This window comes from Oryctolagus cuniculus, chromosome 1 (genome assembly GCF_051225735.1).
Source record: "Oryctolagus cuniculus isolate XC-2025 breed Fujian yellow rabbit chromosome 1, ASM5122573v1, whole genome shotgun sequence".
NCBI lineage: Eukaryota > Metazoa > Chordata > Mammalia > Lagomorpha > Leporidae > Oryctolagus > Oryctolagus cuniculus.
The window spans coordinates 143,465,242-143,609,420 of NC_142867.1; the positions used below are offsets into that span (position 1 = coordinate 143,465,242).

A 144,179-nucleotide genomic window follows, 5' to 3' on the forward strand; every position below is an offset into this window, starting at 1 on the left:
TCCCTGCTGCCTTAGCAGGGAGCTGGAGTCAGGAGCCAGGCACGGATCTTGTGGGAGGTGGGCATGCTACCGGGTGCCTTCATGCCCACGCCAATGTCTTCCTCTTACACAGAGGAAGGTGAGGGCCAGAACAGTAAGGGCTTTCCCCTTGAACACTCGGTGAGGGAGAAGGGCAGCCTGGGAGGGACTTCCTCCAGGGGCTTCTGCCCAAGGTCGTTCCCCACACCGCCACTCTGCCTCTCCCCATGCCTTGCAACAGTGAGGCATCTTGGTTTGTCTTTCCCGCTGCAAGGCGTGGTGGCTTGCTGCTCAGAGTGCCCTGGACGAAGCTTTTGCTGTCACCCTTACTTCTTCTTGCAAAGGGTTGGGTGGAGGGACAAGGCCCCAGCCAGTGAGCTTGCTGCTCCAGTTGCTGGCCCCAGCTCCTTTACCTTGCAGCTTTGTGGTGTGGGGAAGTTGGCTCCTCATCTGGAAGCCGGTGATACTCACGCCTGGGATACTCACGTTGTATTACCTTCCCACGGCTGCTGCGACAAGCGATCAGAGACGCGGTGGCTTCGAACGACAGAAACATAGCATCTCACAGTTCCGGAGGGCAGCTGTCCATCACTGGGGCAACGAGGTGTCTGCAGGGTCACATTCCTTCCCGACCTTATCTGTAGTGGACTCTCTGGAAGCTTCCGGAAGCTTCTGGAAGCCGCTGGCCTTCCTGGGCTTGGGGCTGCCTCCCTCCCCACTCTGTCTCCAGATCACAGTGTCTTCTCTTCGCTCTGTGTGTCTGGGATCCACCCCGGCTCCCTTTTATAGGGACACTTGTAAAGCCTCTGGGGCCTACATGATAAATCCAGAATAATCTCCCCCATCAAGATCCTTAACTTAGTCACATTTGCAAAGTTTGCCACAGGATAAGCATTTCAAAAATTTTGAAATCCATGCATAGATTTTTTTTCATAATATGCATTTTCTATGGACTTTTTGAAGACTTCTACTATATAGAATTTTGAACCAAAACAAACTTACTTTGTAATCTTATTTTCCACATGCTTGTACAAATGTATTTGTTTGAAAGGGGTGTGTATGTGTGTGTGAATGTGTATGGGAGAGAGAGAGAGAAAGAGAGAGAGAGAGAGAGAAAGAGAGAGAGAGATGTCATCCATTGCTTTGCTCCCGAAATACTGGCAACAACCAGTACTGGGCCAGGCTGAAGTGAGGCCTGGGACCCGGAGCTCAGTGCAGGTCTCCCTTGTGCATGGCAGGGGCCCAAGCCCTTGGGCTGTATCCTCTGTGCCTTCCAGGGTATACCGTGGCAGGAAGCTAGAAGTGGAAGTGGAGCTGGGGCTGGAACCTAGACACTCAGCTGCAGAATATAAGGATTCCAAACGCTGTCTTAACCATAGTGCCAAATGCTCTCCCCACCAAGAACTTATTCGAAGTATCCTCCCAGGTACCCTAACCCGAGGTTAGGACCTGGTCGGTTTGGAGGATGTTATTCAGCCAATCAAATCACTCGGCCACAGGCATTCACTGTGACGCTTATGGGCCATGATGCACCAGAAGTTCTATATGCAATAATGCTCTCCTTATGGCAAGGTGCTAGCAAACATATCAAGGTGTTTTTGTTTTAACAGCGATAATATCTATCTCAATAGAAGACTGTACATTAAAATATATAGCAGAGAAATACCTTAACAAGAATAAAACTAGCTGCAATTTTATTTATGTAAAGTAAATCAAAGACACTCATTCTTTCTCCAAGATTGAGCATCTACTGTATACCAGGATTCTTTTAAGCTCTAATAGTATATAAAGCAGATACGGATTTCTGGACTCGGACAGTATTTTCCAACAGTGGGACAGAGAATGCACAATAAATATAATCATAATAGTATTAATAATAATAAACTTATAGATTCAAGGTAGGTGGTTGGAGACAGCAGGCAGGAGGCCTCTCTGATTGGAGATAATCAGAGCTTGGGGCAGTAACACACAGGTCCTGCAGGTGTCTGGAGGAGTGGCTCCGGGTGACTGTGGCTGGGCGGGGCTTGGGGGACCCTGGGCTAAAGTCTTAATGGAAAGGAGACAGTCAAGGCTCAAGTAAAAATCTTTTTGCCACACAGTCCCATTGTTTGCTTGCTTCAGGGACTGGGAACTCACAACCCTGGAGGCGAGGCGTTGGGGGTGCTCAGGCACAGGACCAAGGCTGGTGGGAAGGGAGGTGCCTGGAGGGACCCCCTGCAGGGTGGCCCCCCCACAGAGCTCCAGCTGTCAGTGTTCTACAGGATAGGACCCCAGCGTGGTGGTGTCTGCCGGCTTTGTAAAGGAGAAGCAGAAAATCCAGTATTCTCACATGGATTTTCCTAGTTTTAAGATGCTGGCGGTGGATGATTTGTTGATTAAACGTGTGGGCCAACTTCAGTGTGCACATGAGTCAGGTTCCCTTCCCACTCCCACTTATGAACTGGGGGTCCCACACTTCAGGGGTCTGCCCTGCTGCTGTGGTTCAGAGGTGTCCCCCAATATTCCTATGTTGGAATGTGGTCCCCAGTGCAGCCGGGATGGGAGATGGGGGGTCACTGGGAGGTGACTGGGTGAGCCATGGATGTGCCCATGGCTGGATTTTGCATGGATTACTATGCTCTAGAGGGAGTTCTTTGTTACAGAAGTCAGCTCCCCTGGCACACCGGCCCTGCCTCACGTGGAATGCCCTCACCCACCCCTTACACTGCGGCGTGAGAAATCTTCAGATGCAGAGCAGGTGTCGGCTCCACACTCTTGGACTTCCCAGCTCCCACAATGGTAAGAAATAAACTTCTTTTCCTAATAAACTACTTGCTCTCAGGAAAATGGGCTCAGGCACTGGCCAATGGCGGGCCAGCGTTTCGCTCAGGGTCAGCGTGCAGAGGACAGAGGGGAGGCGACTGATGATCCTAGGGGTGACACGGGGCTCACTCTGCAGCGTGGGTCCGTGCTGCCCCCGCCCCAGGCCCCCTGTGACGTCAGGCCCTGCCGGCCTCCCTCCCCCACCCAAATCCTTTTGCTCTGGGCCCAGCACTCAGTCCACCGCGATGGACAGGTCTCACCGTCCTGTGAGCCTGACTTTATCTCACGGCGTGCTGTGAGAGGAACATTCTGGAGGCCCGACAGAGCAAACCTGCGTGCAGCGTGGCGTACACTGGAGAGTGCGCCGTCAATATTCGCTGAGCTTGTGGTTGCCAGGAGCTGTGTTGCTATTATTGGCAGTGTTAGTGGTTAAGCCCACTGACCAGTGGTCACCTTTCTGGGTGCTGTCTTAGGTTAGAGGACAGCTGTCCAGGGGAGTGGCCCTGGCCTCTCAGAGGTACTTCCTGACCCAAACTTCAAGGAGTTAACTTGTTTCGATGCTGTAGCTCGTTCTGGCTGATACAACTCTCTATAGGCAACACACGTGTGTGCTCATGTTAGGCTGTTCCGAGCTGCAAATCACTCCGTGGGGAAGAAGGAGCTGATGTTTTGGAGGGAGACTGGGGGTTCTGTCTGGCCCTCTTGCCGAAAGAACTCCAAGTATCCTTCCTTGTTTGCAAGGCGGAGGAACAGCTTTTTCGATTGAAATTGGGTTTTCCAGTGGGTGCACGTAACAAGGCAAGCAGGAGCCCGGAGTAGCACCAGCAGCTTGTCCTGGGACTCACGGGGGGAAGTGCTGCGCTCTCCCAGGTGGTGGTGCTCAGGCTGGGCCCTGGGGGGGTGGGGGTGGGAAGGGGACTGTTGGGGAGGGACTGGCTGATGTTTCCAGGGGCGGGTCCAATCGGGAGGAGCAGAGGCTTGAATGACGTGAGGGAAGGCGGGAGGTCGGGGCTGCTGAGTGTCTGAGATGGAGGCCGAGTGTCAGGTGCAGCGCGGGAAGGCGAGGCCTCTCCAACAGAAACAAGCAAGGTTCCCAGGGGGCAAAGCGGCCAGGGTTATTGAAGGAGAGGCAGCAAGCCCGGACAGCTGAGAGCAAGACTTAAGGTGGGCGGGGCTGGAGAGGGGCCATGGGGGGGGGCAGGCAAGGATGGTGGAGAGTAGCAGAGCATGATGGGAGCTACTGAGTTAGGAAGAAGTAAGATTGGCATGACAATAGCACTTTTTTAATATTTAAAATTTTAAAATCGTTTTTCTGAAAGTCATATCTCTATCCCTATCTATCATCTATCTATCTATCTATCTATCTATCTATCTATCTATCTATCTATCTATCGAATCTATCGAGGGAGCTTGCGCCTACTGGTTCTCTCCTGCAAGAGAAAACAGCTGAGGCTGGGCTGGAGCCAAAGCTGGGAGCTGAGAACTCCATCCGGGTTACCCATGTAGAGGGCAGGGGTCTGATGACTCAAGTCATGTCTGCTGTCTCCCCGGGTCTGCATTGGCAGGAAGCTGGAGTCGGGAGTTAGAGTTGGAAATTGAACCCAGGCTCTCCAGTGTGGATGTTGGCAATCTTTATCACTAGGCTAAATGCCTATGTGTTATTTTTTAGTAGTTTTCTTATTTTTTTGGTAAAGTTATATTGGCCAGGAAGAGTCACAGAGGGAGAAGATGGAGGAGACAGAGAGAGACACACACACACACACAGAAAGAGAGAGAGGGAAAGGGAGAGGGAGAGATCTTCTATCCTCTGGCTTACTCCCCAAATGACTACAACGACTGGGTCTGGGCCAGCCGAGGCCAGGAGCCTGGAGCTCCATCTGGGTCCCCCTCATAGGCTGCAGGGGCCCAAGCAATTGAGCCATCTTTCTCTGCTTTCCCAGGTGCATTAGCAGGGAGCTGGCTTGGAAGTGGAGCAGTCAGGACTTGAATCCAGCACTCTACTATGGGACGGCAGCGTAGCAAGTGGCAGCTTCGCCCACTGCGTCACAACACTGGCCCCTATATGAAGTGAATTTGCACGGTGCTCAGCTCTCGAAGACTGATATCAGCATATTTTCAGGTATCTCAATGTTGCCTTGCAGCACTGACATTCTGGAGTGTGAGCAGGCTGTCGCCAGTGACTTCCACTCCTAGGGGCTCGAGGAGGAAGACAGCAGAGAAGTAAGTCTGTAGGCAGAGCCTGGCCGGGGGAAGCGTGTGCCCGTGAGACACTGCTCCTAGCAGCAAACGTTACCTCCTTGAGCCTGAGGGATGCACCTGCCCGCACGGAGAGAGGCGAACCGGCCGATAGCTCAGCAATTCTTCGGGCCCGGTGATTTTGCTTTATAGAAAGGCAGATCAGCCCTCCTCTCCCAGAGTCAGAGCGAGCGCTGAGACCTGCAGGAAACTTCCACCATCAGCCCTGGACGGCCAACCGCACAGACACAGCCCTGGCTGCTCCCTTTCAGTTTATGTTCCTGTAACACTTTGTCAAATGCAAGGGAAAAGGGGGCTTGGGGACCAGGGGTGAGCGGAGGCTCTCGGGGGAGGGGGGTGCCTGGTGCTGCCCTTTCAGTTCAGGTTCACGGTTATTGGCAAATGCCCTGTCCACTCTGGACTACTGGTAATGAAGGAACCACAGGCCCTGTTTACCCCACTGGGCAGAATTCCAGATCACTGGCTAACCTCGACCAGACCAGGACGTACGGGAAAAGCAGTGTCTCAGTAGCTGGGTCGGTTTCGAGGTTTGGAGGCAAAGTTGTCCGTGTTGTGGATGTTGTCCTTAGGAAAATTCCGGAATCTTCAGGATGACTTGCGATGTGGTTGGTTTTGCTCGGTCTCTGTCCTTTCTTCCCCAGCACTTTCCTAATTCTGTTGGTAGAAAAAAAAAGGGGAGCATTACGTTTATTTTTGTTTTTCCTCTTTCACTTGTCTTAAATGCGCTCCATGAAGCAAACTGGGGAAAGGACAATTAATTGGCTTATTTTATCAATGTAGAGGCTTAAAGTGTTGGGAGAGATAATTCAACCTGTGCCGTTGATCTCTGTATCAAGAAGAGTTGGCAGGGCCAGTGCTTTGGCATAGTTGGCTAAGCCTCCGCCTGTGGTGCATCTCATATGGGCACCAGTTCGAGTCCTGGCTGCTCCACTTCTGATCCAGCTCTCTGCCATGGCCTGGGAAAGCAGTGAAAGATGACCCAAGTCCTTGGGTGCCTGCACCCACGTGGGAGACCTGGAAGAAGCTCCTGGCTCCTGGTTTCAGATCAGTGCAGCCCTGGCCATTGGCCATTTGAAGGAGTGAACCAGCGAATAGAAGACCTTTCTCTCTGTCTCTCCCTCTCTCTGTCTGTAACTCTACCTCTCAAATAAATAAATAAAATCTTAAAAAAAAAAAAAGAACAGTTGGCAACCTAGGTAAACAAGCCATTGATCATGTCCCCCCACAGTCACGGATGGGCCTTCTAAAACAGTCTTGAGTCCTGCCTAATTGAGTAATGAAGATAACAGGGCTGATATTTTAGTTTGACACCCTTGCAGCTAGATCAAACAAACATTTATTTATTTATTTTTAAAGGTTTATTTTCATTTAGTTGAAAGAGCAACAGATGTGGCCGTGACAGAGAGAGAAAGAGAGTTTCCATCTATTGGTTTATTCCCCAAATGGCTATAATAATCAAGGCTGGGCCAGACCTAAGCCAGGAGCCCGGAACTCCAACCAGGTCTCCCACATGAATGTCAGGAGCCCAAGCACTTGGCCATCTTCCACTGCCTTCCCAGGCACGTAAGCAGGGAGTTGGATTGGAAGTGGAGCAGCCGGGACTTGAACAAGCACTCAGATATGGGATGCTGGTGTCACAAGCTGTGACTTACTCCCACTGTGCCATCATGTTGACCCCAAAACATTTTAAAAGAGTGAGTAAATTTCTTAAAAGAAATAAAGAAGTACTGCTAAAGTATAAGACTTGCCCTTTAAAATGATGATAATAGCTTGGTTAAAGGGAATGTAAATGGTTTGATGAGTTTTGGGGGCAGGGGAGGCTGGGGAGAACTGGGCCAGGTGCTCTGGTCTTGCTGTTCCATCCTGCTAGCCTACTTGGTGTTCAGTTGTGTTCAACTTGAAGACACAGGGACAAATCTCAAATGGATCCCTCTAACTCCTGGGTTGTTCTTCAATGGTTCTGTGATGCGTTCATTGCCTACCAAACAGTCTGTGCTGTATAGACATTTGCCTTGGGGCAGAACGGAGTGGACTGTGTTTCTGTGCAGGCATAGGTTGTCTAGAATTGAGGCGGAGAGAATTTGCAGACTGAGGATCGACAAAGGGTGTTCGTATGGGCTTTAATTTTCTTCACTTGATTTTTTTCTTCTCTACCCCAGAGGAGGAGCTGAAGCCATTTTTTGTTTGGCCCCATACTTAGGATTATTTCACAAGAGAAGTGTCTCTTTTCTTAAAGCATTGCGTGGAGAAGCCCACATTTAGAGTAAGTGAAAAGCTAAGTAGTAAATGGATCCAGACTTGGAGGAGGGCAGGATGTTTGGCTTCCCAGTTTCTCTTATGTTAGTCCCCACTGGCAGGGGAAATTGGGATTCTGAAGGCGTCTAGAATATTTTAGGGAAAACACAGCCTTATGCCATTTTTTTTATTTGTTGTTGTTATTGAAAACTATTTTGAGGCCTGGCAACATCCCAAACATGTTTGCTGTTTTGGGTTTAGTTTTTGCTGAGTACTTTGTCTACTAACTTGAAAATGTAGGCGGACACCAGGAGACGCTTAATTTGCACAATATGTTTCTGATTATTTGTACATAACTCAGCGAAATGGTGTTTGGTAAGAATTATTATTTTTTTTTTTTTCATCTCTCTTTAATTTTCATGGAACCTCATGAATTTTTCTCCCATTTCCTTTCTTGGGCTTGCATTTAATGAATGTCCTGTTCATGGCCAATAAAATATTTGCATTCTGCGAGAGTCTAATGGTACAGGAACATTGATATTCCCACAGAGGGACTCTGTGAATGTCCCCCGAGGAATGCCGGGGTTGTTTGCATGGAAGCTGGAGTTGGCCTTGGAAATCGTCTATGAATCCTCATAGCTCTTGACTTGCCTTTTTCTTGGTAGTTCTTAGTGATAACAGAGTCGCGTTGGCATTGTGACTAAGGGGAAGATCCAAGAACAAGGGCAGACAACAACCTTCCTGTTCTGATCAGCCCCAGCCCCCTTCACAATCACAGAACCTCCATCCGGACTTTTCAAAAGAGTAGATCCAAAACAACAAGCAGAAAGAACCTGAAATCGGTGTCAGGGGCTAAGAACGTAACAGGCGTATTTATTTACGAGCTGTCGGCTCTGAGGCAGCATTGAAGAAGTCTCCCGGGCTGCTGAGGTTTTTTCCCCCCTCCCTCATCCTTCCAAATGTCTTCTTTTATCTGTCTCCCTCCACTCTGCCTTCCTAAGGGATCTCGCTCAGTTCCTCCAGGGAGAGCTCGGGGCCCCCAGACTGCCAGGCGGGAGTGGGGTCCGCAGCAGGAGCCCGTGGCGGGGACAGATGCTTGCCGAGGACTTGCAGCTGGGCTGGGCTGGGCTGGGCCAGGTTCCCTGCGGTGGGACCCGGCTGACCGCCACCCTCTGCAAACGGCAGGATTCTGGGGCTCGCTTCAGCCGTCCACAGCATCCTCTCCGTAGATGGAGGGTTCAGGTGGGAACTGGGGGCGGGGGCGGGGCAAGAAAACAGATCAGATAGCAAAACGTGGGGACACGGCCTTGGTCCTTGACTTAAAAGGGTCCAAACCTTGCTATGAAAGACAGGCTGAATGCATTTCCTCTGGGTGATGGCCACACACACAGGCTGAAATCTTGAATCCTGGTGGATTGGACTTAACACACACTTTCCAGCCTTCATTTATGATATGGGTTTGCCTGGGTTCAAACCGTATTTTCTTCAGCCCTCAACAATGCACATTACTTCAGCTACATAAAATTAAGAACTTGTTTGCCTTCTGGCTTCACCAGCTGGGGTGGGTTGGAAGGGAGGGGCAGAAGAAATGGGAGGAACGCACTTACGGACAACCCGATTCGAGAATGGAATCAGATTTGCTAAAAACACCAGCTTTATTTCATGTGTTTCACAGACGGTGAGCTTTCTCAGTATTTACACAAAGTTGGGCAACCGTCTCTGCTCTCAAATCCCAGGGCATCTCATCACGCCAGAAGACACCCAGTCCTCTTCAGCATCACCCTCCATCCTCTGCTCCCCCAGCCCTGTCAATCTCTGGTCTATTTTTGTCTCTACGGATTTGTCTATTATACATGGTTCATGTAAATGGAATCATAGAATATGTGGCCTTTAGTGTCTGGATTTTCCCCTTACCATGGTTTCCAAGGTTCATCTATGTTGAAGCATAGATGAAAAAAAAATCAGCATTTTATTATGTTTTTATTGTCAAGCCATATTCCCTTACACTGATGTACCCTCTATTATTTATTTATCAGTCAATGGACAGGCAAAATGAATGATATTACTCTGAATGTTTGTGTGTAAGCTATTTCTTTTTAAATATTTATTTTATTTATTTGAAAGGCAGAGTTACAGAGAGAGGTAGAGACACAGAGAGAGAGAGAGAGAGAGAGAGAGAGAAAGAGAGGTCTTCCATCACTGGTTCACTCCCCAAATGGCCACACTGGCTGGAGCTGAGAAGGAGAGGCAGAAAGACAAGAGACATCTGTTGGTTCATTCCCCATTTCACCACAATGACCAGAGCTGGGCCAGGCCAAAGCTGGAAGCCAGGAGCTTCTTCCGGGTCTTCCATATGGGTGACAGGAGTCCAGGGACACGGGCCATATTCCACTGCTTTCCTAGGTGCATTAGCAGGGAGCTGGATTGGAAGTGGAGCAGCCAGGACTTGAACTGTGGCCCACATGGGATGCTAGTGCCGCACGCAAAAGCTTAACCCACTGTGCTGCAGTATTGGCCCATACATGCCTATTCTTGTGCCAGTTCTAGGCTGGTTTTTTTTTTTTTTTTTTTTTTTTTTTTTTTTTTTTTTTGACAGGCAGAGTGGACAGTGAGAGAGAGAGACGTCTTCCTTTGCCGTTGGTTCACCCTCCAACGGCCGCCGCAGCCGGCGCACTGATCTGATGGCAAGAGCCAGGTACTTATCCTGGTCTCCCATGGGGTGCAGGGCCCAAGCACTTGGGCCATCCTCCATTGTACTCCCTGGCCACAGCAGAGAGCTGGCCTGGAAGAGGGGCAACCGGGACAGAATCCAGCGTCTAGGCTGTTTTTTATTATAACTGCCCTATAATGTGTCTTGAAATCTGGTATTGTGATGCCTCTGGCTTTGTTTTAATTGTTTAAGATTGCTCTAGCTATTGAGGGTCTCTTTGTTTCCATATTAATTTTAGGGTCCTTTTTTCTGTATTTGAAAAGAATGTCATTGATATTTTGATTAGAATCACGTAGAATCTGCTTTGAGTAGTACGGATATTTGGATGATTTTAATTATTCCAGTTCACCAACACATATGCTTTTCCCTTTCTTTTTCTATCTTCTTCTCTTTCTTTCCTTAATGTCTTACAACTTTCATTATAGAGATCGTCTATATTCTTGGTTAAATTTACCCCAAGGATGGGGGCTGGGACTGTGGTGTAGAGTGTAAAGCCACTGCCTGCAGTGCCGGCATCTCACAGGGGGATCAGTTCGAGTCCCGGCTGCTCCACTTCCAATCCAGCTCTCTGCTATGGCCTGGAAAAACAGCAGAAGATGGCCCAAGTCCCTGCACCCGCGTGGGACACCCGGAAGAAGCTCCTGGCTCCTGGGCTTCGGATTGGCCCAGCTCCTGACATTGCAGCCTTCTGGGGAGTGAACCAGTGGATGGAAGATCTCTCTCTTTCTCTCTCTCTCTCTCTGCCTCTCCTTTTCTCTCTGTGTAACTCTGACTTTCAAATAAGGAAATGAATCTTAAAAGAAAATTTACCCCAAGGTATTCAATTTTTTATAGCTATGGTGAATGGTACTGATCTTACAAGTTCTTTCTCAGCCATGACATTGCTTGTGTATACAAATGCTGTTGATTTTTATATGTTGATTTTAGGATATTCCAAACTTCCATTAAGAATGAGAAGAAATAAGATGACACAGATCATAACAGCAAGGAGCATTCTTGACACCGAAGCATGGGGTGGATTCTAAATGTACAGAATAGGGTGCAGGGCAGAGTATTCCAAAGTCCACCTCCACTCACAAGGAGAATGCTTTAAGTCGTGGCTTCCAGCGTGTGATCTGAGGTCTTTGAGGTCAAAGTTACCATACTAAGCCGTTGTTGGCTTTTTCTACTTATGTGCTGCTGGAACATACGTGGTAGTTTTACAGTGGCTGAATGACAGGGGATATGTCAGCGTCATTGAGGTGGGGTTCCTGGCTTTGGCCTTGTCCATCCCTGGCTATTGCTGGCATTTGGAGAGTGAACCAGTGGATAGATCTCTCTGTTGCTATGCTTTTCAAGGAAATAAGACATCTTTAACAATATCGAGGGGCGCTGGCGTTATGGTGCAGTAGGTTAAGTTGCCACTTGCGATGCCTGCATCCAATATGAGCACTGGTTTGAGTCCTGGCTGCTCCACTTCCAATCCAGCACCCTGCTAATGTGCCCGAGAAAGCATCAGAAGATGGCCCAAGTGCTTGGGCTCCTACTCTCACACGGGAGACCCAGGTGAAGTTCTAGGCCTCTGGCTTCAGTCTGGCCCAGCCATTTGGGGAGTGAACCAGTGGATGGAAGTTCTCTCTCTGTCTCTGTCTCTTCCTCTCTCTCTCTCTGTAACTTTGCCTTTCAAATCAATCTTTAAAAAAAAAAAATCAATAGACAGAATCCTTATGAGTCAGTTTTTGGGATTCTCAAGGCTTCTGAGACCAAAAAGTTTGAGAAAGGCTTTGACAGACAAACCCTTGGGTAGCAACAAGGACAGTGTGTTTCGTGAGTGGTGTTTGTGACACTGCTGTACACCGTGCCAGGTCCTGTCCTTGCAGGCTCTCCCGGGAGCCTGGTGGGGAATGGTGCTCCATCTCACCGTGGTATAAGAGTCGTATCCTGTCAAGGTGACAAGGCTGAGAGGCCCCCGATAGTCCACTCAGGGCTGGGATGGGAGCCCACCACACCTCGTTTCCTGGGCTGTGTCATAGGATTCTGCAGCCCTGGAGCCCAAACTGGTGTGAACCTTCACAGCGAGCCCCCCTCGTGTCCGTGTCCGAAGTGCAGAGAATGTGAGGACTGCAGCGAAACACACTTTTAGAAGCCAAGTTTGGATTACGAACCTCTCACCGGCTGATTGAAACCAAAGCCGAGGCCCAGAGGGAGAGTGCACGATATTCCCAGAGATCTTGCCCCCACACTCCCGGCTTGTTCACGGAAGGGGCTGTGGGCTGCCCTCTGTCTTTCACCCTGTTAGATTTATGACTGCAGTGGAGGGAACTGGCCGGCACGTGGCTGGGCTGCATTAATCACCCCCTCCAGAGTGAGAGGCGCGGAGGGTGAGTCGGCCGGGGGCCGCTCGGGTTAGCGCAGGGCTGCGCCTGCGACCCAGGCTCCTTTCCACTTGGAAGAAACAAAAGAGGGTGAGGCAGAGCCAAACGGGGTGGAGGCGGAGGGAGGACGGAGTCACTGTTTCAAAGAAAGAAAACCAATCCCAGAGTTCCTATATTATGAAAATTCCTGATCTAGACTTGTAGAATATTGCACACGTCTGAAATCCACCTAAGGTGTCTCCCCCAGTTAAATCGCCTTTCTTCTGTTACCATTTGTCAAGTGTGCAGCACAGGAGACTCCTGGTTGGACTTGACCCCTGCCAGCAAGCCAGAGCACCTTCCATCTGCCCCCCTCCCACCCCAGTTTCCCGATGCAGAAACTAAAAGCGAAGAGTCTGAGTGAGACCCCACAGCTGCTCCCTCCCATGGATGTCCTGCTGTTTTCCTTTCTCTAGGTGTTCTAGATCTCTCGATTTTAAGGACTTGCAGAAGGGGGCGAGAGGAGGAGGAACATAAGCTAATATGGACAACTGTTTGTTTCAGCAGAAGTCAAGATATTGTGAAGCCACAACCACTGGTTGATGGCAGCCTGTCACACAAAAGAAGAAAGGCAGAGTTATAGAGAGTAGAGGTAGAGAGAGAGAGGGAGAGAGGGAGAGAGGGAGAGAGATGGCTCTAGCTGCTGGAGCTGTGCCTATTGGAATCCAGGAGCTTCTTCCAGGTGCAGGTGCAGGGGCCCAAGGACTTGGGCCATCTTCTAGTGCTTTCCCAGACTGTAGCAGAGAGCTGGACAGGAAGTGGAGCAGCTGGGACTCGAACTGGCATCCCTATGGGATGCTGGCTCTGCAGGCTGCGGCTTTACCCGTTACGTCACAGCGCCGATCCTCTTCTTCCAATATTTCTGCTCTGCAGATGTTTGCATCTGTGGCTGTGGCACTCGCAGACACGGAGGGCCGGCTGCACTTCTAATTCAAGGAGAAGGAGGAGCATGCTCCTCTGTGGTCTCTACTTTGAGGGCTAAGCTGAGCCTCGCTCTGTGGCCATTTGAACAAAAAGTGTGAATTTTAATGTTGCAAGTGGACTGAACCATGAGAACCTCGTGAAACTATTCCCACCAGGGCAGCATTCACATTGCCAGTGTTTGTCATGGTCACCCAGTGGAACCACTTAGAACTTGGGTAGCTTTCTATTTCTATTTTGTTGTTGTTTTTTAAAAGACTTACTTTATGTATTTGAAAGGCAGACTGATAGGAGAGACATCTTCCATGGACTGGTTCACTCCCCAAATGGCTACAATGGCTTGGAATGGACAAGGTTGGGTCTCCCAGGTGGATGGCAGGGGCCCAAGTACTTGGACCATCTTCACCTACCTTCCCAGGCACATTAGCAGGGAGTTAGATTGGAAGTGGAGAGCTGGATTGGAAACAGAGCAGCTGGGACTTGAACCTACACTCTGATAGGGGACGCTGGCATTGCAAGCACTAGCCTAACCTGCTGCTTCTGCGTTTGGTTTTCACAAACCTACACCTTTCATGTCCAGACCTGCTCTGTGATCTCATCGGGCAGCCTGCAAGGTGGGTGCTGCCTTTTCTATTGCCCCGAAGCCCAGGGAGGTGAGGGGTCTGCCCCAGGTCACACAGCTGGAAGGTGGCAGAACAGGAGAGTAGGAGAGTTTGACTTCAAAGCCGGTTATAGTAGGGCAAGTGTCCTTTTTCTGAAATGCTTGGGATTGGGATGTACTTCAGACTTCTGAGTTTTTTGGATTTGGGGATATTTGCATAGTTTTTTTTTTTTAAATCAGTTGAGCATCCCTAAGTGGACAGAGCATCTGAAATGTGAACATTTTTTGAGTGGCATGTTGGTCCTGGAAAAGTTGCAGAGTGTGGAGCGCTTGGGACTTCAGGTCTGGGGGTTAGGAAAGCCCAGCCTGTTCAGTGGTTCACAGCCCTCTCTTCAGACTCTGGGAAATCGACTACGAAGCTACACCTGGAATCTGCAGCTCATCCCAAACTCAGCGGCTCTGGATGTTTTCCTGCTGTTTTGGAGCCTGTCTGCGCCCAGGCAGAGTGCGCCAGCCTCGCCTCTGCTATGTGACGGATTGCAATGCTTTGTGAAGAATGTCTCGCCTTGCATCCCTGCGTGCAGGCTCACCCGACCCAAGCACAGCTCCGGGACAGGAGGGCTGGGGCAACCGCCTTGCAGTCCCTGGTCCAGCCCTCCCGGAAGCCAGCTGGGAGCTGGCTAATCTTCCCTTCTTGCAGCTTAAAAAAGGGCCCATTGGATTTGGGGCCTGCCTTTCTGAACCAGGAACGACAGAGGCACTTTGGAAAAGTCCTCTGCCTCTTGGGAGTGCCTTGGTCCACCGCGGTCCAACTGAAAGTCAGCCTGGGCAATGCTGGCCATCTCCGACTTCTCGGAAATGAGCTTTGCCACATTCCAGGCCTTGGCTGTCCAAACGCCTGGAGTTTTAACAACTTCTGTGTATCCATGAAGCAATCTGATCGACATGCAGTTTTATAAGGCAAGGACCAAAAGACGGATCAGGTTTGCAGTGCCAAAATTCCATTAGGCCTGCAATAACGGATGCAGGCAATCTATTTAGCAGATCTATTTGGAGGTGAAACCAAGTGAAATAATAAGACCTTTTAAATTTAATGCTTATTCCAGGGACTGAGCGTGCGAGAGGGAAATTGCCTGACTGGGATGGGGGAATATGTCTGCTCTGCTTTTCTTTAGAGGCCTGATGCTTTTCTCCTCTCCCTGGGGGCGATGGTGCACTTTTTGCTATTATTTCACGCTGGCTCCTAGGGGAAACAGAGATGGGGCCCCAGCAGGTTCTTTTTCTGGACTGACTTCTGTTTGGTTCTGTGACCCCAAGGCTTCAAGGGGTGAAAGAAGCCCCTCGGTCAGCCCTCACTAGTTGGTCATGGGGCTCAGCCTTGTCAAGCACGTTTGGTTTGTGCTGAATGTGCTATTAGCACTCACAGGACTTGGCTAGAGAATCGGACTGAGGGAATGAGCTGAATATACAGATCTATCAACTTTCTTTTTTAAATTTTTTTAATTTTTGACAGGCAGAGTGGACAGTGAGAGAGAGAGACAGAGAGAAAGGTCTTCCTTTTATCTGTTGGTTCACCCTCCAATGGCCACCGCGGCCGGCGCACTGATCCGAAGGCAGGAGCCAGGTGCTTCTCCTGGTCTCCCATGGGGTGCAGGGCCCAAGGACCTGGGCCATCCTCCACTGCACTCCCTGGCCACAGCAGAGAGCTGGCCTGGAAGAGGGGCAACCGGGACAGAATCCGGCGCCCTGACCGGGACTAGAACCCGGTGTGCCGGCGCCGCAGGTGAAGGATTAGCCTAGTGAGCCGCGGCGTCGGCCGATCTATCAACTTGCTAGTCCTTGAGCTGACAGGTTGCTACAAAGACTCAACATCAGTGCTACAGGGAAAGACCCTAGCAGGGAGTGGGGGTCCAGGTGGGTGGCGACTGAGCTGGTGGGGAATTGCTGGTTGAGATGCTTGGGTTCCACGTTGGAGTGCCGAGTTCAAGTGCTGCTCGGCTTCTGAGCCCACTTTCCTGCCACCGTGCACCCTGAGAGGCAGCAGCGATGGCTCAAGTAGTTGGGTCTCTACCACCCATGCAGGAGACCTGGATGGAGTTCCTGGTTCCTAGCATTGGCCTGACCCAGTCCTGGCTACTGAGGGCACTGGGGGAGTGAACCAACAGACGGAAGATCTTTCTCTCTTTGCCTGTCTGCCTGTCTCTCTAGTAAAACCAACAAACATGTTCTTTCCAAAAGGAAACCGAGGCCAACAATATGCATTGCTGCTAAAAATAATGCTTAAGAAAACATGTTGGGCCAGTGCCCTGGCTCAACAGGCTAATCCTCCGCCTAGTGGCGCCGGCACACCAGGTTCTAGTCCCGGTCGGGGCGCCGGATTCTGTCCCGGTTGCCCCTCTTCCAGTCCAGCTCTCTGCTGTGGCCCGGGAGTGCAGTGGAGGATGGCCCAAGGGCTTGGGCCCTGCACCCCATGGGAGACCAGGAGAAGCACCTGGCTCCTGCCTTCGGATCAGCGCGGTGCGCCGACAGCAGCGCACCAGCCGTGGCGGCCATTAGAGGGTGAACCAACGGCAAAGGAAGACCTTTCTCTCTGTCTCTCTCTCTCGCTGTCCACTCTGCCTGTCAAAAAAAAGTAAGAAAACATGTTGGGTGAGAGTGATTGGTGTCATGATGTATCTTTATGTTTCCAAACATCACAGGCTTGACATATGCAGACAGTCAAAACATTAAGAGAAACTCATAAATTCAGGACAACAGTGGCAAACATTAGCAAGGCAGATACCAGAATGACCGGAACTTAGAAAGTATCCTAAGGCACTTCTCATGCATATTTAATTTGCCCTTGTTTTAGAGCCTGCAGCCATTTCTAACATGTGCTATGCAACATGTCAGTTGTGAAAATGGCTGACAAAAGCCCCGTCTACTATGGGAGGACAGTGCCTGGTAACAGCTTGCAGACTGCTTTTCTTACACCAAGCTTAAGTCTTGCAATCTAAGGGTCAAGGAATAAAAATCTGCTCCAGTAATTTAATAGGATTCTGCATCCCACGTTGTTCCAGCTGCTGCTCATGTTGGAGACAAAAGCCTTTAAGAGTCATTCAATTCCCATTTCGCTGGCTGTAAGTTAATACGCAGACCGACTTGGCTTTGCCCCTCCATGCGCATGCACAATACTTTGAATGTTCTGAGGCTCCCTGGGCTTTGATTGCCATTCCATCTCAGAAATCTCATTTCCTCCTCTCCCGAGTTTTGGCCGGCATGATTTTGGGCCTTAAAAAAATATGCATCTTCTGTCTTTTTCTCAGAGCCTTCGTTTACAGGCGGGTCTATTTTAGATGTTTTCTACAATGCCTTCAATGTGATTTATTTCCTGTTTTCATAAGCTTTATATAACTTAAGAGAAATGGGATCCAAGACATATCTGGGTTAGAGGTTAATTTTTTAACTGTAATATGGAATATACTGACCTATGAGTGCACGCTGGGGATGGCTGTTTGCAGAGATGTTTTTAGAGAGCAGTGACTGTGAGTGATTTTCTGCCTTTTGGTGACTTGAGGAGGCGGCTGGAGGCAGACATTAGCATACATGCACTCCTTACCCTCTCACTTCCAAGGCAAAAGGGACAAAACAGCCGTGTTCTTCTTCCACTAGCCCCATCGCCTTATTTTTCATGCCAACGGTATTATATTCAGTAGAATACATACATCTTATGTGTTCACTACAGTGAATTGTAGCAGTCTTTACCCAGACTAAAACATAAAACAATTCTGTTATCCTGGGACGTTAACTCCCAGTCTTCCCATCAATTGATACCCCACAACGTGCAACTTCAGATAATCATGGAACTGCTTTTGAGTCTATAGACTAGTTTTCCAAGTTCAAGAACTTAACATAAATGCAATCATACATATGTGTTCCTTAGTTTATGCTTTATTTCATTCAACTTTTTTTTTTTTTTTGAGATTCAGATGTTTTGTTAGGCAGGCCAATATTTTGTTGACTTTGTATTTTTCAATGTTATTATGCTGTATAGACAGACCACACTTTGCTTATCCACTTCCCTGTTGATGGATACCTGAGCTGTTTCCAATTTTTACTTATTATGAATAAAGCTGCTGTTACCAAACAGCTGTTTTCATGAACATACGCAATTATCCTTTGATATCCATGGGTGATGGGTTCCAGGACCCCCATGGATACCAAAATCCACAGATGTTCAAGTCCCTTACATAAAATGGCATAATATTTGCATACAAGTTGTATAAGTGTACAGAGTACTTAAATCATCTCTAGATTACTTCTAATGCCCACTGCAATGGAAATACTATGGAGAGAGTCATAATACTGTATTCATATCATTCAGGAGTTAGTGATGAGATGCAAAGCCTGCACACACTCAGTACAGACACAGCCATCGCAGGTCCAAACACCTGATTTGTGGCCGATGGTTTGGTAAATCCTCAGGTGCCAAACTTGCAAATATTAACACACATTCACTTCTCTTGGTTTGTCTGAAAATGTTATTGTTGTGCTTGCTTCGGCAGCACATATGCTAAAATTGCAAATATTATTGTCAGGCTAGATGGTAGGTGAACATTGACATTCACCAGGGTTTTCTTTTCAAAGTGATTGAAGTCTTATTTATTTTTATTTTATTTATTTAAAATATTTATTCGAGAGAGAAAGAGGTGGAGGGAGAGAGTTTTCATCTGTTGGTTTCCTCCCTAATGTCAACAACAGGTGGTGTTGGGTCAGGAGCCAGGAACCCAGTCCAGATCTCCCAGATGGGTAGCAGAGACCCAAATACGTGTGTCAATACCTGCTGTCTCCCAGGGTCTGCTTTAGCAGGGAGCTGAGCTGGGACTGGAGTATGGGCACAGTGTCTTAACAGCTGCCAACAAACACCTGCCCCAGTTTTAACAATGTAAACACTCACCAGTGACACATGAGAGTTCCAGTTGCTCCATCTCCTTGCCAACACTTGGTAGAGGCAGTTTTGATTTTTAGCTATTTTGGTAAGCATGTAGCGCCATCTCATCATGGTTTGATTTGCACTTCCCTGAGGACTAATGCCCTTGAACACTTTTTCATATGCCAATTGGCCATTTCAATCTCTTCTTTTGTGATGTGTCTATCCATACCTATAACCAATATTTTATTGGGTTATTTGTGTTTTTAAGTGTAAATGATTAAAATGCTATTATCAGGAGCTAACTAGATGCCTGGGTTCCACAGCTTTCAAATTTCATCTTACTCAATCAATACAGCCAGCTGTGGAGGTCAATGCATTATTTCCATTTTACAGAATAGGAAACTGAGGTTCTCCTGTTGAAATTGAAAATCTCCTTCCAAGCTGAAGCTTTCTGACTTGAAACCCAGGGCCATTTGCATTCATTTTCTCCAGTTTTTATTTGAAGAAACAGTGGAGAGAAGGAAATTGCGGGAGAAAATTCACAATCCTTTTAAATTGGCCCGGGACCTTTTAAAAAGTTATTTTTAAATTCGAACTTTCAATTTTTAAATAGTTAAAGATTTATAGAAAAGTTGTTACGAGAGTATGGACCATGCTCATAGACCAGCTGGTCCTGTTTGTGGCTGTATCTATTTATGGAGATATAATTCACCTGCTATATAATTTCTCCAGTTATGGCTTTTCCACTCACTGTCTCTGAGGCCTTGGGCAAGTCCCATGCCTTCTCTGTACCTCATTCTTTCATCCGTGGACTATAGCAATAGTGCCTTCCTGTACTGGGCACAGAGTATGTACTCCATGTTTGTCTGTAGCTGATAGAGCCTGAAATTGAAGAGTTGTCCACTATGGCAACTTGTTCTACCTTCCTATCCTATTAAGTCACTCACTGAAAGTCCATCATTAGGAATATTTCTCAGATAGCAAGAACTCCCATCATGCACTGTCTTTTTCAGTAGGATGTCTTAGATTGGCCACTCACCCAACACTAAGAATTCAGAAGCCCACTGTCTTTAAGGGAGTACCCCTGCCTGTATTACCAGCATGCGTGTTAGTTATTGCCATACAACCTTTCCTAAGCTTATATATCTTGGCTTGAGGACTTAGGGACTAAGTCACACACATCCCCGAACACGTGTCCACCTGCTCATAGCCGATTCTTCAAGTCTCGTTTTTATTTCATTGTCTTTGCTCCATTAGCTCCCAGTGCATAGACAGCTCCATGGACATCAGAGACACAGAGCTCAGGGCATCCTCGGGCATTCTGTGATTTATAAAATCTGTTTGGTCCTGAAGATCAAAACTGCTCCCCATCTGGGGTAGATAAATCCCGATATGTAGAATTTATGAGGCGGGTTATCTGGAATTATGTGTTGGGTGTTGGCTTTGGCACATAATAAATATAAATGATCCTCACAGGACAGAGATTAACATCCAGGGGCAAAAGCAACAGGCATCTGTGGAATTTAGATGGGAAGATGCCCTTTTCCTCCGGGAGGGGAGAGATTCTAGTCTGCAGGAGGCAGGGCTGGAATTCTTCTCAAAGCCCCCACTCAGCTCCACCCCAGCAGGGAGCAGGAGTGATTTATCTGCTCCGGGAGTCAGAAAGAGCCCTGTGCAAATTCCGTTTGCTCCTAGGGATCTTCTCACGGGCAGATGTCTCTGCCCACAGACGGGTGCATTTGCTGGGGGCTCTGCTGTTAGCTGGCGGCACAGTGGTGCACGGGGACCCATGGATAAGTCTGTCCACTTTCCAGTGGGAGGTGATGGGAGGCCAACTGAAGCTGACCATTGGAGGCATGCCTGGTGAAACTGCTTTGATGAGCAAGAAAGCTCACATTTTCTTCTTTTTTTTAAAAAAGATTTATTTTATTTATTTCAAAGACAGAAGTACAGAGAGGTAAAGACACAGAGAGAGGTCTTCCAGCTGCTGGTTCACTCCCCAGATGGCCACAACGGCAGAGCTGCACCGATCCGAAGCCAGGAGCCAGGAGCTTCTTCCGGGTTTCACATGTGGATGCAGGGGCCCAAGGGCTTGGACCATCTTTTACTGCTTTCCCAGGCCAAAGCAGAGAGCTGGACAGGAAGAGGAGCAGCCGGGACTAGAACTGGCGCATATGGGATGCTGGCGCTTCAGGTCAGGGCATTAACCCGCTGAGCCACAGCACCGGCCCCAGCATTTTCCTCTTCATCTAAATGACCCTGTGTCCGACTACTGGTTTTGAACTTGGGCTGTGTGTGTGTGTGTGTGTGTGTGTGTAGGATAGGGGAGTAGCTGAACAATAGAAATAGGTCTTTTTAAAAATCTTTTTAAAGACTTATTTATTTATTGGAAGTTACACAGAGAGAGAAGATGCAGGGAGAGTCTTCCATCTGATGGTTCACTCCCCAAGTGGCCACAATGGTCGAGCTGCGCCGATCTGAAACCAAGAGCCAGGAGCTTCTTCCGGATAGGTGCAGGGGCCCAAGGACTTGGGCCATCTTCCACTGCTTTCCCAGGCCATAGCAGAGAGCTGGATCAGAAGTGGAGCAGCCAGGACTAGAAACTGTCTGTTTCCATATGGGATGCCAGCACGTCAGGCCAGGGCGTTAACCCACTGCACCATGGTGCTGGCCCCTGGAAATAGGTCTTGATCGCTGGGACTCCACAGGTGCACAGCTAATTGCTGCAGGTGATCATGCTGTACCTATAACCACTGCCGTGTGCCAGACTGTGTGGGAGGCTGCACGCTGGGGTCTTCTCAAGTAGACTGAATTCCTCAAGGAAAGGATAAACCGGCAGGAGAGTTAACAATCAGCCGACGATGGCACGAGAGTATGGGTGATGTGCTGCGGGAAAGCCTTCAAGTCTACCAGTTGTTCCGAGATAGGCACTGCTGTGCTGTAGACTAAATATTCCTGATGATCAAGAGTGACTCTGCAGCCTTCGAAAATACTGGTGTAGGAGTGTGTGTAGGTATTTGTGTGTGTGTAGGTGTGTGTGTAGGTGTGCGTAGGTGTGTGTGTGTAGGTATTTGTGTGTGTAGGTGTATGTGTGTAGGTGTATGTGTGTAGGTGTGTGTAGGTATTTGTGTGTGTAGGTGTGTGTAGGTATTTGTGTGTGTAGGTGTGTGTGTAGCTATTTGTGTGTGTGTGTCTATGTGTAGGTATTTGTGTGTGTGTAGATTGTGTAGGTGTGTGTAGGTATTTGTGTGTGTCTGTGTGTGTAGGGGTGTGTGTGTAGGTATGTGTGTGTGTAGGTGTGTGTGTGTATTTGTGTGTAGGTATAGGTGTGTGTGTAGGGGTGTGTGTAGGGGTGTGTGTAGGTATTTGTGTGTGTCTGTGTGTGTGTAGGTGTGTGTGTAGGGGTGTGTCTGTGGTGTAGGTGTGTGTGTGTCTGTGTGTAGGTGTGTGTGTGTGTGTGTGTAGGGGTGTGTGTGTGTGTGTGTGGGTATGTTAGTGTGTGTGTGTGTGTACACAAGGAGACAAAAAGCATTATCAGGATACCTCACTCTATGTGGCTTTGCTTTCCAGAAGCTATTTCCAATCCCTTTCACCCTTTTCTCTTCTAACTGTGACTGTGTCTACATGGCATATGAGAAATGCTGGCTAGCCAGATGCACAAAGAAAATCCAAGGATTTCATATTGATGCATAATTCCATGTACATAAATAAGGTTCTGTATTGAAAAAAAATTTCATAGCACAGTAAGGCCCAGGAAGTGTTAACAGAACAACAGAAGAGTTACATGAAGGGCTGACGTGTGGCAGAGTTGTAAGACACCACCTGGAGGAGCCGGTGCTGTGGTGCAGTGGGTTTATGCCCTGGCCTGCAGTGCTGGCATCCCATATGGGCACCAGTTTGAGTCCTGGCTGCTCCACTTCCCGAATCCAGCTCTCTGCTGTGGCCTGGGAAACAGCAGAAGATGACCCAAGTCCTTGGGCCCCTGTACCTGCATGGGAGACACAGAAGAAGCTCCTGGCTCCTGGCTTTAGATCAGCGCAGCTCCAGCCATTGTGGCCAATTGGGGAGTGAAGCAGCAGATGGAAGACCTCTACCTCTCTCTCTTTGTAACGCTGACTTTCAAATAACTTAAAAAAAATAAAAAAAGGGGACCACCTGGAACACTCCCAGCCCATATCAGAGTGGCTGGGTTCACGTCCCACTGCACTCCACTCCTAGCTCCCTGCTATAGACCCTTGCAAGCAGCAAGTGGTGGCTCAAGTAGTTGGGGCCCTGCTACCCATGTAGGAGAGCTGAAATGAATTCTTGCTCCTTGCCTTGGCCCAGTATTTGCTGTGGGCATTTGGGGAGGGAACTGGTGAATGGGAGATCTCTGTCCGAGTGTCTCTTTCTCAAATATATAAAATAAATAAGTACAATTTAAACGTAAGAGTTGACATAATCCTTATTTTTGGCTCTGTGTGCCTCATTCTGTGGTTTTTCTGTATACTTCTCCACCTATTCCTGCTCCGGAATGCATAATTTTTTAGAAGAATAGGTCCGTCGACACGTCTCACGACATTCTTGTGAGTCAAAAAGAAAAGGAACACAGCCTAGAATAAAGCCAGTATTATGAGTGGACATGGTTGTGAACAGTGGGCACGGGGCTGATTGGGAGGGACAGTGAAATGCTTGCTTTTCAGATGGAGGGCACCCTTTGCTTGGCCAAGTTTGGAGTGGTTTCATAGATGTGTCCCAACACTCCCTGTTGGAATTAACAAGGATTCTCCAAGAGTTCACTGCCCATCCCACAGGCCATAATATGCTGCAAAGAATCACACTTCAGCAACCTGCAGCTAGCGTTGTTGCAGTACCTCCCTGAAACAGGAGGAGGCGCACCTGCCCTCTGGCCAGTGCTGGAAGTGATCCTCCTGCCAGACCGGAAGGGAGCCTTCTGACGAAAATGGCGCTTGGTGTCAGGCTGTGTCCGCTCACCGGCCTGCGTTTGCTTTCTGTCCAGTCCCTCATTACCTCTTTATCCTGCTCCTTGTGTGTGACCTTGAGTATCTTCAAGACTAATGCCTATGTGGAGAGGCCGGGATTCTTGTCAATCACATAGAGGCTCAGTTCTCTCAGACCTTCTTACCTGGTGGACAGAAATTCCTAGCGGCTTCCTTAAGATGGGGCCTGGAGGAGGCAAAGAGGAAATCTTTGATTTTTCTGGGTGTGGGAGTGTCTTCCTCTAGTTAGAGTGCCTTTCTTTTAGATCCAAAGATCCATTTACAGGTAAATACAGAATGAAATCTGAAACCTCAGGCATCAATGATTCAGGGACTGGCAGCCAAGACTGCCAACGCATGAACAATGGTTCATGCATGTGCTGGGTAGAATCATCCTTTCTCTTTACGTAGACTTGTTTAAAAGGAATGGATCGCTTTTCTCCATTGTACCATTGGCCTGCACCCTAGCCTGGATAAACCTTAAGTTTCTAAGTATTATCCAGTGTTTGAAGCCAAGGGCTATGATATAACTTTGTTATATACGACAGAAGCAAGGATTCTGTTTTCTGCTCATCATGCGATGTGTTATGGAATCTAAAAGACACTAAATAATACTTATGCATCTGTGTCAGCTAGGTAGTTGCTTATCATTTTTTTTTTTTTCTGACAGGCAGAGTGGACAGTGAGAGAGAGAGACGGAGAGAAAGGTCTTCCTTTTTTCCGTTGGTTCACCCCCCCAATGGCCACTGCAGCCAGCGTGCTGTGGCCAGTGCATGCCGATCCAAGGCCAGGAGCCAGGTGCTTCTCCTGGTCTCCCATGTGGGTGCAGGGCCCAAGGACTTGGGCCATCCTCCACTGCACTCTCGGGCCACAGCGGAGAGCTGGACTGGAAGAGGAGCAACTGGGACAGAATCCAACACCCCGACCGGGACTAGAACCTGGTGTGCCGGCGCCTCAGGTGGATGATTAGCCTACTGAGCCGCGGCGCCGGCCTGTTGTTTGTATTTTGCTTGCTTTTTCTTTTGTTATTTTAAATGTTCAGGCATCCTAAATATATCCAACATATCCTCTGTAAAATCTGTCCTTGCCTTTATGACTTTTTTTTTTTTTTTTTGACAGGCAGAGTTAGACAGTGAGGGAGAGAGACACAGAGAAAGGTCTTCTGTCCGCTGGTTCACTCCCCACATGGCCGCTACAGCTGGTGTGTTGCACTGATCCGAAGCCAGGAGCCAGGTGCTTCCTCCAGGTTTCCCATGTGGGTGCAGGGTCCAAGCACTTGGGCCATCCTCCACTGCCTTCCCGGGCCACAGCAGAGAGCTGGCCTGGACGAGGAGCAACTGGGACAGGACCGGCGCCCCAACCAGGACTAGAACCCGGAGTACTGGCGCCGAAGGCAGAGGATTAGCCTAGTGAGTCACAGCGCCAGCCTGCTTATCATTTTTAAAATTAAAACTAGTGGTCACATTTTGTTGGGTTGCCAGTGTGCTTCCCTCGTGTGTCTGCATTTCCTGGCTCCTCTGTGGGCAGCGGTGGTCATGCGATATAGTTACAGCCAAGAAGATGGTCACGGAAGTAGCGCCATGGGGCTCCTGGGAAAGGAATTTTACAGGGTGATTTTCCTCTTGGCTCTTCTATCTTCCTATTGCTTGCCCGTGGCTCACCTATCTTTCTGTTGTTTGGAATTTAATGGCCATTGTAATTGTTGGTGTTCTAGCAGCCATCTTGGCACCATGAAAACGTGAAAGTTGGAACAATTATGCACCAAGGATGGAAGGAGCTACATCCTGATGACTCACAGAAATTACACGCTGGACATTAATGTCTCATCTCTACTTTTTTTTCCCCCCAAGGCGTTGCTATTTGTATTTTCTGTTAACACTGCAACAAAACTGAATCCTTCACTGACAAAATACTCAGTTTCCAGATTGCTTTTCTTAGAGGCAAAACAGAAAAATTCAGTGTCCACCATGTGAATTTTCTTTATTTTGCACAGAGGATGAGGTTTGTCCTGTATTGCTGTAAATCCTGTGTAGCATCGGGAGACTAAGCTTACACAAAGTAGCATCATTGCAAACTTAATTGAGTCCCAGAAAAAGTTCCTTTGCTTTGGCTTGCTTTTCCTTATATACAAGTGATCACTGATGTTAAAGTTTGCTGGTGGGGGTGTGTACTTTAACGCAGAGAGTCATTCTGGTAGGTTCAGACTTGAATGTAATTCTACATCCATGATTCCATGTTCCTTAGCTTCAGTTCTCTGATCCACAAAATGAGGAAGGTCTTGGGTTATAAAGGAAAGAACTACAAAATAGCATTGCAGGGGCCCAGAGAAGAAACCAATACTATATATGATTTCTGTGCCTTTGTGTCTTGTTTCTCAATTCTTTCATCCAACAGATGCTTACTGAGTGCCTATAGGGGTGCTCCAAAAAGTTGCCAGAAAGTGAAATGAAAAGAATATGTTTATTTTGGTGCAGAAATATGAAATTCCTGCATTGGAGCTGTCTTCAAAAAGTTCATGAAAAAATGCATATTTTGAAACAACCGTGCATGGATTGGCCATGGTAGGGTTGGCCTTTGGTTCTTCGACTCTGAATTATGGCTTCTGGGCAGAGTGTCAGAAGACAAATGCTTGACCATAGTTCATTGGCACTGAAGAGGAAGACGTGGGTTTCAAAGCTTCATCACAAGGTTTTGGTGAAGAAATCAAATTGAAATAGTAGTGGCATGGTGAGGTTTGGTGGGTTCCATCCAAAACCAAATGTAAGTGTTAGAGGTGGGTCTGGCTGACACAGTTAGGGTTAGCAAGCTACAGCCAACCTCCAAATTCCATCTGGAAAAAGTTGTGCTTCTCTAGGAAACAGAATGGGCTTGGTATGCAGAGGCCCCAAAACTGGAATGAAATGGGGGGCTCATTTCCCAATGCCTCTGCTTCCCACCACCGGCTCCATATGTCATACAGATGTTACAGTCAACGGTTGTTTGCAATGGGAATTCACATATTTTACCCAAGCCAGACCCTGAGCCTGTTTGGTACATCTTTTCTCAGTTACTTCTCAATGAACTTGGCCAACCATATGGGCCCTCCAACGGGCAGAAAATCTGGAATTTTTCAGTTTATATTATTTGTGCCTCCACAGATGAAACAATTATTTGGAAGGAAGGCTTTGGGTAGAGAGAAGTGGAAAAGTCCAGAGTCTTTTCATCTTGTTATTCGTTCTTTCTGTAGTCATCATGACCTCAGGTTCGTTGCAGTTGTAAAGAGTGATAGTGGTTTTATTGGTCAGCTTTCCATCACTGTAACGAAATGCCCAAGGCAGCCTGGCTTTAGAAAGGAAACGGGTTTACTTGGGCTTAAGGTTCTGGAGGTTTGCAGTCCAAGGTCAGGTGGCTCCGTTGGTGTGGTGATGGTGTTCATGCTGGCAGAGTCCAGGCTGGTACAGGGCATCCCAGGGAAGGAGACAGGAAGTATGTGTGTCTCTATGTGGTCTCCTATGGAGCCATCAGGATTTCACTATAGGGGCTGTATCCCAGGGATCCAACCCAATTCAACTACTTCCCAAAGGCTGCAAGCGTCATAATTGGATCAAGCTCCCACTCTCTGAGTACTATTACTATGAGACTTTGGGAGCTGTCAAACTTGGGCCTTTGGGATACACTCAAACTCTCAACTAATATCCAAGTCACAGTGGTGACAGTGGCTAATATTTTCTCAACATTTAAAAAGGTACTTGAGAGGCAGAGATAGAAGAAGAGAGAGGGGGAGGGAAAGAGAGACGAGAGTGAGTGCTCTCATCTCTCAGCTGAAGCTGGGCTGGGACCAGAGCCAAGAGGGCAGGAATGAAATTTAGGTTTCCCACGTGGATGACAGGGATGCAATTACTTGAACCATCACCTGCTGCCTCTGGGTGTGCATTAGTAGGGAAGTGGGTTCAGGAGTTGGAGCCAGGAACTGAATCCAGGCTCTCTGGTGTGCAAGGTGAGCATGCTGGTCGCATCTGTCTCTGCACTGCTTCTCTCTGTTTTCAGTTTGGTTTCCTCTTCCTGCTCCCAGTCCATCTCAGTTGTACAAGATTCATGGGCGTTTTCTTCCAGTGGGACCCAACGCTGTGGCTCATCTTGAGCTATCATTGTTCTCCTATTTTGGACAGCATCACTCTTGAGGTCCTGGGTCTGCCCAGCCCGGATCAGCTCTGGCATTCTGGCCCTTCCATCGTCTACTCAGGTGTCACCTTCTCTGTACGCAGCAGTTTCCAGACTGACTCTTGGTGGCACAAGTCCTCCTCCCTCTGTTTCCTGGTCAGTATGGAGATGATGTCCTCAGGGGTGTGGACCCTTGACGTTTGGGATGCCATCCCTCCTCGGCTGAAGACCATTCTTCCTGTCTCTCAATCGGGACTGCATGTCTTTGGAAATGCTTTGAGGAGTTGGACAAGCACTTCCTCCCATGAGCATCCGTAACATAGAAGACAGCTTGGCTCCCAGCCCTGGAACCGTATTTTGTGGAATTCGCGTTTCAAAGACAGAACCAAGAGCGGTTCCTCCACCAGTTCCTGGGAACTTGTTGCTTCCTTCCAGCCCCTAAATGGAAACCAGACACAGCCTGAAATTTCATGCCCCCCCCCCACCTGCCCTCCCCTCTTTCCTTTTCCTCTTGAACTTCATTATTTTCTCCAAATTAAAACGTTCTGGGTGGAACGAGTGAGTCTAAGGAGATGGAGCAGCAGGGAGCTCCGGTCGTGGAGAGGGATTAGGTCTTGGGCGGCGGGGGTAGGGGAGGAGCCTGATCCGATGCATTAAGCTAGGGGATCATGGCTTTGCAGCTGAGGTGCCTGGCTTTGGAAGGAAGGGTGCCCTCGCTTACCCACAGCAGTGGCATTGCCAGTGAATGTCTCAGAATATCTTAGAGACCTTGAGGAGGTTTTTGGCTTCATCAGCTACTGGCAGTTGGTGCGTTCATTTGTTCCTTCTGCAAATACTGAAGGCAGGATAACTGTGCATCGGCGCTGTGCTAGGCGCGGAGAGCTCTGGGGCTGAAAAAAGGCAGACTGGCTCGGGCTTGCTCAGCTGCTCTTGGGGTGATTCTATGGAGCACATGTTTGCAGGGGGAAGTGGATGTCACCAGCACCCGGGGGCGGGGCTGTTGGGTGTGCATCAGGGAAGGGTTTCTTCCGATGAGGGGACTCATGAGCCAAGGCAAGAAAGGGTAAAATGAGAGCTCACTGGGCAGCGGCTGGGAGAGGGATTGGGCACTGCTGCCAGTGGATCGTGTTCCTGTTCCTGTTAGAGGGCACGCTGTGTGCAGAGTCCCCGTGGAAAGGCAGGCACGGCGCCTGGGAGGACGTGAACTTGGCCACAGCGCCCGGGCTTCTCAGTGTGGGAAGGAGAGGGAGCAACAGGGACCCAAGAGGTGGCTGAGCCCAGTGGTGAGAGAGCTTTTAGTGTGGACAGTCGTGACAGTCACGGGGGACATGTGCGCTGGGAGATGCCGTGTTCTGGAAAGATCCCGCACGTTTCAGTGCAACCAGAAAGCCAACCAAGAGCCTTTGACAGACGGCAGAGAGGTGCTGCCTGCTCCAGTGCTGCTGAGTTTCCAGGGAAGGCTTCCTGGAGGAGGTGACTTTTTCCTTCTTAGAAGCAGTGTTCACTCCCTGCCCCTGCCACGCTAATTTAAATAATTTATTTGAGGGAGGGAGGGAGAGACAGAGAGAGATATCACATTCCCTGGCTCACTCCTCAAATCCTCAAATGTCTATAATAGCTAGGGCTGGGCCAGACTGGAGCCAGAAGTGGGAACTCAATTCAGGCCTCCCACGTGGGTGTCAGGGACCCAATTATTCGGGCCATCCCTGCTGCCTCTGCAGGTGTCCATTAACAGGAAACTGGAGTCCGAAGCAGAGCTAGGGATGGGACCCAGGCACTCAGATGCAGAATGCAGACATCTTAAGGGTTAAACACCTACTCCTCCCCCTCATTTGAATCTTGCTCTCAAGAGAGCCGGTCAGCTTATTAATTCCCTGTGCAAAGTCCTCAGACATGTGGACCATGTACATGGAGAATTTATCCACCCCCCCCGCCCCCCGCTGCTGCCTCGGCCCCAGTTGCTCTAGGTCTGTGCAGGCAGAGTGTTTGAACTTGGAGGAGCTGTAAGATCTGCTGATATGACTCCCTCATTTAATAGGCAACAGAGCAGAGAGTGTGAGCAGTCAGGCTGTCCAAGCATCCAGGGGCCCAAACGTCCCAGCGTTTGGCTCATCAGGTGAGGACGAGGGCACAGCTGTGCTGAGACCATGGGACACCGTCGTGGAAGACTCCAAATATCTGCAGAAAAGATTAATGGCCGTTTCCCCCTCCTGGCTTCTCTTACTGCAAAAAAAAAAAAAAAAATCTTGGATAGCAACCAATTTAATTTAGACTCCAGAAGTATCACTCCCCACCACCGCCCCCAGCTCCTATTAATGATATTTTTAAACTACCTCGAAGCTCTGAGCCACGTTTCAGACCATGGAGTTGCATTAAAGACCTTCTGCTGTCTACAGATGTGCACGGAGCGCTAGGTTCAAGAGGGGAAAAAAAAGACACGAATTGTCTCTTTGCCCTTGGGTTCCTTAAGGTTTTAAATTAAATTCAACATTTCTTAGTTAAGATTTACAAAAGCAAATATATATGTGTTTTCTGTTTTTTGGCCTTGTTGTCTAAAGTTTAATCTAGAACACAGTTTTCGTGGCTGAGTTAGGAATCCCTTTGGAAGCCAAACTGAAACAACACTTCCTGAGCTGGATGTAATTAAATTTCTGCTGTATTAGATCTCTTAGGGGATTCTTCCATTCTCTCCTATTTTTGGAGATCTTGTTCTGGGACAAAAATTCCTGTGTATTAGAAGCCATCAAGTCCAGGCCACAAGGAACTGAAGAAAGAATAAGGTGGTGATTTGGATTCCCGGTGGAAAATAGTTGTATTGATGAATTTCATACACAGCCTTTTGCTAAAGAAACCATCTTTTCTCTCTTGAACGAGAAAGGCATTTCAGGATCTGTGTTTCCAGATGCAGAAATTGAAGCCCCAGGCCCTGCAACATTAAACAACATGCCCGAATCCCAACAGATAAGCTGACACTGTTGCAACTGCTGGGTGGCTTAGAAGGCATTTGGGGTGACATTTCAGCTCAGAGGACAAGGGGGCACTCCCCGGGAGGCAGGTTCATAGGAGCCTACAGCTGAGCTTGGAAATTCTTGTTTGAGTATCTCCATGGGGTGTTTGTTTCTTCACATTTGCTCTGAAGAATTGAGAGAGACTGGGAGATGCCACATCCCCTGGGTCAGTTGAGGAAAGACAATGTCATCTTTTCCCCCAGAAATGTCCTAGAAGTTCAAGTGCTGAGATGTGTGGCTTCACACTGTGACTGCAGGAAGCTGAGGTGTTAAAGATCAGATCCAGGTAACCAAGTTTGTGAGTGTCCTGTGGCTGCTATGACATCAGGAATGGCCTAAGACGACAGAAATGGATTCTCTCATGGACCAGACCGGAAGTCCAAAATCAGTTTCTCTGTACTGAACTCAAAGTGTTGGGCAGAACCTTGGTCCCTTCAAGACTCCGGATCCCTCCTTGCCCCTTTGAGCTTCTGGTGGCCGCCAGCAGTTGTTGGCTTGTGGCCACATCATTCTGCATTCTCCTTTTCTGTCTGTGTCAAATTTCCCTTTGTAAGGGCCCCTGTGGTCGCACTGAGAGGCTACCATGGTACTCCAGGTGGATCTCTGTATATAGAATCTTTACCTTAATGGCATCTAAAACATTTTTTAAGGTGACATTTACAGGTTCCAGGAATTAGGAACAGATACCTCTGGGGGGCATTACTGGACCTACCACTTACCAAACCTGGTCTGGAAAAACAGAAAGATGCAGGGAGGAAGCTTAAGCCGCAGAAGCTCCAGCGTGGCCACAGAGGCATGGTTCCCACTGCACTTGTTGATGAGAAAGGCAAGCTGCCCTGTTGGCAAACCTCGCCTGGATTTCACATCCTGCAGGTTAGATAGAAGTAGTTGGAGAGGAATGTGCTGCCCAGGCGTGCGAAGTGAGTTCTCGTTCAAACAGACCTCGTGGATGATTGGGTGGTGGAAAAAAAATTCTCCCAGTGTGTGGAAAGCAAGATGCCCTTCGGAAAGTGTTTAACGTGGCCACTGGGGACAGCAGAACATATTGCTCTGAGTGTCTTGGTGAGTCCACTCCGGGGAGACTGCTTGTGGAGGACGCTCAGTGGAGTCGAAGCATTGGCAGTGGTAACCCAATGTTGGGGAAGGGAAGGGTCTTCCTTCCTGGCCTTGTTTGTGTGTCAAGAAGGGAGGGGCTGAAGACGCCTCATTGGTGGCAATGATCCACTCCAGACTTCAGATTCAAGATTGGGCTTGGGGAGGAGCATCAGCCAAAGGTGACCTTGTCCCGTAGACTGCCGCAGTGCTGGGGGGAGGGGGGGAGGCAGCAGGGATGCTCCCAGGGGACCGGCTTCGTGCTTCCTCATGCCTCAAAGGTAGTGCTCAAGTTCTTTATTAAGGTTATGCCAATGCAGGTGCCAGCATTCCTGAGCTTCCCGGCGGTTGCTTTTAGCATAGTAACAGGGTCACCTGTTTTCTCTCTGTGTCCTGGGACATCCTGAAGACCCAGAGGACTCAGTTTTGTTCTTCTTGTCTCCTCTTCCTCCTGTAGCCATCACAAATAATTCCTACTATCAAGTAAGTGCCAGAAGTAGTGTTCAGGGAGAACTTTGGACCGAGCCCTCATTACCCAGCACAGCTCCCACAGTCGTTGATTCTAGAATCGGGGTGTTCACACGTAGGCTGATCATCTATTTAGGAATAACGATATTCACGATGAATGGGTGGACTGGAAGCTGTGTAAATGGCCTCTTCCAGTACTCCCGTTTTAGTCCCTTTTCCATTGCTTACAGCCAAATATCTGAGACTGGGTATTTTATCAAGAAAATAAATTTGTTTAATGTTTTAATGGTAGGCATATAGGGATACATTTATCTCTTACCGTTTTGGAGGCTGGAAAGCCCAACAGTGTGGTTGTAACATCTGAGGAGGGTTTTCCTGCTCCATGACAATGACAGAGGATGTCACATGATGAGACAGAGCAAGTGTCCCCGCCTCATGGCTTCCCCCACTCATCATTGTCTCCCAGCGACTCCACCTCCAAATTCCATTGCATGTGCACTGGGGGGTTCCGTCTCTGATGGGTGAACTTTGTGTGTGTGTGGGAGGGACACACATTTGCATCATAGCAAATCATAGCATGGCCACATCAGTGACTTAGTGCTTCCTGTGTCCCATGGCTCACCAAAACCTGTGGCCTCCTGACTCCTTCCTGTTATGTGAGAAACAATGACTTGGTATTCCTGGTTGGAGAGCTGTGCAGGAAAGCCTGTCTTACTAAACTGAGCAGATTCACACGTAAAGACATGGCTTGCCCTTTGCCAATGGCAACTCCATCCAGGACAGCTACCTTCCAGGCCACAAAACTCAGCAAAACCAAGCAGTCACGTGGCACCATGGCCCTTCAGTGATGGTTCCAAGTAAGACCAGTCTCCCCCAAGGCTGTGTTGCAGATATTAGTCCTGTTTTTTTTTTTTAATATATAAATGTTTTTAAAAAAATTTCTGCTCCTTCAAAGCCCAGTTCCCCCAGATAACCAAGGAATTGAAGCATGCTATATAGGACATGGTTGCCAGCCATCATCGTATCTCTTTTTAAAAAATTTTATTTATTTTTTAATTTTTTTGACAGGCAGAGTGGACAGTGAGAGAGAGAGACAGAGAGAAAGGTCTTCCTTTGCCGTTGGTTCACCCTCCAATGGCTGCCCCAGCCAGTGCGCTGCAGCCGGCGCACCGCGCTGATCCGATGGCAGGAGCCAGGTGCTTCTCCTGGTCTCCCATGGGGTGCAGGGCCCAAGCACTTGGGCCATCCTCCACTGTACTCCCGGGCCACAGCAGAGAGCTGGCTTGGAAGAGGGGCAACCAGGACAGAATCCGGCGCCCCGACCGGGACTAGAACCCGGTGTGCCGGCGCCGCAAGGCGGAGGATTAACCTAGTGAGCCACGGCGCCGGCCATCATCATATCTCCATGAGATGAGGTGGTCGCTGAGTTAGTAGCAAGTCCAGAGCAATGTTGACTGTATTTGTCTCACAGTCAGCCACTAGCGGCAAATTCCTTGGCACCTTCCAAATATTTTCCATTTTTCCAGACCCAGCTCAGACCCTACCTTGAGTGTGAAGCCACTCCTTCAACTCCTTGCCCTAAAGAGACCTTCAACTCTCTGCATGACTCTTGCTCATGGGGACAGAGATCCTGCACCCGCTCCTCCATCATCTACTGAAACTCCCTACCTGCCAAGCCCCAAAGCACTGGCAGATGGCGCCTACTGCTGGGATTTCCACGAGCACTGTCGGGGGCACGCCTTCCCGTGGGAGAAGTGCTGGTGCATTTGGAGGAGTTCGTATCGGGGAGGAAAAGTATATTCAATCATACTATCTTTTTCACAAAATAAACTGCAAGAGTGAGAAGCCCTTCAAGTCCCCTGGATTGGTGAGGAATCAGGGATACAGAGAAAATAGAATAGGAAGATGCCGTAGGAGCAAATGTCCCATCTTAGACCTACTGTTCAGGAAGAGTTAGAAATAGCAGCTCCTTTCGTTATCCAAGCACCAACCTGGTTAAACAGCTCTGGGGAAGCACTCATCTGATGGGGCCTCCAAAGGACAGCCCAAGGCTGTCTTTGCTCTCGGGGTGCAGTGTCAGAGAGGAGACTTTGGGTTAGTAGAATGGCCACCCAGGAACCTGAATCCACATTTTGGTCACATTTTTCATGAAACGTTCAAGTGCTGGGCTGTTTGCTGCTTCCCAACACATTTTCTCCCATCATCTGAAGAGGATCCAGAATTAAGAAGCCAATATGGTTCTTGTAACCAAAACGCTCTCCATCTTTACGAAGAGGGGTGCTGCGTATTTGCAGTGAAGACGAGGTAGGTTCAGGGAAGCTTAAACCATCTACCAACTGCCCTGGAAACCTACAAATCAACAACCCTAGAAATCTACTCTTTGGTAACAGGTTCTTAACTGTCTGTACTTTGTTTTTATGCCTTTTATACCACACAAGGGAGACCAGTTGGTTCTGATTGGATCTGCCTTTCTTCTCCTGCAGAGGGAGGGAGGTACCAGCCAGGGCAGAGCCTGATAAGCCTTTGGCGCCTGCCTTCACTTGAATCCTGGGATTGTTCCTCTCCCTGTCATTCGGAGCACTTGGCTTTGTCTGGGCGGGAGGAAGGTGGGCCAAGTCGCTTAGCTCTGTCCATTGACGTGGGTAGCACTGTGTTGTAACACGAGTCACAGTTAGTTCTTAGTTTTATTTTATTTTTTCAACTCATGTGTGAGAAGTGACAGTTTAAATAACCAAAACAACATAGACGTTGTCTGCAAGTTGGTGAAATGCCTAGTGCGCGTGCATTTGTCTCTTGCTAAGATCTCAGTCTGGATTTTGACCCATGAATTCCCTCTCTCCCCCTGCTGAGCTCGTAAGCAAAGAAACAAGGTGACATCTTATCCCCAGCAGCTGTCCGGAAACCGCCATGGCCCGTGAGAGTCCCTGACGGACGAGAGTTGTCTGGTCATGTGTCTTGCTGGTATGCTCAAAAAACCCTGTACTTTTTTTTGTTTCAATTAGTTTTATTGATGTTTCAGGCCGGGGCCTGCATTTTTTTGTGGTAAGCTCACCCCTCCGTATTTCCCTGGAGGCTTACTAACCTTGGCCACGTTCATATTTTATGAGAGTCGAGCTGTGCAAGTGTGATGCTGCCATTTGTTTTTCCTTGCATAGGAATATTTGCTTTACCTCTTCAACAATCCTGGGGTGCAACCCCTTGAAACCTGCTCTGCCAATGGTGAAAAGTGAACATCGCTGACAGTAGACGGATTCGGTATCTGCAAACAGCAGAGATGAGCGTTTTGTTCGAATCAATGTATCTGCCAAGTGGTCTTCCTCCCATCCACATGGCCCCCAGACCTTGACGGTGAACGGCTTCCAGGAAAGCCAGGGCTCGCTGACCTCATTCTGAGTTAAACATTACTTGTGTTAAAGCCGATGGCCACCTCTGCATGTATTTCTCAGATACTGCATCTGCGTTTCTTCCTTCATTTCTCCTCTGGAGCTCTGCACACAGGCTCTCGCTTTCTGGGGTCTGCCTCCGAACACAGGAAGCATGGGCAACTATTCGAGGAAAAAACTCTTGAAACACTTCTCTCTTGCTTGCTCTCTGCTTGTGTGGTATATGAGCATGTATGGTGGGGTTCAAGGTGACAGACGGAAAAGCTGCCCCAAGGGAACCATCACTGTATTCCTGGCCTTGATGGGACACACACTACGAGTCCCAGTCTCTGGACCACTGCTGTCTTTGCCACGCCTTGTGGTATTCTCGGAGTTGAGTTTTAGCAGTCCCCAGAAGGTGGCTTAACAGTTCCAACTTGTTAAGTGTGTCTTCTCCCTCCTGCAGGCTGAGGACCTTTGGCTAAGAATGGTGACAGCTGGGTTAAGCATCAAGGCTGCTGTGAGAATGGCAATTGTGTTATGAGGCGGGGCAGGGGTGGAGGGGGCGGGGCCAACAGGCAGTCACAGCAGCCCTCCTGGGAACACACTCACAGCTAAGCCTCAGCCCCAGGGAGCAGGGTAGCACCAGGGAGGGGAAAGGGGGTCGTGAGAAGGACCCAGCCCACTTCATCATGTGGTTTACCCTTGTGCTGTCATAGTTTATGAAAACACAGACCTGAAACAATGTAAGTGATCTTGTCTCTGGTGTAACAGTTACTCTAGGGGTGCTTGGAGCAGGGATGAACATGCTGATTGGCATGGCCACATCCCATATCAGAGGTCCTGGGTTCGAGTCCCAGTTCTGCTCCCAGTGCTGGCTTCCAGCTAAGCAGATCCTGGGAGGCAGCAGGGAAGGTTCAAGCACTTGGGTCCCTGGCACACCCACACAGCAGACCTGGATGCAACTCCTGGCTCCTGCCTTTGGCTCCAGCTGTGGGTTGTGGCAGGCACCCAGCTATTGGAGGCTGGCTCCCTCCACGTGGCTACCGGGGACATGGCTGCAGCCACAGTCACCACGCCCAGGCAGGGATGGAGGAGCCCAAGAACGTTCAGCCTGGGACTCAGGACACCTGAGCTCTGACTTCCGGTGTGACCTGGTGCCCTCTCTGAAGCGCTGGGGAATGCGGCCAAAGGCCCGAGGCTGCTGGCAGCTTGGACACCCAGAATTCTCTGATCAGAAGTCTGGGAGCGGGAGCGTTCAGTGTGATGGCTGACTCTGCCCTTGGAAGCTGTGTTTTCTGACTTCCCCCCGCTCTCCATGCCCAGTGCGAGCTCTGGTGTAAGGGTGGGCTTTTCCACTGCCCGGGGGTCTTAGGTTCCCGCCACAGAAAGTGCCTTGGGTGTGCTATTTGAGTTGGAGCTAACCGTGAGCCAAAGCTTTGTCTGAGAGTTTACAAACATACAATTAAGGCTCTTACAGTTATCTAAATCCACTTTCTTGCCTTATAATTTTATGGTTAGAAGCATTACGGTTGTTTTTAGATTTTCGTTATAACTGCAGTAGCCACAGACGGAACCAAATAGTGCTGGTTTATTTGTGTAGCAAATTACGCCTCTCAGCACACTTCACTGTGTAATTTGCATTGGGTGTGCATTTTTGCAGAACAAGTCGGCGCTGCTGTGAGGGGCTTCTTTCCCTTGGCGTCTGTCTTCTTCCCCAAGCAGCCCTGGAGAAGGGAAATTGGGAAATAAATGCACAGGAGAGGGCCCTCTTGATGTGCACACAACACACACGGCTACGGACAGCAATTGAGACTTGAAGTCAGATTACGTCATTGATTTTTTTTTTAACGTATCAATTCTTACATTTTATTCTCTCTTTTTAAGAAATATTTATTTATACACTTGAGAGGCAGAGTTACAGACAGGGAGAGAGAGAAACGTGGAGAGAGAGACAGAGAGAGAGAGAGACAGAGAGGGAGAGAGGGAGAGAGAAAGTCTTCCATTCGCTGGTTCATTCTCCAAATGGCAGCAATGGTCAGAACTGAGCTGATCAGGAGCCAGGAGCCAGGAGCTTCTTCCGGGTCTCCCACGTGGGTGCAGGGGCCCAAGGACTTGGGCCATCTTCTACTGCTTTCCCAGGCCACAGCAGAGAGCTGGATCGGAAGTGGAGCAGCCGGTGCTAGAGTTGGTGCCCATGTGGGATGCTGGCGCCACAGGTGGAGGCTTTACCCAGTTTGCCCCAGTGCCAGCCCCTCTTTTAAAGATGAGTGTCCCAGCATTCACAGATCCTTAGTAGAAGGGAGTAATTTGAAGTATTGGAGACATCAAGCCACTTGAAAATAGGAAGGAAAATCATTTTTAGAGACTGGTGCTTCTTAGCAACGAACATTCTATTATTCAACCTCGTTTCTCTGTTTTAGAAAGTGACTTTTTAAAAATTGTATTAAAATACATGTAACTTAAAGTTTACCCCTTTAAGTATTTTTTTAAGATTATTTATTTATTTATTTGAGAGGTAGAGTTACAGACAGTGAAAAGGAGAGACAGAGAAAGAGGTCTTCCAAATGCTGGTTCACTCCCTAAATGGCCACAATGACTAGAGCTGGGCCGATCCGCAGCCAGGAGCCAGGAGCTTCTTTCTGGTCTCCCACGTGGGTGCAGGGGCCCAACCTCTTGGGCCATCTTCTCCTGCCCTCCCAGGCTACAATAGAGAGCTGGATCGGAAGAGGAGCAGCCGGGACTAGAACCAGCGCCCATATGAGATGCTGGTGCCACAGGTGGAGGATTAACCTACTGTGCCACAGAGCTGGCACCATATCCTTCCAAGTATTTTTAAAAAATTTTAGTTGTTCATTTTTGTGGGATATGGTGTGATATTTGAATATAATGGGTAATGATCAAATCAAGACAGTTAAGATTTTCGTCTCCTTGAATCTGTAATACATTTTTTTTATTAACATAACACATGTTAACTCTAGCTATCCCTAGGGTACAATGTGCTATTTCAAAATTGCCCATAACATGTGCTGGTGGAATCAGGGTGATTAACTTCCATCTCTTCCATTTCCAAGTGTAGAGTTCAGTGGTTTTAACTACATGCGTAACGAGCAACCTCCGTCTCCAGAACCCTTTAAATCTATACCAGGGAAGCTGTAACGCCTCGTTCCTCCCTCCCTCAAGCCCCTGGCAGCATCTACCTTCGCCTTTGTGACCATAGCTGTTCCAGGTGTCTCCTGTAAGTGCAATTCCATCCAGCTCTCCCACGCGGGTGCAGGGACCCAAATATAGCTACCCCTCCAGGTCCACATTCGTAGGAACAGAGGACTGAGGGCAGAGCTGGTTTCGAACCCAGGCTCTCTGATGTGGGTTGTAGGTATCCCAGGTGGCCTCACAGAGCCAAATGCCTGCCCCTCTTTTGTTTTTCAGGCTGAATTATTCCTGGGCATGAGCGTGCCACGTCTTGCTTATCCATTCACCGATAGACGGATACTTGGGTTGCTTTCCTCTTTTCGTTTCTGGAATAACTTGTTGTGGACAGGAGTGCACGGGTACCTTTTTGAGATCCTGCTTTCAATCCCTTTGGGCGTGGACCTGGAAGGGGATGGCTGTCTTATTCAGTAATTGGATTTTTAATCATTTGAGGCCATACTGGGTTTAACAGCAGCTGTGCCATGTTATTCACAAGTATCCACCCACAGTGCACAAGGCTTTCAATTTCTCCATATTTTCACCAGCACTTTTTTCTGTGTTATTTTCCCCCATAACCATCTGAATGGTTTTGAGATGGTCCTGTTAGTGTTGAGTTTCAGTTCTCTATTAATTTGTGATGTTGAACATCTTTTCATTTGCTCACTGCTTATTTTATTCATATACCTTCTTTGGAAAAATATCTAATCAGTTTTTTTTTTTTTTTTTTTTTTTTTTTTTTTTTTTTTTTTGGACAGGCAGAGTAGACAGTGAGAGAGAGAGACAGAGAGAAAGGTCTTCCTTTTGCCATTGGTTCACCCTCCAATGGCTGCTGTGGCTGGCGCGCTGCAGCTGGTGCACCGCGCTGATCTGAAGCCAGGAGCCAGGTGCTTCTCCTGGTCTCCCATGGGGTGCAGGGCCCAAGCACTTGGGCCATCCTCCACTGCACTCCCTGGCCACAGCAGAGAGCTGGCCTGGAAGGGGAGCAACTGGGACAGAATCCGGCGCCCCGACCAGGACTAGAACCCGGTGTGCCGGTGCTGCAGGTGGAGGATTAGCCTAGTGAGCTGCAGCGCTGGCCTAATCAAGTTCTTTGCCCATTTTGAATTGGATTGTTTGTCTTTTGTTGTTGAGTCTCAGGAACTCAATCCCTTATCAGCTTCCAGGGGTCTTTACAATGTTCATGGAAAATGTGTACTGTGAAAAAGAAATCCATGCACAGATTTTTAGTTTCTGTGCTGGGGCAGGCATCGTGGCGCAGTAGGTTAATCCTCTGCCTGTGGCCCCAGCATCTCTTATGGGCGCCGGTTCTAGTCCCAACTGCTCCTCTTCCAGTCCAGCTCTCTTCTGTGGCCTGGGAAAGCAGTAGAAGATGGCCCAAGTGGTTGGACCCTTGCACCCGCGTGGGAGACCCTGAAGAAGCTCCTGGCTCCTGGCTTCCGACAGCGCAGCTCCGACCGTTGTGGCCATTCGGGGAGTGAACCAATGGAAGGAAGACCTTTCTCTCAGTCTTTCCCTCTCCCTGTCTGTAACTCTACCTCTCAAATAAATAAATCTTAAAAAAAAAAAAAGTTTCTGTGTCAAAATAAACTTATCTTTTGATTGTTTCTCACATGAGAAAATTATCATGTATGATTTGCAAATATCTTTCCCATTCTTTCACTGAGATTTTATTTTTGTAAAGAGTTATTTATTTATTTGAACGGAAGAGTGATAATGAGAAAGAGAGGGAGAAAGAGAGGATGTGAGAGAGAGAGAGAGAGAGAGAGAGAGGAAGTGTGTGTGTATGTGTGTGTATGTGAGAGACAGAGAGAGGTCTTCCACTTGGTGGTTCACTCCTCAAATGGCTGCAACAGTCAGGGCTGGGCCAGGCCAAAGCCAGGAGCCAGAAACTCCATCTGGGTCTCCCATGTGGTTGGCAGGGTCCCACATACTTCTTGTACATCTTCTCCTGCCTTCCCAGGTGAATTAGCAGGGAGCAGGACAGCTGGGACATGAACCAGTGTTCCCATGTGGGATGCTGATGTTGCAGGCTGTGGCTTAACCTGCCTCGTACAGCACAGTTCTGGCCCCGGAGATTTCGTTCACATTTAGCTCTGGCCTCAAAGCACACTTTTTTTTTTTTTTTTTTGGACAGGCAGAGTGGACAGTGAGAGAGAGAGAGAGAAAGGTCTTCCTTTTGCCGTTGGTTCACCCTCCAATGGTTGCTGCGGCCAGCGCACCGCGCTGATCCGATGGCAGGAGCCAGGTGCTTTTCCTGGTCTCCCATGGGGTGCAGGGCCCAAGCACCTGGGCCATCCTCCACTGCACTCCTGGGCCACAGCAGAGAGCTGGCCTGGAAGAGGGGCAACCGGGACAGAATCCGGCGCCCCGACCGGGACTAGAACCTGGTGTGCCGGCGCCGCAAGGCGGAGGATTATTAGCCTAGTGAGCCGCAGCGCCGGCCTCAAAGCACACTTTTTATAAATTATAAATGTTTTGTGTACAACCCAAATAATAGTCCTCTGAGTTGCTACTCAGTTAAAACAAGATAATGTCTGAACTCCCACTGAAATTGCAAAACATTACCTAAATGCATACTAGCATAGCATAGAATGCTAAGTTAATAAGTGCTATCCTTCACATCAGCTTAAAATTTCTTCCAAGCTTTTTCTTGTATTTTATCTGCACATATAGATTTGGATCTCAGGACTAATAGTGGTGAATTCTGTCTGTGTATTCTGAGACCCTCCCCACGAACAAGTACAGTGGTCAGTCTGGCTGTCCATCCAGGAGACCGGGCAAGCTTTTGAGACCTCACCGTGGCATCTCAACCTCTGGTGTAGTCTTTTCTGGTTCTTCTCAGCAATCAACAAATGTTTGCTGAGACCCTGAAACCTGTGCCAGCCAGTGACTTGCGCCCAGTGATTTCTGATTTCCAAAAACCATCGTGGACAGACACGTTTTAGAAAACAGGAAAGCTGTATTTCTTTCTTTCTTTCTCTCTTTCTTTCTTTCGTTTTATTTATTTATTTTAAAATATTTATTTATTTTGTTTGAAAATCAGAATTACACAGAGAGAGAAGGAGAGGCAGAAAGAGAGAGAGAGGTCTTTCATCTGCTGTTTGACTCCCTAATTGGCTACAATGGTTGGAGTTATGCCAATCTGAAGCCAGGAGCCAGGAGCTTCTTCCAGGTCTCCCACACGGGTGCAGGGGCCTAAGCACTTGGGCCATCCTCCACTGCTTTCTCAGGCCACAGCAGAGAGCTGGACAGGAAGTGGAGCAGCTGGGACTTAAATCGGCACCCATATGGGATGCCGGCACTGCAGGTGACAGCTTCACCCGCTACACCATAGCACTGGTCCCTCTTTCTTCATTTTAAAAAGGAATTGAGTGGCTGGCGCCGTGGCTCATTTGGTTAATCCTCTGCCTGCAGTGCTGGCATCCCATATGGGTGCCAGGTTCTAGTCCTGGTTGCTCCTCTTCCAGTCCAGCTCTCTGCTTTGGCCTGGGAGGGCAGTGGAGGATGGCCCAAGTGCTTGGGCCCATGCACCCGCACGGGAGACCAGGAAGAAGCACCTGGCTCCTGGCTTTGGATCATCGTAGCTCCAGCCGTAGTGGCCATTTGAGGGGTGAACCAATAGAAGGAAGATCTTTCTCCTTTCTCTCTATCTCTCTCTCTCATTGTCTAACTCTGTCAAATAAAAAAAAAATGGAATTGAAACATCTGTAATATAAGCAATTTGAATTGAGTAGGAACTTGGGTGGAGGTAATTTTTTTTTTTTTTAACAGATAGAGTTAGACAGAGAGAGAGAGACAGAGAGAAAGGTATTCCTTCTGTTGGTTCACCCCCAAAATGGCCTCTACGGCCGGAGCTACGATGATCCGAAGCCAGGAGCCAGGTGCTTCTCCTGGTCTTCCATGGGGTGCAGGGCCCAAGCACTTGGGCCATCCTCCACTGCCCTCCCAGGCCCCAGTAGAGAGCTGGCCTGGAAGAGGGGCAACCGGGACAGAACCGGTGCCCTGACCGGGACTAGAACCCGGGGTGCCGGTGCTGCATGTGGAGGATTAGCCTAGTGAGCCACGGCACCGGCGGAGGTGATGTTTTAGTTTGAAACAGAATGGAGATTCTAAATAAAGCATCTGTTACCTACAATATGGCCCCTCCATGCCGGATTCCTGCTGAGATAACAACACCTCCCATCAAAATATTATTTTATGCCTTATACACATTTTTGAGCAAATCACACAGCCTGCGAGATCTTGCCTCTCTTTCAGTCCAGCTGATGACCTTGGTCATGACCTTTGAACTTGTGGCCCTTCCTTCCCCCACACTGGGGCGTGAGTGGCCTCTTGGTCATCCTTTTCAGCAAAGTTCCTATTAGCTCCAAAAAAACTCTATGATGAGTACCTTCTGTTTTTCTTCTCTTTGCTTGAAGATTGAAAATGAGAGGAATTGTACATTTCTTGTGATTGGATAGACTGTGTTTTTTTTCCCCCATGCATTTGAAAGGCAGGCAGACAGATTTCCCATCTGCTGGTTCACTCCCCAAATGCCTGCAACAGTCAGGTTGGTCCGGGAGACAGCAGGAGCTGAGGCCTTGGTCCAGGTCTCCCACATGGCGGGCAGGAACCCAAGTAGTTGAGCCGCCATTTGCTCTCAGGATGCACTATTAACAGGAAGCTGGGGTCATGAACAAGCTGACGGTTGTACTCAGGCTCCCCCATATGGGAGGTGGCTGTCCCATGCAGGGTCTTAACAGAAATTTCCACTCTGATTGGGGATTTTTTTTCCCCATAAAATATGGATTCCTCCCTGCCATCATTCTGTGTGCTGTAGGGACTCAGGCTGTGGTGAGGGCCTTCCCAGGGTTGAAGATACGGGAGTATCTGCTCTGGCCTTCCAGTGGGCTGTGGGTGACCACTCCCTGGAATGCCCTGAACTGCAGGGCTTCCTAATAGAACTGGGGAAGTTTAAATGGGAGATATGGAGCTAAAAAAAGCAAACAAGGTAGTTTGGGAGGGTGACAGTGCTCTCTGGGGATCCTCGGGACAATGCGACAGAGAATGTTTTGGTGTACGGGTGGCTCTAGGATCCAAGGAGGCCCCTGAGGAGGTCAGGTGTATGGGACAGGGGAGGACAGTGAAGACCCGGCAGGTTAGGGAACAGTAACACTGGGCTCCGGAGAAGCAATAGATCTTGGCCTGTGTGAGAAACAGAGATGGAAGGTTCTGGAAGGAGGGAGGGGGAGTTGGCACCCCGTGGGCCTCAGTAAGGAACATGGACAACAAGAACAGCGACTGTGTTACTTCCCAGCATTGACTTCCAGCCACCTTCACATCGCCCAGATGATGACACTGGGACGTAGACACTTGAGTAAGTCAATTGCCTAAGGCCACGCAGCTTGCGGCTCCAGCCCTGACGGGTGGTGCAGAGTGCACACTTGTCATCAAGGGCGCCCCAGGCCCACGGGAGCTGTTTTCCGTGGTCACTCGGGAATGAGCAGAGTCCCTGTCATTTAAACGGCCCCTTCCCCAAGCAGCCGCAGTTTCTGCTGAGCCAAGAAAGGACACTGCGGGGCTACTGTGGCTTCCGTGGACTTGCTCCAGGCCTGAGTAGGGACAGTTATGGGATAGCTTAGAAACAGCCAGTCTGGGTGTAATCAGGTCACTTCACTGCGAAAACATTTTTGTTTCTGCTTCCTTCCTTCCCTGGGTCTTATCCAGGGAACAGAGTCTCTGCCCCTCCAAGCCACAAAGGCCAGAGATAATGGGGCACAGCAGGTGGACGCTGTCAAAAGTAGAGAATGCCTGCAATTAGGATGCAGAGACATGCACACACACAAAGACTGTTAGGATGCACACACACATGTACAGAGACAGGATGCATGGACACACACACAGACTGTTAGGATACACACACACATGCATGGATTTTTAGTTTCAATTTTTTTTAATTTTTTATTTATTTTTTTAAAATTTTTGACAGGCAGAGTGGACAGTGAGAGAGACAGAGAGAAAGGTCTTCCTTTTGCCGTTGGTTCACCCTCCAATGGCCGCCGCGGCTGGCGCACTGCGGCCGGCGCACCGCGCTGATCCAATGGCAGGAGCCAGGAGCCAGGTGCTTTTCCTGGTCTCCCATGGGGTGCAGGGCCCAAGCACTTGGGCCATCCTCTACTGCACTCCCGGGCCACAGCAGAGAGCTGGCCCGGAAGAGGGGCAACCGGGACAGAATCCGGCGCCCCGACCGGGACTAGAACCCGGGATGCCGGCGCCGCAGGCAGAGGATTAGCCTATTGAGCCGCGGCGCCAGCCTTTTAATTTTTTATTTATTTATTTTTAAAGATTTATTTTTATTTATTTGAAAGACAGAGTCACAGAGAGAGGGAGAGCCAAAGAGAGAGCTTCCGTTCCGCTGGTTCACTCCCCAAATGGCCTCAGTGACTCGAGCTGGGCTGATCTGAAGCCAGGAGCCAGGAGCTTCTTCCAGGCCTCCCACACAGATGCAGGGGTGTCAAAGACTTGGGCCATCTTCTACTGCTCTTCCAGGCCATAGCAGAGAGCTGGACAGGAAGTGGAGCAGCTGGGACGCAAACTAGCACCCATATGGGATGCTGGTGCTTCAGGCTGGGGCTTTAACCCACTGCGCCACAAACTTTTAGATGCATACAGACACATGCACAAAGACTGTTAGGGCACATGCACACACACATGCACAAGGAACAGCTTGGAGCCGCTAGCCAGAGGGCCCAGTGTAAAATGCGCTAAGGCAAATACAGCTGAGAAACAGATGCACTCTGTTCCAGTTGATGACTTTTTTTTAAAATGTTATTTTTAAATTTTTTTGGACTGGCAGAGTGGACAGTGAGAGAGAGAGACAGAGAGAAAGGTCTTCCTTTGCCGTTGGTTCACCCTCCAAAGGCTGCCGCGGCCGGCGCACCGCACTGATCCGATGGCAGGAGCCAGGTGCTTCTCCTGGTCTCCCATGGGGTGCAGGGCCCAAGCACTTGGGCCATCCTCCACTGCACTCCCTGGCCATAGCAGAGAGCTGGCCTGGAAGAGGGGCAACCGGGACAGAATCCGGCGCCCCGATCAGGACTAGAACCTGGGGTGCCGGCGCTGCAAGGTGGAGGATTAGCCTAGTGAGCCGCGGCGCCAGCAGTTGATGATTCTTTTTTTCTGGTCTTGGGTCTCCCTGCTGTGAAGTAGGGGGTACACAGGCTCTGAGCAGCTCCACAGAGCAGCATGCGGTTTTCTGCCCACTTTGTTTTGTTTTCCTCCTGGCTGTTACGGCTGGTGTCCAGGGCCAGCATGGGCCTCTATGGCTTGGATCAACTTGCACTGCCTTGCCAGAAAATGAGTTATTGTGCAATATTTCTGCAAGCCTGCTTAGGAAGGGGACCTGAGACAGGCACTGTGGCAAGGCAGGTAAAGCTACTGCTTGCATCGCTGGCATCCCATATGGGCACCAGTTGAAGGCCTGGCTGCTCCACTTCCGATCCAGCTCTCTGCTAATGCACCTGGGAAAGCAGTAGAAGATGGCCCAAGTACTTGTGTCCCTGCCACCCATATGGGAAACCTGGAAGAAGCTCCTGGCACCTGGCTTCAGTCTGGCTTAGCATTGACCATTGCAATCATCTGGGGGAATGAACCAGCAGATGGGAGATTCTCTCTCTCTCTCTCTCTCTCTCTCTCTGTAACTCTTTCAAATAAAGAAATAAATCTTTTAAAAAACAGAAGGGAACCTTTTTCTATAGGGGAAGCATATGTTGTCTAATTACTTAGAACCAGAGGTGAAAAATAAAAGCATATGAAGGGGCTGCCTACAGTGCCAGCATCCCATATGGGCACTGGTTTCAGTCCCAGCTACTCCACTTCCAAACCAGCTCTCTGCTATGGCCTGGGAAAGCAGTGGAGGATGACCCAAGTCCTTGGGCCCCTGCCGCTATGTGGGAGACCCGGAGGAAACTCCTGGCTCCTGGCTTCGGATCGGCAGAGCTCTGGCCATTGTAGCCAATTAGGGAGTGAACCAGTGGATAGAAGACCTCTCTCTCTGCTTCTCCTTCTCTCTCTGTGTAACTCTGACTTTCAAATAAATAAATAATTTTTTTTTTAAAAAAGGCCTAGCATATGCTGGTGGTCTTGCCAATGGCAGGTGCTCGGTGTTTCCAGTCATCGTTGTAAGTTTAAATCTTGGGTGTTGGCCCACAGGCAGTAATGAAGGAGACGGAGGCAGCAGGGTGCTGAGTTTGGAGCCTGAGAGGCTGGGCGTGATACTGACAGGCAGGAGAGTGGGGATGAGCTAGAGGTTGTGCCCCCTGCAGGGCCCCTGGCACTATTATCCGGGTACCCCGTCATGCACACATAGGGCTTGTGTTGATTTAGCAAAAGGCACATCCATTTCTGGGGTGAGGCTCTCCCGAGGCCAGTCCTGAAGTTTGCCTAAACGTCCCTGGTCCCCGGGCTCAGGGGGAGAAGCCACGGATTCTGGTCCCATTCACAGGGGCACCTGGGAGGTGACGATGGGCCCCTCCAGTACGGAACACACACCCTTGCACACCTGCTGGGGCTTCGGGAATAGTCAGATGCTGTGCTGTAGAAGCACAGGATTATCAACTTAGAGATGAGCCCGCTCTAGGTTTATTGGATTCCGGGCCCCACCTGCAATTGCCTTGGCAGGGCCAGACCAGGTGGTTTTACTTGATGTTTCCCGCCCCTGTCCTAAAGAGCAGCCTGCTCTGATAATAAAGTCAGTAATAAGCATAATAGCAAGTGCACTTCTTTCTTCTGCCCAAGGCCCGCCCTTCTGTTCTCTGCTTGCTGCTTACTCAGAGGTCTCCCCTGGAATTGCTTTGCTTAAGTCTGTTAAATAGTCAAGGGCTTGGAGCTTCCTCCACCCCAGGCTCCATCCCTAATTCATGCACACACACACACACACACATACACACACATACTTGTCATAGAGTCTTTGTTTAAAGATTTATTTGTTTATTTGAAAGTCAGATTTACACAAAGAGAGGTAGAGAGAGAGAGAGAGGTCTTCCCTCCGCTGGTTCACTCCCCCAGTGGCCACAACGGTTGGAGCTGCGCCGATCTGAAGCCAGGAGCCAGGAGCTTCTTCCTGGTCTCCCACATGGGGGCAGGGACCCAAGGACTTGGGCCACCTTCTACTGCTTTCCCAGGCCACAGCAGAGAGCTGGATCGGAAGTGGAGCAGCCAAGACTTGAACCGGCACCCACATGGGATGCCAATGCTGCAGGCTATTCCACAGTGCTGACCTATAGTCTTTTAAAAATGTTTATTTGACATATTTATTTTTTATTTGAGAGAGGAGGGAAGCAAAGAGAGAAAGACATCTACCTATCATCTATCTATCAAGCCCTATCATCTATCCTATCATCTGTCTGTCTATCTATCTATCTATCTATCATCAGAAGAGGAATCTACCACCCGCTGGTTCACTTCCCAGTTGCCCACAGCAGCTGAGGACTGAAGCTTGGAGCAGGGAACTCTATCCAGATCTTCCAGGTCTCCCTTTGGGTGGCAGGAACCCAACGACTTGAGCCGCCCCTTCCTGCTTCCCAGGGTCCACACTCGTAGGAAGCTGTCCTCAGGCCTCAGAGCCAGTGTGGGATGCCCACTCCAGGTGTCCAGAATCTTCAGTGTCTTTCTCCTTATTAGTATCCTCAAGCAGGGGTGGGGAACTTTTTTTTTTTTTTGCAGACAAGGGCCATATAGATATTTATGACATCATTCACGGGCCATCCAAAATGATCAACTTAAAAATTTGATCTGCTGTAGATTTATCAGATTTTTGGGTCCTACCACCAACTGCCTTGGCAGGACCAGGCCACGTGGTTTTAGTGGCCTTCTATGGCCGCCAGGCTAGATGTTCCTCACCCCTTGTCCTAAAGAATACCCTGACAGTCTTCCAGGAGCTGCTGGTAGGTTGACATCACATGGGAACTGCCTTTAGTAGAAAAAATTGTAGCTCAATGGTGGGCCAACTTTCTTGGCTAAAGTCCTGTACTCCAATCCCTATAGGCCCCCGGGGCTCTGTCGCAACTGCTCAGCTTTGCCATTGTACCCCAAGAACAACCAGAGACAATGTGTAAGTGAAGGGGCATGGCGGTGTTCCAATAAAACTTTATTGACAAACAGAGAAGATGGGCTTGATTTAGTGTGTGGGCCCCTAGCTTGCTGAGCTGTGCCACAGACCAAAGAATGACAGAAGAGGTGGCAGGTGACGATCTCTGGGCCAGTGATGGGGGAGAGGACTTTGGAGCAGGCGGATGAGCGTTTTGATGCCTTTTCTATGTGTGAACGCCCCAAGCCGGGGCCGCGGGCCAGGCTGGGCTGGGCTGGGCAGGGGCATTCGCTTTGGCACTGCAGAGTGCTGAGCTGTGTTTGGAGGATGGAAATGTACAAGTCGGCCCAGAGCCTTGCTTTTGCCAAGGGCTGATTCAGAGTTCAGGGATTAAGCCTCTGACGTGGGGATTAAACAGGAATTTCGCATGCACTGGTCCCCCCCCCCCGCCTCCGCCCTGTCCCCTCCTCCCCCGGCACCAGGCTTGGGGCTGGGTCTGGCTCACGTGCTGTTGATTTCCAGCGGGGCCTCAGCCATGTGGTGGGCATAAAACTAAAGCGAGCGTCCAGCGTTTTCTGCCTTGAGCCTTGGTTTTGTGTATTCTTCCTGCGCCTCAGATGAGAACATGCTTTGGCAACAAGGAACATGAAGGAATGTATTCCAGAGGCCAAGAGGGACTGAAGTGCTGAGTGTTCAGTTCTCGGCGGGGCGCAGGAAAGCGTGGGCACCAGCCTCACATTACACCCCGCGGCTCCATGGCGCCGTTTCCTGTGTGCCTGCAAAATGACCCCCACGCTCCGTGGAGCTCAACGGGCCTGTGCCTGCAGACCGGATCTGTTTCAAAGGGAGCTTCTGCTTATCCTGGTCCTTTCGCAACCTCCTGCTGCTGTTGCTTATCTCCTTCATGGGCTCTCCGCCGGGGACCTGGGGACTGGGGACCCGGGAGGCTTTGAAGGGAGCTGGAGAGAGAGGCGAGGGGTTCCCAATCCAACAGCTTATTTGAAGTGAGTGGAGGTCCCAATGCCACGGCTGCTCTGTGATGGCAGGGATGGGGCCCCAGGGTGAGTTGCGCTGTGGCATAGTGGGTTAAAGCAGCCCCCTGCAGTGCCTACTTCCCATATGGGCACCAGTTTGAGTCCTGGCTGCTCCACTTCTGCTCCAGCTCTCTGCTGTGGCCTGGGAAAGCAGGAGAAGATGGCCCAGGTCCTTGGGCCCCTGCACCCACGTGGGAGACCTGGAAGAAGCTTCTGGCTCCTGGCTTCCAATTAGCTCAGCTATGGCTATTGCAGTCATTTGGGAAGTGAACCAGCGGAGGGAAGACCTCTCTCTCTCTGTCTCTACCTCTCTCTATATATCTGTCTTTCAAATAAAAGAAAATAATTCTGAAAAAAAAAAAAACTGTGTTGCAGATGCAAAAGGGATTTGCTTCTGCTCTTTAAAAACATTTATTTCTTTTTATTTAGTTTGAAAGGGAGAGAGATAAGTAGAGAGATACAGATAAAGGGAGAGAGAGAGAGAGAGAGAGAGCGAGAGAGCGAGAGAGAGAGAGCGCACTTCCATCTTCTGGTTCACTCCCCAAATACTGCAACAGCCAGGCCTGGGACAGGCTGAAACCAGGAGCCTGGCACTCTATCTGGGTCTTCCACATGAGTGACAGGGACCCAGGACCTTGAGTTATCACCTGCTGCCTCCCAGAGTGTGAGTGAGGAGGAAGCTGAATTGGAGGCAGAGTGGGGATTCAAACCCAGGCTCTCCAATATGGGGTATGGGTATCCTAAGCAGCACCTTTTTTTTTTTTAAGATTTATTTATTTATTTGAAAGGCAGAGTTACAGAGAGGCAGAGGGAGAGGGAGAGGGAGAGGGAGAGAGAGAGAGAGAGAGAGAGATCTTCCATCTGCTGGTTCACTCCCTAAATGACTACATTGGCTGGAGCTGTGCCTATCCGAAGCCAGGTGCTACGAGCTTATTCGGGGTCTCCCACGTGGGTGCAGGGCCCAAGGACTTGGGCCATCTTCTACTGCTATCCCAGGCCATAGCAGAGAGCTGGATCGGAAGTGGAGCAGCCGGGATTCGAACTGGCACCCATATGGAATGCCACCACTGCAGACAGCGGCTTTACTAAGCAGCATCTTAACGTCTGAACCAATGCCAGCCCCTGCTTTTGCTTTTGGATCTTTACACATAAAGAAGTGTTTGCCTCTGTCTGCAGATCCCATCTCATCAAATCACTTAAAGTCCACTTTGTTTGCATGGACTACACTGTTGTGTCCTTGGGTGTTAGTCGGCATAGGGTGAGCTACATGGCACAACAAATACCCGAGAGCTGAGAGACCTACAGAAACACAGCTTTGCTTCTCATTCGTGCGTCGTTTGTTTCTGCTTCTTGCGTCCTTATCCCATAATGGAGGTGGACAGAGCTGCCTGTTCCTCAGGGTTGGGGAACTGTGGGTTGTGGGCCACATGTCACACATAAAGATTTCTTTGAACATGGTTGTGGCCGTTCACTTACATTCTGTTTATGATGGCTTTTATGCTACAACAGCAGAACCACAATGGAGGGTGGCAACAGGCTGAAAGTGTTTACTTTTCCATTTTGTATAGAATGAGTTGTCTGATCCCTACTCCATGGGAAACCTAGAGGGTTCGTGGCAGAAGGAAAAGAGACGGAGGGAACTACAGGCTGGGCTTCCAATCTTCTGCTGGGCTTGAGCCTTTGGCCTAATGGCTGGCTAAGATCAGCACATGTCTGGTTGGAGTCCTAACTCTGCCACTGGCTCACTGAGGACCTTGAAAGGCCACTGTGATGGCACAAGGGACTGGGTTCCTGCCACTCACACGTGACCTCTAGATGGAATCAGCAGCTCCTAGCCTCAGCCTGATCCAGCCCTGGCCGTTGCAGATATTTGGGGAGTGAATCAGCAAATGAGAGCTCCATCTGTGTCTGTCTGTCTCTCTTCCTCACAAATAAAAAAAAATTAAAAAACAAAACAAAACAAAACAGAAAACCCTACTGCCCAGAAGTGACACAGGACCATTTCTGCTCTCAGATTTTCAACACTGAAGCCGGACACGTGGCTACTCTCGATGCCAACGAAGGAGGCAGGAAGCCGGTCCAGTCCAACATGATCTGTCCTTTCTTGGTATTTGGGTGTGCATTCTTTGGTTTGCAACAACAGAAGCAAACTGTACGTACCTTACACAGAGGGAAGATGTACGTGCAACTTGTCAGGGAACTGCACACGTAACAGGAAGGCTGAGTAACGGGGCTCTGGAGGCCAGAGAAGCCGAGCAGCCACGTTCCCCCTGAAGGAATGGCCGAGCCAGCTCCCGAGCTTGCTGCCTGCGCCCCCCCCCCCCAACCGTGTGCCTACATCTCTGAAGCCTGCGTGTCACTGTCAGGAGCCAATGGGCCACATGGGTACTGCTTGCTGACCACCTTTAAGTGCTGTGGAAGGTTCTGGAAGGACTGGGCCGATGAACAGTGAGACCGTCTCAGTATTGGTGGGAGGAGGACTTACAAAGCGAGGAGCTGCATCCACGCAGGATCGGGGGAAGCCCGCCCGTGTCCACTCCTGTACTCGCTTGTGGTAGGAGGCTGGGTGGAGTCCGGCCCCACCTACTGTTACTTTGGGTTCACCTTCTTGAAGCATTATCAGGGAAGGGTGGGTGAGCCTCCTTGTCCCGGCCATTCGGAAGCCAGAATGACCTTTGTTGCTTGGTTTCTTCTTGCTCCTCCTCCTCACTGTTCCAGGCTCACACAAGGTCTCTGGTACTCTGCAAGAGCTGAGTCTGACACCTGAGTGGGGCCCGTGGGAGAGGGCCGGGGAATGGGTGTGGGCACAGCTTTGGTGACATCTTGGGTTCTTCCACTGCTGTGGCTCTGGGCACTGCGTTGTGTCTGAGCATCTTCAACCCCACAGTGGCGCATGGCAGGGGTGATTAGACCAGGTGAGGGGGGCTTTGGTTTGGAAGGGCTGAGGTTAAAGATAGAGCAGCAGGCTTCAGGACGGGACCAGGAGTCACTCCAATCCCAGCTGACCATCACGAGTGGCCTCCTCCAATGTGCACCATGTGTATCCATCTAAATGAAGAAAGATAATAATATCTAATGTATAATTTAAGACTTTTGCATCCTTTTTTCAGGTAAGACCCTTACAATCAGTGTTGTGGGGACCAGTGCTGTGGTGTAGCAGATAAAGCCACCACTTGCAGTGCCAGCATCCCATATGGGCACCAGTTCAAGTCCTGACTGCTCCATTTCTGATCCAGCACATCGCTAATGCACCTGGGAAGGATACAGAAGATGGCTCAAGTGCTTAGGCCCCTGCAATCCACGTGGGAGACCTAGAGGAAGCTCCTGGCTCCCGGCTTCAGATTGTCCCAGTTCTGGCCATTGCAGCCATTTGGGGAGTGAAGCAGCAGATGAAAGATCTCTCTCTCTCTCTCTCTCTCTCTCTAACTCTGCCATTCAGATAAATAAATAAATCTTAAAAATTTTTAAAAAATCTGTGTTGTGAGTAACACAGTTGTATTCCATCAAGTTTTTACATTAAAAAATTAACTTGCACAATGCAAATACTTTTATCTCCATGAAACTCTTAATTTTTTAAAGATTTATTTTATTTATTTGAAAGACAGTGTTACAGAGAGAGGTAGAGCCAGAGCCAGAGCCAGAGCCAGAGAGAGAGAGAGAGAGAGAGAGAAAGAAAGAAAGCCTTCCATTCCACTGGTTCACTCCCCCAAATAACCGCAACAACCAGAGCTGTGCTGATCCAAAGCCAGGAGCCAGGAGCTTCTTCCAGGTCTCCCACGTGGGTGCAGGGGCCCAAGGACCTGGGCCATCTCCTACTGCTTTCCCAGGCCATAGCAGAGAGCTGGATTGGAAGTGGAGCAGCTGGGACTTGAACCTGTGCCCATATGGGATGCTGGCGCTGCAGGCTGGGGCTTTAACCTGCTGTACCATAGTGCCAGTCCCAAAACTCTTATTTTTGTATATCTTTTTTTGTAGTGAGTGTGGAGTCTGAGAATATGGGTGTGACTTGAAAAATTTACTATTTGAGCAGGGAAAGGGAGAGAGAAAGAAGGGTGGAGGGAGAGAGAGAGAGAGGAGGAGAGGGAGAGAGAGAGGGAGAGTGAGAGGAAGAGGGAGAGCGAGAGGAAGAGGGAGAGAACAGAAGATGGAGAGGACGCTCCCATTTGCTGGTTCACTCTCCAGATGCCCACCATAACACAACAACCTGGGGCAGGGCTGCAGCCACAGACAGGATCCAGGAACTCAACCCAGGTCTCCTGCATGGGGGACAGGGACCCAGGTCCTTGGCCACCACTGTTCTCTCCCAGGGGCTGTATTAAATGGTATCTGGAGTCAGGAACGGAACACAGGCTCTCGGATGTAGGACACAGGATTCAGAACTGCTAGGCTAAGCGCCCAGACCCCTGAGGAATTCTTGGCCTTTCGTGCTGTCCTGTCTGAGTTGAGCAATGCGGAGCGACCTAGCATCCCTGAAGGATGCAGAGCCCCTAGCAGGCAGAGCTGCGGGGATGCCTGAGCTCAGAGTCACTGGTCAAAGGACTTGGAAGTCTATTTTTCAGGACTGAGTGTGTGTGCGCATGTGTGTGTGTGCGTGTGTGTCCTGAACGGCTGCTTTAGAACTGTTGCATGGCCAGAAGCTTCCTAGAAGGGCGAGGTGTGCCCTGGGGCAGGAGAGGGGAGAGAGGAGATTCTTTGTGACACTCAGTTTGCAGTATCTGGCAGACAACATCTACAAAACAGCTGTCAGTCTGCATTGGTGATGTTAAATGTGTGCATCAAATGACCGAAAGGAAATAGTGTGTGTGGCGTTGGGATGTCGCCAGCAAGTGCCCACCTTGTCTGGACCATGTAGGTGTTGGCTGGGGGCTGCCAGCTGGTCTCTCTACATTCCCAGGGTGGACAGGGACATGCCAGCCTTCCTGGGGCTCTAGAAGGCATGATGAGCCCGAGTGAGGGCAAGGCTAAGCCCAGGCAGACGGAACAAGAGCCCAGACAGCAAGCAAGTGTGACGGCCATGTCCTACATGGCATATACTCAAGGGACTAACAGCTGTAGCCAAGAAGGAAATCCTGTCATTTTTAAAACCATAGATGAACCCGAAAACCCTTACGCTCAGTGAGATAAGTCAGGTACAAGAAGACAAATCCCACATAATCTCCCTTACGTGGAATCTTCAAAAGCCAAACCCACAGGAGCCGAGAGTAGAAGGGTGGTGTGTGGGGAAGAGGGAGATGATGGCTAAAGGGCACCATGTTTCCATCAGGAGGAATGAGTTCTGGAAATTTCGGGCAGAGCACGGGGACTACACTTCGCCATATTGCATCCTATTTATCCTTGGATGTTGTAAGACAGTTGATTTTAAATGTTCTCATCCCCCAAACAAGCTAAGGAGTCTGATTGCATTATCCCACAATGTATACATGTGAAATGCCCACATCCCAGAAATCTGTCTTTCTGTCTATCTGGCAGTAAATAATTTGAGAATAATAGAAAGAGTCTAAGAATAAGCTTAAGGAGTTAAGTGTTGTGACATCCAAGATTTGGATATACCAACTTCCATATTGTACACCCTACATATATGCAGTTTCTCATTGGTCAGATAAGAGTAAATGAGACATCAATAAAATGAGAAAAGTCCATGTCACCGGGCCCAGGTGGGGCCTCGCTTTCCCTCTGCCCTTATGTCTGTGCAGAAGGAGCTTGGCCTGGGTGGGGGTGGACTCCCTGAGCACCGACAGGCTCTTTCGAAGTTCCAGGGCCAGGGTGTGGGGCTTGGGGCAGCTGGGCCAGGCCCTTGATGGTTGACAGGGAAGTCTCTCTTCCCCAGTTGGCAAGTCTGCAGCCCGATGGGGCTGGCTTCCAGCACCCGGAGGCAGAGAAAGAGGGGACTAGCAGAGAGCGCACTGGCCTTCTGCAGAAATGCTCTCCTCGCCCTGTTTGAAAGCACAAAGAAGAAACACTGCACGGATGGCCCCCAGCCCACGTCCTGCGGAAAGTTCCTCTCGGGCTCTCTCTGAAGCAGGTTTATTTTCATTGTCGACAGGATGGAGGATTTGGATTTTCACTATCCGCTTCGTAGACAAGACAATGTCATTAGCCAATGGAATGCACAAGCTAATTTCCTCTTTATCAATTTTAATGATATTTATCTGAAAGGCAGAATGAGAGAGGGGAGAGGGGAGAGGGGAGAGGGGAGAGGGGAGAGGATCTTCCATTGGCTGGTTCATTCCCCAAATGGCTACAAGTGCTGGAGTTAGGCCAGGTGAAGCCAGAAGCCAGGAGCATTTTCCAGGTCTTCCATCCAGGTGCAGTGCCCCAAGCACTTGGGCTGCCTTCCACTGCTTTCCCAGGTGCATTAGCAGGGAGCTAGATCGGAAGTAGAGCAGCTGGGACGCCAGTGTTACAGGCTGCAGCTTTAACAGTGCCGGCCCCACAGTCATAGTATTCTAACTATGTGTATCTAACTCCTAATGTTACAAATGGGAAAGCCAAGGCAGATGGAGCCCAGACAACTCTCCCACAGTGTCCCGGGAAGCATTCCTTCACAGCTGCTCTTCCTTTGTCTTGGCCCAGCGCTCTTCCCACAAACCACTTCTCCCTCCTTTAGGATCCTCTCTCCTTTAGGATCAACTGCCTTGACGGAGCCACTCTTAGCTAAAGGCTAATCAAATCAAAGAGTTCTCTAAGAGGCTACGTGAGCATGTTGCAATTGGGCAAGGTGATGCATGAGCTAGCCAGTGGGGTGACAACGTGGACAGCGGGAGAGCTCCGGGCACTGCCCAGGTCTCGCAGGCATCCCGTCATTTTTTGTGCTCGGGAACCACAAAATCCAGGGCAGGGCGGGTGTGTGTAGCAGGGGTTAAGCCACTGCATGGGAGGCCTGACCCCATGCTGGAGTAGTGCCCGGGGTTCGAGTTCCAGCTCTGTTCTCCATTCAGGCTTCTTGCTAATGCCCACCCTGGGAGTCAGCAGGCAAAAGCTCATGTCTTTCTTTGGTCCTCTGCCACTCACCTGAGAGATCTGAATTGAGTTGCTGGTGTCTGGCTTCAGCCTGGCCCAGCCCCAGTGGTTGCCAGCATTTGGGGAGTGTAGCAGTAGATGGAAGATCTCTGTCTGCCTGTCTCTGTCTCTCTGCCTTTCAAATACATAAGGAAAAAAAAAAAAAAGGACACAAGGAGAGAGAAGAAAAAGAAAAAAAAAGGCAGAAAGGAAAGCAGACAGACATGAAAGGCAAGGCTGCAGGGACATGCAGGGTCCCAAGGACCACGATGGGGCCACAGGCGACCTGTTTGAGCATCCCAGAGGCATGGGCTGGAAAACAGCAGGGAGCCTGCATAGGCATCGGGATAGGGGACAGCCCTTGATGCCTTTTAAATCAACAGCGCTTTTCCAACTGGTCGCCGCCACTTCACAGCTGCGGATGTTTCGGGAGGGGGCTCAAGACAATGTTTTCACAGCCCTTGGGGGTGGGGTAATGAGAAGCAGGTGTAAGCTGCGCGCAGAAGGAGCCACGCCTGGCACGCCTTGCGCCCTCCGGAGGCCCCCGCGCGGGGAAGGAACCCGCGCCTTTGAACCTGGAACGCTGGATGCAGAGCTGTGTGTCCACGCGAGCAACGCCCGCGACCACCGAAGCCCCGCGGATTCCAAGATGGAGGTGCAGCTTTTGGAACAAAAGACTCAGCCACACTTTCAGCCAAGGAGGAGGGCGGCAGGGACCCAAGAGAAGAAAATGCCCAGCGCCCACTGGCCCGGCTGGCCCCGGTGCGCGCCCCGCGGGGAGGATCGTGTTACACTGCTAATGAGAAGCAGGCCCGCCCGAATGAAAAACGACTCTGGGTTGAGCTCGGCTGGGCTGTGGCGTGGAGCGTGGGAGCCGGTGGGCAGAGGGCTGTGGATCCGCCCCTCTGCGGGATGGGGGTCCCAGCAGGGTGGAGATAAGGATCGGGTGCAGCTGATTTGAACTCAGGCTCGGGAGTTGTCATTCCCGGCTTGCTTGCAGACAAAGCTTGTGTTGGTACAAAAACCGTTTTTGAAAGCTAGGCAGAGTTTTTAATGACACTCATTTTCCACGAACTTTTTGAAGACCCCCCCCCCCCAAGCATGGTTTTCATGTATATATATGAAAAAAACCATATATAATATATGAAAATATATATATGAAAAAAATATATGACACCAAATTCAGTTTATTTTAAAATTCCATTTGTCCATAGATTTTTCCCCCTTTCTTTTAAACAAAGATTTATTTTGTTTATTTGAAAAGCAGAATGACAGAGAGAGGGACAGACAAAGATCTTCCACCTGCTGGTTCACTCCAATGGTCTGTTTCCAGGAGCCTGGAACTCCATGCTTGGTCTCCCATGGGTGTGTGGCAGGGGTCCGAGGACTTGGGCCATCTCCTGCTGCTTTCCCAGGGTGCACTAGTGGGGGTCAGAAGTGGAGTAGCTGGCACTGGAGCTGCTATTTTCTCGGGCATCCTGTATCCCATTTAACCCCTTACAACAGCTCTGGGATTTGTTTCTGTTTGTCATGCCCACCTTACAGAAGAGGAACACCTGCCCACAATCACCCAGATGTTGACTGATGGAGCCCCGGTCTTCCCAGAGGCCAGTCTGCTTCCGGAGCTGAGGCCAGTTTTCTCCTGGCCTTCACTGGTGCGGACGAAGAGGATGAATGGTTACGCTGAGGCTTTGCGGGGAGCATGGCTATCAGAATGCATTGCCATCTGCCAGCTGACAAAGAGAAAGTCTTGCAGCGACAAATTCTGCTGCCTGCTACTTCTGTACGGTTATACAAGAGGAGAAGAGCGATGGTGACATCTGCCAGAACGTTGGTCAGAGAAAGTTGTCACTGAAAGCAATGGCCGGGGCTGGGCCAGGTTGAAGCCAGGAACCAGGAGCTTCTTTTGGGCCTCCCATGTGGGTGCAGGGCCCAGGTACTTGGGTCATCTGCTGCTGCTTTCCCAGGTGCATTAGCAGGGAGCCAGATTGGAAGTAGAGCAGCAGGAACTTGAACTGATGTTCCAATGGGATTCTCTCTCTCTCTCTCTCTCTCTCTCTCTCTCTCTCTCTCTCTCTCCTGGTTTTTATTTACTTGAAAAGGCAGAGTGACAGAGCGAGAGATAGAGAGAGGAAAAGATCTTCCATCTGCTGGTTTACTGTCCCAAAGGGCCACAAGGGCTGGGGCTGGGCCAAGCAGCGGCTTAACCTGCTGTGCCACAGCCGCGGTGCCTGGAAGGTCCTTCTTGCAGAGCACGAATGTTCGCCAACTCCCCGCCTGGCCATGCCTCATCAAGCAGCTGTGATGGGACCTTGTCACCTCCCCAGGCTGTGCTCTCTGTGCCAACAGCAGCTTGCGCTGACCCTGCACCTCTATCATAGCATTTTCTACACGATCCATGAATAGCCTCTGAGTCTCTGTTGGAATCCTCTGTGGCCGCAGCTGTGCCTTAGGCTTCAGTTGCTTTGAAACCACTGGGGAATGTAGTGGCTTAAAAACCACAACCACGGGATTGCTCACCATTCTGGGGGACAAGAATTTTTGGGCAGCTGGGTGGTATAGCTCTCCCCTGCTCCACCTGATGGTGCCTGGCGTGACTTAACTGGTGCTGTAGTTCTCACATGGGCCATCTCAGTTGGCTGGACCATCTCAGTTCTTCTTCATGTAGCTTCTCTCTCCAGTGCTGTCATCATTCAAAAGTCTACTGGGAGTCTTGTTCCATGCAAGCCGGCTTCCCAGGGGGTGAAAATGGGAGGCACAAAGTCTGTTAAGGTCCAGCCCAGAAGTCACACAAAAACAACAAAACAGGAGACAGGGTCACCAAGTGTCAAGGGAGAGGAGAGACAGCTCCCACTTCTCAGTGGCAGGAAAGATAAAAGTCTCCCTGCAGAAGAGCACGGGGGAGGAGGGTGGCTTTCTGTAGCCACCCTGGTGACTTCCACTCAATCCCAGAACTTCACAGAGCCCTGGGACACCCTGGTAGCTCAGCAGGAAGAAGATCCAGCATTTGCAAAATGCTTCCTTCAGCTAAGCATTTTTCCTTGGGTGTCTTACTCCTCATGATTCTTTGAGGTAGTGCTATCCCCATGTCATGGAACTCAGAGGCTTGGAGGTGTCACATAAACTGCCCCAAGATCATTTAACTAGCAAAACGCGGAGCTGGAGTTCAGACTTGGATAGCATAGCTGACTCCGGAGGTTAAGTGTGCCTCGACTGAGACCCTTTAGGGCCAGGTGTCTTGTTTAGGGCTCCGTGGGGTCACTCACTCACCATTATAACTCTTGTGGCTGCATCTCTTGTCTTGTTCAGAGCGAGGGAGCCAGTGCCCAATAGGCGGAAGGACTCCCGAAAAGATGTGAGCATGCGCAGAAGACTGGGCTCGGGCTGCAAAGCGGGTCTCCACCCCTCTCGCTTCTGGCCGGGGGAAGCTCCCTGGGTGGCGATGCCGCCCCAGCCCCACCCACCCCCTACTGGTTTTCAGATGCCTCTCTGTGATGTGGTGCCAGCTGCTGGTGGAATGGTCCCATTTTGGTGCGAGTTTCCTAGAATTAAATTTTGCTCACTTTTAAAGCTATGAGATTATGTCTACCCTACTCTTTTTGCGAATTAATATTTCATTTTGTGAAATGGTACTATGAATAGATTGCAGATGTTTCTGAGTGCAGATTCTTGGGAGCACAAATGTTACAGCTCTACGTTCGTTAACTAAACAGGCCCGTTTTACATTCTGCTGGTTCTTTGAGACCTCAGCGTCTGGGGATCCGTGTCTCAGCTGGAGAAGGAGGCAGACTGCTGGGCCCCTGAAGAGCGGAGGGTAACAGGGTGATTCTGACATGTTGCGAGGATCCCATTGTGTGTCCTTTTTTACTTTTCTTTGGGCTGCCCACAGCATCTGAAAGTTGAGATTGGTCATTTGATGTCATTTACAGAAAGCACTTTATTAGGTCTTACAAATAGTAATGTGATACTTACTCACAACGCCTCTGAGACTTCTGCACAGTATGAACTTGGGCAATTGTAACCATTTTCCACTCACTGGCCCTAACCAAGCCACGAATGTCCTCAAACCAGTTCCACAAGGACAGCGAGGTGGAGGTGCAGAGAAACAGTGCCTCGCTGAAAGCCCTGGAGATGCCTGAAGCAAAACCAAGTTAGGTAGAGCAAAACTCTCTCATCATCCACTTCTCAAGCCAGCCAAGGAATTATCTCCTGCTTCTCCAGAGTCCTGGGTGCAAGCTTTGAATTGCAGCCAATTGCACTCCTTAAAAGAGAGGCATTAATAATGAAATTTTATCAGGGCAAATGTTGATTCTTTTTATTTAAAGATTTAATTATTTGATAAAGTGACAGAGAATCTTCCAACCACTGGTTCACTCTCCAAACAGCTGCAAGGGCTGGGGCTGAGCCAGGCCAAAGCCAGGAGACAGAAACTGTATCTGGGTTTCCCACACAGGTGGCAGGGGCCATCTTCTTCTGCTTTCCAAGGTGCATTAGCAGGGAGCTGGATTGGAAGTGGAGCAGCCAGGACTCCAACCAGTGCCCATATGGAATGCTGGTGTCGCAGGCCACAAAGCTGGCCCCATACACTTGCAATTCTGGCAGCTTGCAATCAGGAACCTGCTCCTCCAGTGACTCCTGAGGTTGCTGCTGCTCCAGGTTCCCTGTCAGTCTGATTGAAGTCCCAAGGGTGGAGAGACACAGGAGCAGACAAGGAAAATTTACCAGGTCACCCTAGAGAGGAGGTGACTGAAGGAGACAAATCACAGCTTGATCAATAAAAATAATCCAGAGATCTCCCATCCTCTGGTTCACTCCTTAGCTGCCCACAATGAAGCCAGGAGACAGGAGCTTCATCTGAGTCTCCCATGTGGGTGGCAGGGCTCAAGCACTATGGTCATCTTCCACTGCTTCTCCCAGTTGCACCATCAGGGAGCTGGACTGAAAGTGGGGCATCCAGAAACCTAGCTGGCAGCCCTATGGAATCTTACAGGCAGTAGCTTTACTCACTGTGACAAAATGCCAGCCCTACAAAGGACACATTTTTACAAGTGATATTCATTTATGAGAGAGAGCGAGAGAGAGAGAGAGAAGCTCAGATCTGTTGGTTTACTCTCAAATGACCACACTGACTAGGACTGGATCTGGCTGAAGCTGGGAGCCGGGAATTCGGTCCAGGTCTCCCACATGAGTGGCAGGAACCCAGGTACTTGAGTCCTCTCTGCTGTCTCCCAGGGCGTGCATTTGTAGGAAGCCGGAGTCAGGAGCTGGAGCTGGGAATTGAATCCAGGTATAAATGAGACATTGTAGGAGAAGAAAATGAACTTTTTAAGTGAAGAGATCAGTGGAGGAAGGGCAGTGCCATAGATAAAAATAAGTATTGACTTTCAAGAAACGAAGAAAGACTTCGCTACCAAGTCCAAAGGGGACATACAGAAGCTTTAAGACAAAGGAGGTGGTGGATAACTTGGTGCTAAGTATGTCATTGACCATGAAGGTCGACCAGATATTGCCTTATTCAATGTGTGTTGCTTCTGCTCTGATAGGCAGGTGGGAGGATGTAATGTACATCTCTGGAGTGCACCGAAGGGCACGGCGGTGCCGGGTGCAACTCAGCTGTCACTGTGGTTGTCTCAGGGCAAGAATGTGTCAATCACTGCGCACTGGGAGAGGCTGGAGACTGGTATGCTGAGACACTGCTCCTTTAGCGTGTTGGATCTTGCTGTTCTTTTCATCAGCGTGGCAGGCTGTGCCCACAGATGGATGGGAACAAAATGCTTTGGCTTGATGCCAATAAGAGGGAAATGTTGGCTAGGTATTGAAGAACCTTTTAGACAATAAGAGTTGTTGAAACACTAGAATGCATCCTCTCGCTGGCTGGTTGAGATAGCATCCCTTTCGGTGTTCAAAGGAAGAATGGAAAATATTATGAAGTGCAGTCTTGGGCTTCAGATTGTCAGCTGCCAAGGTCATAAGCTCCCTTGCTTGGGAAATAATACACTCCTGGAATGTGACTTTGGCAGTTTTCTCCAGGTTATACTGGGCTCATTGTGAAGCTGATTACTATATCATCTGCCACTCGATCTAGCTGGAAGTTCCCTGAATCTTTGCAACGGTTGCTTTAACACATGAAGCTTGGGGTGGGGGGGGGTGCGGGAGGAGAGTCTTTCTCCAGAAGGGATGGAGTGTGTGATGTGTGTGTGGAAGAAGGGTACATGTGGATATAGAGGTGAGGTTATTCCGTGTCTTCCAAACTGGCTGTGCCCACCTGTGTGCCCAGGTGCTTGGGCTACTGCTACCCACATGGGAGAACCAGATGGAACCTCAGGCTCCTGGGTTTTAGCTGGCCCAGCCCTGGCTGTTGTGACCATTTTGGGAACCAGCAGATGGAAGATCTCTTTCTCTGTCTGTCTGTCTCTCCCTCTCTCTGGGTAACTTTGCTTTTTCAGATAAACAAATAACCTTAGAAATAAAAGGAGTAGAATGGAATGGGATGGAACAAAACAGAATTATTCAGAACGCCATTCTGTAGGTCTGTGTGGTTCACAGTCCATTCAACAATGTTGTCAGGAACTCAGCTACCCTCTGCCCATCTATAGTTTTGACACCTTCCCTCCAGTGTTCCATCGTGCTACAAACCTACGTATTTTATCCCACAGGATAGAAACTTTGCCTCTTGGTTTTCTCTTTAAGACTAAAGCGAGTCTTCTTGGGGGTTATTTTCAAGAACCATGTCAGTCAATGCTAGCCTTGAACTGAGATGAATTCCCTCAACAGAGGGACACAAGAGACCCACACTCCATGTCTTTAACCGTCAGGGTGACTGTGATATGCAGTGTGGATGAGAAAGCCAGAGAGGGGCAAACCTCCTAAGAGACCCCAGGTGTCTCCCTACAAGGCACACTCTCTCCCCTCCACTCCATCTGTCTCTTTCCGTTCTTCAAAGTCTGGGCTATGACCCATGTTCCCAGTAAAATTTTTGCCAGTCTACAGCTTGATGGCGTTTACCTTCTCCGACTTCTTGCTGGTTATTATCTGAGCCTTGACATTTGAGCATGCCTGTGTCCTAGCCCTCTAAGGGTCATGTGCAAATTTTATTATAAAATGGGTAATGGCAGAAATCATTCTGTATGCTTCCCAAGGCCTCATCCCAGACCCAGGCTTCATCGATTGGGCTGATTGATTCTGGAGAATCGTCTTTTCTTTCTTTCTTTTAAATATTTATTTATTCATTTGGAAGGCAGAGTTAGAGAGAGAAGGACAAAGAGAGAGAAAGTAAGAGGACTTCCATCTGCTGGTACATTCTGGAAATGGCTTCAGTGGCTAGTGTTGGACCAGGTGAAAGCCAGAAGCCTGGACCTCCATCCAGGTTTCCCGCATGGGTTCGGGGGCCCAGGCACTTGGGCTGTATTCTGCTGCTTCCCAGATGCACTAGCAGGGGGCAGGATGGGAAGTGGAGCAGCTGGAAACAGCACTCCTAGGAGAAGCTGGCGTTGGAAGTGGTGGCTTAACCCACTGCCCTGTGGTGCTGGTGCTTTGAGGATTATCTTTTCCAAGACTGCAAGAGCTCCAGAGACTTGGCACACTTCAGATGCTCTGACTGAGGACTGGGGGCTGTCGGGGAGGAGATGACAAGCTTCCCTTTTTCAGGCGACTCACTCCAAGGGCGCACATCTTTGTGAACAAGTGGCCTCTGAGTTTACACAACAGAAAATACACCTTCACTTTTTTTTTTTTTTGTCCACAGTTGCTATTGTGTAAAATCTGTTCTTCTCAAAGATGAGGAGTCCATCAGATTCAAACTATTAGTTTGGAATTCACAACTAGGGATACTACCAACTAAGTGTTCATAAGCAATTACAGGAAAAATACAATTTCCCAAGGAAACTTGGGATTCAGGGAATTAATGGCTGTTCCCTGCAAGGAGTTATAGTCGGGAGATCCTGCTGTTGCAGTCGAATGTCAACTCAAGTTCAATGTTTTCTTCTCTCCTAATCCTTTAAGACCTTTGCTTTGATCACGGTAAGCTTGTTGGAGCCCCAAAGATGGGTTCTGCAGAAAGTGAGGAAAAATCTGATCACAAATTATTTACCAGGGACTGTCAATGTATTCAACCAATTTTGAGGAGATTTTATTGCTTGGTTAAATACTGAAGGGGAGATACTTTTTTGTTGTTAAAAGGAAAGTAGTAGACATAGCCCAGACTCTGACTCAATTGCTATATACTTTTTGCCATATGCTGTCATCTGCATTCAATTTCCTTACAAAGTGGAAGATCAAGGAGCTTCACTAACTGGTTAGGGATTGAAGATAACAATTAAAATAGAGCAGAAAATAGATATTGCTGCATCTTGTGTTCCTCATTTCCCTGAGAGCCTTTTTGAGAAAGGGAGAGAGATTGATTGAATCAGTGCTATTTAACCTAAAACCAATCCTACTTCTGTACATCAAAAGATGGGGAAGACACAGAATATCTATTAAAAAAAATCCCAATGGCTGACGTGTACAAACTCAGTCTGGGCTGGGGATTTACATGCACCGTATTCGTTCACACTCGTATGAACTCTTAAGCACTATCTACATCTATGCATTTGGAATATTCCATGATAAATGTGTTCCTTAACTTACTTAGTCTCTCTCACTGTTGATAAACATGTCGGTCTTTCCCATATTTCGTTATTATGAACTCCGCTGTCATGAGTGTCCCGTCACCTGTGTGGGAGTTATTCTGGGAAAGCGCCTGAGAAATGGGGCTGCTGCCTCATAGAACGTGTGGCTTTGGACATTTGCACGATGTCCTGACACACTGCGGCCCTTGCCACATCACTGTCCAGATTTGAGTCCATCACATTTAATGTTTTCATACTTAAATTCCACCCCTCCCCCAAACCGGCACATAAACTGCTGTCTCATCATGGCCATTTGAGAAAGGGTTGATTGGAATTTTTTGGGAAATTCTAGAAAAGCATACTTCAGAATGTTGGTTTGAATATGATAACAAACAAAACCAAAAGCCTCTTTTAATACCATGGCCGAACTGCCAAGAATATCAGGGAATTCCTTGGATAATAGAAACAAAAAGAAAATGTGAACCCACAGAGCAAGTGTACAGAGTGTTTTTTTCTCTGGGTATATTTAGTGATCATTGGTGGTCTCTGAGTTTTTTTTTTTTTTTTTTTTTTTGACAGGCAGAGTGGACAGTGAGAGAGAGAGACAGAGAAAGGTCTTCCTTTTTGCCATTGGTTCACCCTCCAATGACTGCCACCGCCGGCGCACCGCGCTGATCCGAAGGCAGGAGCCAGGTACTTATCCTGGTCTCCCATGTGGTGCAGGGCCCAAGCACTTGGGCCATCCTCCACTGCACTCCCAGGCCACAGCAGAGAGCTGGCCTGGAAGAGGGCCAACCGGGACAGAATCCGGCGCTCCGACCGGGACTAGAACCTGGTGTGCCGGCTCTGCAAGGCGGAGGATTAGCCTAGTGAGCCACGGTGCTGGCCTCTGGGTTGGGTTTTAAAGGGTCAGGAATCAGGCAGAAAAGAACAGGGAGAGATCCTATATGGATCAGAAACCCAAGGGTCATCTTTATATGATAACTAGAGAAAAAATTCCTGGCCCAACCAAGTGAGATGTGAGGGTAAACTCTTATTTTGGTCTTAAACCATGGTAGAGAGAGTGAAAAGGGAAATATCCATATATATTTTTAAAGATTTATTTATTTGTTCAAAAGGCAGAGTTATAGAGAGGTGGAGGCAGAGAGAGAGAGGTCTTCCATCCACTGGTTCACTCCCCAATTGGCAACAACGGCCACAGCTGAGCTGACCTGAAGCCAGGAGCCAGGAACTTGTTCCGGGTCTCTCACGCAGGTGCTGGGCCCCAAGGATCTGGGCCATCTTCTACTGCTTTCCCAGGCCATAGCAGAGAGCTGGATCAGAAGTGGAGCAGCTGGGACTCGAACTGGTGCCCAAATAGGATGCTGGCACTGCAGGCGGTGGCTTTACCCGCTACGCCATAGCACTGGCCCCACTACATTTTCATGGAAGCTGAAAGGGTAGTAAGGGCACAAAACAAATCAGACTACAAGTATCACGAATGGATGAATGGACCATGTCTTCAAAGACAAAAATTACCAACAATCACTTGAGATAAAATACAAAATCTGAGTAAAAAGCTCCAGAACTCTAAATGCAAGTGAATTAATAGTTAAAATCTTCCCTTCAAAAATTGCAGGACCAGATGGCTTCACTGACAGTTTCTTCCAAACATAAAAGAAGTGACACATATGGCCTAATTTCTTCCAGAAAATAGAAGAGGAAATATATTCCAACCTGTTTTATGATTCCACTTACTTTAATATCAAAAGTAGACAAAGACAGTACAGAAAAAGAAAGCCACAAATATCCTTATGGAGCACATATGTAGAAATCCTTAAAAAGTGATTAACAAATCAAATCCAGCAGTCGATGAAAAGAATAAACCATGAGAACCAAGTGGAGTACATTCCAGCCAGGCAAGGCTGGTTCAATACTTGACACAATCCATCGGGTTAACAATTAACCATCGGGTCATATCAATTAATGTAGCAAAGTATTCAACAAATCTCAAGGCCATCTATGATTAAAATCCATCGGTATATTAGGGATGGAAAAGAGGCAGGAGATATAAGAAGGAACGCTGCTGAGCAAAGGAAAATCAATAGCTATGACAAAGACTGTAATGTCTAATTTGCAGTTTAGCATTTGCGGTTGGCACTAAAATGTCTAACAATGACCCTATATAAACTGGGAGAAGGGCACTTGTGAAAAAAGCACACAGTGAGCCCCTTTGTGCACAGAGGATACTTTTCAAGGTCCTCAGTGAATTACCAAGACTGCAGATTATGTTGATTTTCAAGTATTGAACTACATATTTGAAGTATTGAAATATATACTTTTATATATATTGAAGTATATATTTCTTTCTTTCCTTTTTTTTTTTTTTTGACAGGCAGAGTGGACAGTGAGAGAGAGAGACAGAGAGAAAGGTCTTCCTTTGCCGTTGGTTCACCCTCCAATGGCCGCCGCGGCCGGCGCGCTGCGGCCAGTGCACTGCACTGATCCGATGGCAGGAGCCAGGAGCCAGGTGCTTTTCCTGGTCTCCCATGGGGTGCAGGGCCCAAGCACCTGGGCCATCCTCCACTGCACTCCCTGGCCACAGCAGAGAGCTGGCCTGGAAGAGGGGCAACCGGGACAGAATCCGGCGCCCCGACCGGGACTAGAACCCGGTGTGCCGGCGCCGCAAGGCGGAGGATTAGCCTAGTGAGCCGCGGCGCCAGACTGAAGTATATATTTCAAGTATTGAACCATGGGTGCAGGTGGCCAAGCACTTGGGCCATCTTCTACTGCTTTCCCAGGCCACAGCAGAGAGCTGGATTGGAAGTGAGCAGCCGGGATTTGAACTGGCACCCATATGGGATGCCGGCACTGCAGGCAGAGGCTTAGCTCACTACACCACAGTGCCAACCCCCATAGACACCCTCTTAAAACAACTGAAAAGCTATGAGAATTAATAGGATAACTAAGTATATTTTCTCAATAGATAAGACATGCAGAACTCCATTACTTTTCTTTTTTAAAGATTTATTTATTTATTTATTTTTACTTGAAAGTCAGAGTTACACAGAGAGAGGAGAGGCAGAGAGAGAGAGAGAGAGTCTTCCATCTGCTGGTTCACTCCCCAGTTGGCTGCAATGGCCGGAGCTGTGCCGATCTGAAGCCAGGAGCCAGGAGCTTCCTCCGGGTCAGTCTCCCACGTGGGTGCAGGGGCCCAAGGACTTGGGCCATCTTCTTTTTTTATTTTTTATCATTATTTTTATTTAGTAAATATAAATTTCCAAAGTACAGTTTATGGATTACAATGCCCCCCCCCCCAATAATTTCCCTCCCACTCGCACCCCTCCCATCTCCCACTCCCTCTCCCATTCCATTCACATCAAGATTCATTTTCAATTATCTTTATATACAGAAGATCGATTTAGCATATATTAAGTAAAGATTTCATCATTTTGCACCCACACAGAAACACAAAGTGTAAAATACTATTTCAGTACTAGTTATAGCGTTACTTCACATTGGACAACACATTAAGGACAGATCCCACATGAGAAGTAAGTACACAGTGACTCCTGTTGTTGACTTAACAATTTGACACTCTTGTTTATGGTGTCAGTAATCTCCCTAGGCTCTAGTCATGAGTTGGGCCATCTTCTACTGCTTTCTCAGGCCACAGCAGAGAGCTGGATAGGAAGTGGAGCAGCCGGGTCTCGAACTGGCACCCATATGGGATGCTGGCACTTCACGCCAGGGCATTAACCCACTGCGCCACAGCGTTGGCCCCTCCATTACTTTTCTGTTTCTGTTTCTGTTTCTGTTTCTTTTCTTTTCTTTTCTTTTCTTTTCTTTTCTTTTCTTTTCTTTTCTTTTCTTTTCTTAACAGGCAGAGTGGACAGTGAGAGAGATAGAGAGAAAAGTCTTCCTTTTTCTGTTGGTTTACTCCCCAATGGCCACTGCGGCTGGTGTGCTGCAGCTGGTGAACTGCGCTGATCCGAAGCTAAGAGCCAGGTGCTTCTCCTGGCCTCCCATGCAGGTGCAGGGCCCAAGCACCTGGGCCATCCTCCACTTGCACTCCTGGGCCACAGCAGAGAGCTGGACTGGAAGAGGAGCAACTGGGACAGAATCCGGCGCCCCGACCGGGACTAGAACCCGGGGTGCTGGCGCCACAGTTGGAGGATTAGCCTAGTGAGCCTTGGCACCGGCCCATTACTTTTCAATATAGTAGCAATAACTCAAAGTCATGTAGAAGTAAATAACAGAACATGTAAAATCTTACGGCGAAAACTATATGATTCTACTAAAATTGATTAGAGAATGCCTTGTTCAATGGAGAATTGTTTTCATTTTCTGCGCCTTCCTACCCTAACCAAGTGTCACAAGCAGTTGACTCAAGACAGTAGAAATGTATTCTCTTACAGTTCTGGCAGCTACAAATCCTAGAATATAGGGTGCCTGGTGGGGGTGGGGTGGTGGTTTGTATTCCCTTGGAGAATCTGTGCAGAATCTTTCTGTGTCTTATTTCTAGTGGTCATCATCAATCCGTGGAGTCGCCTGCCTAGTACCACATAGCCCCATTCTCTGGCTCCATGTTCACACGCGCTTGTTTTCTCATGTCTTCCTAGCCTCTTCTTCTGCAATGGCCGGGGCTGCACCGATCTGAAGTCAGGAGCCAGGAGCTTCTTCCTGGTCTCCCACGTGGGTGCAGGGCCCAAGCACTTGGGCCATCATCTACTGCTTTCCCAGGCCACAGCAGAGAGCTGGATCAGAAGTGGAGCAGCCAGGACTAGAACCGGTGCCCATATGGGAGGCTGGCACTGCAGGCGGCGGCTTTACCTGGTACACCACAGTGCCGGTCCCTTTATAGACTCTTATATGGACACACATCACACTGCTTTGAGGTCCCACCTGGCTCCAGAATAACCTCATCCTAGCAGTCTAGCCCAGTATGACCTCATCTTAATGAATTCTACCTGAAATGACCCCATTTCCCAATAAGGTCATAGTAGATGTTAATGTTTCAACCTACCTTTTTGTTGAGTACACAACTCAACCCATAGCACAAGTTGTACTATGTTGATATTTGTGGGCATCTATCCTCAATCCATGAATGCAATAATATACTATATATATATATATATATATATATATATAATGCAATTCCAATAAAAACGCAAACCTGAGTTTAGAAATTATATGAAAGAGAAAATAGCCAAAATTAGCCAAGATATGAAGATAAACATGGCAGAACCTGCTTTACAAGAACGTTAACCTTACTCAAGGGTGATGAGGAGCCATTAATAAACCAGTGGAATGGTGTGATCAGGTGGGCAATTTCCATGCAGCATTCCACGTGACAGTTTGGAGAGTAAGGAAGGCATATGTGGGTGTTGAAAGAGCATGGATCGCTTTTGTATTTCTTTTCTATTCTATTCTATTCTATTCCATTCCGTTCCACTCCATTCCTTACCTCTGTGCCCCCGTTTTCATTCCTTTAGATATCTTTTCCAACTGTGTTTCCTGGACTAAGGAAGAAAGAAAGCATTAATAAGAATGATAATATATAATGCTAACACAAAATAATGATGCTAACAATAATACTAATAACAAATATAGTATTTACCAAACACAGCACATGCCAGGAATCATTCCAATCCTTTTAACCCTCTGTCTTGGTGGTGGACAGTGTCGAGATCTGCAGCTTACATAAGGAATTCACTGACTTGCCCAAAGCAGCCTGCAGCTGGGCCTCCTGGGCACTTGGGCTCTAGAACTTTCGCTCTGAATCACTACACTAGGTTAGTCAGGATTAGAAGACATCAGGGAGCAACAGGTTGAACTAGGCTCTATTGAAAACCATTCTCAGACTCAACTAAGCCCCTCGGGTCTACAGTGCTGCTCTGGTTAACCACAGAAGTGAGGTGAGGGGTGACACAGGCCAGGGCTAGCACCACCTGCAGAAATGCCTTAGCGCTGAGAGCCTGACTCGGGCGGAGGGCAATGTTGAGATTGTGTATATAACGTCCACCATGGCTGAGGTCCAGGCATGAACAAGATCACCCAGTGTGAAGGCACTAGCTCGTAGTGTACCCGCGTTTGCTCACGGGAAGGGTGAACAAGTCTCCCTAAGGCTTGGGAAGACTTTGCCCTTTGGGAAGCGTTATCTCAAGTGGGGCCCAGGAAGTTAGGGATCGATTTGTCTTTGCAGCCACTGCCTCGCAGTCTGTGTACCTGCTCACATCTGCATGGGATCTGCCAAGTTTCCTGGAGCTAGGAGCAGTCCCTGTGAGAAAGCTTAGGCTGGCGTGCATGGCTGCAGGAAAGAGAGCGAACTGTCAACATGGAAGTGGGGACGCCCCTTGCCCTGGCTGTTGTTTTAACATGGTCTTTGTTAGTGCAGCTCCTTTTCATTGTCTGTTATTCTTTACTCCTCTCTATCTCTTGTCAGCAGGGTTGCAGTCAGGGGTCCTCTCTATGAACTGCCTCTTATTAGCATTGGCGTCAGTCGTGTTGCCTGCTGCGATTCCAAGCATGCTTGATCGTGGATGGGCTGTGCCTGGCTTAGAAGCGGATGGCCAGGCACAACAATTGCAAAAAACCCCTCAGGTCAGTCTGTTGTCTCGGTGTGGGTCTGTGACAGTACAAGGAGTTTTACCTTTCTCTGAATGTCATGATAACTAGAACTGGGTTTTTAAAAATTTATTTGTTTTTGAGAGAAACACAATTGTACATGAACTTCACCATTCACAAAGCATGTTAATATAGATGATTTCATTTGCTTCTCTCAAAAACTAGAAGAATATTCAAGGAATTGTTAGTGATGATTTTTCACAGGGCTGGCATTGAGGCACCATGAGTTAAGCCACTGCTTGTGATGCTGTGTTGCAGGACTAGTTTGAGTTGATGGTCCAAGGACCACCTATGTGGGAGACCCAGAAGGAGTTCCAGGATCCTGGTGTTTTCTTGGCCTGGCTCTGGCCTTTGTGGTCATTTGGAGAGTGAACCAGCAGATGGAAGATCTCTCTCTCTCTCTCTCTCTCTCTCTGTCTCTCTGTATGTCTTCACCCCTAGTTTGCCATTCTGCCTTACAAATAAATAAATAAATATTAAAAAATAATGATTTTTCACTAGGGAATAAAGGGATGGAAAGTCAATTACTTATCAAAATAACTTTATTTTTCTTGAGCATGCATAGTAATGCTTGTCCTTGAAAAAGAAACAAGGGTCTATAACACATAGGAAGGATGATGACGTAAGCAGTTGTTGAAGCCAGCTGAGGCATAGGGGATGTTTTATACTGCTCTGTAAGCTTGACATTGCACCAGAATAAAAAATTATGATAATGACATGCAAAGACTAAAGGTGTGCAATTCTTGGGTAATGTTTAAAATGGATTATTCCAATAATTCGGGTGGAATTTCCCAAGGAATCTCAAGTGCAGGCTTTGCTTGTATTCCTAGATTTAAAATAGAAGGCAGCCAGCTGTGGGCTGAGGGAGAAGTTGCTGCACGGCGAGAGCATGACACGGTCTTGTGTTCAGACCACAGCTCTTCGCAACGTAGGAAACTAAGCAAAAGCTTTGAGTCTTCTTCGCGCGTAGGTCATGCAGCTGTGTGATCCCAGGGTGACCCTCAGCTTTCTTTCTGAACCTTGCATATTTCATATGCTAGAAAGTGATAATTATATTGTTAGATACCCATCCTATTTTTTTTTTGCATACTGTAACATTCATCTGTTTTAAGGGTATGGTTCAACTACTTTTTACTATATTTTTAGTTGTTCATCCAGCACCACAATCCAGTTGTAAAATATTTCCATGACCCCAGAGGGATCCCTTGGGCCCTTTTGCAGTAAATCCCTGTTTTCTCGCAGATCTGGGCAAACACTCTCTCTGTCTTCATTGGTTTGCCTGTTCTGGACACTTTATATATACATGGAGGCTTATAACACGTGACCTTTTCCGTCTGGCTTCTTTCACTTAGCAGAATGCTTTTGAGGCCCATCATTCCTGATTTTACCTGGGACTTTCTCCTTGGCATATGAAGTTATTCGGAGAGTAAGTGAATGCCTTACGCTTCCTCCTGGACCTGAAGGAAGCAGGCCACCGGTGTGTAGAGACACATCTCACAGCTGACTCTACAGCCGCCAGAGCTCAGCCTGAGGACTGTCTTTGCCCACAAAGTGTGCTCTTCTGAAAACGCAAAACCAAGCCGAAAATTGGCCGCCTGTCTCTAAGACCTGCCAGCATCTGAGAGGTTGCCACCACTCTGATTTCTTAGGGACACAGAAAGATATTAAAAGATGCAATGATGTGGAAACTCATGACTGGAGCATAGGGAGACTACTGATGCCATAGACAGGAGTGTCAATTGGTAAAGTCAACAACAGGAGTCACTGTGCACTTACTCCTCATGTAGGATCTCTGTCCTTAATGTGCTGTGCATTGAGATTTAATGCTATAACGAGTACTCAAACAATATATTTCACTTTGTGTTTCTATGGGGGTGCAAACTGTTGAAATCTTTACTTAATGTATACTAAACTGATCCTCTGTAAAAAAAAAAAAAAAAAAAAAAAAAAAAAAAAGAAATGATCAACTCCCAACTTGACTCTCACTGGGATTAAACATGACAATAGGTCTGATCTGATTTCATCATCATTAAAAAAAAATCATCTATTATTTTTCACTTTATGTTTCTGTGTGGGAGCAAACTGTTGAAATCCTTACTTAATGTATACTAGGCTGATCTTCTGTATATTAAGATAATCGAAAATGAATCTTGATGTGAATGGAAGGCGAGAGGGAGTGGGAAAGGGGAGGGTAGTGGGTGGGAGGGACGGTATGTGGGGGAAGCCATTGTAATCCATAAATCGTACTTTGGAAATTTATATTCATTAAATAAAAGTTAAAAAAAAAAGATGCAATGATGGAGAATCAAGGGATACCAGAGGATCTCTTGGTCTCTGGGAGTTACATTTCTTAGCATAGCAAGCTGTCTTTCAAATGTGGGGCTTTGTGGGCACACTCACATTTGCAATTTCATTCTCATAAGCAAAATAGTGGAACTGATGTCTGTGCAATTAAAAAATGTGATATCCAGGACCTGATCCACACATCTAAAAGTCTCTAAAAACTTTCATTCCAAGAAAAGTAGACTGACCCCAAAGTGACATATATTGTGTGATAATGCCATCCAATACCAAATATGAGATACAAGTAGGATGCAAATCGATTTTTAAAGAATATCAGCTCAAGAAAATATTATATTTAATATAAAAATATTATGCAAATAAATCAAATGTTTGTTAGCATTCTAAAATCATTTATGTATTTGAAAGGCAAAGAGGGGAGGGGAGAGAGAGAGAGAGAGAGAGAGAGAGAGAGAGAGAGAGAAAGAGATTTTCGATCTGGTTGTTCGCTTTTCAAATGCCCACCACAGCTGAGCCTGGGCTGGGAGCCTGGAATTCAATCTGGGTTTCTCCCGTGGGACGCAGGAACCCAGACTTTGAGCTCTCTCTTGCTGCCTCTCCAGGTGTGTGTTATCAGGGAGCCGGATCAGAAGCGAGGCCAGGACTCAAATCTAAGGACTCTGATGTGGAATGTGGGTACCCCACGTGGTGATGTCGTCACTGTGCTTAACACTTGTCCTGTTTGTTAGCATTTGACAGCCAGTTACCAAAAATTGGAAAAAAAATGGTTAGATCAGAAGTCTAATGGGTAAAATTTTCTCATCAATTTAAGTAGGTTGGAAATGAAATCTGTAATCCACATTCTTTTCCTTGAAAATGTCAAAAGGAAACATCTGTACAGATCTTTATACGAACATACTTCAGAAAGTGTGTGGAAGATGAAATCAAAGTGTAAGTTTATTGTGGTAGAAAAAAAATGTGCTGTATTTGCTTTCCTGGGACACTCTAATTGAAGGCAGAGAAAGATTCAGTAATACATTCTCCAGCGGTTTCCTCATTGTTCAGGAACTGTGTGACTTCTGGGATGGGAATATATTAGCTGCATCTCTTGTAGGCTCCTGGGCTGAAGATGAGAAGCTGTCTGGGTAGATACTGCAAGTCAAGGAGAATGGTAAATGGTCAAGTTCAACTCAGCTCTGGCCCTGGCCACTGGGGCATGACCATCGTCCTCAGCTCCCCCCGGTGATAAAATCCCTGCAGATGCGGTGGCTCCCATGGTGCTCCTCGGCTCCACCCTGTGATGATGCCGCAAGAGGGTCATCACCACACAAACTTGCCTCCATTCTTCAAAGAAGTTGTACAGCCAAGGAGCCCAGACATGTGTGAAGTTGGAGTTGATTGCTACAGAAGAGAGAGTGAGACAAGGGATTTTGGAGGTGGGCAAACTACCCTACTTGCTGAAGGCATCACAGGGTGGGAGAAGCAATATTATAAAAGGTTTAGACCCCAGACAGGAATTGGATACCTCACAGAGTCCAGTCTTGAATCTAGACTCTCCGTGTCTAACCAAGTGTCTGGACATCCTTGGTGTCTCCACTCACATCTGATCTTCACCAATGACTTGGAATGAGGCACACAGAACAATCAGGCGTGGCTCCTGGCTCCCATCTTGCAAAGGGGCTTGGCATCTTCTTCCCATCAGAAATCTTGTCGTTTTCAATTTGAGAGCATCCCTGCCTTACTCTGCTTCCCACTTCCTGTGTATAATTTTTCTCTGTCTGCCAGCCATTCTTTTGACTTGTAAATTGTGGCGGACTCTGCAGATGTGATGCGTCTGCTTAGTTAGAGTCCACAGCAGCAGCAGCAACAGCATCAGTGTGGCAGAAGTACCGAAGGCTGCGGAAGAGTAACCTTGCAAGCGCCCTGGATGAACAGATGGCTTCTGGGAGCAGCTGTTTCTACAGGCGCTTCCATGTGCCCTGTACCCTCCCACCTGTTATCCTGGGGAAACACACCTCAGTCAAGTGCTCAGTGTAAATGCAGCACTTCTATCTCTTGTCCACTCCCAGCAGGACCCGGCTTTGCCTTCGGCATGTACCTGTTAGCGTTAGCACAGAAAAGAAGTTAGACACCATGGTGGGTCAGTAGTGAAATGCTTTCTCCAGTTTTTCGGAGGTTGATAAAATCGAATCCCATCCTGAATTGGAGGATTTCTCACATTTATTTATTTATATTTCTTTAAAAAAACCCTGAAAATAATTTTTAACAGACACACAAAATCTGTACATCTTTTTGGGGTACCATATGGTGTTAGAATATGTGTCTGCGTTGTATAAAATCCTCTCAGAGTGAATGTCTGTCTCTCTTCATACACTTAACATTTCTTTATGGTGCATTCAAAAATCCTACCTTCTTGTTTTTGAAAATAAACACACAGTATGCCAACAGTTTTTATAGTCCCTCAACTGTGCAATAGTATCCCCAAACTTCTTCCTATTATCTAACTGTAACTCAGTATCTGTTATTCAACCTTTCCCTATTTCTCCCTCCTCTACACTCTCCCCTGTTTGGCAACCACTATTATACTAATATATCATATAAGTAATATCAAAACAATATGTATATATATGATATAGCTAATATGAAAGCAAGTTTTTTCAGACTATGTGTGAGTGAGATTGTGCAGTACCTGTCTTGCTGTGCTTGGCTTATTTCCCCTAGCATAATGACCCATCCATGTTATTGCAAATGAAAAGAGTTCATCAGTTTTTATTACTAATAAGTATGGCATTGAGTATACGAACCACATTTATTTATCCATTCGTGGGCTGCTGGTCACTTGGGTTGCATCCATCTCTTGGCTACTGTGAGTAGTGCTACAGTAAACAGGGCAGCACAGTTGTTTCTTCGGCAGACTGATTTCATTTCCCTTGGCTGTATGCTCAATAGAGAATTGTTAGATCCCTACTATCCCTATTGCTAGATAGACTTGAGTGTAGTTTCTTGTGGAACCTCCATTCTGTTTTCCACAATGGCTGTATGGTTACACATTCCCAGCCAGAGTGTGCTCATCCTCACCAGCGTGTGTTACCTTCCGTCTCTCTGGTAATAGCCAACCTATCTGCAGTGAGGAGATATCTCACTGTGGTTCTGGTTTGCATTTCCCTGATGGTCATTGGCGGGGAGCCCTTTTCTCACGCATTCGTTGGCTGTTTGTGTGTCTTCCTTTGAGCAATGTCTGTTGAAAACTACCACCCATTTTCAAATTGGATGATTTGTCATTTTGCTCTTGAGTTGAGTTCCTTCTATACGCTGGATATTAACTCTTTATGGGATGTACAACTCACAGGTACTTTCTGCCCTTCTGCAGGTTATTTCTTCACTTGGTTGACTCTCTTCTTTGCTGTACAGAAGCTCTTTAGTTTGATGAAATCTCATTAGTCTATTTTTGCTTTTGCTCCCTGGCCCAAAAAGTCTTTACCCATTCCAATGACTGCAAGGATCTCCTCTCTGCTTTTCTCTAGGCTCAAAGTTTCAGGTCTTACGTTTCAGTCTTTAATCCATTTTGAGTTGGGTTCTGTACATGGGTAAGGCATAAGGGTCTACCTTTGATAGCATTTATTAAGAAACAATGTGTGGGCCGGCGCCGCGGCTCACTAGGCTAATCCTCCGCCTAGCGGCGCCAGCACACCGGGTTCTAGTCCCAGTTGGGGCGCCGGATTCTGTCCCGGTTGCCCCTCTTCCAGGCCAGCTCTCTGCTGTGGCCAGGGAGTGCAGTGGAGGATGGCCCAAGTCCTTGGGCCCTGCACCCCATGGGAGACCAGGATAAGCTCCTGGCTCCTGCCATCGGATCAGCGCGGTGCGCCGGCCATTGGAGGGTGAACCAATGGCAAAGGAAGACCTTTCTCTCTGTCTCTCTCTCTCACCGTCCACTCTGCCTGTCAAAAAAAAAAAAAAAAAAAAAAAAAAAGAAACAATGTGTGGATCACAGAGAAAGAGCTTATGACAGTTCACTCTGGAATCAGCATGGCTATCTTCAGCATGACAGAAAAAACTCTGGCTTGAAAGAATTATGTAAAAAATGAAGAAATGTGGGCAAGTCCACATTTTCCCAGGAAATGGCAACGTGAAGCATGGTACTGAGAAGGATTCTGAGGTCATGTCTGGTGAGGAAGAGTATGGCGATTGATGCATGATGTCTGCTCTGGACACAGGAAGGAAGGAGAATGGTTCACACAAGCATATTCACTGCTCATGGCTCTGTATTATCATCAGTAAAGATAGAATGCGACACAATGCATTGAGAGAGGCATAGGGTCGTGAAGTTTAGAGCAGGGATTCAGGGAAAGCATTATTATGGAGACAGCATTTGAGCTTAGCTCTGATGGAAGGTCAGACTTTGACAGATGAGAGATAACATTTTAAGCAAGGGGTATGATTTCAGCAAGACATTGTGGCAAGAAAAGTAGGGTGTGTTAATGGAATGGATGAGACCTATCTGGTAATTATAAGAAAAGGTGAGAACTTAGCTGGGCAATGGTTTATATACAGAAGATAGTTAGAAATTGAGAGATATTAAGATCGAGAGATATTGATTGGGTTAGAAGATATAATACATGTCTTCGGAGGATTAATTTGAAAAGAGCACATAGAGAGAGAGAGAGATGTGGAGAGAAAGACACACACACACACACAGAGAAAGACAGAGAGAGAGATACAGAGAGAGAGAGATACAGAGGGAGAGCGGGAGAGAGAGAGAGAGAGGGAGTGCATTGAATGAAAACTAATGATAATGCAGTTGCCATGGTTTCAGCCAGATGTTGAGACTGACGGGGGTACAGGAAACAGTCATGGGTGACACGGGGTGACAATGAAGCTGCCTTTATAGTTCACTGGGCCTGTGGGTGAGTAAAGAGAGACATTGTGTCGTAATCTCTGTGAAGTTTATTCAAGAGCAAGAAGGAAGTCAGAAGGTTTTATGATGATGAGCTTTGTTCAGTTCATCCAGATTTTAAGTCGTTGCAAGGAAATCCATGTTTAAATATTCATCAGACTGTTAGAAAGTGTGTTTGGAGATCAGGAGACCAGAAAGATGGCTTTGGGAAAAGTGCTAAAAGATGATGGTTGAGGAGCTGGGGATTCAGAGTCTTGACAGGGGAGAAAGCAAAGACAAAAGAGGGTAAAAACTGACCTTGGCAAATCACCTTGGCACCTGCTGTATTTTGGGGACAGGATGGAGACAAGCTAGCAAAAGTGATAGAAGAGGAAAGACCATTGAGAAGAAAGGATATGAGAGAAGAGGGTGTCCAGGCCAGCATCACTGTAAATTTCCTAAATTTCTCTTGGAGTTCAGATTGTCAACTCATGTCCCCATCGTATTAACTAATTCTCAGATGGTTATTCTTATGCAATGTTTACACATATTTTTAAAGTCCCTGGAAATTTCCTTCATTTAATATTTCATATTTACAATCCAGGTCTTGTTCTTCCACAACAACCATCTCATGAAAGTACAATAGGGTCCCCCAAGAACTACACCAGATCCTTCTAAGGGGGAACACCCCAAGTTCCAACTCTATAGGCAGCACTCTGCCCCCCATTTCTGCCCATTCTTCTTTATACTAAATAATGATTTTACAGCACACATCATGTCCATTGAAAAGTCCATTTATTGGTTCTTCACGACAATATGTGCTGAAATTCTCACATGCCAAGATCCCCAGACATCTTAATGAGAATCAACAAGGCAACTCAACACATTAAGATGAAAAACTCTCTAGAATGCTCTAGAAAGATGATCTTTAGTAACAATATGTATTACCATGTCTAAATATTTGTGTGACTGTGATTTTCTAAGGCTGCTACCTAAAAGCTCTTGGAGATGAAAATTTTCAACCTGTGGTCTAGTGGTGATCTACCCATTCTTCTCCTTTGTCCAGTTTTCACAAATTGAAACAAATACTTTGAAGACATATAACTTTTTATTTTAAAGGCAGGGTAACAGAGAAGAGAGAGAGAGAGAGAGAGAAAGAGATCTTCCAACCACTGGTTCATTCCCCATATGGCCATAACAGCCCAGGGCTGAACCAAACTGAAGGCAGGAGCCAAGAACTCCATCCAGATCTCCTACATGGGTGATGGGGCTCCGACACTTGGGCCATTTTCCACTGCCTTCCCAGACACATTAGCAGGGAGCTGGGTCAGAAGTGCAGTAGAGAGGACTTGAATTGGGATGCCGGTATCCTAAGCTGTGGCTTAACCTGCTGTACTAACATTGGCCTCACTGTCTTTTATTTTAATTCTCATGTATTTCTGGGGAATGCATCTTTAATCGTTGATAATGGAAGAGTATGAAACAACATCGTTAGGAATTATTAGCACTCTCATTTTGTGGGATGCTAGTTGTTAACAGTAAGTCTATTTAAGTTTGAAAGCTATGGTTTTGTACGTGACTAATGTTTGTTGGTAAAAGCATTTGTCAATGAACTCCTGGTCCTTTTCATCTGAAATGCATGCATCCCTTTCTCCCCTGGAGGAGTCTTTGTGCAGAGTCGTCTCCAGAGGATACGCACACCTTCTCTACCACATTCTGGAAGAGGGAAATGTACCAGAGCCACTAGTTGAATGTTCAGCAGTGATTTCTGGGCTTGTGATGTGGGAAGGAAAGAAATAGCAATTGAGCCTTTTTCCACAAGCCACATGAAGATTGGCTCCAAGGGTTCTCACACAGGCCAGCTTCTGTGCATTGCCTCCCCCACTTCCCAGCCAGCCCTGAGACGTAGTTCCACCATCCCATCTGTAGCTGTGGCCATCCCCAAGCACAAGTGTGCCCCTGTGCCAACGGTGGGGCTGCCTTATTTGATGAGAACCACAGCTCTCTGGCAGATGGGCCCTGCTTGGATTTGCCAAACCTCCTGGAGGTGAGCAGAGCTTTGCCGACTGTGGTCGGCGAGGTCCCAATTACAAACGATGCCCAAACCAAGTGTTGAAACCGTGTGCTTTGTAATTAAAATGCAAAATACACATCACCTGCCAAGCCCAGGGAAGAAGGCTTCAGGAATTTTCCTTGAAAGTTTGGTTCCTTACTTTCCTCAAGTTTCTTTTTTTCTGAAAAGACCTTGATTTCCTTTCCTGTAGAACAGATGATCTCTGCTGGTCCTCTTGAGGGGTCTTTCAAGAAAAATGAATGTAATTTATCCCATTGTAAAAACTATTTTTAATCACCTCCTTTTTTTCTCACGTATCTCAAGCCCCATGTTCACACTGCTCCTGCTATGATAATCAACTCTATGGGTCCAAAGATGGGGAAAAAAGTAACTCAGGAGAAAGCTCTTTTTCCATTAAAAATCACAACGTCTCGCTCTATGTATTATAAAGGCTGTGTTATTGGGTGCATACAGGTTTAGAGCATTTATGTGGCGAGTTGCCTCTCTTACAATTATCTGGTAGCCCTTATGCATTTTGTATAAAGACTCTGTTGTCTGACAGTTGCATATTTGTAACAACTTTAATTGATGCTACTTTCCTGGTAGCTTATTCCCATTTAAAATTTTTCAGTCTTTCCATATTCTTTCTTTTACTTGCCATATGGCTGGATCAGAGGGGACAGGGTGGTGAATTAATGTGAATCAGGATCAAGGGAGTGGGGGGTTGGGAGCCTGAGAAAAATCAAAGGTAAGATGAAAATGATTGCATTTAAAAGAATCTCTATTGGACAGTATTGATGTAAATGTGCATCTGGAAATGCATGTAGGGAAAACTTAATGAAGAAGTAAAAACCTCTTTAGCTAAAGACGCCATAGGCAACATCAAATGACCATCGTCAAACTGGGATGCAGTAGTTTTAACATACATAGCATAAAAAGAGTAATATCAGAACATGTGAATGCCTATAATTTGAAAAGAAAATAAAACATCAGGGGCAGGCATTGTGACACTGTGGATTAAGCCACCCCTGCAACGCTGTCATCCCATGTAGGAACATTAATTCAAATCCTGCTGCTCCACTTCTGATCCAGTTTCCTGCTAATGCACCTAGGAAGACAGCAGATGATGCCCAAGACTTGGGCTCCTGCCACTCATGTGGAAGGACCTGATGAAGTTCCTGACTACTGGCTTTGGCCTGGCATAGTCCTGGCCATTGTGGCCATTTGTGGAGTGAACTAGTTGATGGATGCTCGCTCGCTCTCTCTCTCTCTCTCTCTTTCTCTCTCTCTCTCCTCTCCCTCTTCCTCTCTCTTCCACTCTGCCTTTCAAATAAATAAAAATAAATCTTGGAAAAAAGAGAAAATAACACATCAGAAAAGAAAGGGAAAGAATATGAATAGAGAACTCACAGAAGATGAAATGAAATGATCACTAAGTGTATTGTTCGATGTACAGCTTCATTAGTAATTAAGGAAACACAATTAAAATGACTTTTTATTTTTTTATCCATGAGATTGGGAAACACTGCAAAGTTAAGTAACATTACCTATTGGTGAGGGCATGGAAAAAGGGAACTCCTGTCTCTAAATTAAATCTCTGGTCAGGATTTAACTTTATATTGCTTTGTATAAGGGCACTTTGCCAAAACTTTTAAATTAAGCATATCTTGTGAGCCAACAAGCCCGCTTCTTGGTAGTTACCCAAGAGAAACACGGCCACATGTAGACAAGAAGGCATGTCCAAAGCTGGTCTCTGGGGTCTGTTATGGAATAGTGGTTTTTTAAATCTTTCCTTTCATCTCTAAATTTTTACTACAGGGGTAATAGCTTAAACTTTCATAATCTATCCTATGGAATATTATGCAGCATTGTTTTAAATCCAAGTAAATTTGTCTTTACACTGGAGGAAATACCTGAAAACTTCTTGCAATTAAAAACATTCACAAAAGTAAAAGAATTATTTAATTTATGTGAAAAATGCAGATGAAACAGGAGTATTTATTTGTGTGATTTCCGATGGAAATAGAGGAAAGTTTGCATGGATATATCCTAGATTCATGGAGATAGTGCACGTCGTCCAAGAACTGGTCCTTGCGTTGTTTTCAGGGTAATTTACTTGCTATGTTATTTCAATTTTAATTTTAATTTCACACAATCAGAAATGAATTCATATTTGGCTACATAATTAAAATAATTATTAAAAACAGAGATGTTCATACATTTGGGGACTGATTAGTGGTCACTGCTTAATTGAATCACAGTGTTTAATGCAGTGATGAAATCCTTCTCTACAGTTAAAGCCTGGGCTAGCACACAGCAAATCTATGTTTGAGGGGCCACTTGAAGCTGCTGATGTAGGCATCCCACATCGGAGTGCCAGCTCCAGTCCTGGCTGCTCTTCCGTCAATCCGTCTCCTCGCTGAAGCACTGGGGGGAGCAGCAGAAGGCAGCCCAGGCTCAGGTCGGGGACTTGGGTGCAGTTCCAGGCTCTTGGCATCTGCGTAGACTAGCCTTGGCCTTTGAGTGCATGTGGGTAGTGAACCTGCGCATGGAAGATCTCCATCTTTCTCTTTGCCTTTCTCTCATTCTGCCTTTTACATAAAAAAGAAAATAAATCTCTCTCTTGTTTTCTTTTTTTTTTTTTTATTTTTGACAGGCAGAGTGGACAGTGAGAGAGAGACAGAGAGAAAGGTCTTCCTTTTGCTGTTGGTTCACCCTCCAATGGCCGCTGCGGCAGGCGCATCGCGCTGATCCGATGGCAGGAGCCAGGTGCTTCTCCTGGTCTCCCATGGGGTGCAGGGCCCAAGCACTTGAGCCATCCTCCACTGCACTCCCTGGCCACAGCAGAGAGCTGGCCTGGAAGAGGGGCAACCGGGACAGAATCCGGCGCCCCAACCGGGACTAGAATCCGGGGTGCCAGCGCCGCAGGTGGAGGATTAGCCTATTGAGCTGCGGCACCGGCCTCTCTCGCTTTTTTTTTTTTTTTTTAAACAAACAATCTCTCCAGGGATGACAGTATCAAGCAACACTAAAATCAACTTCTGACTTTCAGGAGAAATCTTACATCAGGAATGAAATGAACAGCTGAGCACTGGGAGACAAATCTCTCTTCTTCAAGGGACGGTCACCTTGGTTCCTGTTCAGTTGAGTCCATCGCGAGGGATTCTTCATAGACAGGTGCGGTAGGCAGAAGCAGCCAGAAACCTCCCGAGCAGGTCTTGGCTCCCTGGTTCCTTGACTTTCCGCCTTTCTGAGCACCGTGACACTAAGGTCCCTTGCTGACAGTCTGAGCCGCTCACTTGCTGGGGGGCGGTGGGCGCAGCGTGGCAGTGAGCCTGCGGCTGGGTCTTTCCCCTGTCTGCCTGGAGCTACCTGCCACGGTTGGTGGCAGTGAAGGTGTTTACTGACCACAGGCTCGTGCCCTCCGTGACGGCCCCATGTGCTCCGGCAGGCAGGAGGATGTGTGGGTCCCGAGGTGGTACCTGCACACCAGAACAAAAGCTTAGGGACAGTGAGTGTGGTGTAGCTTCTGCATTGGTTGATAGCCACCCTGCCACACAGACATGATGCTGGTGCCTCTCTGTCAGTGTACACTGACTGCAAAGCCCTGTGGGCTTGGCAAAGCCAGACCTCAAGAGGAACCTTCTCCCATCTTTCTGAATGTTCTGAGATGGAGCAGGGCTGTGGCGTGGGAGTTGACTGGTGCTGCTAGGGGTTTACAAGGTTCCCAACACCGCACTGGGCAGTGTGGAGAATACCACATGGGCTTGTGTTTTGTCATTGGTTTTCTGCTTCCTTTTTTCTCTTTAAAGATTTATTTAAATGGCAGAGTCACAGAGAGCCAGAGGCAGAAAGAAAGAGGTCTTCCATCCACTGGTTTACTCCCTAAATGGCCACAATGGCCAGAGCTGGGCTGATCCGGATCCAGGAGCCAGGAGCTTCTTCCGGGTCTCCCACATGGGTGGAGGGCCCCAAGCACTTGGGCCATCTGCTACTGCTTTCCCAGGTGCATTGGCAGGGAGCTAGATCAGAAGTGGAGCAGCCAGGACTGAACCGTCGCCCATAAGGGATGCAGATGGCAGCTTTACTTGCTATGCCACCTATCTTGCTATCTTAGCTTGATAAGCTTCCAGCAGTCTCCTCCATACCCTGCCGTATGGTGTGCGCCCTCAGGGATGTGTCCTTAGCTTTCACTCTGGGCTTTCTCCCAGTCTTGTTCTCTGCTTTTTCTGATGCCTCTGCCATCACTGGTTGGGCGGTCACTTCCAACTGGGGCACTAACAGCCGTAAATGAGAGTCTTTATCCAGGGCCGGCACCATGGCTCACTTGGTTAATCCTCTGCCTGCGGCACCGCCATCCCATATGGGGGCCGGGTTCTGGTCCCGGTTGCTCCTCTTTCAGTCCAGCTCTCTGCTGTGGCCCGGGAGTGTAGTGGAAGATGGCCCAGGTCCTTGGGCCCTGCACCCCATGGGAGACCAGGAGAAGCACCTGGCTTCGTATTGGCATAGCTCCGGCCGTAGCAGCCATTTGGGGGGTGAACCAATGGAAGGAAGACCTTTCTTTCTGTCTCTCTCTCTCACTGTCTAACTCTGCCTGTCAAAAAAAAAAAAAAAAAAAAAGAGAAAGTCTTTATCCAAAGTTCATGGAAGATGCATATTACAAAAAAAGATGCATGGGTTTCAAAGATTTTGCACCAAGTAAACTTATCTTTGATTCCATTCTCTACAAACTTTTAAAAAATTATTTATTTTATTTACTTGAAAGGCAGAGTTACAGAGATAGAGGGAGAGACATAGAGAGGGAGGGAGAGAGGGAGACATACACACACACACACAGAAAGAGAGAGAGAGAGAGATCTTCCATTTGTTGGTTCACTCCCCTAGATAACCACAGTGGGTGGGGCTGGGCCAGGCTGAAGCCAGGACCCAGGGACTCCATCCAGGTCCCCCACGTGGATGGCAAGGATCTAAGTAGTTGAGCCATCATCTGCTGCCTTCCAGGGAGCACATTAGCAGGAAGCTGGGTGAGGAGGGGAGGCAGGACTTGAACCAGCCACTCCTGTACAGATTACAGGTGTGGGTGCTCCAACAGGCAGCTGAACTCATTGCACCCAGCACCTGCACCCGACAGTTCCTCCGTAGTCACACCCTTTCGATCTTTACTTCTGATGTATCGCGTCTCTTAAATACATTTCCATTTGTCTGTTTCCAAAGCTTAACTTTCTTCCTTGGACCATCAGAGAAGCCTTAGAAGGCTCAGTGCTATGAAAACTCCCTTTACTGCCTTGAAACAAAAATTCATAAGTAATGTCATTTACCTATACATAGATTTTTGCTTTAAAGTTCATGTAGAGCTCTAACTTCAGGCAAACACAAGGGAAGAAATCGGTAATAGAATCATACATGTTTGAGTGCATGAAGGCTTGGCATGGCAGAATAAAGCGGTGGGTTCTGGGAACCACCGTGAAGTGAGGTCTGAGTGCCCCCACTGTGGTTCTGGCCCGTGGATGGTTCAGATGCCGAGGGACATCCTGGTGGTGCCTGCTCTCCTGATGAGGGGGAAACTCATGCTAAGGCTCTGGCTGACATCACTTCTTCCTTTATCCACGCAAAGCTTGCAAGCCTGCAAAATCCACTGTAGCTTAACCTCATGCTTAAAAAAGTCTTTTTGTTTTATATGCAAATGCTTAGCAGAATATTTGAAAGCGGAGCAGAACCAGGGACAGTGGTTGTTTGTGAGAGAGAGAGGCCCAGGCATGGCAGGACACCCGACATCCCAGTACTTGCCCATTCCCTGCCAGCCCTGCACCCCCAGGGGTTTCCACAGTGTGCCATTGCTGCTGCGAATCACCACCCAACCTTAATTAACTTGTAGTGGTGCAACCAATACATGATCGCCTTCTCCTGGTTTAAAAAAAAATAATGAAGTATTTACAGATGCTGTTAAATCCTCTGTGACTTCCACCTTCCCTCTGGTCTCCTACATCCTTACCCCTAGAGTAACCAAGGTCATCTGTAGAGGACAGATCATTCCAGAACTCTCACTATACATCAGCCAGCAGTTTATGTCCCCATAGAGAATGTAGCGTGTGTGATGCTCTTCATTGTGTCTCATGGCTTCTAATTTGTATGGTGAATCTTAGCTGTAAGGCTTCAGAGTGTGTCCTTGTTTGGTAGCAAGGTCATTGCCAATGGAATTAACTAGGCCAAGACAACGTCAGACTTGCCTCCTGAGAGCCTGCCATCTATTATGAGTTACGTCTTCACATACAGGAGAAATTTGGACAGAGAGCCACATGGGGAGAAGGCCGCGTGAAGATGAAGGCAGAGACTGGTTCTTTATGAGGAACCCCAAGGAACCCCAAGGATGACCAGTGAACTGGCAGAAGCTGGGGGAGAGACATGTGATGGGATGCCACCTGCCCACACTCAGGAGGCATGGACTCGGCCAGTGTCTTAACCTTGGATGCCCGGCCTCTGGGACTGTGAGGCAATGAACTTATGCTGCCTGGTTTTTCCATCTGTGGCAGTCACAGCAAACCTGTACGGTGCCCTTCCAGGTATCACAGTGTTTTAGGGAAGAAGCAGACAAGAAACCGTGGGAATTCAGACAGGAGCGCTGAACATCTGGAGGCTCCCGCAGGCGGGGTGGCCCCGAGGCAGGCCCTTCCTGGAGCTGTCTCTCAAGGCAGATCACTGCACAGGGAGACTCCTGCATTCTGACTGTGCCTCTCCCGTGAGCCTCCCCCCACTGCAGAGCTCTTGCCACCAGGTTGCGCCATCAGGGTGTTTGTCTCCAAACAGGAAAGCAAGGAGCCCTGACACTTTTTTTCAAGCACTAGGTTTGCTTTAGGAAAGAAAAAGATTGACTATGCCCAGAGCAAGAGTAAGGTGCTGTGCTCTAGGCATATGATTTGTATTTCAGGGAGCCAAGTATTTGAACCATCTGCTGCCTTCCCAGGACCGTTAGCAGGGAGCTGGATCAGAATCGGAGTAGCCGAGACTCAACCTTTGGCATCACAGGTAGCGGCTTAACCTACTGTGCCACAATAGCAGCTCAAATGGCCGCGTGTCCAGGGGCTGCATTTGCAGCCAGTGTGACTGGGAGAAATGAGAACTTCATCCCAGCTGATGTCCAGCTTCAAATGCATCTCACAACACAAGTGAAATGAATAGCTCCAAATCACGGGCACTAAAAGCAAAAGCAGCCCTTTTCATAGCCAGTGTCCTAAAGCAATGCATTTAAAAATAATTTGCAAACTGGAACGGCAATTACAAGAGTGCTTTTGCTCCCCTATGCCACATACCATAAGCTTCAACTGTTAATGAAGAGTTGCTCATTGGGTCTAGGATTTTGAACAATCCTAGGACAAGTGCTTGTCAAATGACTCTGTGTGATTTACTGTTTTTTTTTTTTTTTTAAGATTTATTCATTTATTTGAAAGTCAGAGTTATACACAGAGAGGAGAGGCAGAGAGAGAGAGAGAGAGGTCTTCCATCTGCTGGTTCACACCCCAGTTGGCCACAATGGGCAGAGCTGCGCTGATCCCAAGCCAGGAGCCAGGAGCCTCCTCCAGGTCTGCCATGTGGGTGCAGGGACCCAAGCACTTGGACGATTTTCTGTTGCTTTCCAGACCACAGCAGAGAGCTGGATCAGAAGTGGAGCAGCCGGGACTCAAACCAGCGCCCATATGGGATGCCGGCATTGCAAGCAGCAGCTTTACCTGCTATGCAACAGCATTGGCCCCTCTGATTTACTTCTTTTAATACTTTCAGTGATGGTGGGTTAATCTGAAAGTAGTGTTTGGAGAAACTGAGTATTTTGGAATATTTCATCAAATGTATGTTCTAAGGGGAAATTTGTGAAGATAGAAAATACTGCCAACTTCCTAGATTTTAAAATAGCTTCACTCATAGCACATTCTACTTGTGTATACACAATACAAAGTATACATTTTATCATATAATTGCACAATTATCCTGTATATGCAGTATAATAGAGGCATAATGTTGTCATTCTTTGAACATATCACTGTGAAATCAACAATTTGTATGTAAGTTTTGACTGATTTAGAAATTATTAAAACCAGAAGCACTCTTTTTTCTTTTTCTGGGAATTTGTTTAATACTCCTTTTGCATGTTTTCATGGAACAGTCAGAACATGAAGAAAGCGAAGGCAGGCATTGTGGCGCAACAGGCTAAGCTGACACTTGGGACACGCGCTTCCCCTATTGGAGAGAAGCGGGGAGTCCCAGCTACTCTGTTTCCAATCCAACTCCTTGCTAATGCACTTGGGAAGGGAGCAGATGATGGCCCAACTAGTTGTGTACCTGCTACCCACGTGGGAGAACCAGATGGAGTTCCTGGCTTCTGGCTTTGGTTTGGCCCAGCTCTGACTGTCATAGGCACTTGGGGAGTGAACCAGCAGATGGAAAACCTCTCTCTCTCTCTCTCTCTCTCTCTCTCTCTCTCTCTCTCTCTCTCTGTGTGTGTGTGTGTCTTTCTCTCCCTGTCACTCTGCTATTCATATATATAGGACAACAGCAACAACAACAATGGTTATGGAGAATGTACACGGTGCTTTCCTTATGCCACATCTGTTTGTCGTCTATGAAATTGTTGGGGAGAAGTAAAGCTGTTTTGCCAACTGGGCAAGATGAGCACACAGTGCCGTATGGGAGCGTTTACTGTTCAGTCCAGCTTAGCTGTCAGAACAGAGCGCTCACTGCTGTCCTTGGGGGACACCCTTGGAGCGCTTAGGGAGGCTGATGGGACAAATCCAACACACTCCACCCGGACCACTGTCTGTGTGCCCTGTCTTTTGCAGAAAGCTGTGTGTGTTGCCTTCTTAAAAGCGATCAGTTCTCATCACAGCTCCCCAGTGTCCTGGGAGGAGCATGTTCAGCCATCCGGGATGAGCTCCCCACTGAAACCCTACACGCTGACACTGAACTTGGCTTGGCTTCTGCTGGCTTGTGAGTCTGGATAACCCTTCTACCTTTTCCATCTTTCTTTCTTTCTCTTCCTCTCTCTCTCTCTCCCTCCATCCCCCCTTCCTTCCTTTTAAAGAGTCAACTCCCTTTTTATTAATTTCATGTATTTAAAAATAATTGGCTGTGGCACATTATAGATTATTCAGGTTTCTATATAAAATAAATGGTAACATCCTGTCCATACATACTGGGATGCTGTGGCCAACGCGCACCTCATTCTGTGGCCTGTAAGCTCCAGGAACATGGGAGCTTTTCTTCCCTCCCTCCCTCCCTTCTTTCTCTCTTTCTTCCTCTCTCTCTCTCTCTCTCCCCCTCCATCCCCCCACTTCTTGACCATTTCACTCCTTTTAGGGAATAGGACTCAGTGACAGCAAACATACTCACAGGCACCACATGCAGCTCCAGAGCCTTTGCATCACCCCAAACTGAAACCCCGCACCCGTCATCCTTAGCCCGCCCATTCTCTCTGCCACCAGTCCCTGGAAACCACCACTGTTTGCTTTCTCAGTGAATTTGACTTCTACAACAGCCCCCACCTCCCTAAAAGTTGAATCACACGAGCTGTGGCCAGGCCTTGCTTTGATTTTTGTCCCCTTCCTATGTACTGGAGTTTGTGGCCCACACTACACAACTAACTACTAAACATGCTTAATAAGTACTGTGCAGAAATAAGTGGGGGACGACTTAGGAAGTGTTTGGGTTGGAAAAGCATCGTGTTAAGGGATTTGCTAATTGGAGAAAGAAGAAGGATGCTTGTGCCACTCACTGTGGGCCCTGTTTTCACTGGATGGACTCGTGGAGCAGACCGCCATGCCTCAGGGGGGCCATGGTGTGTGGAATGCTTAGAAGAATCACAAGTGCTTCCATGGCAAAGTTGCGTATTATTTTGGTACTTATGATCAGGGTTCCATCCAGATGTTGATTGGCATTCATATCTTCTTTATTCTTCTAAATGTGGAGAGTGAGCATTCGAAATAGCAGTTAAGTTCCCACTTGGGATGCCCACTTCCCACAGCAGAGCGTCTGGGTACAAGTTTTGGCCATGCTCCGGATTCTAGTTTCTTACTAATGCATACCCCCATGAGGCAGTGGGTGGCGGCTCAAGTACTTGGACCCCTGCCATTCACGTGGGAGACCTTGACTGAGTCCCTGGTTCCTGGCTGAGGTCTGGACTAGCCATCTCCCTGATGCTGTATGCATTTAGGGGGTGAACCACTCTGTCTTTTTAAAATAAATAAATAAACACATTTATTTCAAATCAAATAAGTCAATGAACAAACATTGACCAGCATACGCACTGGGCAAAGGGCAGGATGGTGACAGAGACAAATGTTTTCTATGTCTTTCTGGAGCTGTCAGTTTGGGGCACTGGTTCTCAGTGTGTGGTTCTCGACCGTCTGACTCAGCATCACCAGGGTGGGTCTGGGCCAGGGTCAACGCTGGTCTTCTGGAGCCAGACTGGAGACATCTTACTCTGTCCTCACTGATGTTGGAGTTAAAATCAGCCCAGGGAGGGGGGGGGGGGCTGCTTTCTGAATGCAGTGCTCCTCACTTCTGCTTCTCCTGGGTCAGCTGCAGCCAAATTTGCCTGACCGTGTAGTGGGGCTTCCCCTGCTTCTGAGATTCCTACTGTTCACGAGGGTTCCACGGTGACTCACAAGAGGCATCCAAAGTGCTTGGTGTGTCTTCTGGTCTCTCTCAACAATTGCTAGAATGAGAGCTCTCTTGAGGTGCCAGATTAAGCCAGAGCTGATCCAAGAAGATCATAATGGCCAGAGGACAGCCTAGACACGGGTCAGCCTCTGGCCGGAAATGTGTGACCTTGAGATTCTCACTTCACTGCTCTTGGCTCTGCTGTAGACTGAGAAGGTCACATGAATTGCTGGAAAGTTCTTAAGCTGTGCTGATGGTTTAATAAGAACTGAAACAATGTTGATCCTTAAGAGTGTGGAGGAGACAAAGGGAAACAGAGAACAACACATTCCCTTTGCACGGATGGTATTCCTTTTCTGAGAGACCTGTCTTAGGACACACATCAAAACACAGAGGGAGATCACAGCAGAGTCACCATCCTTGAATCATTTCTCAAGAAAGACTCGAAAACAGTTCAGAATTGGGAAATCTCAGCAAGTCAAAACTTGCATCAAGCTCACTGAGAATGTGTTTAGTTTTCACTTTATTTAAAAAAAACCTGTCTTTTTTTGGAAAATGCTTAAAGTAGCTTTATGTTATTGTCATTGCTATTCAACTTTCAATTGAGAAGCTTTATCTATTTCCCCACTTTTAATTCCAACTGCCCTTACTGACTCAAAAGTGTTTTTTGGCCGGCACTGCGACTCACTTGGCTAATCCTCCGCCTGCGGCACCGGCACTCCAGGTTCTAGTCCCGGTCGGGGCACTGGTTCTGTCCCGGTTGCTCCTCTTCCAGTCCAGCTCTCTGCTGTGGGCTGGGAGGGCAGTGGAGGATGGCCCAGGTACTTGGGCCCTGCACCCGTATGGGAGACCAGGAGGAAGCACCTGGCTCCTGGCTTTGGATCAATGCAGTGCACCGGCCATAGCAGCCATTTGGAGGGTGAACCAACGGCAAAGGAAGACCTCTCTCTCTCTCTCTCTCTCTGTCTAACTCTGCCTGTAAAAAAAGCATTTTTTGTATAGTTTAGGCAGGAAATGGAAGAAAATGAAAACAGAAACAACACAATGTTTTTAAGGTGGCTCTGATAATCTGGGGTGATTACCTCAAATGCTGATTGGAGGACATCATGAATTGTAAGGTGGAAATGTTTTTAGTATTTTAAAAATAACTCTAAAGGGTGAAAGACACTAGTCTCCTATCCATATAGTCTAGGAAGGCTTTGGCCATTTTTCCAAAGCTGTCTTTATATATCTACTTGATACAGTTGATCTTTAGTTTGCCAACCTCTAGCTAATCCTGAGTTTCTCAGAATGAGATGCGAATTTGATGGCAAATGACTCAGGGGTGGAGAGGCTTCCGTTTTGGGGTTTTGCTCATGTGCAGGGTAAGTTGAGAAGCACGGAGGCCTTCTGGGTCTGGGAGGGAGAAGTGAATGTGGTCAGCAGGTTCTTTTGATGGGAGACTGTCAGGGTTCTCTCTGGGTCAGAGGTGAGGCAATTCGGGGAATCGCAAAACCTGGTTCTGTATGGAAGGGCTTTGAAGGCTCCCCTCCCCAGTAGTCTGCCTTTGGCTGTGTATCCTGTGCAGAGCTGTGTTTTGGGGATGACTATGCTGGGCACTTATTTTTAGGCCATCTGAGCACCAGCTGACTACCTGCATCTGACAATTGTCAAGGTTCCTGTGTTGGGCTGTCGGTGTTGCTGCAGGTTTCCAGCACCTGTCCAGGCTTCCCCGAAAGGGGAGAGAGTGTTTATTTATTTATTTTTTTGACAGGCAGAGTGGACAGTGAGAGAGAGAGACAGAGAGAAAGGTCTTCCTTTGCCGTTGGTTCACTCTCCAATGGCCGCCGCGGCTGGCGCGCTGCGGCCGGCGCACCGTGCTGATCTGATGGCAGGAGCCAGGTGCTTCTCCTGGTCTCCCATGGGGTGCAGGGCCCAAGGACTTGGGCCATCCTCCACTGCACTCCCGGGCCACAGCAGAGAGCTGGCCTGGAAGAGGGGCAACCGGGACAGAATCTGGCGCCCCGACCGGGACTAGAACCCGGTGTGCTGGCACCTCAAGGCGGAGGATTAGCCTAGTGAGCCGCGGCACCAGCCGATGGGGGAGAGAGTTTTTGCTAAACATGCTGCTCTCACACCAGCACAAATGTGCTCCTATTCTATTGAAGCTCCTGACATCTTCTCCCTTTGGAGATACGTTAGCTACCTGCAGGAATTCTGTCCCTTCACACTCATAGTTCAGGAGAGGTGATGATGCAGGCTGAGTGTTTGTCCCAAGTTTCTTCCTTCTTTCCCATTTGATTAGAAGTTTCTTCACATCATGGAGAAGTGGTAGCGGAAAGCACAAGAAAGTGGAGACTCCAGTAACTTGACCAAGCTCACCTGCTGTTAAGTGACCAGAGTCAGATTCAGATTCAGGTCTGTGCAGTGCTCGCTGGTTGCCTCCGTTGCCCAGGCCATGTGGCTTTTCTGGGCAGCTTGCAGCTGTTCTCTGAGGACCATGACAAATCAACAGGAGTTTGTTCACAGATGCACATTGGTAGGCATTCAAACCCCTTCCAACAACTAATCAGAGGCCATTAGTCTCTCTGTAAATGTTGACATCACTACTAGGGTACCTGGATGTAATGTTTGAGAAGGTTTCCTTTTTTTTTTTTTTTTTTTTTTTTTTTTTTAATGAGGTAAAGGAACTGGGATTGCTTTTGCAAAAATTATATAATGGAGAAATGGTTCATTCTGCTCATTTTTAAAGCCACTAATGAGTGGTCGGGGTTTGCTTCAAATGATCCAGGAGTCAGCATTCAGAGAAGCAAATTCCACATTATTTTACGACCAATGCAGTTTTCCTGGAATTTACCTGGCTGTGCGTGATTTCTAAAATGTGACTGTATGGGGGCCTCCTTGGCACCAGCGGCTAGCCCCTCCTTCACCAAGAACTGGAGCGGCTGCGTGAGGCCAGGTGGGCTGCAGCTGCATCTCAGCCAAGCTCTGGGAGGTGGCAGACCCACTCTGCCTGGCAGCCTACTGGAAGCGAGGTATTTCAGGCCCCATCTGGAGGAACAAAACCTGCATTAGGTGGCCCCCAAGCCAGACACGAAGGTCCCAGGTCTCGGGGCTCGGAGATCTCAGCAACCATAGGGGTTAAGGTGTTTGTTCTTTCCAAGCCAACCCAGGTGCTGATGACTCATGGTAGGGTTAATGCATTTCACCTTTCTCCAAAGCTGCAGCCAAAATATTTTTCCACCTTAATGACTCACCCTTTTCCCAGGCCTGTTAAATTAATAGGGGTCTTACAAAAATACACAGGGAGGGCTGGGGCAGTCTCCATAGTCTACCTGGTTGAACAAGAATAAATCCCAACAGTTACCTGGAGCTCCCTCTTTTGTTCTAGATCTAGATTCAGCTTTAAGATCAGAAAATAGGATGGAAAATACACTGTAACTTTCAGAAATTGTTTCAGTTTCATAGTCACAGGTTTTCTCTAGTTACTGTAGAATTGGCATCTACTGGATTTCAAAAGAGATCCATTAGGGACTAACCAGGGAATGCTTTTCAGTCTAAGTCTTTAGAACGCCTTTCAATATCCATTATAATCTAGTGTGACTTTGCCACCCTAAACTTGTCTCCTACAAATTTCCCGCATATACTCTTTGCTTCAACCAGGACATCAGGTACCTGCAGCCTTGACATTATTCATTTTGACTTTTTGAGGTTTGCGTAAGTTTTACTTCCACACTTATGATTATAAAGCCCTTCTCCACAAATCCATCTCTCTAAGCCTTAATTTTTAAAAATATTTTTTTTTTTATTTTTGATAGGCAGAGTGGACAGAGAGAGAGACAGAGAGAGAAAGGTCTTCCTTTGCCGTTGGTTCACCCTCCAATGGCCGCCGCTGCAGCCGGCGCACCGCGCTGATCCAATGGCAGGAGCCAGGATCCAGGTGCTTTTTCCTGGTCTCCCATGGGGTGCAGGGCCCAAGCACCTGGGCCATCCTCCACTGCACTCCCTGGCCATAGCAGAGGGCTGGCCTGGGAGAGGGGCAACCGGGACAGAATCCGGCGCCCCGACCGGGACTAGAACCCAGTGTGCCGGCGCCGCAAGGTGGAGGATTAGCCTATTGAGCCATGGCGCCGGCTAAATATTTTTTATTTTATTTATTTGAGAGGTAGAGTTACAGACAGTGAGAGGGAGAGACAGAAAGAGAGGTCTTCCCTCTGCTGGTTCACTCCCCAAATGGTGGCAATGGCCGGAGATGGGCTGATCCGAAGTTAGGAGCCAAGAGCTTCCTCCAGGTCTCCCATGTGGGTGCAGGGGCCCAAGGACTTGAGCCATCTTCTACTGTCTTCCCAGGCCATAGCAGGGAGCTGGATTGGAAGAGGAGCAGCCGGGACTAGAACCAGCGCCCATATAGGATGTTGGCACCGCTGGTGGAGGATTAACCTCCTGCACCACAGCACAGGACCCCTTAATTTTGTTTTAAGCTCCAGTTTAGTCTACTGTCATTCGTGACAAAACTTGTTTGCTCCTTAGCTTCTATATGGTAAGCACTTTCTCCTGGGCTTTTAAACAATTCTCTTTGCCGTTGATTCTGTAGTTTCACCATGACATATCTATGTGTGGATTTCTATTTAGTTAACCTATGACATTCTTTCATCATTCTAGAAAATTCTCAGCCTTCATTTCTTTGAAGAAAATTTCCACCCCATATCTCTTCTCTCTCTCTCTCTGGGACTCCTGTGAGATGTATATTGGACCTTCTCATACTTCCTCCCAACTCTCCTTAATTTGCATACTTCCCATCTCAGTTTACTCTGCATCATGTAATTTCTTTGGATTTATATTCCATTTCGACAGTGTCTAATCTAATTTACCCATTGAGTTTTTTTTTAAACCCTGTGAGAGATCATTTATACATTCAGCCATTTTCAATATATAGTTTCATGATTTTTAGTAAATTTATCCAATTTCATAACCATTCTCATAATCTAATTTTGAAACATTCTTATCTCCCTCTTGAATGGCTTGTGTTCACTTATAGTTAAATCTCATTTTCTTTTCCTTTTTTTTTTTTTTAAGGCAGAGTTAGACAGTGAGAGAGAGAGAGACAGAGAGAAAGGTCTTCCTTCCGTTGGTTCACCCCCCAAATGGCCGCTACAGCTGGCGCGTTGCGCTGATCTGAAGCCAGGAGCCAGGCACTTTCTCCTGGTTTCCCATGTGGGAACAGGGCCCAAGCACCTGGGCCATCCTCCACTGCCTTCCCGGGCCACAGCAGAGAGCTGGACTGGAAGAGGAGCAACCGGGACAGAACCGGCACCCCAACCGGGACTAGAACCCAGGGTGCCGGTGCCACAGGTGGAGGATTAGCCTAGTGAGCTGTGGCACCAGCCTTCATTTTCACCTCTAGCTGTAGGCAAACACAAATCTATTTCTGTCTCTATAGATGTATCTCTTATGGATATTTTACACAATTGGGATCTGAATGGAATCTTTGTCTCTGCTTTCTTTCACTTAGTATAATGTTTTTGAGGTTTATTCACATTGTTGCCTGCATGGGGGTGCTGCAAAACTTCATGGAAAAGTGAAAGGAAAAGATAATTTAGGAATTCCTTTGGATCTAAATTTTAGGATAAAAAGTGAAAGCAAAAGACAATTTAAGAAAGAGAGAGAGAGCGACAGAGAGAGAGAGAGAGAGAGAGAGAGAGAGAGAGAGAAAGATAACTCCCATATGCAGGTTCTCTCCCCAGATGCCTGCTACAGCCTGGCTGGGACAAATGCTGGAAGGCAGGATCTCAATTCTGGTGTCTCAGTGGATGACAAGAATCCAATTACTTGAGCCATCCCCATTACCCTCTAGGATCTGCATTAGCAAGAAGCTGGAGTCAAGAGTGGGAAGTGATATTGGAATCTAGGCACTTTGAAGTGACGTCACGGTGTCTTAACCAGAGTCTAAACTGCTAGACCAAATGCTTGCTCCTGCTTTATTTTATTATTGTTAATTGTTGAGTAGTATTCCATTATATGGATTTGCCACAATTTGGTCATTGATCCACCAGCTGTCCACTGAGTTATTACTTTTCTTTCAGTAAGTTCTAACTGATTCTATTTCAAGCTGACTTGGGCAACACTATTTGATGTAGTTGTTTTATATTTATCCCATCATTTTGTTTTAATTACTTTAATCATATATTAGTTCATTTTTAACAATTCTATTGCCTGAAATTTTAAAGGACTGAATCAATGTTTTTCGATTATGTGGTTCTTTTTTTTTGTTCTGTCTGTGTTTCTTGTTTATTTAGTCCCTCTTGTGTGCCTGTGTTGAGGGTTTTCTGGTTGGCAACTGGGGCCCATGTTTGATTTGGAATTTCTGATGCAATGCTGGTAGTGTAAGAATGAATATAAAACTTGCCTAAGTGTGGATTTGTGGCTAAACATTTCACAAAATACTTTCTTTCTCTCAAATCAGAATCCAGGAAGGGACAGAAATGTTCCTTGATTCCTTTTTTGTTGGTTTGTTCATGTGTGTTTTTTTTCTCCCTGGTCCACAGTTTCCCTAAGGGTCTGGTTCTTTGAGGGTCCCAGCTGTTTGTCTATTAGATCCAATTCTGACTCGCGTAGGTTCAAGTGCTGGATACCTGGTCTTGGGAGGCATTAACATTAAGACCTTGCTATGGCCTCAGGATAACCAAAGTGACCAACCTCTATTCTCATTTTTATCTAACTCTTCAATTTTGGTCCCTTATTGTGGTTAGGTTTAACATCAACACATATTTAAGGTATATTTCTTCTCAGTGAGCTGGCATTGCTGGGTGTTTGATAGCATGAGGTTTTTCAAGATATTCAGTGTATTTTGGAACACAGGTGAGCCTAAGTAACCCGCGGTTATTTTGCAATGCAGACGTCACTGTTCCCATTTGTGAGTTTGGATGAACAGAGGTGCAGTCATGGGTGCACTGTCTGTCGCTTTGCTAAAGAAATGAACAAGTGTATTCCTAGATCTTGCCTGAGCACCTGAATAGAAGTAATCGGAGTTTTTAGGGCAATAAGCTCTGTTTTAATTGTAAGAAACAGATTGTGAAGCTTACTTGGAAGATATCCATGTGGCCCATGGTTTATTTTGAACTTCTTAACTTGTGGTGTTCTCCAGCAGGGGACTTTAAAAGGTTTACAGAAAAATGACATTGAACGATAAGTTTATCTTCTTGAAATGTTTTTTTGAAATGTTTGCATTTTTTTTCCAGATTATACATTGTCCATGAACTTTTTGAAGGACCATTGTGTCACAGAGTAAATTTATAGGAAATAGTCATAGCAATGTGGGGATTTTGTGAAACGTTTGCCTTTGTTTGAGAGGCAGGGGGGTGGAGGAGGGAGAGGACAGCAGTCTATTGGTTCGCTCTCCAAATGCCCCAAAGAGCATGAGGCTGAAGCCATGAACTGGGAACTCAGTCCAGGTCTCCCATGTTGGTGCCAGGAGACCAACTACTGGAGCCATCAGCGCTGCTTCCCAGAGCCTGCATTGGCAGGAAGCTGGAGTCAGGAGCTTTGGCCCTGGCACTGCCCCGTGGGAAGTGGGTGTCTTAAGGACTAGGACAAATGCTCCCCCACATTTTCCTTTCAAAGGACTTTGTAATAAGATAGCATGCACTGGGACTCATAGGCACTTCGGCATCTGAAGTGTTGTGTGGCATACATAAATGTCTTTTGCAAAGATCTTGATGCTACAGCATGCTGTGACAACAGTCTTGTCTACACCAGGAGACTGAATAGTTATAACCCTCACAATTGCTTCCATCTCAAAGTTTCCACTTTCTTATGAACATAAAATTATCTGATCTTGGCAGGGACCACGGACCTAGTTTTCCTCCCCAGATTGCCACTTCCAAGTGCAAACAATTGGATGTTGAGTGGGGGCTTGAAGACATCTTCTTAAGGGCCTGACTAGAGCCTCAGGAATCTATCTTTGAAGAACCACAAACTCCATAAATTTATTTTTTTAAACAATATGCTGTTCTGCACCAATCTTTTTTTTTTAAAGATTTTTTAAAAAATTTGAGAAACAGAGTTACAGAGAGAGAGAGAGAGAGAGAGATCGTCCATCTGCTGGTTCACTCTCCAAATGGGCCAGAACTGCACTGATCCGAAGCCAGGAGCCAGGCACTTCCTCCTGGTCTCCCATGTGGGTGCAGGGCCCAAGTACCTGGGCCATCCTCCACTGCCCTCCCGGGCCACAGCAGGGAGCTGGACTGGAAGAGGAGCAACCGGGACTAGAACCCAGCACCCATATGGGAAGCTGGCGCCACAGGTGGAGGATTAACCAAGTGAGCCAAGGCGCCAGCCCCACCTTCCTTGAGAATCCTGCTGGGCAATTAGCATTGCAAATGGAGCAAAACTAACTGTGGTCATGAGTCTCCACCTCTTTCTCATTTTCCCCAGATCCCGAAGCTTATAGCCCTGAGGGTATCTACAGATATTTAGTTTCCTTTAAAACACACACTGTACCAGAACTGAAGAACAAGGGCAGGCCTTTCACCTTGCAGCTCAGACTCTGCTCAGGGTGCTCACGTGCCATACCAGAGCACCTGGCGTGGCGACCCAGCTCAGGTCCCTGCCTTCAGCTTTCTGCCAGTGCAGATCCAGGGAGGCAGCATTCATAGCTCCAGGAGCTGGGTGCTTGCCACCCCTGGGGGAGACCTGGATGGAGCCCCTAACCCGAGACTAGAGTGTGGCCCATTCCAGCTGTTCCAGGTATTTGGGAACGATCCAGCAGATGGGAGATGTCTGTTTCTGTCCATCTGCCATTCAAATAAATAGTTAAGCAGCATTGCTAAAAAAGGGTGGAAATACGTGGACGCCTTTAAAAAAGCCTGTGATTACGCACACAGTGCTAATTTCTGAGCTGGACTGATGGGAGGGGTGATGTCTTTTTCACGAAGAAACACGAAATTCCAGATCTCCATTGTCCTTGATCCTATTGTGTCCAGACGACAGCAACAACAAAAAGCATTTTTTTCAAATTATTATTTATAGCCATTGTCTCTATTCCCACTAAACTAGGAACTTCTTGCTTCTTACTTGGTAAACTTCTTATTTGGCAAAATATAAAGCCCTTTTGCTGTAATATAAATTTAAAATACGTTATCTTAAAAACTAAAAAAGTGAAGAAAGGAAGAAGAGAGGAGGGTGGAGGGGGAAGGGGGGAGGGAGAGAGGGGACATTGTTATGTTCTGAGAATTGTATTTACAAATTACATTGCATATGTTAAAAACTCATTAAAAATTGCAATAAGAAAATTGAAAAAAGGTCCTTTTAGCTTCCACTCTATAAATCAACATTAGCTTTTGTCATGCACGTGTGGTTTCCAGTGAGCTGTCAGTGCATGGTGGGGGCGGCTAACATAGCCTGCGCAATGATTCAAATAGGTTTGCCCCCCACCCCCAACTCCAAGTTCATGGGTTGGAGGTTTGTCACCAGTGTGGCAATATTGAGAGGTGCCAGAACCTTTCAGCGGTCTCGTCTGGTGGGAGGGAGGTGGTTACCAGCCCTTTCTGTGTGCCGGCTTCCTCCCTGACCCTGGGCTGGCTTCCTGTCTGACCCTGAGATGTTTGCTGCTTGTTCTCCTACAGTGCCCTCATCCACTGTGCAGTGACACAGCCAGGAGGACTCTCGCCACAGCCACCACCATGTTGGTTAGACCTTCAGCCTCCAGAGCTGTGAGCTGAATACTCTTCTTTTCTCTGTGGTACCCTGTGAGTAGCAGCCCGAAACAGAGTGATACGCTCAGGTACAAAGGGAAAATGCATATGGGCAAGACTGCCTCTTAGGATTCCCAACACTCCTCTCCCTTGCTGACTCTGTTTTGAAAGTAAAGCCTGAATGCCCAAGGGGGATTTTAGAGGACTCATTGATTACTTACAGAAACAAACAAACAAACAAAAAAGTGAATTAAGTCCCTCAAAGATCCCTGTGGTTGCTGTCTATCATAAAGGAAGAATTAGAAGAAGGGAAATATTTCATTTTATTAAGCAAACATCTACTATTCTGCCATTAAGTCTTTGTTTGCCTAGTGTGTTACGGGTAATAGGGTTGTCAAATTGGTTCTTCCTATTAGAAGTTCTGATTTAGAACTGACTTAAGCCAGCTTTAACTTCAGTTGGCTCCATAGCCCCACCCACATGGATTTTAATCTTGCAGAAATAATTGGTCTTGCATTCACAATTTACCTTTTTCTGTGGCTTTAAAAAGTGTTGCTGGTGATGGCATTGGACACAGTCACTTGCGACGCTCACGTCTTATCTGGGAGTCGGGGCTCTGCTTCTGAGTCCAGCTTCCAACCCTAGGAGCCAGGAGATGATGGCTCTAGTAGGTTGGGTCCTTGCCACCTAGATGGGAGAATATGGGTGGAGGTCTAGGCTCCTGGCTCTGGCCTGGCCCAATCTGGCTGTTGCCAGCATCTGGGAGATGAACCAGTGGATCGAAGGTCTCAGTATTTTTCTCTCTGCCTTTCAAATAAATTTTTTTACAGTGTTGTCAGAATCAGTGAGTACAGATAAGGTATCAGCCAGGGAAGAGGGGCTGCAGTAAAAAGGGCGTCTGTCATTTGGATGGTTCCTATTTAAGATTCAGGAATTTTTATATCGATGACTTGAGGCTCTCTTTTTGTGCCTTTGGGTTGGTTGATTGTTTCTTCCTTAAGTCCTGCAAGTTCTCGAAGTCAGAGGTGGGGGTAAGAGGTAGGGATGTGAACACATTACCTGAACTCGTAACGGGAAAAATAGCTATCAGTCACTTCTTATTCCTACAACTGAAGGCCATGCGTGTTTTGGTGTACAATAGGATTTACTGTTTTCTCAAAATGCCAAGTTTCATTTTGTTTGTGGCTGTTAAAATCATATTTTCAGATGGTTGAGGATTCCAACAATGACAGTAAAATATAAAGTTAAATGCACACTAAAGTGAGTGAACTAGAGGTAATCAGGATTAACCCTTTACAACCCATCCTTTTTTTTTTCTATGCAAGACATACATTAGAACACTAACAATATTCTATACTATATATTCTATATACTGAATATAGTCTTCTTTTTTTAAAAAAAGATTTAATTTATTTATTTGAAAGACAGAGTTACAGAGAGAGGTAGAGCCAGAGAGAGAGGTCTTCCATCCGCTGGTTCACTCCCCAGAAGGCCTCAACGGCCGGAGCTGCGCCAATCCGAAGCCAGGAGCCAGGAGCTTCTTCTGGGTCTCTCACGTGGTGCAGGGGCCCAAGCACTTGGGTCATCTTCTACTGCTTTCTCAGGCTACAGCAGAGAGCTGGATTGGAAGAGGAGCAGTCAGGATTAGAACTGGCGCCCATATGGGATGCCGGCGCTTTAGGCCAGGGCTTTAACCTGCTGTGCCACAGTGCCGGCCCCCTGAATATAGTCTTCTTTATTCACTTAGTAATAGCTCCTGCAATCCTCCAATATCTGAACGCAGGCATTCGTCACAGTTGGCAAAGATGCTATAGATTTCTCTTTTTTTTTGGAACAGGAAACTTGAACCACTTTCCTTATGATAAGCTTGCTATTTTGCCCTGTTGCAAACATGGATTTTGGTTAGTTGGAACCAATTATTTGTTGCCATGTCAGTGTGTGTGTGTGTGTGTGTGTGTGTGGTTTCCTTATAAATAGATGTCAGCATCCTTATCCATAAGTCGTGATCTACCACTTCTACAAAACTCTGGCCTTGTCCTTAAGGATCAGCAGGAGAGGCTGTGACTCTGAGATCCACTCCTGCTACACTTCTCAGGGCTTCTTGAATTATTCTGCCATCTCCTTGCTGTAATTCACATGTGTTCCTGCAAGCACACATGGTACGTGCCTACCTACACACCATACACACACAGACGTGCACATCCATGACAATAAGCAATTCAGGAAGATGACCCTGACCAAATGCATCCAAAGCTATGCGGATTTTTAACATTTTGTGAATAAGTCTTCCTTTGGCTATTACCGTTGCAAAGTATATTTCAAATACCAATTGCAAAATAGTTTGCGTGTCCTTAAAAAATTGGAAGTGTCAGTATTATATGCATAAAATATTTTAGCCATCTTTCCAGAAAATAATCTCATCTGGAAAAAAAATCATCTTTCAATAAAGCTAAATGAGTAGGGCTATTGGTAGGAGAGAGTAGGCACGGTGAAACCCTACAGCCCGTAGATTCTGACTCCTGGCACGTCTTCCGTGAACACAGAAATGCAGCAATGCCCATGCATTTTGTTTTCTGTGATTTGCAACAATCTCGTGGGGTGGAGCTGGGCAGCTTTTCCTAAATGAGGACCCTGCCTCCAGCAAGGAAAGTAACTTGTCCTTGGACGCCCTTGAACCCAGGGCCGAGCTGCTGCGGCTCAGACTTCGGCAGCTTTCCGGGCCTGGGTGTCACTGGTTAAGGTAGCATTCACTAAAGTCTCTCCCTGTGCACAGTTTCCCCATTACTTCAGCATCCAGGTCTCTGAGCACCGCTGGGAATGAGATCATTTTCCTGTAAACCTTCTCGCCATAAAACTGTTCCACGAGTGATTGGCTACGTCTCCATCCAGGGGGAATTTTCCTAGCAGATCCCTGGGGTTTGCCAGGGGTGTTCCAGGGGGCCTGTGGAGTGGGGGAGAAAGTGCTGCTTCCGGCCTGCTGTCATTTCCAGTGACGTCATCACTGTGCGACGCCACGCGCATGGGCTGGGCGTCCATTGCTCTTGGTGGTGGCACATGTTCCTTTGCTCACAGCACGATGCCACAGACCCGGCACAGGATCGAAAAATGGGAGAGATTGCTTGTGGCTCGTGGTTCTGTGGGCCTGCAAGCGAGGCCCTGCTCTTTGGCTCCCATTTCTGTCTTCTCTGTGTATCTCCACATCCTATCGCCCCACAGTTTTTATTAGTTTCTGGATTGTATAAACATACAACTTCTGCCCCATAGATAACCCTAAAGCTGATACGTTTCAGTCATAACCACTGCCAATATCGAAACGGGCTTTTCCGTATTGTGTTTCCAATGACAATGTCATATTGCATTAAAATAAGGCTTGTGTCTTGATTTTTTGATGCAAAATTGTATCGTAAGCATTCTTATTAACTAAGTTAGAATACATCTTTACAATGGCTGTTAAGCAAAGATGTGTATAAGAAATATTAAGTCTTCTTCTATATTAGGTCATACTGTTGTTTAAATAAGACGGCAGTGTTGAAGGCAGGCAAACCTGATTCTTTCCTGGAAGTTTCTGGCAACTCACATCTCCATTGACAGAGTATGGGAATGTCTGTTTCATTCATTGCCTTTTCTTCTTCTTCTTTTTTTAATATTTATTTTGAAAGTCAGTTACACAGAGAGAAGGAGACAGGAAGAGAGGGAGAGAGTTTTCATCCATTGGTTCACTCCCCAGATGGCTACAATGTCCAGTAATGGCCCAGATCAAAGGCAGGAGCCAGGAGCTTCATCTGGGTCTCCCATGTGGGTGGCAGGGGCCCAAACACCTGGGCCATCTTTCAGCTGCTTTTCCCAAGCTGTAAGTAGGAAGCTGGACTGGCCGTGGAGCATCCAGGGTATGAACAGGTGCCCATACCGGATGCTGGTGTTGCAGGCTGTGGCTTTACCCACTACACCCCAATTTGAAGACCCCATTCATGGCCTCTTCTTAAAGCCTCATGACCTGTACGATTTCATTAAACTTTTTGCCTACTTGGTAAGTAAACAGTAGTAGCTGATTCTCTTCTGATCATTTCTGTATCTATGTACTGTCTTCCAACTTACTTTCGAAGGAATTTCCAGTTCTTTCCCTTGGAGGTGTTTTGTGTCTCTGTTGGGCCCATATCCTCAGCTTCCAATGAGGCTAGGGACCGTTCTTGGGGGCTGTGACCTGCCTTTGCCTCTGCTCCCTGTCCCCTCACAGCATGGAAGACTCTGTTCTCATCTATAAATCCTACTCCAGCCCGGGTTCCCAGGGTGCACTCTCTAGGGCCACCTTCTGTGGGTTAACACATGGGTGGGAGTTGCCTTTCACCTATAAGAAAGAAAGATACCCACAGACACGGGAGGGAGAAGTCATCTAAAACAAGTCAGCCCTGTGGCAGGGCCAGAATCCTCAAATTGGTGATTGGGGACAGCTAGTCCTGGGTACTGCATAGGGTAGTCTGTTTCAGGTGGGAAAATGCCTGTCACACATGGGTCCGCAGTTCTTTATTTTTTTTCCATTTCTATTTTGCATACACTGGGAACAGATTTCCATCTTCCAGTTGTATGAAGGATGGTTCTTTTTCGTCTTTGCAGTCACACTGGGAAGAGTTCTACCTTAAGTTGCTGAGGGTCTCCTCACTGCACAAATGTTCTCTCTCAGCCTCCCTCTGGGCCAACTTCATGATTTTTTCTAATTACCTGTAACTCTGCAGTGCTGCCCATGGGCTCTTCTTGATCCAGTCCACTTTAACAACTCCCAGTCTGACTTCTGCTCCTATTACTCTTCTATTATCACTGCCTTGATTCCTCAGTCAGTGGGGTAGTCCTGTCTCTAGTCCTATTGGGCTCTTGGGTGGAACCTGGTACTCATGACCAACTTAACTCCTATGGAAGCCATAACCTCCTCTTTTTTTAAAAAGGTTTATTTATTTATTTGAAAGTCAGAGTTATACAGAGAGGAGAGGCAGACACACACACACACACACACACACACACAGAGAGAGAGAGAGAGAGAGCGCACCAGAGAGATGGAGAGAGAGAGGTCTTCCATCCGATGGTTCATTCCCCAATTGGCTGCAATGGCGGGAGCTGTGCCAATCCAAAGCCAGGAGCCAGGAGCTTCTTCCAGGTTTCCCACATGGGTGCAGGGGCCCAAGCACTTGGGCCATCTTCTACTGCTTTCCCTGGCCACAGCAGAGAGCTGGATCAGAAGTGGAGCAGTCAGGACTAGAACCAGTGCCCATATGGGATGCCGGTAATGCAGGTGGCGGCTTTACCCACTATGCCACAGTGCCAGCCCCCATAACCTCCTTTTGTGTCTGTGACCTGGATTCTGCTCCCATCGGGACATGTGGGCATCTGTGATACAGTAGACATACGACACAGCCAACAACTTTCTACATGGTGCCACGAGAGGTGCGTGGCAATGTAATGCCTCTCCCTTTGTAAAACTGAGTTTATAGTATCCACCTGACAGATATGTCTTGAAGATCAAATGAGATTATGCAGCTGAGAGTATATTTTATATTATTCTTTATCAAGCATTCACTCAACAACTGTGCATTGAGAGCCTGCTACATGCCAGGAGCTGTACTGGGATTAAAAGGTACAGACACCAGTATAACTCAAATAATTCTACCAAACCTGTGTTAAATCACTTTGAGGGCGAGAGCATGAACTAGGAGGATTTAATCCACCCAACACTGAAGGACAAAGGGCTTCCCTAAAGAGAGGCTACTGGATTGACAATGATACACTGAGGACAAGTAGACAAAGGGGAGTTCAGAGAATGGTGGTGTTGGGAGTAAGTGGGGACCAGAGCTTGCAGGGTTCCCAGGTCGTGTCAAAGCCTGATGGATGCCCAAGAGCACAGGAAGCCATTGGAATGCCTTCGATGCATGCCTATTTGGTAGCTGCCCTGATCAGCTCTGCATTTCTCAAATCTCTCTCTGGCTTCATGTGGAATTGGAAAAGGGTGGACGCAATGAGACTGCTTCTCATTGTCTGTTTGTACCAGCTGCTTGCCTTCTGCTTTCCCCCTAATGTACCCTATAGTACATTGTACCCTTGCCCTTGTACTCTTTAGTCACCTTCTAGGCATAGGTACCTTGTGGCCCACATTTTCAAGCATCTTTGTTTCTGCCCAAGAAAATCTCTTCTACTCCTCCCCCTCTCTTAGCCCTCATGTCCATCAGAAATCATATTACGTAAAGGCCTGGTAGAAAGTGGTCCTCATGTAGCACCTCTTTAGGTACTTCCTGAACTGTTTCATGAGTCTCTCTCTGAATTCCATCTTCGTCCTGAGACTGTTGGTCCTACTTTGTCACACTCAGTACTCTTTGCTGCCAGTTCAATATTCCATTGGACATCTGCAATGATGGCTTTTCCCTGAAGAACATTCCATGTCTGTTCTACATTTGGGCCAAATAGGTTTCCTCCCTGTCCTTGCTTTTCTGCCTCTCACTCTCTTTGTAGCAGGCTCTCAATGCACAGTCGTTGGGCTGATGTGTTCCATTCCAATGCCTCTCTGCATTTATGTCCATCTATTGGAACCCTTGTTGTCTTTCATGCTTCTACTGAAATACCATTGTTAATAAGGGATCCTCATGGGCTTCTCCAAGTTTACGGGAAGTTTGCTTCGTCTGAACCTCTCAAAGTGCTTTCTTTCTCTCTTTGCTGACTCATATCACACTGGGATTTGTACTCCATACACATTATGTATTTGTGTTAATCTCTCTCCTGTGCTATTTTCTCCTGGGGATCTGGGACTACAGATAACTCATGTTTATTGGTTCTAACTGTCATATGTGTACCTTTGCACAGAGAATTCTTAATAACTATGTATTGAATCAGTGTGATTTATGATAACAAATAATTATGCACAGATGATTCATACTCACATGTCTACTCCTCACTGCCATGAATTCTTTTGGAAGTGTGGAATAGATAATGATTTTGCTGTTATCACCTGTCTATTCCCGGAACTCCTTCCCATCTCCAAGAGTCCACGTGTGCGCAAGCCTTCTCTGAACCCAACAGCACAACAAGAGGAAAGACAGAGGCAAATGAAACAATTTCTTGTATGTTTCATCCTGGTTAGGAGCCAACACAAATGCTTGTGCTGCGAGAACAAGCATATTTCCTTCTGTGAAAGCTTGGCTGTTTATCCTGGGACCCCCTTCTCCACCACTGGCTGCCCTCAAAAGACTGTTAACCCCTGCCTTGAGCCAGCAAACCAGATGTGGGTTTCTTAAGCAAATTATTGGTTATTTCACCACATGTAGTTTTTGCAGTTAAATGTTTCCAGCTTTTCAGAGCATTCCACAGGAATCACATCATAGTTTTCCTCCAACCTGTTAATTAACATAATTGTTTATCAGCCCTAAACCACAGCTTGAGTTTGTTAAGTGGCGAGCTGAACATATATTCCCTGGACGTAGCCCAATGGCCCTGGAGAGAACAATTTAGCAATAAAAAATGGAGGCCTTGTGGGGACTGGGGAAACACATTTTATTCCCTTTCCTGCTTCTTGGAACGCATCTTTTTGTGCTGGGCTGTCCGTCCCCTGCTCCCAGAGGCTGGCTGGACTTCCCGCCACCTTGTCATCGCATTACTATATTTTTTAGACATAAGGGTTAATCATGTGACCTGAGTTTCCCCAAAGCTCAAATATTTGAGATATCTTTTGATAGACCCAAAGGGTAAAACTGTGTCCTTGCAACCCCCTACCTGCTTTCTCCTACTCCCCAAATCTCATGGTGCTATTTGGGGATTCGCAGAGAACTCTTCTCTAAATTTCCCCTCCTACCACAATCAAGTTGCTGCTTTCCTATCGACTGAGAAAGAATCAAATGGAAGGAATAGCATCTGAGCTGACTGAATATAGAAACAGAAATCTGAGTCCAGCAGTCCTGTACTATGCCCATCATTATGTTAAGGAGATTTGTAAAACTATAAATAAGTGATATTCTCAATCAATCGCTCTAGTTTGGGGAAATATCCTTATTATTCATAAAAGTATGAATTTTATGTTAACATGTAGTGGGTTTATTATTATCCTAAGTAAACTTAGAAACAAATTCTATCTTCCTTTCGAACACAGCAAATGCAGATAGACTCTGCACACATAAACAAAAGCTCCTTAGGAGACTTCATAATTGTATCAAAAAATCTGAGAGCCACCGCCATCTACATGAAGAGGCCTTAAGCTGCTAATCTTTATTCGTTATATCAGAAGTACTCCAAAAAGTTTGTGGAAAATGAATTAAAAGATCAGTCTGGGAGTAGGCATTTAGTCTGGGGGTTAATATGCTTGCGTCCCAGATCAGAGTACCTGGGTTCGATTCCCAGCTCTGGCTCCTAACTCCAGCGTCTCGCAAATGCAGATCCTGAGAGACGGCAGTTACAGCTCAAGCACTCGGGCTCCTGCTGCCATGTGTGAGACCTGGATGGTGATCCTGGCTCCTGGCTCCTGATCTGGTGCAGCTCTGATCTTTGTGAGCATTTGGGTCATGACCCAGCTGAGGGAAGTCTGTCTGTCTCTCTGTCTGTCTGTCTTTCTGTCCTCTGCCTCTCAAATAAATAAGCAACGATTTAAAGAAAGGTGAGTTGATTTTGGTGTGAACAGTTTTTGAAATCCATGCATAGAGGAGTATTAGGAAAAAAGTTATGCATGAGTTTCAAGCATTTTTTTGCATCCAAGTAAACTTGAAGTAGGTCTGTGTATGACAAGTGGCATGTTCCTTAGCGAGGAAGGCTGGGCTTGTATAACAATATTTCAGTGCTCCAACAAGAGCCATGATGAATGCTTGGATCCATAAACTACCAACACCAGCTGAGTTAACCTCTGAGCATCCTACGCTGGCTTTCTCTAGAAACTCAACTCCTGCAGTTACAGCCAGCGTGCTGGTAGAAGAAGAAGCCAAGGAGCTGGGGACGAGTGAAGCTGGTGGCTGTGGGGCTGAGGGAGGGGAAGACAGCCTTCGAACTGAATTAATGGGGTTTAGGGAACACTCATGAGTAGAAATCTTAGGTATGTCTAAAGTTTTCTCTTTCGATATTGTATTATTCCTTGAGAGCAGAAAATCCATTTTTGGAATGTAGCTACCGCTTGTACTGTGGGTTTGGTGAAGATGGTAATTAGTAGCTTGCAATGGATTTCATGTGAAAGTCCCTGTGGCTCCGGGCTGCACCCGAGATGGGTACAAGTCCACATGTGAAAGTAGAAGTTTAAAAGGCTCAACCACAAAATGCTGGGATTTGGTTCCAGTTCCTGTAAAGCGGACCCCTTCTTGGAACTTCCTGTGACTGGGCTCTGCTTCTCCTGGAGTTTGTTAACAAGAAGTCTTTGCAGCAAACGCTGGGTTATTAGCACGCTGGTGCTCACTCTCACATTCCACTCCAAGAAACTCCTCACACACTCATGGCAGTTTGTGGAACCCAAATGATGGCACTAGGGTTAGAGTCTCCTGAGACTGTTCCATTAATCTGTTCTTGAACTACTAGAGCTATCATGCAACGAGGGGTTTTGGTTAGCCTTTGGGTATTAATAAGTCTCCTTTAAATTAGTATCCAGATTTGAATACTTACTCATAGTTTCCTTTATGCTCATGCCTTGGCTACAGCATCCCTTAAAATTCTCACCAAGGATTTCAGGCATCCTCACGATGGGTGTATTTCAGGTATGTTAAGAAATGTATCCAGTCAACTAAGATCATCACTCTGAAGGAGCTACATCAGCCATCTGATGCAACATAGTACTCTCCAATCTGTGGCACTTTAAAAATGCTACTTCTCATCATCTGAAACTGACTTCTTACATTTCTGTGTGTGTGTGTGTGTGTGTATGCACATGTGCGTGTTAGTTCTCAAGGCCTCCTTCCATGAGACTCTAACTCCCTGGGGCAGGAATTCTGGGCTGCTCCTGGTATGTTCCTGCACCAGCACTGGGACTGGCACATAGTCGGCTCTTGTAGTTGTTCAGTAAGAGAAGAAATGCCTTCTTGGCAATGCTTTATCTCCAGCAACAATCACTTTCCTCTATTGGGGTCCCCTCTCTGAACCTTGAAGTTTGAGGCTCTGCCAACATCTCTGGTTGTAGAAGCAGGCTCAGAGAGAGGCATAAGACAGGGGTTCTGCCACTGATTTGCCCACAGTTAGCTTGGGAACCAGGATCTTGCATGAAACGGAAGATCGATCCTGATCAGGTATTTTGAGGTGAGGCTAATAGAGGGACAGTCTCTAAAGGAGTGGGCAATGTTTTGAGAATCTGCACTAGTATGCCAAGGACCTGATACTGCCCCAGACCCCTGATAAGGTGATTGTAGGAAGAGGGCAGCTGAGAGCCCCTGGGAGGCTCAGTGGAGGAGGCACACCCAGCTTTGCACAGTGCTGCCAGCATTAGGAAAGGGACCCATACACAGAGAAGACTTAGAGGGTGGACACTGTGGGTCTGTGTGCTGGGGACACAAAGGCCAGGAGGTACAGCAGCTTCTTTTCTTTGTGTGGTTTTTTTTTTTTTTTTTTTTTTTTTTTTTTTTTTTTTGACAGGCAGAGTAGACAGTGAGAGAGAGAGACAGAGAGAAAGGTCTTCCTTTGCCGTTGATTCACCCTCCAATGGCCGCCGCGGCCGGCGCACCGCGCTGATCCGATGGCAGGAGCCAGGAGCCAGGTGCTTTTCCTGGTCTCCCATGGGGTGCAGGGCCCAAGCACCTGGGCCATCCTCCACTGCACTCCCTGGCCACAGCAGAGAGCTGGCCTGGAAGAGGGGCAACCGGGACAGAATCCGGCGCCCCGACCGGGACTAGAACCCGGTGTGCCGGGGCCGCTAGGCAGAGGATTAGCCTAGTGAGCCGCGGCGCCGACCTCTTTTCTTTGTTTTTAAAGATTTATTTATTTATTTGAAAATCAGAGCTACAAAAAGAGAGAGAGAGAGAGAGGTCTTCCATCTGCTAATTCACTCCTCAGATGGCTGCAGTGGCCAGGGCTGGGCCAAGCCAAAGCCAGGAGCTGGGAGCTTCATCCGGTCTCCCACATGAGTGGCAGGTGTCCAGACACTTGAGCCATCCTCTGCTGCTTTTCCCAGGTCATTAGCAAGGAGATGGATGGGAAGTGGAGCACCCACGTAGGATGCTGGCTTTACCCACTATAAAACAATGCTGGTCCTAGTCCAGCCTCTTCTAGACTCAATACATCTGTGTGCTTGGCTGAGGGTCATGGTGGAACAGTCTGCAAACAGGACAACCAGAATTCCCCCAACTTTCTAAAAGATGTGATGTGTCTGTAGTAGCTCAGGTACCTGGAGTATTTGGAGCACAGCTGGGGAAGCTTTGTTCTGCCAAGGGCCATATGGATATTTCTAATGTCATTCATGGGATACACACAATGATCAACTTAAAACAGCCTGCTGTGGGTCAATTGTGTCTTGAGTCCTGGCTACCATACCTTGGCTGGGCCAGACCAAATGATTCCATGGGCCTTCTACAGCCCGAGGGCAGGACGTTCCCTAAACCCTGGCACCTTCATTTAGCACTAATCTTCATGGAGGAACTTCCGGGAGCGATGAGAACGTACCTGCACCTCTTTACGCTGAGAGGACAGAGGTCTGCCCCGCCCCCACACACCAAGGACAAGGAGCGGGAGGATTGTGTTCAGGGAGACTGGAAATTCAGCCCCGCCCCATGTAGAAAGCCCATTTTACAGCGCCTGGCACACAGCAAGTGGGCAAAGCATGGTTGGTCATAATGCTCTTAGATTCCCAACAGGGGAGCTAGCCTTTCTAGAGCTTAGTGAAATGCGTTGACATGGAATTGCACCCAAGGGTCTTCTGGTGGCACCGCCTGGAGTGGTTCTCAGAGGCAGCAGATCCAGCCCAATGCACACTCCTGCAGTCCGGCTCCACAGCCTTTGCTCTCAAAGCCCCGTGGGTACCCTACCCATCCCCGAGGGCCTGCCTGTCTTTCCTTACAACGTTCTGTGGTTGCAGGTGCAGGTAGACCAGAAGCACCGGAATTAAAGCCCAGGAACATCACTCAACTGAAAACCTGGGTTTGGTGCAATTCACTCTTCAGCAGAGGCAGCTCTGAGACCAGTTCTTGGTTCCTGGCAGGGTGGAGTCCTGGGGACCCTCAGGGTGACCGTGCCACTCTGATCGCCATACTCTCGATTTCCCCCCATGCTTTGGGGTTCCCTTCCTCCCAGCAAGCATCCAGTAGGAAACAACCTCATGTTGGTTATTTACGCTCAGGGTTGAGGTTAAGCCCAGGGATTCTGTGTATTCCCGGGGTTTCTTCCACTTAGTGGTGACGTCATCGGAACTCCTGGAGCTCCTGGGGCTGCTCAGCAGTTGGCTGTCTCCTCCTCCTGTGCCACTCTCTTGCTCTGCATTCCGAAGTGTCTCAAACCTTGTCCCTTGTGCCCTCCAAGCCCCAGCTACGTCTAAACCCTTTGGGAAACAACCAGCTTCTAGAATAAGAGGGAGAAGGACACACACGGGACTGTTATCCATCTACTCATTTCTTTTTAAAGATTTATTTTATTTATTTGAAAGGCAGAGTTACAGAGAGAAAGGGAGAGAGAGAGAGAGAGAGAGAGAGAGAGAGAGAGAGAGAGATATCTTCCGTCCACTGCTTCACTCCTTAGATGGCCACAACAGCCAGGGCTAAGCCAGACTGAAGCCAGGAGCCAGGAGCTTCTTCCAGGTCTCCCACGTGGGTGCAGGGGCCCAAGGACTTGGGCCATCTTCTACTGCCTTCCAAGGCCATAGCAGAGAGCTGGATCAGAAGTGGAGCAGCTGGGTCTTGAACCAGCGCCCATATGGGATGCCGGCACTGCAGGCGGCAGCTTTACCTGCTACGCCACAGCACCGGCCCTTTTCCCACTTTCTAACTTTCCCTTCTAACCACAGACTTTTCCCTGATCCAGGTGGCCCTTTTGAAAGTTGGGTTAATTTTTCCCAAAATTCTGCCTTCCCCTTGTCACTATGCAGCTCAGAAAAATCCTAGGAGCTCTCAACCAATTTTAGGATAAAATCCAAATTTATGAAGATATGTGCTTCTCTTTCTTCTTTTTAAAACTTCAATTTTAGAGCGACTCTAATCTGCCTAACAGCCCTTTATTCAATTATTGATCTATTTGTCAATTCTCCCCTCCAACCAGGCTGGCTTGTTAATCTTGTGCTGTCCAAACATCATGTCCACTCTTTTTAAAAAACGATCTAATTCTTATTGATTCATTTGAGAGCCATAGAGATCTTTCCATCCATGAGTTTATTCCCTACAATGACTTCAATGCTTAGGGCTATGGGTGTCTGAAGCCAGAAGCCAGGAATTCAATTTAGGTCTCCCGCATGGGTTTCAGGGACCTAACTACTTAAGCCATCCCAAGGTACTCTTCAGCACAAAGCTAGAATCAGGTGTTGGAGCCAGGATTTGAACCCAGGCACTCGGATACGGGACATAGCCCTGCTAACTGGCGTGTTAACTCTCCTAGGCCAAATGTCCAGCTCACCACAATGTTTCGGAAGCTCACCTGCATTGTGTGTATCTTTAGCTTGTCTCTGATCGTTGAAAAGTATTCCCTTGTCTTGGAATCATTACACATCTCCGTGATATGGGTACCTGTTGGGGTCGAGCTTCCCTCTACTTTGTAGAGCTGAGAAACGAGAAGAAGAGTTGGAGCTTACAGAGCAAACTGGAGGTTACAAAACAGGCTGTAAGCTGGGCAGAGCAGGCTCTGGCAGCAGCCGCAATGGAGTAGTTTGTGGTCCACAGAGCGGTCTCTGGAGACCTTATGCTGAGCTGGAAGGAGGGTGCCCCATGATTCGTGCACGCAAAGCCCTCTGGTAGGCATCCTTGGGGGTCTGGGTGGTTTGCCCCCTGTTCTCTGGGAAGGGCTCATCCCAACCCACCCACGGGGAATTGTCACTGCTGAGCTTTTGCCCAATACGGGCTGCCTTTCCCTCCGTGAGTGGTGCCCTGTGGTTTGTGAACCCACCCTGCAGTGTTACTGCATGTGCGCTCTTCTCTGAGGCCGACTCTGTCTCTGAGGGCTGGGATTGTCAGCCAACGACGTCGTTCATGTCTTCCAGCTGCTTCTCAGGGAGCAGGACTCGGCTCCTCTGTGAGTGCTTCCTGCGTTTGCCTTTAGGAGAGCCCTGGGAGCCTGCCACCTTTCAGTCCAGATGTGTTCCTGAGTTCAGCTCCATAATGTCACACTTTTCTTTTCTATTTGAGATGGGGGGGGCGGGGAGAGAGAGAGAGAGAGAGAGACAGAGACAGAGAGAGACAGAGGTACAGGGAGAGAGAGAGAGCTCCCCCATTTTCTGTTCACTCCCCAAATGCCCCCAGTGACGAGGACTAGGCTGTGCTGAGATCTGCAAGTTGGGTACTCAGTCCAGGTCTTGCGCGAATACTCGCTGCCTCCCAGGGTGCGCCTTAGCAGGAGGCTGGAATCGGAAGTGGAGATCAGTCCCCAGCATGGGAAGCAAGCGCTGCCACTGTTGGCTTACCTTCCACACCAAGTGCCCGCCCCCATGGCCTCTCTTTGTTGTGGCTCTTTGCTCCTGATCCTTCGCCATGTATTGGGAGAAATGTGTCTTGAACTCCTCCCACATGCTTGGCATTGTGCAAAAACATTTGCAGCTGCACATTTGATCTCCACCACAACTACCTGTGCTAAGAATTAGCCTACGTTTTATAAAGAAACCAAAGAACCAAGAAGTTAAGCCTCATTCCTCAGCTGCCAAGTGCTGGAACAAGTACTCACATATTCTATCCACCCCCACTCCACCCTCAGCATGCCTCCAATAGCTTGGAGCACATAGTATATGTTCAATAAATACATCCTGAACAAAATTTAATTTAGTGTTGCAGGTGAGCCTTTGGTACAGCTTAGAACTCTTCTGCTGTATATTTAAGCATCTTAGACAAAACAGAGAGGACTTGTATCCAAGAACAGGTAGCTTGTAGGGGAGAATCACAGTATTTAGAAAATTCTGTTAATCTCACATGGAAAGGAAAAATGTCTCACTTAAGCCTGAGGACCTTAACAGTTAAGTTTAGGGTTTGTGCAGAGTTCAGCCTTGTTCTAACTGCTACCCTTCTGCAAAGCCAGCCTAGTGGCAACCTGTGCCCTCCTTCTTCAGTGACAACCCTATTTAATTTCAAAACACGGGCAGATAAAATATGCTAATACGCAGCGAATGTTCCCGCTGCTAGTCACTGGGCAGTTCTCCATCCAGTGTGACAGTTCAGTCTTCCTTGAATTCATCGGCAAATGATCACTCCTGTTCGTGGCGTTCCACACCGGCGAGAAAGCGTGCGTGAGCCGCCACCCAGCCTCCGCTCCATGCGGTTGTCCGCATTTCCTGTTGGAAGGTGCTGTGCTCTTTGTCTGTAGTGCAGAACAGAGCGCATCTCTGTGCACATGGAGGGCATTGTGAAATAAGCGGGCTTCTATCTGCTTGGATACTGATAGGAAATCCTCTGAGACTTCCACTTGGGGGTGGGGGCGGGGGGTTTGTGCAAAGCCTTTGCACTTGAGCTGCCCGAGCCTGCTGTAAGTGGCGGGCTGCTTAGCCTACCATGTGGCCTGCAGCCCCCGACACATTGCACTAGGACAGCAAAGGGCTGGGAAAAGGAACACGACGGGGAACTGGCAACCACGAGAGAGCAGGCCTGGAATGCTGGCTCTGACCACAAATTGGTACATGGAACTTGTGTTTTTCATTAGGGTTGCTGCAGTAATGTTGGCTTCTAGCATTCCAAAGGATATTCAGACTTATATTAGATTAAATTCTCCTTTAAAAAAAATCACTCTAGGTTGGAACAACATGAAGGATCAGAGTGTAATCAAGAAAACTCAGGAAATACAAAACTAAGGCCAGCGCTGGCCTGTGCTTATGTTGTTGGTGTGAACGGACAGGGTGCATTGTCCAAGACCCAGCTGGGAATCTGGAAAGTATCTTAAAGATGCAAGATTGCCTTGAGCTTTGAAAGGATCACATAGCTCATGTTTCTAAAATATTATTTGTGGATTCTAGGGGACAACTAGGGAGTAACCATAATATATTTATATATCAGAACACAAACAAAAACATGCGAATGTGTTTTATATTGTGCATAGAACTTACATAAATCATATATGAGTATTTGTGTATATGTATTTATATGTTCATTTGTGCAATTTATAGCTAACCATCCCAAACTGGCTAAAATCAGTTAAGCAACTTGGATTTTATTCTGAAGTCAGATCCTTACCATAAATCCATCTCTCTATGTGCCTTTCTCTTTTTGTCTGTTACTCAAACCCACCACACACACACACACACACACACACACGCACACATACACGCACACGCACACATACACGCACACGCAGGAACATACTGATGTTCTTTCCATCTCTCCTCGGAACAGGCTGACCCAGATGGATCACAGAGGCCACCTGTCCTTTTTCCATCAGCCAGGCATTTCTTTAATGTGCTGTCCACCTTTCCACAGGTGTCTCTTGTCATGTAATACACAGTCTACCACGGGGAAGATTTTCGGGTCCTGTCTTGAACATAAGTCCTAAGAAAAGGAGAGGATTCTCTTCTGGGGTGAAAAGGGGGGAAGGAGGAAATGAAAGGCCAGCGTGGGAGTGGGAGCGTTGTCCAAGCCAAACGCAGGAACTCCGTAGTTTTGTGGCAGGCCCACACCAGTGGGGCCGACGGCCAAGTCCTCCAAGGAACAAAGTGTATTTTCAGCCCTGAAGGCTGAAGGGACGAGTGGGATGCATTTGGTTTTCCCAGGCTCTCACAAGGAGCAGGCAGTAATTCCATTTACAAAAGTGCTTCTGTCCCGTGAAGACTTAACAGAGTGGTGGTGGTGGCGGGGAGAAGAGGGTCCTCTGGGTCCAGGAGAACTTGCTCAGGACGTCCAGATACATTGCAAGAAATGGCAAGTGCCTTTGTGTACCTGCAAAGACCTAGTTGATTCGGCCCCTGCCTTGCTTTCTCCGGTTCTGTCTCAGGCCCCTCTCCACCTGCCACCATCTGCCTCCCACCATGCAGGACCTGCTTCTGCTCCTAGAGTGAGTAAGTCTCCCTCCTGCACAGGGCCTTTGCACAAGCAGATTCCATGGCTAAGAATGCTCTTCCTCATCTCCTCTCAGTCCTCCTCAGAGCTCAACTCAGATGCTGCCTCTTAGGGAGCGTGTCCAAGGACATGAGCCAAAGGCGGCATCGCCACCATTATAGGCTGCCATGGAACCACAGGCCTTTCTGTCCCAGTCCGTGTTCTGTGGCTGTAACTGAACGCCACAGCCTGGATGATTGCTAAGGAAAAGACATTTATTTGGCTCATAGTTCTGAAGGCTGGGTAGTTCAAGGTTGAGCAGCCACACCTGGTGAGGTCCTTCCTGTTGACAGGAGTGAGCTGAGGTGGGACAAGATGTCACGTGGCAGGAGGGACTGAGTGTCCTGGCTCAGGTTTCTCCCCCTCTTCTCCTAAAGCCTCTGTCCCCTTGGGTCATGGCTCTGTCCTGATGGCCCATTTAACTTTAATTACCTCTGAAAGGCCCCACCTCCTAGTACTGTAGTTAAATTGAGTTTCCACCCTCTATGGGGGCCGGCGCCGTGGCTCATTTGGTTAATCCTCCGCCTGTGGTGCCAGCATCCCATATGGGCACCGGTTCTAGTCCCAGTTGCTCCTTTTCCAGTCCAGCTCTCTGCTGTGGCCCGGGAGGGCAGTGGAGGATGGCCCAAGTGCTTGGGACCTGCACCTGCATGGGAGACCAGGAGGAAGCACCTGGCTCCTGGCTTTGGATCGGCACAGTGCCGGCCGTGGCGGCCATTTGGGGAGTGAACCAACAGAAGGAAGACCTTTCTCTCTGTCTCTCTCTCTCACTATCTATAACTATATCTCTACCTGTTAAATCACTATCTATAACTCTACCTGTCGAATAAATTAAAAAAAGTGTTTAAAAAAATAGAAATAACAGAGTTTCCACCCTCTAAGCACCTCCCAATAGGGGTCAAGCTTCCACACAAGTCTTGGTGGGGACCATATTCAAATCATAGCACCTTCCTTCTACCAGTTTCTAGAATTCATGGCTACATGGGGATGGGTGCAGTGGTCTCAGTAATGGTCCTCTCTTCCTAGTCTGTAAGCGCCATGGGGATTATGTCTGTGTTTCCTATCACTTTACCTTAGTGGTACAAGGTACCTTAATGGCCTGAACATACTTGGGACTCAACAAATAGTTGATGAGTAAATGTGATATTATACAGGTAAATGATTGCAATCACTTTTATTTATGTGGCTTATTTAGGTAGCAGTAAGCTTACATCTGTTCCCTAATTTTATACTCTTAACATCTGAGGTGAGTAGTAACAGATATGTAGATGGTGGTTTAGGGCCCAAAAAAACTGGACTCCAAGGCTAAGACTCACAATCCAGTTCTCTGATCTTGTACAGGTTGCTTAACCCTCATTTGTCTCATTCCTGTACTTGTAATCTAAGTGGTAGATTCACTATTTATTAAAAGGCCCTATAAATAAAGAAGAGAAAGATGTACATCAATGGCTAAGTGTAGGAACAGGAAATTGGCAGAAGAAATAGAAGTAATTAAACATATTTTTTATAATCTTTTTTAAAAGAATATTTTATTTATTTATTTGAGAGGTAGAGGTACAGAGAGAGGGAGAGGCAGAGAGAGAGGTCTTCCATCCACTGGTTCACTCCCCAAATGGCTACATCGGTCAGAGCTGGGCCAATCCAAAGCCAGGAGCCTGGAGCTTCTTGGGTGCAGGGGCCCAAGGACTTGGGCCATCTTCTACTGCTTTCCCAGGCCATAGCAGAGAGCTGGATCTGAAGTGGAGCAGCCAGGATTTGAACCGGTGCCCGCATGAGATGCTGGCACCACAAGCGGAAGCTTAGTTTATTACACCACAGCGTCAGCCCCTCAACATCTATTAAAAGACAATGTGGAAGCCAGTGCCACGGCTCACTAGGCTAATCCTCCGCCTGCGGCGCTGGCACCCCGGGTTCTAGTCCCGGTTGGGGCGCAGGTTCTGTCCCGGTTGCTCCTCTTCCAGTCCAGCTCTCTGCTGTGGCCCGGGAGTACAGTGGAGGATGGCCCAGGTCCTTGGGCCCTGCACCTGCATGGGAGACCAGGAGAAGCACCTGGCTCCTGGCTTCGGATCGGCGCAGCGAGCTGGCCGTAACGTGCTGGCCGTAGCGGCCACTTGCGGGTTAACCAACGGAAAAGGAAGACCTTTCTCTCTCTCTCTCTCTCTCCCTCACTTTCTAACTCTGCCTGTCAAAAAAAAAAAAAAAAAAAAAAAAAAAAGACAATGTGGATGAAGTGAGGTCACAATAGAACCCATTATAATTCAGATGTCCAAAAGGAAATGCTTCTTTATTCTAAAAAGTGACTTCCTCCAAGTCCCACTTAACCGTATAGCAGGGGAAAAAAAATCACATTTTAAAATTCATGCCAATTATCTGACTATGCTCTTAGCTGCTATAATAAATCAAATTTGTCCACTGAAATTTTGCTTAATGGTTCTAGGTAAAATTTCTAGCATCCTGGAGTTCTACCCACTTTCCCTGTTTCTCTGCAAGATGACTTCAGGTATATAAAGAAGTTTGTTGAGTTTTTCCTCCTGTAGGGTTAAGTGGAGGAAGCTCCAACTCTGAATGTGAAGTCTTTGTTCCCAGTCTCCTAATGTGAGAGTCTCTACATCACGGACTTGTTGTCTGTGTTTGCTGATTTGGCCATAGCCAGGTGGACTGTGTGTATGTACCCCATCTAGTCTCTCACTGGTTCTCTGCCACACCCTCCACCTGGCCTCCTGGCCTGCTCCCAGCTTCTGTAGAGTGGTCCCTATGTCATGCCTTGGTCGATTCTCTGGGAAAAACTGCTAGCTCCCAGCTTAGCACTCATGCCTCATGGGAGCCAATGGAGGCTTGGTTCCCAAAGACACCACCCACTCCTAGCCTGGACCACATGTGGAGGATTATTCTGGAATGATCTAAAAGGGATGCGGGTGGGAGGCATTTCAAGTTTAAGAAGCAAAAATACTGAAACTTGAAGAAAGAAGTGACATTTAGCCAGTTTAAAACAGTAGATGGGCTCCTTTGGAATGACGGGGAAGAGATGAAATCCGTATCCCACTTCCATGCAGCACCCAGGCAGGAGCTGAACCAGTGTACGTGGCGTGGGATGGGGCATGGGGCCTCAGAGTAGAGGCACTGAGAGCTGCTGGAATACATCCTTAGTCCCACATTTGCCCCAGGCACTTTAGAGAGTTGCCTGTCTTTAGGGGAGAGACAGACTTGGCTAATGAACCTGACAGGTGGATCAGCATGAAATAAAGATAGAGAGTACTTCTAGGAAGTTCTGGAAGACAGAAGCCTTCTAAAATCAATCTTGACAACGTGAAGGTATCCAAGGGAACCCCAGTATCCACCAGAATGGAATTTTCCACCAATCCAGGGAGATGAGGTTTGAAATGGGTTGTACCTGTTTAGGGATAGAAACTAAATGTGGTATTTCTCTCACTCTGATATGTGGACTGCTGTTTGTACCCGTACACGAGCAAGTCACTGGATGGTTTTCAATGATAACCTTTGGTAGGGGGATTGATGGGGACTTTTCAGGATCTTATTCTGGGTTTATCTTTCTTGTTTATGTCATTTACCCTCCAGACTTGATTGTCTAAAAGGGCATGGAGGCAGAAGACGGCAACGTTCGGTGATCTCCCGAGAGTCTCTGGCATCTGATGCCACGGGACCATCTTCTGAGAAGCAGAGGCAGTGGCCCAGCTAAACACAGCCAGTTCTTCAGCTCATCGACTGCAGTGTTCACAGCCAACCTGCTAACTGCTGAGCGTCCCTACTTGCCCATGGTTCTCAGCCCCAGTGGTCCACTAAAGCCACCACAGAGAACTGTAAGAGCCCAACAAACCCCTCAATCTCTTTCCCAGGGATTCTCGATTGCTAGATCTGGGTGGCTCTATGTCTCTGGATTTCCCAGAGCCCCCAAGTGATTCTAATGGCAGTCAGGAGTGAGATTCTCTGCTAGATACGTGCTGGTGTGTAACCTGAACACGCTGGTTGTTCTTGCCTCTGCCTTCACCTGTGTGAAGAGATGCTCCACTCTTGGTGTGGTATAGCCTGTGGTCAAAATCCTACCCAACCTTGCAAGGCTCCTTGCAAACTGCACCTGTCCTGGGAAGATTTTTCCTTGCTAAGGATCCGTCTTGGACTTTATTCACCCTTCTCATAGGATCTCTATTTTGGCCCATTGTACACTCTACCTGGCTGAGTGTGACAGACAAGACTGTAAGCTCTTGAGCTAAAGGCTGGGGTGGTTTGCTTTCACCAGGTTGGTACTTGGAGACTTGGATATAAATGATGGTGGACGAATCACATTGAACCTGCATAATTATTTTTGCCGGACTATACTCATGTGAACTAAGTATATAAATGCTTGTGAGAAGTGGAGGAATAAATGGATCACGGGAACTTTAAAAAAATCCATCATAGCTCCATACATCTTTCTTCAAAATGTACTCTGAAGAGCCACAATCTTTGTGGACTTCTGCAGTCACTGGAAGTCAGATGGAGTGTGTTGTTGGGACAGTCCCTCCTCGAATGTGGGGCATGGGACTTAGGGACCCTGATTTCACTGACATAAGCTCCCAAGTTTAATCTGCCTAATGTCCTTTGGGATGAAAAAAATACCCCCCAATTGTAGACTAAAAAGCACAGGGAAAGAAAGTCCCCAAAAGTCTGTGAATGTAAGTTAAGTAGGAAAGAAGACAAAAACATACATGTCTTCCTAAGTATGTATATGTATGTGTTGTGCTCTGATTCCTGGACATGAAAGCCTCATGCAATGTTGCCCCAAAGAACATTGGTCCGTAGTCCATGTCAGGAAGCAAACCTACTTTGGACAAGCCTATGGATATGATCATTGATTTACTAGAAATGAAGGCACGGATAAATACGTTAAACAACAGAACGGGCGATAGGCAGCAAAACCTGGACTGGGAAACTCTACAGGATCAATGATCTAAAGAGGTTGAGGAGCCAACACAGGCTGAAAGAGAACTCAACAGCTGTTCTCGGTTCCCTGTGGTGGGCTGTCCTTGCTGCAACCCTGACTCAAACAGCGCAAGGTAAAATCAGAGGATGTGTGGCATGATTAGGGAAATTGGAACCCAGAAGGTACATCTGATGACAGTCAGAAATTAATAATTTTAACAGTGTGATAATAGTTTTTTAAAATTCATGCACAAGTCTTTGTCTTTTACACTGAGCAACGATTTAGAGTTAAAATTATATGATGGTTGGATTTTCTTCAAAATAACCCTAGAGTACAGGAGAGAATGTGGGTATACAAGAATGAAATTGGCCACGGATAGGTTGTTGAAAGAACACATGGAGTACAACAATCAGGGCTCCCCAGAGAAACAGAACTAACAGGATGTGCATATGTGTATGTGTGTGTGGGTATGTATGTACATATATACATATGTGTACATGTATGTGTGTGTATATATACACACGCAGGTACACAGGTCTTCCAACGGTTAATGAAAAGTGAATATTATGAAAAAAAGTCTATGCCTAGATTTCAAAATTTTTGCAGCAAAATAAGCTTTGTGAAAAGATTAAGTTACTTATCATTTCAATTTTTTTACAATTTTATTTGAGTAGCAGAGAGATGGAGAGAGAGAGAGAGAGGCCGCTCTTTTATCTCCTGGTTTACTCTACAAATGTCTAGGAGCTGGGAAGTCTCCCGTGTGAGGGCAGGAACCCAGCTACGTGGGAGCCATTGCTGCTGCATACAGGGCTGCACATTAGCAGGAAGCTGGGATTGGGAGCAGAGCAGGACTGAAACCCAGACACTATGATGTGGGATGCAGGCGTCTCAAGCAACATCTTACCCACGGCACCAAACACCTGCCCCTGAACTTATCTTTTCATGTCAGTTTCCATGCTCTTCTGTGAAGTTCCCTGGCACACAGGAGTTTGCTCAGGGCCTGAGAAGTCAAACGATTGATTGTCTGTCTGCAAACCAGAAGCCAGGCAAAGCTGGTGCTGTAATCCAGGCTCAGTCCGCAGAGCTGAGAACCTGGAACATGGGTGTCTGAAGGGCAGACAAATGTGTCCAGGGCTGTGGTTTGAAGGTGTACCCAGACATCATGTGCTGGAAATGAAATCTCCAGTCAAGTTGGCATGTAGAATTAGCCATCACATAGCATTTATTATATGCTTCTCTACTGCTGTCACAGTTTGCAAAATTTAATCCTGAGGACTAACAAAAGGGGCTGGCCTTGTTGGGTAGTGAGTAAGACCACCACCTGCAATGCCAGCATCCCATATGGGTACTGGTTTGAGTCCCGACTGCTCCACTTTCACATCCAGCTCCCTGCTCATGGCTGAGAAACACAGCAGAAGATGGCCCAAGTGTTTGGGTCCTTGACCCCCATGTAGGAGACCCAGATGAAGCCCCTGACTTCTGGCTCCTGACTTCAGCTTTGCCCAGCCCTGGCCATTGTAGCCATCTGGGGAGTGAACTAGTGTATGAAAGACCTCTCTCTCTCTCTCTCCCTCCCTCTCTCTGTAACTTCAGCTTTCAAAATAAATATTTTTTAAAAAAGACACAAAGTAAAATTAATTGATGGTTAAGTCACACATGTGTCACATTTATTTTATTATTATTATCTAAGGATTTATTTATTTGAAAGTCAGTTACAGGGAGAGAGAGAGAAAGAGAGAGAGAGGATATATATATATATATATATATATAGAGAGAGAGAGAGAGAGAGAGAGAGAGAGAGAGAAAGATTCCATTCACTGGTTCACTCCCCAGATGTCCACAATGGCCAGGGCTAGCTAGGCCAGGCCAAAGCCAGGAGTCAGGAGCTTCTTTCTGGTCTCCCATGTGGGTGCTAAGACCCAAGTTCTTGGGCCATCATCTGCTGCCTTCCCAGACACATTAGCAGGGAGCTGCATTGGAAGCAGAGCAGCTGGGACTTGAACTGGTGATCCATTGTGGGGATGCCAGCTTCGCAGGTGACAGCTTAGCCCACTGCACCACAACACCGGCCCCCATGTGTCACATCTTAAAGAATGTCTGAGATAGTTTTTCGTGGTGCAGGATGACCGATTTCTCCTTACAGGAGATCAGGAATAAAGCATTTCATTTTATTTTTTAAAGATTTGTTTATTTACTTGAATGTCAGAATTACACAGAGAGAGGAGAGGCAGAGAGAGCGAGAGCGAGAGCGAGAGCGAGCGAGAGAGAGAGAGAGGTCTTCCTTCCACTGGTTCACTCCCCAATTGGCCGCAATGGCTGGAGCTGTGCCAATCTGAAGCCAGGAGTCAGGAGCTTCTTCTGGGTCTCCCATATGGGTGCAGGGGCCCAAGGACTTGGGCCATCTTCTACTGCTTCCCCTGGCCATAGCAGAGAGCTAGACTGGAAATGGAGCAGCTGGGACTTGAACTGGCGCCCATATGGGATGCTGGCACTGCAGGCTCCCGGGTTACCCACTATGTCACAGCTCCGGCCCCAGAAATAAAGCATTTTCAAGGTGACAGCAGTAGGAAGAGAGAAATTTGACTCAAGAAACCACTAGATTGGATTTCTCATAGAATTTTGCCTTAAAAGCTGATTAAAGTAGCAACTAAAGTTTCAAAGCCTCAAGGCAATTTGTCTCATGCTACAAACACTGTCTAATAGAGATGCATAAGTGTCTGAACTTGAATGTATTTGCAGGCCTACTGGGGAATACCAAGGGTTCGGGGAGAAAAACATAAACTCCAACGAAAAGGCAGAATCCGCGGGTGAGAGAGCTGCAGGGTTGCTCCCGGCTGTCTTTGCGCTGTGCTGCTGTGAGATGCGGCTGTGCACAGTCCAGGGAGGTGTTCGATGCCAGGTTCTGACTGCTGAGTCCCAGGAGCTCTGTGATGTCACCTTACGCACACAGACGGTAAGAGAGGGCGTGCATATGTGATCTTGGAATGTGACTCTGTGGAGCACGGGAAATAGTGTTGAAGATGAACACTGGGGACCGGCATTTGGTGTAGTGGTTACAGCAACCACTCACCCGGCCGGCGCTGTGGTGCAGCGGGATAAGCCACTGCCTGTGTCTCATATTCTTGGAGAGCGGTTGAGTTCTGGCTGCTCTGCTTCTGAGCCAGCTCCCTGCTAATGTGCCTGAGAAAACAGCAGAGGTGATCCAAGTGCTTAGGTCTCTCTTGTGGGAGACACAGATGTCCTGGCTGTTGCGGCCAACTAGGGAGTGAACCAGTAGATGGAAGACCTCTCTCTCTGTCTCTGTCTCTATCTCTGTCTCTCTGTCTCTGTCTCTCTGTCTCTGTCTCTCTCTCTCTGTAACTCTGCCTTTCAAATAAATAAACTTAATCTTTAAACAATGATACTGTTTGGGACACGGGTACCCATATCAGAGTACCTGGGTTCGATCCCAGCTCCTTGCTAATGTTCACCCTTGGAGGCAGCAGGTGATGGCTCACTTGGAAGACTTTGAGTTCCAGACTCCCAGCTTCAGCCTGGCCCAGCCCTGGAACCCTGAAATCCATATACAGTTTTTTCAAAATATATAATTTCCATGAAGCATGAATTTCAGCATTTTTGTGCTGAAATAAACATCTTTCTATTCCATTTTCCATGAACTTTTTGAATTTTATGTATGTTTTATACTTAACTTTTCTAGCTGTTTTTAGAGGGACAATCTATCCAAATTAACTTAATCAATACTAGAAGTTATAATTGCAGGCCCTTTTTTTAAAAAAATTACAAATCATCATAAATGCACGTGAGTTTGTCATCTGAACCATGTTTAGGTGTACAGTCCGGTGACATTGAGCATCTTCATACTGTACCATCTCGGCCATCCACCCACAGAACTCTTCATCTGTGGAATGCAAACTCTACACCCACTCTCAACATAACTGCCCATTTCTTCTTCCCCCAGCCCCTTGCAGCAACAATTCTTCTTTCTGTCTCTACAGCTTTTTTTTTTTTTTTTTTAAGATTTATTTATTTATTTGAAAGTCAGAGTTACACAGAGAGAGAAGTAGAGACAGAGAGAGAGGTCTTCCATCTGCTGGTTCACTCCCCAAATGGCTGCAATGGCCGGAGCTACGCCGATCCGAAGCCAGGAGCCAGGAGCTTCTTCCGGGTCTCCCATGTGGGTGCAGAGGCCCAAGGACTTGGGCCATCTTCTACTGCTTTCCCAGGCCACAGCAGAGAGCTGGATTGGAAGTTTTGAGCAGCCAGGACTCAAACCAGAGCCCATATGGGATGGTGGCACTGCAGGTGGTGGCTTTACCTGCTACGCCACAGTGCTGGACCCCTATCTCTACAGTTTAGACTCTTCTAGGTGTCTCGTAGACACAGAACCACACAGTGTCGTCTTGGGTGACTAACACATTTCTGTTGGTGCCATGTCCAGGCTCATCCATATTGTAGCGTGTGTCACAATTTCCTTCCTTTTTCAGGCTGAATAATATTCCCTTGCTTATGTGAACGTCTATAGACATACATAGTGTCCCATTTGCTCATTCACTTACAGGCACTTGGCTGCATCTACCTCTGGCTGTTATAAATAATTCTTCTATGAATGTTGTGTATAGTCATCTGCTCAGATTTCTGCTTTCTTTTCTTTCTTTTTTGACAGGCAGAGTTAGACAGTGAGAGAGAGACAGAGAGAAAATCTTCCTTCCCTTGGTTCATCCACCAAATGGCTGCTATGGCAGGCGCATCGCGCTGATCCGAAGCCAGGAGCCAGGTACTTATCCTGGTCTCCCATGGGGTACAGGGGCCAAGCACTTGGGCCATCCTCCTCTGCACTCCCTGGCCACAGCGGAGAGCTGGTCTGGAAGAGGGGCAACCAGGACAGAATCCGGCGCCCCAACCAGGACTAGAACCCGGTGTGCCGGCGCCGCAGGTGGAGGATTAGCCTAGTGAGCCGCGGTGCTGGCCAGATCTCTGCTTTCAATTCTTCTGGATACATATCATGATGTGAACTTGCTGGATCATACAGAAATTCTATTTTTAATTTTTTTTTGGTGACCCACAGTATTGTTTTCCATGGTGGCTACAGCAGTTTGCATGTCCAGTGACAGTACACTGAAGTTTCCACTTCTCTATATCTTCAGTAACACTTGTTATTTTTCTGTTTAAAAAAAATTAGGTTCTGGGGCCGACACTGTGGTGTAGTGGGTTAAAGCCCCGGCCTGCAGAGCTGGCATCTCACATGGGTGTTGGTTCGAGTCCTGGCTGCTCCACTTCCAGCTCCCTGCTATGGCCTGGAAAAGCAGTAGAAGAAGGCCCAAGTGCTTGGCCCCTGAACCCACATGGAAGACCTGGAAGTAGCTCTTGGCTCCTGGCTTCAGATCGGCGCAGCTCTGGCCATTGCAGCCAATTGGGGAGTGGACCAGTGGATGAAAGACACCTCTCTCTCTCTTTCCCTCTAACTCTGTCTTTCAAATAAATAAAATAAATATTTTTTAAAAAAGGTTCTTTTTGATAGTGCCATTTTGATGGCTATGAATTATCTCATTGCACTTTTGATAAAGCCACCTTCTGGGCATTGTTGTCCATTGTCCAGTTTGGACTTAGTTGTTCATGTGTAGCTGGCACTCCTGTGGCTCTATCAGTAGTGTATAGCAGTGGTTCTGTGTCGACCACACCTGGGAATTTCACTCAACAGGTTGGAAGTCTGTTCACTGGAATGGCAAAGCCTCTATTCAGGGTAATGGCTATGGTAGTATCATGCTGTCAATCATTCATCTCTGCCTCAGGCCCAATCCATTGGTAGAGCCTAAGAAACAGTTCACGTTATGCACAAAATTAAAAAAAAAAGTGCTTTGGATTAATAATTGTTTATGGCTCTGCCTTGTGTCTCCCTAAAGAGTAAATGTGTTCCAAAAAGTGACACAAAGCTGCCTGGCTCCGAGCACACCTTCTCAAGTGGGACTTGCTCCAATCAGGAGACGCGGCAAAGCTCATCAAAGCTTGGGGGGTGGGTGGGGGGGGGCTCTGCAGCTGCTTGCCGGCCCTGGAAGAGCTTGGCAGCATCGCGAGAGGCCGCGGGTTTGGTGGGAATATTGCGCGTCTTGTGCTCCAATTGTCATCACGGCCTGGAAGATGTCCAGAGCCGTGTGCATGGACGTGTTAGAAAGCCCAGAAGTCACCCTGGATTATCTCAGGAATATTTAGGTGAACTTTTAGTGGAAAGTAAATTCAGAGCTAACAGCAGATGGCTGGTGGGGGTGGAATACAAACTTTTCATGTGAGTGTGGCTCCATTTGTACCCAAAGCTGGTAAAATATAGGGAGACTTCAAATGCACGCAGGGGAAGCGGCTTTGGATCTATTTGATGAACGGCTGCTGGCTGGACCCAGCTGGGCTTAGCAGCCATTGGATGCAAACTAACGCCAAGCTCCAGTCTGCAACCTTCATACACATTCCTGAGCTATAAATCAACCATAACCCTGCAGCCCATTTCTTCCGTAGCTTGTCTTGCTCTGCTGTTCTGAAACAACAGCAAAGCCCCCCTTTTTGAGAAGGAGGATCACATGGACGTGATGGCAAAATTAGCTCCTGGATTTTACCCTAAGACAACACAACAAAAGAAAGTTTTGTCGCTAATTACTTAAACATATTAGTTCTGTTATGTAACTGTATAGGCTGTGATCTTAGCAAAGAAAATGGCAATTGTATGCAGCTATGCTTAGTCTAACAGCACCCTCCTTTAGCAATGATGAGGGGGTAATGAGGCCAGCTTGTTCTTGGACATGTAAAAGAGCTTGATTTCTATGTAGCAAGGAAAGTATGTGTATGTGGGCTGTGAATGTGGTGCACACACGCAAAATTGGTGTGAGCAAAATCATAATGAACACACACACCCACACACACACCCACACCCTCACACACCCACACACACACCCCCCACACACTCGTCAAGAAGTTAGAATATGACGAATAGGACATTGTTTGTGCCCTCAGCGGGCATAGAATCTGATTAGATATGGAACCAGTGAGAGGCAGTATCATAGAACAGACCCTTCAGGGGTTGAGAAAGAAGGCTGGGTTACAGCTTATTGAGATGGGCTCGGCTTTGGACCAACCTGAAGGATTAACAAGGATGGCATGTTAAAACAATAGGGTGAAGGGGCAGGCTCTGTGGCATAGCGGGTAAAGCTGCCACCTGCAGGCAGCAGTGGAAGATGGCCCAAGTCCTTGGGCCCCTGACACACATGGGAGATCCAGAAGAAGCTCCTGGCTCCTGGCTTCGGATCGTCCCAGCTCCGGGTGTTGCTGCCAACTGGGGAAGGAACCATTGGATGGAAGACCTCTCTCTCTCTCTCTTCTCTCTCTCTCTCTCTTTCTCTCTCTCTGTCTCTCCCTCTCTCTCTCTTTTTCTTTCTGCCTCTCCTTCTCTCTCTGTGTAACTCTGACTTTCAAATAAATAAATAAATCTTAAAATAAAATAGGGTGGAAAATAACCTAAAGCGGGTTGAAATACTCCCAGAAATCTGAGATAAAATTCCAGTGACTCAGCAAAGAAGATGGTGGGAAGATGGCTCAGAGCAAGGGAGACAGATGACCTTTAAAAGTAGGGCAACTGGGCTGAAATGTGCGCATTAAATCTCTGGTGTGCAGAAGTTCCAACTTCCTTTATCCCCTACGACTGAACTCATCTTTCTCGGGAAACTTCCAGCTAATGTAAACTTGCCAAATGGAAAGGAACACAATCTCTTATGGTCTAATTCAAGTTCAACTCAAGGTTAAAGTCTTTATCAGGATGGCTCCTCTCCTCCCCTCTCCTCTCCTCTCCTCCCCTCCCCTCTCCTCTCCTCTCCTCCCCTCCCCTCCCCTCTCCTCTCCTCTTCTCTCTCTCTCTCTCTCTCTTTTCTGAGCCCCTAAACTGGAAGATGTTTCTTCCCACTGCTCCCCAGGAAGAGCAGCTGGGAGCACCAGATGTATGTGTGCTATGTTCTTGGTTTCACAGATTTTTAAGGCCCAAGCACCAGAGGGTGTGCCAAAGGTGCCACATGGTTCTACTGGGTGCTGGCATTGGCAACATGTGAATGCCTAGGTGGTGTAAGTTTTGGTTGCTTGTCTCCTCATGGACAAGGTGACATGACTGATTGTTCTTGGGAACTTTTGCATCTCCTCCAGTTGATTTGCCCAAGTTGGCTCTTCCTAGCTCAATGGATCTGCTGAGGTCTTGCTAATTCTACCACATGAACCCAAGTGTGGACATACTGTCGTAGAGCTCTCGTGAACTCTTCAGCCCCTGCTGTGATGGTTCTTCCTTGTAGGCTAGCCAGGCTCCCATTCCAAGCATCTTTTGTGTACCAGCTCCAGCCCTTGTAGAAGCTGTTGGAATCTTCTCACCACAAATGGCGATCGGAGAAACTAAGCAATGCTACTTCAGGCTCATGATCTCCCATACCGCTTTGCTGTTCTACTGTGCTTGTGCCATGTTGGTTGACACAGGGAAGTGGAAGCCAGTGTGGATGTCTTCAGATTGTGCTTCTTTATCTGGGATGCCCGTCAGAGTTGCTATTGGGCTGCCTTCTCCTATTGGGCCGCCCTCTCCCATTGGGTTGAAAACTATGGTTGTTGGGGCCCCAGACAGCACCCTTACCTACTCAGTGAGGTGGTCCTTTCTTTTTGCTTGGGTGGGAGTTTCTCTTTTTCATATTCTCCTCCTCCTTTTCTACCACACGACCACACTGCTTTCTGAGTAGACCAGGGTTGATTCACAAATGGGAATATTTATTAAAAGAGTGATATAAAGATATATGGAGGAATTCAGAAAAGAATTTCTCTCAAAATCCTACTTTTAAAATGATTGCCTTCCTATAAACCCAGAATAAAGTAAAACTGAGTAATGATCTCTTTGTTGCAAGCCATACTTGAGCCATTCCTTTCCTAGGCCAATAGCCTCAGGAACTGTCCTCAATGACTGATGGGCTACAAGGAATTTTGCATATAAATGTTCCAGTGCTGCTTCCCAGCTACTGATTAGATACACTTCTGCCATTCCCACCTGGCCATCTTCTCAACTAACTTCTATTTCTGCATGTCTGCTTTGAGATGAACATTAAAAAAAGAGACTAGACTCAAACATATGAAGAGGTGTGTTGGATAATCATGTGGAATGAGGTAGGGATGTGCATAAGCTCATGGACACGCCATACGATCTACTGCATGTTACAGCTTTGGGATGAAGTGGTTCGAGGGGGCTGGTATTGTGGTGCAGCGGTTGAAACTGCTGCTTGCCAGGCTGGACTTCCAGATGTGCACTGCTTCAAGTCCTGGTCGTTCCACTTTCGAACAAGCTCCCTGCTAATGGCCTGGGAAAGGCAGTGGAGGATGGCCCAAATGCTTGGGTCCCTGTTACCCATGAGGGAGGCCTAGATGGAGTTCCAGGCTCCTGGAATTGGTCTGGCATAGTCCCAGCTGTTGCAGCTATCTGGGGAGTGAACCAGAAGATGGAATCTCTCTCTCATCTCTCTCTCTGATTTCTCTCTCTCTCTTTCTCTCTCTCTGTAACTCTGCCTCTCAAATTAATAAAACAAATCTTTAAAAAAATAGAAGAAAAGAAATGATACAAGGGTAGTTCAAGTATTTCATGGAAAAGTTGAATAAAAAAATAAGTGTATTTTACTGCAAAAAAAAAAAAAAACCTGAAATCCATGAATAGTTTTTTCATAAAGTGTATTTCCCATGAACTTTTTGAAGACTCCTCATACTGGTCACTAGGTTACTTTTTAAAAAGCATATCCTTGATGTTCAACTTGCATATCCTTCTCCAAGGAGTTATGCAGAAGAGCCAGAATATCAACCCGATATCAAGACATGGCTTCGTGGCCCAAGGGCTCTTTCCACGGGGTTGTTTTTCCATAGGAAAAAAGTTAAGTAATGTAAGTGATATCTAGCCGAGAGCAAATAGCTTCAGTTTTATAGATGAGCTTTAACTTCAGCATACTTTTGCCTGAAATTCTTCCCATACACTAAGCTGGATTTTCTTTTTAAGTGCATGATGAATGGAATTCATAAAATATATGCCTGAAAGGAAAAATACTTCCTCTGGAGTTTATTTCACAATGCTGACTGCTTCTACACTGCCCAACAACACAGGCACAAAAAGTGGAGTTTCACTGAGGTGAAAAATTCATTGGAAATAGCAATCAGAGAGTGGTTGATTAAATCCAAATATAAGCAGTAAATATTTACTACGTTCTGGTCATTGGGATTGGTCATGGAGGAAAGGAGAGATGAATTTATAATGTCTGGAAATGATCAAGTATGGTTGACCAAAACTTTTTATTTTTTTTAAATTTATTTATTTGACAGGTAGAGTTATAGACAGTGAGAGAGAGAGAGAGACAGAGAGAAAGGTCTTCCTTCCATTGCTTCACTCCCCAGATGGCTGCCACAGCCGGCGCTGCACTGATCTGAAGGCAGGAGCCAGATGCCTCCTCCCAGACTCCTATGTGGGTGTAGGGGCCCAAGCACTTGGGCCATCTTCCACTGCCCTCCCAGGCCACGGCAGAGAGCTGGACCTAAAGAGGAGCAGCCGGGACTAGAACTGGCGCTCATATGGGATGCCAGCGCCACAGGCGGAAAATTAACCAACTGAGTCACGGCGCTGGCCCCGACCAAAACTCTTGAGACAGAGAAATCTCTGGAAGGAAAGGGCTTTTTTGAGCCATCGCAAGTGCTAAGTAGGATGAAAGGACCAGTCCTGGGACAAGGTCCCTGAGCCACCGAAGCAGGGCTAAGTGGCATTTGGAAAAATGTCTACTGGATCGAAAGAGTCAGAGAAAGCATACGTTTCTTGCATTGAATCTACATTGACTATGATTAAGAGAGGTTGGACAATGTGAGGCAGCGAAGCTTAGGGATGGGGACCGTCCATAAGAAATGCTTGCTAGGCCGGTGCCGTGGCTCACTAGGCTAATCCTCCGCCTTGAGGCGCCGGCACACTGGGTTCTAGTCCCGGTTGGGGCGCTGGATTCTTTCCCGGTTGCCCCTCTTCCAGGCCAGCTTTCTGCTGTGGCCCGGGAGTGCAGTGGAGGATGGCCCAAGTGCTTGGGCCCTGCACCCCATGGGAGACCAGGAGAAGCACCTGGCTCCTGCCTTCGGATCAGCGCGGTGCGCCGGCCGCAGCGGCCATTGGAGGGTGAACCAACGGCAAAGGAAGACCTTTCTCTCTCTCTCACTGTCCACTCTGCCTGTAAAAAAAAAAAAAAAAAAAAAAAAAAAAAAAAAAAAGTGCTTGCTGCTCCAGGACTGGCTGGTTATCAGCAGAACCCGACAGCACCCGGATGGCCCACCTCCTAGGACTTTTGAGGGAAGGCTTTCAACATACCTTTAGGAATGGGGAGCAAATTATTCTTGTTGCTTTGACCCAGAGCTGCTAGCTAACTCTTTTCTTTCCTCCTCTCCATTCTCTGGCCCTTGTCATTAAATTAAGGACATTTCAGAATTTTCTTTTATCAAGTAGTCAAGCCATCACTTACTTAAAATTGCAATCTGGACCTATGTTATGTTAGCTTATTAAAATAAAATAAAAATATTCTGATTCTGGGTTGGGTATGCGGCACAATGGTTAAGCTGCCACTCGGGACGCCCACATCCCGTATTGGAGTGTCTGGTTCAGGTCCCAGGTACTGCTTCCGATCCAGCTTCCTGCTAATGGATGCGCTGAGAGGCAGCCGGTGAGTCACAAAGCTGAGTCTCTTCCACCCACATGAGAAACCCACACAGAGTTCCAGGCTCTTGGCTTCAGCCTGGCCAAGCCCCAGCTGTTACAGGTGTTTGGGGAGTAAACCGGCAGATAGAAAATTCTCTCTCTCTCCTTCTCCTTCTCCCTCTCCCTCTCTCTCTCCCTCTCCCTCTCTCTCTCTTTCTCTCCCTCTCTCTCTCCCTCTCTCTCTCCCTCTCCCCATTTCAAATAAAACAAATAATCATTAAATAATATTCTAATTCAATAACTGTTGATCTGATATGGCTTCCTTGCCAAGGCGCATGCCTTTAGGGATAAAATCTAGCGTGATGTTTTTATCCTAATCCATAATTCCATGACTAATCTCATCATTTTGAATCCCTCCCTATACAGATTTGTAGTGAGTCTTTCAAAAATACTCACAGAAGGGGCGTAACCAGTTTAACAAGAATCAAGAAGAAATGACTTGGGTTGCCAATCAATGTTTAGAGAGGACTGTGAGACATGGTGGTTCTTTGAAGATGTTCTCATCATTATTTATTTCAGAAGACAAATCAAAGCATTTTTTTTTGCCTTGATAGCTACCTGTTGTGAAACTCCATGGGGAAAGACTTGCAGGGTATATTCCTAGTAATAGCCACACACCTTTGCACTGGTCATTTTATCTCACAAGGCACATTTGCATGTATTATTTCATCTCATATTAACCAACTCTGGCAATACCGAAGTCGTTTGATTGGAAAATGGGCCACTGCCTTGGAGTCATCACAGTCACAGATGCAGGGGATACTGGTTTCCCTTTGGTCTGGGCAATAGATCCCCTTTGATTTTTCCCCCTATGCTGTGCTGGCCTCTTGAGTGTTTCTTTCTCCTTCTTCTTTGGATTTCCAGAATATATACTCTTGAGTCCATGAAAAGCTGTAGTTATTAAAAAAAGGAGATTGGATCTAATAAAGCATAAATCTGTGAAGCTCCAAGCTCTTCTTTGAGCAGACCACAGGAGCCGTCTGATTTCCCTTGCTCATAGCAAGGTGCTCCTAATTCAGGCGAGGCCTTGCTTCATCACAGAATGGCGAGCGTGGGGTGACACCACAGCATTGAGCAGTGAAGGCATTGGAAGAACCAGAGAGGGAAGAAAGGAGAGAAGCAGAAGATAAAGACTTTGTCTTAATGAAAGGGAGAAAATCAAATCAGCAGTGTGAGCAGGAGGAGCCGGGTTAAGGGCTGTGTTCATCAGTTACGACAAAACACCATGGACTCGTTGCTTGAACAGCAGGCATTCATTTCTTGTAATGCTGGAGGAGATGTCCACAGCCACAGGACTGTCTGGTTTGGTTCTTCATGAGGGCCATCTTCCGGGCTTGCAGATAGCAACTTTCTTGCTCACATTGTTGGGGAGAGCGAGGAACAGAGAGAGAGAGAGACAGAGAACTTCCATGGGCTGGTTCACTCCCCAAAAGGCTGCAACAACTGGGGCTGATCCAGGATGAAGCCAGGAGCCAGGAACTCCATCCAGGTCTTCTATGTAGGTGACAGGGGCCCAAGCCCTTGTACCATTGTCTGCTGCCTTCCCAGGAGCATTAGCAGGAAGCTGGATCAGAAATGGAGCGGCCAGGACTCGAACCCGTGCTCCAACATGGGGTGCCGGTATTGCCAAGTAGGAGCCCAACTCGCTTTGCCACAATGCTGGCTCGTTGAATAATTTTTTAAAAGACTTATTTATTTATTTGAAAGACAGAGTTACAGAGTGACAAGGAGATACAGAGAAAGAAACACACACAGAGATATCTCCTATCCACTGGTTCATTCTCCAAATAGTTGTATTGGCCACGGCTGAGCCAGGCAGAAGCCAGGAGCTTCATCCTGGTCTCCCATGTTGGGTGAAGGGGTCCAAGCACTTGTACCATCTTCTGCTGCCTTCCCAGGCATGGTAGCAGGGAGCTGGATCACAAGTGGAGCAGTTGGGACATGAACCATGGAATTTCTGTGTTGCAGGTAGTGGCTTCACTCTTAACCCACCCATGTGGGAGACCAGGAATGGAATTCCTGGCTCCTGGCTTTGACCTGGTGAGCCAGGTTTTTATAGTCATTTGGGAAGTGGACCAGTGCACTGACGTTCTCTCTCTCTCCCACCCACTCGCTTTTGCTCTACCTTTTAAATGCATAAATCAACAAACAAGTAAATAAATCTTAAAAAAAAAGAGTACAAGGGGACTTCAAAAAATTTTTAGAAAACAAAACCACAGCAATCAAAAAGAGTGGATGATTTTGAGTTAGTCTTTTTTTAAAAGATTTTATTTATTTGAGAGGTAGAATAGAGAGAGAGAGAGAGACAGAGAAAGGTCTTCCTTCCGTTGGTTCACCCCCAAATAGCTGCAAGAGCCACAGCTACACTGATCCGAAGCCAGAAGCCAGGAGTTTCTTCTGGTCTCCCACAGGAATGCAGGGGCCCAAGGACTTGAATCATCCTCTACTGCTTTCCCAGGGCATAGCAGAGAGCCGGATTGGAAGTGGAGCAGCTAGGACTCAAACCGGTGCCCATATGGGATGCCGGCACCGCAGGTGGACAATTAACCTACTGCGCCACTGTGCTGACCCCTGAGTTAGTCTTAATAATCCTACTTGAGCTAATGTTTTTCTTTTTTGGGCTTCATTTTCTGCATCTGTAAAATTAGGAATAAAATGTCTACCTTAGAGAGTTATTGAAAAGAGTTAAATGAGATTAGGGGAAGCATTAAGATCATTTTATGACACCTAAGAGTGTGCTTCACAGATCTCATAGAAATGGAATTCAAAGCTAAGTTTGGTTTGGCCCAATTTGTAGTCTTTTCGTGATAAGCGTGTTCCATGAGCCTTTTGAAGACCCTTCATCTGCATGGATCTCAACATTTTTGCCTCAAAATTAATTTATTGTTTAATTTCATTTTCCAAAAAACTCTTGTGAAGTATCCATGTATTTGGTGTCTGATAAAAACTTCCTGCTAACCACTTCGTGGCCTTTTGGCTAAGGTCAAGTGTAAAACTTCCTATTTTGGTCCTGATAAAGGCAGCTTATTTGAAGCCCGTGGTCTCTGTCTCCTTACAGAAAACTTCGCGAAGCCAAGAGTAAGCTGTCGCTCTCCCCCTTCACCTCCCACGTGGCGCCTTCAGCCCTCACTCAGAGCGTGTCTGGACAAGCCGCTCATTCTGGGCACTATTTCTGACAGCACCACTCCTTTCTTTAATCTTCTCTTCCAAATCTGTGTTCTCTTTTAGCTAGCCCTGTCCTTGTGAACACACCTTAGAGAGACGGCAGGATGGTGCTTTTTTTATTTTTATTTTTCAGATTCGACTTTCAGTGTTGTGCTAGGAAATTCTTGTCTGTCTTAAGGGTGCAAAGATTTTTTCCCACAATTTCTTCCTGAAATCTTAGGAGTTTTCAAGTTTTATGTTTAAGCCTATAATCTACTTTCAGTTAATATTTGTGTATGCATATGGAACAAACTATGGCTCAAAGTTTGTTTTTATACACATGGTAGACCATTGTTGCAGCAGCATTTATTTAAAAGACTGGTGTGAGATTCCAAGATAGTGGATTAGGGAATGACATACTGTGCTGAGGCTAGGGATAAACAGTAAAAAACAAACAAACAAACAAACAAAAAAAAAACAGAAGTAAGAAGTGCACTTTTAGGGGAAAATTGGAGAGAAAATAGCACTGGAAGTGTTCTAAGAGGAAGAGGAACGCCATGGACCAGTGTGGAAGGTGCAGATATGCAGAATGAACACGGACACAGTGCCAACAACTGCAGGAGCTGGGAGCCTGAGACGGAGGTGAGACCAGACTGCAGCAACCTGTGGTGATCAAACTGAAGGGAGGCCATGCCTTGAGTCCAGACTGGAGCCCTGGGGGCTAGCAGTTACTAGTAGTTGCCTATGGACCCAGTGAAATTAGAGGGGGCACGTTTATCTTGCCCCAACATCCCCACAACAGTGCCTGCTGCCTGAGAAAGGGCAGGAGCCATTTTGGATTTGGGCGGGAGCTGCAGAACACTTTGTGAGCGTGCACAGGAAGTGGCAGTCCTGGTGACAGTGACCGAGAGAGAGCAACATCTGGACGGTGGCTGTTGTGTACGTGTGTGATCCAGAGGTTCTAGCAGAAGGAACAATCTGCAGTCCCCACTGACTTAGAGCCTGGCTGGGATGGGGCCGGGCAACCACATAGGAATGTGAGGTGCCCGCAGCCTCCCAGGAGCAAGATGTCTAGGCAGAGCTGTCTCAGGGAACATCTGCATCTCTGTTGACTGGACAGGTTGGCAGGGCAGAGAGAAACCTCTCACCCAGCAACTACACGAGCCCTGTGTGCTGAGACCCTGGGGACTCAGTGGTTAGTTGAGAAGGTGCGGGTGTAGCTGGGTCTCTGAGCAATCACTAGGTGTGGTTCCACATGCTCAGAGCTCGTTGGCTGTCTAGACCAGGTCATTGCAGTGGGAACTGTGCTCACAGTGAGGACTGCATGGACCATTTCATCCCTATGACGGCGCGGAACACACTGGGGGCTGCCACCCGGGCATAGAGATCTACCATACCCAACTTGAGTGTTACTCTGGATACGTGTCCCACCCTGGAGCACTGACCAGAGCTCCCTGGCCACAGCCACCACACACCTCTTGGTAGTCACTGAAAGTGCAGATATTCCACTAAACCACAGAGGTACAGCTCAAAGATAAAAGCCATCCGGGAAGGGGGGGACCAGAAAACTCCACAAATGCCTAAAAACAAATGCAGAAAATTCAAGAAACAAGAATAAGGAAGACACCATGAACCCCCTCCCCAAAGGAACATAACATTTCAATATTAGAATGTGAAGATGAAGAGGTTTAGCAAATGCCAGAAATGGATTTCAAAACATTAATCATAAGATTACTCAAAAGTGATCAGAAGCAAATCCATGCAAAATAGCTCTGCAAATCTTTGGATTTTAATTAGGAAGTTTAGATCACTTATAGTAAGTTCTCTCAATGTTATATTTGAATTATTTGTGCGCTTCTGTGTTTGCTCTCCTTTACTTCTTTTAAAATTTTATTAAGTTTTTGTTTGAAAGGTGGACACACACACACACACACATCCACACACACACACACACAGAGCAAGATCTTCCACCTGCTGTTCAACATCCCAAATGCCCACAACAGTGAGGATCCTGGAACTCAATCCAGTCCTCCCATGTAAGTGGTAGGATCCAAACACTTCAGCGGGCATCTGCTGGACCCCAGGGTGCACATTAGCAGGAGACTGTATCAGAAATGGAGTTCCAGCAGAACTTGAACCAGGCACTCTGACATGCGATGCTGGTGTCCTGAGCAGCATCTTAGCTGCTGTGCCAAGTGTCCTGTTAGACTTTTTGTCGCTTTCTTTTGGATTCGGTATTTTTACAGTTCCACTCTACTTCCTGTATTAGCCAGAGTTATGTATGTTTAAATGCTTTGACACCTTTGGGGGGCCTGGCTGCCTTTCCCAGGGCTCCTCATTTCCTAGAGACAATCCCCTCTCCCCTAACGCTCACTCGCCAAGCCAAGATTTCCCCCACCCTAAACCTACCCAGATCCAGGTATGAGACACGAGGGGCAACCCTCATGTCCCAGAGTCTGCCAGAGTGAGCCAAACTGGCCAGTCATCAACTGCTCACCCTGCCTTCTCTTACCTTCCCCAGAGGAAGCACAGTAAGGGTCTAGCTTGGGCTGTCTCCTCACTCTTATCTGCACCCCACACACAAGACAATGGTGTTGCTTGGTGAAGTGTGTCTACTCCTCTCAGAAAGTGGAAGCAACAGAAATCCTACTTCAATGGCATTCAATGTCTTCCCCTCCCTACTTAAGATGGGTACACATCAGACACAGCCTTGGTTCGCTTGTTAGTGTAACCATTTGCTGTATCATGTGGGTGCTTGAGGTAGAGTTGATAGCATGCACATTCAACTTATCACAATCTACTCCAAGTGCTAGTACAACATGCCCCATACGGTGTGGCAACCTTGCAATAGCGCACTCCACATTTCTTCCCTCCCAGCCTTTGCATGAGTGCTGTCAGATGTTCTACTGGGACACATGCAATAACCCACACACTGGCTTGTCATTGTCTTTATCTTCCTGTAAGTGCTCAACTATACTTTGAAGTGATTTAAATAATAAGAAAGATATTCTACATATTTTTGCATGCCCTGATCATTTTTGGCACTTTTCATTCCTTCTCTTATTTCATTTTTCTCTGGTATAATTTTTCCATTGCCTGAAGGACTTTCTACAGAGTTTCTTGTAGAGCTTTGGTGGTGATAAATTATTTTGGCTTGTGTGTGTTTGAAAAAGTCTTTATTTTGCCTTCATTTAAAAATATAATTTTACTCGGTTTGAAAATCTCTGTTGAAGGAGATTTTTCTCTTAGTGCTATAATAACGTTACTTTAGTGTCTTCTGTCTTATGTTATTTCCAAGGAGAAATCTGCTCTCATATTTTTGCCCCTGATTGCTTTTCATGTGTATTCTCTATTGCTGGTTTTTATGCAAATTGGTGATGATAAGATTCAGGGTCCAATATTTGGAGTTCCATGAACTTCTTGGATCTGTGGATGTATATTTTTCATTGAATTCAAAATATTTTTAGTCTTTATTTCTTTAAATACATTTGCTGACTTTCTTCTTTTCAGGGACTTCAATTACAAAAGTTGTTGCAGAGCTCACCAATACTCTGTTAATTTTTTTTAAGATTTATTTATTTGTTTGAAAGGCAGTTACAGAGAGGCAGAGGCAGAGAGAGAGAGACAGAGAGAGAGAGGGGTCTTCCATCCACTGGTTCACTCCCCAAATGGCTACAATGCCCAGAGCTGGACTGACCCAAAGCCAGGAGCCAGGAGCTTCTTCTAGGTTTCCCACATGGGTGCAGGGGCCCAAAGACTTGGCCCATCCTCTACTGCTTTCCCAGGCCATAAAAGAGAACTGGATCAGAAGAGGAGCTGTCAGGACTCAAACTGGCTCTCATATGGGATGCAGGCACTGCAGGTGGTGGCTTTACCTGCTACACCACAGCACCAGCCCCTTCATTTATTTTTTTAGTTTTATTTAAGGTGTACAGATTTCATGTATTTCATGTATACAGATTTAGGAACATAGTGATACTTCCCACCCTACCCCCCCTCCCGCCCATGCTCCAACCCTTCCTCCTCCTCCCTCTCCCATTCAAACACTCTCTTAATTTTTACAGAGAGCTACTTTCAGTTTACTTAACGATCATAAAGTTAACCCTACACTAAGTAAAATAGTTCAACAAAAACTATAAAAACACTGTTCCTCAACAGTAGAGACAAGGGCTGTAAATAATCATCAAATCTCAAAATGTCCATCTCACTCCTATACATTACATTCTTGGTACTTGATTAGTTACTCCAGGTCAGGGAAAGCAAATGGTATTTGTCTTTTTTGGGACTGGCTTATTTCATGAGGCATGATGGTTTGCAGTTGCATCCATTCTGTTGCAAAAGACAGGATTTCATTTTTTATGGCTGAGTAGTATTTCATAGTGTATATATACATCATAATTTCTTTATTCAGTCATCAGTTGATGGGCACCTGGGTTGATTTCAGGTTGATTTCATATCTTAGCTATTATGAATTTTAAAAAATTAAAAATATATGTTTAAGAAATGAATGCATGGCCGGCGCCGCGGCTCACTAGGTTAATCCTCTGCCTAGCGGCGCCGGCACACCGGGTTCTAGTCCCGGTTGGGGCGCCGGATTCTGTCCCGGTTGCCCCTCTTCCAGGCCAGCTCTCTGCTGTAGCCCGGGAGTGCAGTGGAGGATGGCCCAAGTGCTTGGGCCCTGCACCCCATGGGAGACCAGGAAAAGCACCTGGCTCCTGGCTCCTGCCATCGGATCAGCGCGGTGCACCGGCCGCAGCGCACGGGCCGCGGCGGCCATTGGAGGGTGACTAACAGCAAAAGGAAGACCTTTCTCTCTGTCTCTCTCTCACTGTGCACTCTGCCTGTCAAAAAAAAAAAAAAAATGAATGCATGCCACTTCTCCAGATTGTGGAAAGGAAAATTAAACTCGTTACGTAGGTACGTAATTGCAGTCAGAATGGGGCAAAGACAAGTGAGATTTCTGTTCTTTCTCAAAGATTGTATATGTCACCTCTAACTTGAATGTAGTCAAAAGGGTTTTTTTTTTTTTTTTTTTTTGTCCTTACTCTTCAATTAACAAAAGGTGGAGAGATTTTGAAAACATTTACTATAGCCAGTGGCACGAACAAAAAAAATATATAAGAATTCTCACACTTGTTCCCTTTCAAAACTCACCTTGGGTAATGGTTTAGAAGACTGAAAAAAATCCCACTACAGCAAGCATTATGGGCACGCACAGAGGTTGCTTTTGCAACTGTCCAGCTCTCACTTTTATTTTCTTGGGGGAGGAAAAAAAGAAACCAGAGGAGTGATAGGGCAGA

General features: G+C 47.4%; 1 long non-coding RNA gene across 5 annotated transcripts; it reads left to right on the forward strand.

Moving 5' to 3' along the window:
- The first annotated feature begins 3,786 nt into the window (after window positions 1–3,786).
- On the forward strand, window positions 3,787–101,998 carry LOC127482824 (uncharacterized). Of its 5 annotated transcripts, none has more exons than XR_016223101.1 (3): window positions 3,787–3,984; window positions 4,761–4,939; window positions 101,856–101,998. It is a non-coding gene; the product is annotated as an uncharacterized LOC127482824 (long non-coding RNA). The 5 variants fall into 5 exon arrangements; XR_016223102.1 differs by lacking the exon at window positions 101,856–101,998 and adding an exon at window positions 53,426–53,620; XR_016223103.1 differs by lacking the exon at window positions 101,856–101,998 and adding an exon at window positions 40,422–40,620.
- The last annotated feature ends 42,181 nt before the right edge of the window (window positions 101,999–144,179 follow it).